Here is a 129,702-nt window from a genome sequence, read left to right on the forward strand (position 1 = left end):
ATGTATAAAAGAAAGAGGCAGGAGGTCAAGAGAAAGGTGCAAGAGGTGAAAAAGAGGGCAAATGAGAGTTGGGGTGAGAGAGTATCATTAAATTTTAGGGAGAATAAAAAGATGTTCTGGACGGAGGTAAATAAAGTGCGTAAGACAAGGGAGCAAATGGGAACTTCAGTGAAGGGGGCTAATGGGGAGGTGATAACAAGCAGTGGTGATGTGAGAAGGAGATGGAGTGAGTATTTTGAAGGTTTGTTGAATGTGCTTGATGATAGAGTAGCAGATATAGGGTGTTTTGGTCGAGGTGGTGTGCAAAGTGAGAGGGTTAGGGAAAATGATTTGGTAACCAGAGAAGAGGTAGTAAAAGCTTTGCGGAAGATGAAAGCCAGCAAGGCAGCGGGTTTGGATGGTGTTGCAGTGGAATTTATTAAAAAAGGGGGTGACTGTATTGTTGACTGGTTGGTAAGGTTATTCAATGTATGTATGATTCATGGTGAAATATTTATATTTCATTTATTATACTTTGTCGCTGTCTCCCACGTTAGTGAGGTAGCACAAGGAAACAGATGAAAGAATGGCCCAACCCACCCACATACACATGTATAGACGTACACATCCACACGCACATACACATACCTATACATTTCATTGTATACATATACATACATACACAGACATATACATATATACAAATGTACATAATTCATACATGCTACCTTTATTCATTCCTGTCGCCAACCCGCCACACATGAAATGACAACCCCCTCACCCCCCCCGGCACGTGCGCGAGGTAGCACTATATATCAACATATATACACACACATAAACAGACATAAACATGTACATATTCATACTTACTCATCCATTCCTGGTGCCACCCTACCCCACAGGAAACAGCATCGCTACCCCCTGCTTCAGCGAGGTAGGGCCAGGAAAACAGATGAAAAAGGCCACATGCATTCAAACTCAGTCTCCAGCTGTCACATGAAATGCACTGAAAACACATCTCCCTATCCAAGTCCAGGCCCCACAGACCTTTCCATAGTTTATCCTGGGCATTTCATTGCCCTCGGATTAATTTCTATGAAAGGGTCCTAGTGTTACCCAGGGTCTTTCTGAAGGTTCCTGCAACCCAAGGCTCCAATACAGCAGTAGGAAAATGTAGACTCCTTTTGAATTAGTTCTTTGTTAAGACTATACCCCCAGTAATACAACCTTGCCTAGGGTAACTTTTCACTCAATCTGTGCTGTGTAACCTCATGCAGGCAGAGCCTGGTAACACCTATATATATGTGCTGAAATGGTTTGGACATATGGGTAGAATGAGTGTGATAATAAGGGTAGTGTGGCTGTGAGAGGAGAGAGTATGAAAGTGGTTTGGACAAAATGGAGAGATTGAGGTTGAGAGGGCCTGGGAAGTAAGTTGTTGTTAGCTGATGATACAGCACTGGTGGCTGATTTGAGTGAGAAACTGCATAAGTTAGTGACTGAGTTCGGAAGAGTGTGTAAAAGGAGAAAGTTGAGAGTAAGTATGAAAAAACCAAGGTTAATAGGTTCAGCATAGTTGAGGGACAAGTTAGTTGGGATGTAAGTTTGCATGGAGAAAAATTGGAGGATGTGAATTGTTTTAGATATCTGGGAGTGGATTGGCAGTGAATGGAACCATGGATGCAGAAGTGAGTCACAGGATGGGGGAGGGGTGTGTGGAATGTGTGGAATGTTATCTTAGAGATCAAAATTGGGTATGTTTGAAGGAATAGTATTTCCAACAAAATTTTTGTATGGATGCGAGGCATGGACTATGGACAGGGTTGTGCAGAGGAGGGTAAATGCACTAGAAATGAAATGTTTGAGGACAAGGTGTGGCGTGAGGTGGTTTGATCGAGTAAGTAATGTAAGGGAAAGAAAGATGTGTGGCAATAAAAAGAGTGTGGTAGAGAGCAAACAAATGACTCACTTCCCATGCCCTCTCATCCCAACAAACTGCATACTTGACCCTCTCTCCAAAACTATTGCATTTACCTCCTTAACCACCCCATCCATAAACATATTAAATAACCATGGGGACATCACACACCCCTGCCACAGACTGACCTTCACTGGGAACCAACCATTCTCCTCTTTTTCTACTCTACACACGCCTTACATCCTTGATAAAAAACTTTTCACTGTTTCTAGCAGCCTATCTCCCACACCATATACTTTTCAGACCTTCCACAAAGCATTGCTTTCAACTCTATCATGTACCTGCTCCAGATCCATAAAAGCTACATACAAATCCATGTGATTTTCTTAGCATTTCTCACACGTGTACGAGTAGGAAGAGAGGAAAGTGATTGGTTTTCAGTGAATGTCGTTTTGTGGCAGGGGTGCATGATGTCTTCATGGTTGTATAATTTGTTTATGGATGGGGTTGTTAGGGAGGTGAATGCAAGAGTTCTGGAGAGAGGGGCAAGTATGCAGTCTGTTATGGATGACAGGGCTTGGGAAGTGATTCAGTTGTTCGCTGATGATACAGTGCTGGTGGCTGATTTGGGCAAGAATCTGCAGAAGCTGGTGACTGAGTTTGGTAAAGTGTGTGAAAGAAGAAAGCTGAGAGTAAATGTGAATAAGAACAAGGTATTAGGTACAGTAGGGTTGAGGGACAAGTCAATTGGGAAGTAAGTTTGAATGGAAAAAACTGGAAGAAGTGAAGTGTTTTGGATATCTGGGAGTGGATTTGGCAGCGGATGGAACCATGGAAGCGGAAGCGAGTCACAGGGTGGGAGAGGGGGTGAAAGTTCTGGGAACATTGAAGAATTTGTGGAAGGTAAGAACATTATCTCGGAAAGCAAAAATGGGTTTGTTCGCAGAAATAGTGGTTCCAACAATTGGAAGGTAAGAACATTATCTCAGAAAGCAAAAATGGGTATGTTTGAAGGAATAGTGGTTCCAACAATGTTATATGGTTGCAAGGCGTGGGCTATGGATAGAGTTGTGTGCAGGAGGGTGGATGTGCTGGAAATGAGATGTCTGAGGACAATATGTGGTGTGAGGTGGTCTGATCGAGTAAGTAATGAAAGGGTAAGAGAGATTTATGGTAATAAAAAGTGTGGTTGAGAGAGCAGAAGAGGGTGTTTTGAAATGGTTTGGTCACATGTAGAGAATGAGTGAGGAAAGATTGACAAAGAGGATATATGTGTCAGAGGTGGAGGGAACAAGGAGAAGTGGGAGACCAAATTGGAGGGGGAAGGATGGAGTGAAAAAGATTTTGAGCAACTGGGGCCTGAACATGCAGGAGGGTGAAAGGCATGCAAGGAACAGAGTGAATTGGAATGATATGGTATAATGGGGTCAACATGCTGTCAATGGATTGAACCAGGGTATGTGAAGCACCTGGATTAAACCATGGAAAGTTTTGTGGGGCCTGGATGTGGAAAGGGAGCTGTGGCTTTTGTGCATTAAACATGACAGCTAGAGACTGAGTGTGAATGGATGTGGCCTTTGTTGTCTTTTCCTAGTGCTACCTTGTGTGCATGCAGGGGGATGGGGTTGTCATTTCATGTGTGGCAGGATGGTGAAGGGAAATGAATAAAGGCAGCAAGTAAATGCAAGTAAATGCAAGAGTTTTGGAAAGAGGGGCAAGTATGAAGTCTGTTGTGGATGAGAGAGCTTGGGAAGTGAGTCAGTTGTTGGTTGCTGATGATACAGCGCTGGTGGCTGATTCATGTGAGAAACTGCAGAAGCTGGTGACTGAGTTTGGTAAAGTGTGTGAAAGAAGAAAGTTAAGAGTAAATGTGAATAAGAACAAGGTTATTTGGTACAGTAGGGTTGAGGGTCAAGTCAATTGGGAGGTAAGTTTGAATGGAGAAAAACTGGAGGAAGTAAAGTGTTTTAGATATCTGGGAGTGAATCTGGCAGCGGATGGAACCATGGAAGCGGAAGTGGATCATAGGGTGGGGGAGGGGGCGAAAATCCTGGGAGCCTTGAAGAATGTGTGGAAGTCGAGAACATTATCTCGGAAAGCAAAAATGGGTATGTTTGAAGGAATAGTGGTTCCAACAATGTTGTATGGTTGCGAGGCGTGGGCTATGGATAGAGTTGTGCGCAGGAGGGTGGATGTGCTGGAAATGAGATGTTTGAGGACAATGTGTGGTGTGAGGTGGTTTGATCGAGTAAGTAGCGTAAGGGTAAGAGAAATGTGTGGAAATAAAAAGAGCGTGGTTGAGAGAGCAGAAGAGGGTGTTTTGAAATGGTTTGGGCACATGGAGAGAATGAGTGAGGAAAGATTGACCAAGAGGATATATGTGTCGGAGGTGGAGGGAACGAGGAGAAGTGGGAGACCAAATTGGAGGTGGAAAGATGGAGTGAAAAAGATTTTGTGTGATCGGGGCCTGAACATGCAGGAGGGTGAAAGGAGGGCAAGGAATAGAGTGAATTGGATCGATGTGGTATACCGGGGTTGACGTGCTGTCAGTGGATTGAATCAGGGCATGTGAAGCGTCTGGGGTAAACCATGGAAAGCTGTGTAGGTATGTATATTTGTGTGTGTGGACGTGTATGTATATACATGTGTATGGCAGTAGGTTGGGCCATTTCTTTCGTCTGTTTCCTTGCGCTACCTTGCTACCTTGCTTTGTCGCTGTCTCCCGCATTTGCGAGGTAGCGCAAGGAAACAGACGAAGGAAATGGCCCAACCCACCCCCATACACATGTATATACATACGTCCACACACGCTGTATATATATATATATATATATATATATATATATATATATATATATATATATATATATATATATGGCTGATTCATGTGAGAAACTGCAGAAGTTGGTGACTGAGTTTGGTAAAGTGTGTGGAAGAAGAAAGTTAAGAGTAAATGTGAATAAGAGCAAGGTTATTAGGTACAGTAGGGTTGAGGGTCAAGTCGATTGGGAGGTGAGTTTGAATGGAGAAAAACTGGAGGAAGTGAAGTGTTTTAGATATCTGGGAGTGGATCTGGCAGCGGATGGAACCATGGAAGCGGAAGTGGATCATAGGGTGGGGGAGGGGGCGAAAATTCTGGGGGCCTTGAAGAATGTGTGGAAGTCGAGAACATTATCTCGGAAAGCAAAAATGGGTATGTTTGAAGGAATAGTGGTTCCAACAATGTTGTATGGTTGCGAGGCGTGGGCTATGGATAGAGTTGTGCGCAGGAGGATGGATGTGCTGGAAATGAGATGTTTGAGGACAATGTGTGGTGTGAGGTGGTTTGATCGAGTGAGTAACGTAAGGGTAAGAGAGATGTGTGGAAATAAAAAGAGCGTGGTTGAGAGAGCAGAAGAGGGTGTTTTGAAGTGGTTTGGGCACATGGAGAGAATGAGTGAGGAAAGATTGACCAAGAGGATATATGTGTCGGAGGTGGAGGGAACGAGGAGAAGAGGGAGACCAAATTGGAGGTGGAAAGATGGAGTGAAAAAGATTTTGTGTGATCGGGGCCTGAACATGCAGGAGGGTGAAAGGAGGGCAAGGAATAGAGTGAATTGGAGCGATGTGGTATACCGGGGTTGACGTGCTGTCAGTGGATTGAATCAAGGCATGTGAAGCGTCTGGGGTAAACCATGGAAAGCTGTGTAGGTATGTATATTTGCGTGTGTGGACGTATGTATATACATGTGTATGGGGGGGGTTGGGCCGTTTCTTTCGTCTGTTTCCTTGCGCTACCTCGCAAACGCGGGAGACAGCGACAAAGTATAAAAAAAAAAAAAAAAAAAAAAAAAATGTCTGTGTTTGTATATATATGTATATGTTGAAATGTTTAGGTATTTATATGTGCGAGTGTGGACGTGTATGTGTATACATGTGTATGTGGGTGGGTTGGGTCATTCTTTCGTCTGTTTCCTTGCACTACTATGTCTCTAACACAATGACAAAGTATAACAAAATAAAAATTATTTTTTTCCTTATCATACTTTGTCGCTGTCTCCCATGTTAGCGAGGTAGCACAAGGAAACAGAAGAAAGAATGGCCTAACCCACCCACATACACCTGTATATATATACATGTCCACACATGCACATATACATACCTATACATATCAAAGCATACATATACATACACAGACATATACATATATATATATATATATATACGTACATAACCATACTTGCTGCCTTCATACATTTCCCGTCGCCACCCTGCCACACATGAAATGGCACCCCCCTCCCATGCACGCGGGCAAGGTAGCACTAGGAAAAGACAACAAAGGCCACATTCATTCATACCCAGTCTCTAGCTGTCATGTATAATCCACTGAAACCACAGCTCCCTTTCCACATCCAGGCCCCACAAAACTTTCCATGGTTTACCCCAGACGCTTCACATGCCCTGGTTCAATCCACTGACAGCATATCGACCCATGTATACCACATCATATACTTCCCACGTATTCCCTGCGTGTCGTAGAAGGCAACTAAAAGGGGAGGGAGCAGGGGGTTGGAAATCCTCCCTTCCTGTTTTAATTTTTCCAAAAGAAGGAACAGAGAAGGGGGCCAAGTGAGGGTATTTCCTCTAAGGCTCAGTCCTCTGTTCTTAACGCTACCTCACTAATGCAGGATATGACGAATATGTATGAAAAAAAAATATATATAGACAGGAATGGATGAAGGCAGCAAGTATGAATATGTACCTGTGTATATATGTATATGTCTGTGTATGTATATATATGTATAAGTTGAAATGTATAGATATGTATATATGCGTGTGTGGGCATTTATGTATATACATGTGTATGTGGGTGGTTTGGGCCATTCCTTGTCTGTTTCCTTGCGCTAACTCGCTGATGCGGGAGAGGGCGATTAAGTATAATACATATATAGTCCTGGTTATCCCTGTGGATAGGCGAGAAAGAATACTGCCCACATATTCCCTGCATGTCGCAAACAGTGACTAAAAGGGGTGGGAGAAGATGGCTAAAAATCCTTCCCTCCTGCTTTGCTTTCCAAAAGAACAGAGAAGGGGGCCAAGTGAGGATTTTTTCCTCTAAGGCCCAGTTATCTGTCCTTGATGCTACCTCACTGATGTGGGAGGTGGCAAATATGTATGAAAAATATATACATATAGTCTTTGCGTTACTGGACTCTGCCTGCACGAGGTTAGGCCGAAAGTGAAAAACAACCTTAGGCGAGGTTGTATCATTTGATAGTACAGTCTTGTCAAAGAACTTATCACTTCAAAGGAGTTTACATTTCCCTACTACCGGAAGTAGCACAGCCTAGGGTTGCATGAACCTTTAGAAGGGTCCAGGTAAAACCAGGACTTTCACTGAAACTGGTCTTAGGGTAATCTTAAAATAAAATCAATATAAATAGTGCTTGACACAATTAGAGATTCTGGGCATGGAGACTCAAAGATAATATAAAACTTTTCAGTTTTACACTGTTAATGCAATGCCAGCTTTTTTGTAATCCAATCAGAGTAACTTTACCTACTGATAGCACAGGTATAAAAAAAAATTATGAATTGCTCACACACCTTCAGGAAGAACAGGCAACCACAGACTTTCATCTAATAAAACCATAAGGAAACAGTAGTAAATTAAAACATTTTCCTAAACCAGGCATCATCTAGCGTGATTACAAATATCTAAAAGGTGAATGAATGGTCAAAACCAAAACTTGAGCCTAGATTTTTATATAAAGAATATGAATGAATGGTCAAAACCAAAACTTGAGCCTAGATTTCTATATAAAAAAAAACTTGAATGATATATGAATCAACTTGTTAATAAAACAACACATATAATGTGTGATCATTCAGTAAATTTCTAAAAACAATGCAGAGAATGCCTGCTGATGAACTGGTGCATGTCAGTTAGGAGTCTAGATATGAGGAACCAAATAACAATGTAACAAAACATGCCATGTTTAAAAGATGAATTCCCTCTCTCACCAGTATCACAATATACTTTCATCTCCCAAACATGGTCTGGTCTTACTGTCTTTCTTCGATTTTGCTATGAGGGTTCAACTAAGGCATTTTTCCCAAACTGTCATGGACAGGTTCAAAGACAATATTGATAACTTGTAACTCAAGTCAAAGGACAACTGATCAATCTGAAAATTTAGTATCACATATTAAGAATTTTAATTCTATGCCTTAAAAACTATCAGGTATCACTTACACAATTTTGTTAAAACTCACTTTTCATGGACGATGTGTGGAGATACACATGAATATATAAAATTCAATCGCCATAACGCATTTGCTACATTCAATGTATCGTTGCTTCTTTGCAATCAAAAGCCATCATGAGCAAATACATACAATACAATGGACTTACTACATTCAACAAATCTTTATTGAATGAATAAAATCCAAATTTCTGAAAACAAATTCATTACAAGATTATAAAAATTTTGAGAAATGCATCAGAGAGTTAACTCACTTTGCTGTTCTGAAAGATATAATTTTCATATTTATTTTCCCTCTCCTTTCTCTACAAAGTAATATAACTTAGGAGCAAAGAATCAAACTTCTTGCATCATGTTCAAAAGAAGGCAAAATTTTCCCATACTTTTTTTGTTTCTTCAATTCACATTAATGCCTCCAACTTTCCTATTGTGATTTCAGTCATCTGCAAGTTAAGAAGAAATTGCTGATATGAAAACCTTACAAAAATGTACAATGATTGCATAACAGAAGTTTCAGCTTATGCCTCTACCCATACCATGCAAGTCCCTTGATATATCCAGCGAACCTCTTGACTGAAACATGTCAACAGATGGAAAAACATCATTGTAATGCAATACTGGCTGTTCTAAGTTTAAGCACCAGAAACATAAGGTGGGAAAATCAGATACCAAAATAAGAAAAAGGTTCAGTACTCAAGATATTTCTATATCCTGCCTCAACAGAATACATTCTTAAAAAATAACAATAATAATAATTCTTAACACCAAAAGTTGTCACTTCTAGTCTTACTTACACTGACATTATATATTAATAATTATCTCTACGTTGATAGTGATGTTGGGAAGGTGACCCATGAGGTTGGTTGTTGAAGCGAGAACTATGAACCCGACCACGGCTGCCAGGGTGCTTTCTTAAGTTGAATCTATCAAGAAGACCATATTTCAGTTCCTGTTTTACAAACTCGAAGCATCATGAAAAAAATCTATGCATTATTCTAAATTCATTCTTAGTCAAAAATTATTCATAATTAGAATTATCCACGTATTTTTTCCAATGTTTAGATAGGGTGGGACAAATAACCCCTTCCCAATCATTTCCAAGGCTTCCTACCTACTCACATGGAAGTGTAAAAGACCCTACAACTTTCAGTAACACATATGACAATTTCAGCCTACTGGTATGGCTATCAATTAAGCACAGCAGATACCAATTTCTTGCACCACAAAGTAAAAATGAAAAAAGTGTGCCTCTGTCAATACACACAGGAGAAATGAAAGAGAGAAATAAAGGAGGAAAAATGGAATAAAAGGAAACAAGACAACTACTATTTGAACAGAGAGCTGAATAATCATTAAACAAATGTCATACAACTTACCAAACAACGGCAGCCCTTGTGTTAACCAGTTATTGAAAATTTCTAGTAATTAGTAATGAAACAGTGAAAAACCTGGTTATGTGCTGCCTTTAAAACTGACAAAACTACCTCCCCTCCAAAAAATAATGAATTGGGAAGCTGATCATAAATCACAGTGGACTCAGTCCATCTTTTATTTTCTTAACCTTGTTTGCCATTTCCCACATTAGCAAGGTAATGCCACATCCATTCTCTTGTTGTCTAGTATAATTCATTGTGACCACAGCCCCCTAAAAACCTTTCCTTGCTTTCCCCTTGCTACTTCATATACCCTGATTCAGTTCAGTGACAGCAAGTCCTCCCCTGTATGCCACAGCCCTCCAATACACTCTACCAAATGCATGCCTTTCACCATCCTCCATGATCAGGCCATGAGCACTCCCTTCAGATTTGTTTCACTCAAAGATAAAACATCCAGGTTCCTTTCCTCAAGCATACTACCTCCTCCAGGTCTTGTTTACATCCAAACACATTCAGACAACCCAGCCTAAGCCTTTGAGAATGATTACCGTTCCTCACTTTGCTCCTTCAGTTCTAACTTTTAGTTTCTAAATTTTAAAAGCTGAAAACAAGAAAGTCCTCCACTCCAGCCTCTCTCAATTGCCTTTTAAGAAATGCAAGAAAATCTTAGGACAGGGAGAAAAATCAAACATGACAAAAAAATTCATCCCACACCTGGTTTTCTCCTGAATTTTCAATATTCCCATTCCAAATGATAAAACATCATTCCTCTGACATCTTTATCTGAAATACTTCCAGCACTAAATAATTCACCTATCTCTGCCCATTATCCCTGGGGATAGGGGAGAAAGAATACTTCCCACGTATTCCCTGCGTGTCGTAGAAGGTGACTAAAGGGAGGAAGCGGGGGGCTGGAAATCCTCCCCTATCATTTTTGATTTTCCAAAAGAAGGAACAGAGAGGGGGGGGCCATGTGAGGATTTCCCTCAAAGGCTCAGTCCTCTGTTCTTAATGCTACCTCGCTAATGCAGGAGATGGCAAATAGCATGAAAAAAAATCTCTGTCCATATCTCCTGCAGTTTATCTCTTCTTGTACCTTGAACAATGACCTATCATGTACCTTTTTAACCAACTTATCATCTGTTGTGTGTCTATCTGGCCACCTTAAAATCAAAGTATCCATGCATCTTTCCATCAATTTTCTTACATATTTTTCTCCTGTACCTATTCATTACTTTTATCTACTTTCCTTAAACCAACTATACTGCATATACATTACCTATCTGAACCTACAAAATTAAGCATTTACATCTATACATCAGAACTGGAACATGAATATATTTTTCTCCTGTACTTGTTCATTACATTACTGTTATCTACTTTCCTCAAACCAACAATACTGCATATACATTACTTATCTGAACCTACAAAATTAAGCATTTATCTTTTCTTGTACCTTGAACAATGACCCATCATGTATCTTTTCAGCCAACTTATCATCTGTTGTGTGTCTATCTGGCCACCTTAAAATCATAGCATCCATGCATCTTTCCATCAATTTTCTTACATGTTTTTCTCCTGTACTTATTCAATACTTTTATCTACTTTCTTTAAACCAACTATATTGCATATACATTACCTATCTGAACCTACAAAATTAAGCATTTACATCTATACATCAGAACTGGAACGTGAACATATTTTTCTCCTGTGCTTATTCATTACTTTTATCTACTTTCCTTAAACCAACTATACTGCATATACATTACTTACCTGAACCCACAAAATTAAGCGTTTACACCTATTCATCAAAACTGGAAGGTAAACTCAACCACACAAGCATCTTGAACAATCCACACTCATGTTCTTCCAATTAACCAAAGCTTTCTTTGCACCTCTAGTTCTTCCTTTCATGACTACACCCAACTTCAGCTTTCTACAAACATCTTTACTAATCATTAACACCAAATTCCTATACCATGAAAAACTATATTTTCTCCATCTAAAGTTATAATGCACTAAGATTACCCATCTCTTTCAAAAAAAAAAATCTTCCCCTTATTCACACTTACTTAAAACATCAACCTCTTAAACACACACACACACACACACACAAACCATCAAGGTGATACCATTCTAACTAAACACTCTGACTCAGTTAACAGAACAGCATCATCAGTATGGGAAAACTGTAATAATTTCCAATCTGTTCCACCATGGCTCAGCAACAGGCCACCCAAGTCACTTACCATAATAGCTAATTATAAAAACAAACCATAATAACATAGCCAAGCTTTGACATTTACATCTGCTTCAAAGCACCCACTCATAACTCTCTCGTAGATCTACACTCACATAAAAATTACTTCCAATAAAAAAAACTGTTCACTTCATGTGTCAGAATTCATCAGTGCTTTGCTAATTTTTACCAATGCTTAACCAACTTTCCTAAATCTATCAGTGCATACAATTTCTTTCTCTTGGAACTTTCTTCATTACTTCCCACACTGCAAAAATGTTGTCTATACAACCTCTTCCCTTCTAAACCCATGTAGCATTTCATATGTGATGGGTTTACTATTCCTTTTACCATGATCAATTACAATCTTATCATATCCCCTGGCATCTATCCTAAACATGATTTTTCACTAAATCTTACAATCATTATACTTCCTTTACTTTTACACAGCAAAACCATCACTAACTTTGTCTAATCATCATGCACATAAAGGCAAGGTTATTAGGTTCAGCATGGTTGAGGGACAAGTTAGTTGGGATGTACATTTGAAGGGAGAACACTGGAGGAAGTGAAGTGTTTTAGATATCCACAAATACACATGGCAGTGAATGGAACCATGGAAGTGGAAGTGAGTCAAAGGGTGGGGGATGGGGCAAAGGTTCTGAGAGTGCTGAAGTGTGTGTGGAAAGAGAGGACTTTATCTGGGAGGGCAAACAGGGATATGTATGAAAGAATGGTGGTCCTAACAATCCTACATGCTTGCAAGGTATGGGCTATGGATAGGATTGTAGAGAAGAGGGCGGATGAGTTGGAAATTAAATATTTGAGGACAATGTGAGGTGTGAGGTGGTTTGATCAAATAAGTAATGAAAGGGTAAGAGAGATGTGTGGTAATAAAAAGTGTGGATGAGATAGCAGAAGAGGGTGTGTTGAAATGGTTTGGACATATGGAAAGAATGAGTGAGGAAAGATTACAGAGGATGTATGTGTCAGAAGAGGAGGGAACAAGGATAATGAGGAGACCAAATTGGAGATGGAAGGATGGAGTGAAAAAGATTTTGAGTAATCAGGACCTGAACATGCAGGAGGGTGTAAAGCATGCACAGAATAGAGTGAATTGGAATGAATGTGGTACAGTGGGGTCAACAAGCTGTCAAAGGACTGAACCATGGCAAGTGAAATGTCTGGGATAAACCATGGAAAGGTCTGTGGGAGATATTGTTTTGATGCATTTTATGTACATAAGACAGCTCTTGTATGGATGTGAGTGGATGTGGCCTTTCTTCATCAGTTTCCTGGTGCTACCTCACTGACAGAGAGTGATGATCAGGTGTTGGGGAGGAGAGAAGAATGTATATGTTTTCATTTTTTCTTTTCTATTCTGCATTTTTGCTGTCTCCTGTGGGGCAGTGTGGCATCAGGAATGGTTGACAGTGAGCAAGTATGAATATGTACATGTGTACGTATGTGTATATTCATGTATATGTACATATGTATGTATATGTACAAGTGTAAGCATATATGCATATATATGTGACTGTGAGCAGATGTGCCTTTCTCAGTCTGTATCCTGACACTACCTCGTTACAGTGGGAAAGGGCGATCAAGTATGAAAAAAAGACTTCTAAATCCTACCCATAATTCTATTTGTTCACAACCATTTTCTTTCACATACTTAGGATTATTTTCTTTAGCAACATTCACTGCATACTACACAAAGGTTTCATATATTCTAAGATCTTTATATTTTCCATTACAATAATTCCTTTCTCTGATTTCATAATTTTCATTACATCTGCCATTTTCTGTCTTCTCTTGCTTCTTTACTTTTAAAGAACCCTAAGTGTATTCCTGGAGGGATGTCTGATCATTATCTTGTGGAGGCTAAGGTGAAGATTTGTATGGGTTTTCAGAAAAGAAGAGTGAATGTTGGGGTGAAGAGGGTGGTGAGAGTAAGTGAGCTTGGGAAGGAGACTTGTGTGAGGAAGTACCAGGAGAGACTGAGTACAGAATGGAAAAAGGTGAGAACAATGGAAGTAAGGGGAGTGGGGGAGGAATGGGATGTATTTAGGGAATCAGTGATGGATTGTGCAAAAGATGCTTGTGGCATGAGAAGAGTGGGAGGTGGGTTGATTAGAAAGGGTAGTGAGTGGTGGGGTGAAGAAGTAAGAGTATTAGTGAAAGAGAAGAGAGAGGCATTTGGACGATTTTTGCAGGGAAAAAATGAAATTGAGTGGGAGATGTATAAAAGAAAGAGACAGGAGGTCAAGAGAAAGGTGCAAGAGGTGAAAAAAAGGGCAAATGAGAGTTGGGGTGAGAGAGTATCATTAAATTTTAGGGAGAATAAAAAGATGTTCTCGAAGGAGGTAAATAAAGTGCGTGAGACAAGGGAGCAAATGGGAACTTCAGTGAAGGGCGCAAATGGGGAGGTGATAACAAGTAGTGGTGATGTGAGAAGGAGATGGAGTGAGTATTTTGAAGGTTTGTTGAATGTGTTTGATGATAGAGTGGCAGATATAGGGTGTTTTGGTCGAGGTGGTGTGCAAAGTGCAAGGGTTAGGGAAAATGATTTGGTAAACAGAGAAGAGGTAGTAAAAGCTTTGCGGAAGATGAAAGCCGGCAAGGCAGCAGGTTTGGATGGTATTGCAGTGGAATTTATTAAAAAAGGGGGTGACTGTATTGTTGACTGGTTGGTAAGGTTATTTAATGTATGTATGACTCATGGTGAGGTGCCTGAGGATTGGCGGAATGCGTGCATAGTGCCATTGTACAAAGGCAAAGGGGATAAGAGTGAGTGCTCAAATTACAGAGGTATAAGTTTGTTGAGTATTCCTGGCAAATTATATGGGAGGGTATTGATTGAGAGGGTGAAGGCATGTACAGAGCATCAGATTGGGGAAGAGCAGTGTGGTTTCAGAAGTGGTAGACGATGTGTGGATCAGGTGTTTGCTTTGAAGAATGTATGTGAGAAATACATAGAAAAGCAAATGGATTTGTATGTAGCATTTATGGATCTGGAGAAGGCATATGATAGAGTTGATAGAGATGCTCTGTGGAAGGTATTAAGAATGTATGGTGTGGGAGGCAAGTTGTTAGAAGCAGTGAAAAGTTTTTATCGAGGATGTAAGGCATGTGTACGTGTAGGAAGAGATGAAAGTGATTGGTTCTCAGTGAATGTAGGTTTGCGGCAGGGGTGTGCGATGTCTCCATGGTTGTTTAATTTGTTTATGGATGGGGTTGTTAGGGAGGTGAATGCAAGAGTTTTGGAAAGACGGGCAAGTATGAAGTCTGTTGGGATGAGAGAGCTTGGGAAGTGAGTCAGTTGTTGTTCGCTGATGATACAGCGCTGGTGGCTGATTCATGTGAGAAACTGCAGAAGCTGGTGACTGAGTTTGGTAAAGTGTGTGAAAGAAGAAATTTAAGAGTAAATGTGAATAAGAGCACGGTTATTAGGTACAGTAGGGTTGAGGGTCAAGTCAATTGGGAGGTGAGTTTGAATGGAGAAAAACTGGAGGAAGTGAGGTGTTTTAGATATCTGGGAGTGGATCTGGCAGTGGATGGAACCATGGAAGCGGAAGTGGATCATAGGGTGGGGGAGGGGGCGAAAATTCTGGGAGCCTTGAAGAATGTGTGGAAGTCGAGAACATTATCTCGGAAAGCAAAAATGGGTATGTTCGAAGGAATAGTGGTTCCAACAATGTTGTAAGGTTGCGAGGTGTGGACTATGGATAGAGTTGTGCGCAGGAGGATGGATGTGCTGGAAATGAGATGTTTGAGGACAATGTGTGGTGTGAGGTGGTTTGATTGAGTAAGTAACGTAAGGGTAAGAGAGATGTGTGGAAATAAAAAGAGCGTGGTTGAGAGAGCAGAAGAGGGTGTTTTGAAATGGTTTGGTCACATGGAGAGAATGAGTGAGGAAAGATTGACCAAGAGGATATATGTGTTGGAGGTGGAGGGAACGAGGAGAAGAGGGAGACCAAGTTGGAGGTGGAAAGATGGAGTGAAAAAGATTTTGTGTGATTGGGGCCTGAACATGCAGGAGGGTGAAAGGAGGGCAAGGAATAGAGTGAATTGGAGCGATGTGGTATACCGGGGTTGACGTGCTGTCAGTGGATTGAATCAAGGCATGTGAAGCGTCTGGGGTAAACCATGGAAAGCTGTGTAGGTATGTATATTTGCGTGTGTGGACGTATGCATATACATGTGTATGGGGGTGGGTTGGGCCATTTCTTTCGTCTGTTTCCTTGCGCTACCTCGCAAACGCAGGAGACAGCGACAAAGCAAAAAAAAAAAAAAAAAAAAAAAGTGTATTCCTCATTACTTTCACACATTCTCTTTTAATAATGCAAGTGGATACTGGTTCACTTGTAATAAACGAACCAGGCATGAAGAATCATTCAGTAAATGTGTCCAAAAATGATGCTGGAATTTCACACATAGCACCTGTGAGTGTAGTGGCAGGCAGATGGTAAAATTCTTATAGATTTTATGTACATCAACCCACCCCCAATATGCAAAAAGATGAAATGACACAAAAACAGAATCATGGGAACATACCTTTCACGGTCACATTCCATATCTTCTAATCGTTGCGTAAGAGCTAATTTTTGTTGTATGGCCATGCGCAAGAGTGAGTTAAGTGTCTTCTTCTCCTCTTCTGCAGCCACAAGCTGTCGCTGTACTTCATCCAGCTGTGTCACATATTCCTCACATCGGGCAGCAAACATTGCACGAAGACCTAGTTTTGGAAAATACTTATCAAAATTTCAACTTTGTGTACAAAAGACTTAATTTCATACTGTCAGTACAGGTGGTTCATAATGTATCAGGTTCAACAGAAAAAAAATATGCAAGGCTTACTCAGTCTTTGAACAACTTTGTGTACAAAAGACTTAATTTCATACCGTCAATACAGGTGGTTCATAATGTATCAGGTTCAACAGAAAAAAAATATGAAAGGCTTGCCTCAGTCTTTGAACAAAGAAAGGAATCAAAGGCATGCAAGGCTTGGCTCAGTCTTTGAACAACGAAGGAATCAAAGGCATATGTCTTCATTATGCATTGGTTATAACAATGATATTGGTTTATGATTGGTAAGCTCTGGGCTTACATGAAAAAGAGTCACTATGTATAGTAGTCTGACTTTCCAATTTACTTGTATTTTCCCTACCACTCTAAAATATTTTAAAAAATGTATGACTCTATGGTTCACTGTTAAGTAAAAATACCTACTTATATAATGCTAATGATAAAAATTCATACCTAATAATTCCATTATCACTTATAGAGGTATCACCTGCACACCTTTTATTCTTCATACTAAAACCCTCATTACATACCTTTCAATCTTATATCAAACAAAAAATTTTATCAACTTTAAATTCATTGACACACTTATAAAATGTAAAAATTGTATGAGAGATCTGGTATGGCAAGGAATGCAAAGGGAATGAAAAGTGGAGTGGCAGAGTAGGTGAAATGTAATACTTTATGGTGGTTTGGCACGTGGAAAGAATGCAAGACTATGAGTTTACAAGAGTGTATGATAGTGCAATTAAAGGGGTTGGTGTGAGCAGATGACCACCTGTGGCATGGAAAAAGAGTGTAAGAATACTAGACAGAGAAAAATAGGGGAGGAATGCATGGAATGGTGTTTGCCAGGAGACATGCAAGGAAAAGTGGAATCTCTTTTGCTGTGGCCACTCCCTTGATAGGAGTTCCCAGTGGGAACACAAATTAGAGATATACATAGATAGATAGAAGAAATGCCGATTCATTCCACTCAATAACTGAGTTTTCTATCATGTTCTCAAACACTGTAAGAAAGAACCTCTACACTATAACACCTACCAATCTCAACATCTCCAATGTTCCATTCAATCCCACGTCCTACTATTATTTCCTTTCATCAAAGCTCTCCTTAACTTTCCTTTATCCAGCCTAGCTCATGCTCTCAAACTATAAACCTGGTTCTAATGACACACAAAAATGGATATCAATGTCATTCTAAAATTGAATTTTCAAAGAGATGCCTCTACCTTATAAGCCACAAAATTCCAATAAATAACGTCACTGTATTATCCAATTAATCACCCCTCTTCTTCATTTACACACTTTTTCTAATCCTGGCATATCTATTTTCATGAAATGGACAATACCTCATAATAATTCATATGCTTTTTAAATTCTGTAGCAATATTTCAGCTCTACTTCTAACATCACTGTTTCCTGTTATACCCTTTTCAAATCCCAACCATCTACAGTGTACACTGATCAGTTCACTTTTTCTCAAGTATGTCAATGAGATCCTAAACTCCACGCATATGTCAAACTGCTATTCATAACTCAGTGAATCTATGCTCTCACCATTTATAGCAGATCTCACTCAAAGTCCACTGCATTACTAACTTTTATTTCTGAATCTTTTAACACTTTTACTGCAGCAATCATAAAGTCCAGGGGCATTCTGCAAGCAGGATATTCTCAAATACCCTAAACAAAAAATCTCATTAGATGTGTTATTATGATTAAATAAAATGTAATTTTCAAAAGGCAATGTTATACAACTTAACCTGATGAGAGAGTTTGTTTATGTCCTTTAAACAGCCATACAAATAAAATACTCCAAAAATATTTTCAGGCATATGTAGTAAAATGTAGAGAGTGTAGTGATTTGATTGGGTAAGCAAAGAGAGGGTAAGAGAGATAGTTGGTTATAAGAGTCTGGTAGAGAAAGCAGAGGAGAGTGTGCTCAAATAATTTGGACACATGGAAAGAACGAGTAAAAAAATGGTTAACAAAGAGGATATATGTGTCAAAAGTGGAGGGAACGAGGACAATGGGGAGACCAAACTGGACACGGGAGGATGGAGTGAAAAAAATTTTGAGCAATCGGAGCCTGAACATGTAGGAGGGTGTACGGGACAGAATTAATTGGAATGATGTAGAATACTGGGGTTGACATGTTGTCAGTGGACTGAATCAGGGGTACTGAAATATCTGGGGTAAGTTATGGAAAAGTCTGCTGGGCCTGGTTGTGGATACAGAGGTGTGATTTCAGTGCATTACATATGACAGTTAGAGAATGGATGTGAGCAGATGTGGCCTTTCTTCATTTGTTCCTAGTGCTATCTTACTAACACGGCAAATGGTTATCAAGTATGAAAAAAAAAGTGTAGTGAAACGAGTGGTATTTTGTTTTTCTGTCACGAACACATGTGATTACAAAGAGTCTTCCTCAATAATACCTATCATCGAAAAGCATAACAAGAACCTACAAGTAAAAGAAAAACAGGATGAAGAGATAAAATTATTTTCTGTAAAGATTTGCATATAAAACTTGAATTCATAAAGAGTATGAAGTACAAAGACTACAGTAAAAACAGCCCTATAGCACTGCTCTCCCCTATTCCTTCCTACATCTGAGGTTGTGTTACATATAATACTAATTTTCAGAGTTTCAGTAATCAAATATATCCTATGTAGGTGAATAATAAATACTCACTTGAGAATGTGGCAGCATCCTCCTTTAGAAGTCGTAGTTCATTGCGCAACTTCATCATCGTCTCAGAAACTATACTTTTCTCTGTCTCATATTTAGATTTCAGATTAGCTAAAGCAACCTGGAGGGATTGTGAATTTCATATTACTCTCTTGCACACATATCAGTCCAAAAAAAATACATTGCATGAACATACATTTTTGTGTCATATCCACAATTTCCTTACAAAGTCTTGAATTGCTTAAATTATGAGCTTCTGAAACAAAAAACTGCAAATACATCTACACTTTAAGGACTCTGTGGAGTCCGTTTCTCTATCAAAAGTAATTCTTAACACTTGTCAAGACATTAATGAATAAAAGGATTTCTACATTAAATATCTAGAAATCTCTTACTCTAATATAATTAGAAGCTGGAAATATTACCTCAGCGGTTTGCTTGTTGGCCTTTAAGACAGTTCGCAGAGTGGCAATCTGCTCTCTCTTTGTGGACAGCAAAGACTTGAGCTTAATCACTTGTTCCTGCAACTCCTGAACCTCACTCTCACTCAGTCCACCTGAGAATATATAGAAATTCAGTTCAGCTATTGTGTGTTACCTAGTAAGTTGTGTATAATTCTTTTTTCAATGTACATTAATCCAAAAGTTATGAGGGACTGGACTATGCATCTCACTAAAATGGTTTACAGGACAAATAACCTGCATAATTTAGGGATTCTCTTCAGAAATCTAATATTTCTAACTCTTACTTTAACAATGAAATGATAGGAATTTTCTTATCTATGACTGAGCAAGTGCTGTTGCCTTTAAAATCTTAAGCTTTAATAAATTTTTGAGTACTTTTTATCATTCTTTCCCTCATTTCTAAGTCTTATGAGCATTACACCTCAGAGTAAATGGAGCAATCATAGCAAGCCATTGCAATCTTATCATTTTTCTGCAATTCACTTTATTTGTGCAAATATGTATCTGCCTATACCATCAACCACTCACATATCAAAGACAACACATTTTCTATAAACTTTATCTAAAGCTTTTCATAATCATAAAAAGTATATATACATTTCCCTACTTTCATCTTCTTTCAAATAAACACAACTGTAATCAAAATCTGGATGAACTTTTTCCTATTAATCACAGCTATTCTCACATTAAAACCAATGAAAATTACTCACTATCAGAAGCAGCAGACTCTCTGACAAGACCCTTCTCCTTGCTCAACTCTATGGTATGTTCTACTGATTTCTTAAGGTGTCGAATTTGGTCCACTATCGTGTCCACAATCTCACGAACTGCTATTGGATCACTATTGTCCACCTGAAGGAAGTAGCTGATTTTGAAGAACCAGAATATCAAACAAATACTAGCTCAGAGTTATTCATAGTTACCCAAGACATAATGGGATGACTTAGTATGAAAGGGAATCCTCTTAAACAAACTTTTTATGTAATCTTTTTTTACTGTGATAATCTCCCTTCTAACTAAAATGAATTGTTCCCATATAGTAATGCACAACCAAGAACAATCATGTACCATTCATTCTTTCAAAAGGTGTGAAATTTAATGCAAACAGGCTGAAAGTTCCAATACCGTAAACTTACAAAATCTGAAAGAGTAACATCTGTGCGAAGTTTGGATCTGAGGGCCTCAAGCTGTGTTGCAGCTAAAGTTGGGGATGATGGCTTATGACCATCTTCATCTCCTGAAAGATATATCAACCCAAGAACTAAAGTGATGGATGGAATCATAACAAAATAGAGGGAGTAAATGTGGAAAATACAATAAAGTTTTTGTGACAGAAACATGAAATACGGGTAATACATTATCCACAAAATCTTTTTACTCAAACAATTCTTGTTAACTGTGATATAAATACATTCAGAGGGCATCTAACAATTACTGTCATATGCAAAAGAAAAATTTGTCTGATAATTCTGTTCCCAATTACATGAAGTGGATCAGTGCATACAGGCTCCTGAGGACATATGAACCTTTTGTTGAGATCAATCTATAGCAGTGGTTCCCAAACCCTGGAATGCGACCCAAATGAAGGTCGCAAGGATGCTCTTGGGGGTTGCAGTAACATCTCAGGAAAAATCATTTTTGGCAAAAGTTATGAAATATTACTATTATAATTACACAATGAAACTAGGGAATCATGAGAAATTACAGAAATACTGACAAAAGTAAATTGGCTGCAGATAAAGACTACATATATACCTGACAGAGATTTGAGACAGTCATGTCTAAAACTCGTACTAGAACACCAAGTCATCCAGAGAGAGAAAAAAGCCTGACACTCATCCCTAGTACCAATGGTGCCACTTCCGAGGATTCAGTGGTATAAAGACCTCAGCTATCAGAAGTGAAGTAAGTTTTTGCCAGCATCTTAACTGTCAAAGCTGTGAAGATGATGTATTGATGTGAAGCAGTGCCTGTTCAGTGGATGCATGATTATACTGTCTTGAATGGAAAGATGTGGTCACTAGCAAGAATATGAATGGCCTTGAATGGGGAAATGCTGCCATTTCCCCATTCTAGACCAAATAACTATACATATATCCCATGAACATTGCTTGTTTCCCTCAGTTTTTGAAATTAATGCCCACTTACATGAGTTATGGCTGTGTGTATGAACACTGCATGGACATAATAATGTAGCGCACACACTGTATTACATATCAGCCCTCTGGGTCACCAGGCATAGAAAGGGTTGTAATTAAGGTCAGGATCAAAATTGTTTGGGAAATGCTGATCTACAGAAAAATCCCTAGCCTCAACCCTGTTGTTGCCAGCATAAACGGCAGGGATGCCCAGTTCTGTAGTCTTGCTACCCTTGTTACTCTTATTATTCTTATGAAATACACAAGCAATGGCAATAAAATTATCCATCTCAATTGAGAAACTATAATCCTCTTCTACAATTAAATGTTAAGATAAATGATTAAACATAACATATGAAATACCTTTATCTGTGTTGTGTCCCTGTTTACTGTGATCCAGCAGTACTCTTGATGGTGTCTCACCATTGACTGTGCACACATGATGGTATAACTGTGCAAGTTCCTCACTGATAGTCCTGCAACAAATACAGTAAGTGAAAGGATATCTGAAAGTACCTATATTCATTAAAATGTTAACTATATTTTTTACAGTGATAGTCCTGCAGCAAATACAGTTTCTTATAGATCTGAAAGTAACTGTATCCCTTAAAATGTATATCATTGTGTAATTAAAAGAATAGATGATTTTAAGTCTTTTGAAAAAGAATCTGTGGGCAAAACCTTAAAATTCGTGTAATTATTCGAGGAATTAGCATATTAATGTAATTATAATTAATATTAAGTATGTAATTAAGCACTTTATTTTACGAAATGCAGTCTTTTGACTCGAAATCCTTAATCACCATATAGAATACCACATATTCCCAGAGTTTCATTAAAATCTGAAGAACTTGAAAATCTCAGCAAAATTTTTCTTGATTTTTTTGAAAAAATAGATTTTACTAAAATTTTCAGCATAGATGCTTTTAAGTCTGTTGAAAAAGAGTCTGTGGTCAAAACCTTAAAATTTGTGTAATTGGTCGAGTAATTAGCATATTAATGTAATTATAATCAATATTAAGTATGCAATTAAGCGCTTGATTTTATGAAATGCAGTCTTTTGACGCGATATCCTTAATCACAATATAGAATACCACATATTCCCAGAGTTTCATTAAAATCTGAAGAACTTGAAAATCTGAGCAAAATAGTATCCAAGGCTATAAGGCTATAGCCTTGGATTTTTCTTGATTTTTTTGAAAAAATAGATTTTCCTGATATTTTCAGCATAGATGCTTTTACGTCTGATGAATAAGAATCTGTGGTCAAAATCTTCAAATTTGTGTAATTGGTCGAGTAATTAGCATATTAATGTAATTATAATTATTAAGTATGTAATTTAGCGCTTGATTTTACGAAATGCAGTCTTTTGACTCGATATCCTTAATCACCATATAGAATACCACACATTCCTACAGTTTCATTAAAATCTGATGAACTTGAAAATCTGAGCAAAATATTATCCAGGTCTATAGCCTTGGATTTTTCTTGTTTTCGAAAAATAGATTTTCCTGATATTTTCAGCATATATGCTTTTACGTCTGTTGAATTAGAATCTGTGGTCAAAATCTTGAAATTTGTGTAATTGGGCAACTAATTAGCATATTAATGTAATTATGATTAATATTAAGTATGTAATTAAGCGATTAATTTTACAAAATGCAGTCTTTTGACTCGATATCCTTAATCAACATATAGAATACCACATATTCCCAGAGTTTCATTAAAATCTGAAGAACTTGAAAATCTCAGCAAAATATTATCCAAGGCTATACCCTGGGATTTTGATTTTTTTGAAAAAATAGATTTCCCTGAAATTTTCAGCACAGATGCTTTTAACTCTGTTGAAAAAGAATCTGTGGTCAAAATCTTGAAATTCGTGTAATTAGTCGAGTAATTAGCATATTAATGTAATTATAATTAATATTAAGTATGTAATTAAGCGCTTGATTTTACGAAATGCAGTGTTTTGACTCGATATCCTTAATCACCATAGAGAATACCACATATTCCCAGAGTTTCATTAAAATCTGAAGAACTTGAAAATATGAGCAAAATATTATTTTTGTTTTTGAAAAAATAGATTTTCCTGAAATTTTCAGCATAAATGCTTTTACGTCTGTTGAATAAGAATCTATGGTCAAAATCTTGAAATTTGTGTAATTGGGCGACTAATTAACATATTAATGTAATACTAATTAATATTAAGTATGTAATTAAGCACTTGATTTTACGAAATGCAGTCTTTTGACTCGATTTTTCTTGTTTTTGAAAAAATAGATTTTCCTGAAATATTCAGCATAGATGCTTTTAAGTCTGTTAAATTAGCATCTGTGGTCAAAATCTTGAAATTTGTGTAATTGGTCGAGTAATTAGCATATTAATGTAATTATAATTATTAAATACGTAAATTAGCGATTAATTTTACGAAATGCAGTCTTTTGACTCGATATCCTTTATCACCATATAGAATACCACATTCCCAGAGTTTCATCAAAATTTGAAGAACTTGAAAATCTGAGCAAAATATTATCCAAGGCTTGGATCTTTGTTTTTTTTTTTACTCGATATCCTTAATCACCATAGAGAATACCACATATTCCCAGAGTTTCATTGCAATCTGAAGAACTTGAAAATCTGAGCAAAATATTATTTTCGTTTTTGAAAAAATAGATTTTCCTGAAATTTTCAGCATAGATGCTAAGTCTGTTGAATTAGAATCTGTGGTCAAAATCTTGAAATTTGTGTAATTGGTCGACTAATTAGCATATTAATGTAATTATAATTAATATTAGTATGTAATTAAGCGCTTGATTTTACGAAACAGTCTTTTGACTCGATACCCTTAATCACCATATACAATAACACATATTCCCAGAGTTTCATTAAAATCTGAAGAACTTGAAAATCTGAGCAAAATATTATCCAAGGCTTGGATTTATGTTTTTTTTGAAAATATAAATTTTCCTGAAATTTTCAGCATATATGCATTTAAGTCTGTTGAATTAGAATCTGTGGTCAAAATCTTGAAATTTGCGTAATTGGGCGACTAATTAGCATATTAATGTAATAATAATTAATATTAAGTATGTAATTAAGCGATTAATTTTATAAAATGCAGTCTTTTGACTCGATATCCTTAATCACCATATAGAATACCACATATTCCCAGAATTTCATTAAAATCTGAAGAATCTGAAAATCTGAGCAAAATATTATCCAAGGCTATATCCTGGGATTTTTCTTGATTTTTTTTTTCGAAAAAGTAGATTTCCCTGAAATATTCAGCATAGATGCTTTTACGTCTCTTGAATAAGAATCTGTGGTCAAAATCTTGAAATTTGTGTAATTGGTCGAGTAATTAGCATGTTAATGTAATACTAATATTAAGTATGTAATTAAGCGCTTGATTTTACGAAAAGAAGTCTTTTCACTCGATATCCTTAATCACCATATAGAATGACACATATTCCCAGAGTTTCATTAAAATCCGAAGAACTTGAAAATCTGAGCAAAATATTATCCAAGGCTATAGCCTGGGATTTTTCTTGACTTTGAAAAGATAGATTTTCCTATGATTTTCAGCATAGATGCTTTTACGTCTGTTGAATTAGAATCTGTGGTCAAAATCTTGAAATTTGTGTAATTGGTCGACTAATTAGCATATTAATGTAATTATAATTAATATTAAGTATGTAATTAAGCGATTAATCTTATGAAATGCAGTCTTTTGACTCGATATCCTTAACATATAGAATACCACATATTCCCAGAGTTTCATTAAAATCTGAAGAACTTGAAAATCTCAGCAAAATATTATCCAAGGCTATACCCTGGGATTTTTCTTGATTTTTTTGAAAAAATAGATTTTCCTGAAATTTTCAGCATAGATGCTTTTAAGTCTGTTGAAAAAGAATCTGTGGTCAAAACCTTAAAATTCGTGTAATTAGTAGAGTAATTAGCATATTAATGTAATTATAATTAATATTAAGTATGTAATTAAGCGCTTGATTTTACGAAATGGAGTCTTTTGACTCGATATCCTTAATCACCATAGAGAATAATACATATTCCCAGAGTTTCATTAAAATCTGAAGAACTTGAAAATCTGAGCAAAATATTTTTGTTTTTGAAAAAATAGATTTCCTGAAATTTTCAGCATAGATGCTTTTACGTCTGTTGAATAAGAATCTGTGGTCAAAATCTTGAAATTTGTGTAATTGGGCGAATAATTACCATATTAATATAATACTAATTAATATTAAGTATAATTAAGCGCTTGATTTTACGAAATGCAGTCTTTTGACTCGATTTTTCTTGTTTTTGAAAAAATAGATTTTCCTGAAATATTCAGCATAGATGCTTTTAAGTCTGTTAAATTAGCATCTGTGGTCAAAATCTTGATATTTGTGTAATTGGTCGAGTAATTAGCATATTAATGTAATTATAATTAATATTAAGTACGTAATTTAGCGATTAATTTTACGAAATGCAGTCTTTTGACTCGATATCCTTTATCACCATATAGAATACCACATTCCCAGAGTTTCATTAAAATTTGAAGAACTTGAAAATCTGAGCAAAATATTATCCAAGACTATAGCCTTGGATTTTTCTTGTTTTTGAAAAAATAGATTTTCCTGAAATTTTCAGCATAGATGCTTTTAAGTCTGTTGAATTAGAATCTGTGGTCCAAATCTTGAAATTTGGGTAAATGGTCGACTAATTAGCATATTAATGTAATTATAATTAATATTAAGTAGGTAATTAAGCGCTTGATTTTACGCAATAGTCTTTTGACTCGATACCCTTAATCACCATATACAATAACATAAATTCCCAGAGATTCATTAAAATCTGAAGAACTTGAAAATCTGAGGAAAATATTATCCAAGGCTTGGATTTTTGTTTTTTTTTTTTGAAAAAATGAATTTTCATGAAATTTTCAGCATAGATGCAATTAAGTCTGTTGAATTAGAATCTGTGGTCAAAATCTTGAAATTTCCATAATTGGGCGAGTAATTAGCATATTAATGTAATAATAATTAATATTATGTAATTAAGCGATTAATTTTAGGAAATACAGTCTTCTGACTCGATATCCTTAATCACCATAGAGAATACCACATATTCCCAGAGTTTCATTAAAATCTGAAGAACTTAAAAATCTCATCAAAATATTATCCAAAATATTATGCCTTGGATTTTTCTTGATTTTTTTTGAAAAAATAGATTTTCCTGAAATCTTCAGCATAGATGCTTTTAAGTCTGTTGAAAAAGAGTCTGTGGTCAAAACCTTAAAATTCGTGTAATTAGTCGAGTAATTAGCATATTAATGTAATTATAATTAATATTAAGTATGTAATTAAGCGCTTGATTTTACGAAATGCAGTCTTTTCACTCTATATCCTTAATCACCACATAGAATACCACATATTCCCAGAGTTTCATTAAAATCTGAAGAACTTGAAAATCCGGGCAAAATATATCCAAGGCTTGGATTTTTGTTTTCTTTTTGAAAAAATAAATTTTCCTGAAATTTTCAGCATAGATGCTTTTACGTCTGTTGAATAAGAATTTGTGGTCAAAATCTTGAAATTTGTGTAATTGGTCGAGTAATTAGCATTAATGTAATACTAATTAATATTATGGAATTAAGCGCTTGATCTTCCGAAATGCAGTCCTTTCACTCGATATCCTTTATCACCATATAGAATACCACATATTCTAAGAGTTTCATTAAAATCTGAAGAACTTGAAAATCTGAGCAAAATATTATCCAAGGCTATAGCCTAGGATTTTTCTTGATTTGTTGAAAAAATAGATTTTCCTGAAATTTTCAGCATAGATGCTTTTGCGTCTGTTGAAATAGAATCTGTGGTCAAAATCTTGAAATTTGTGTAATTAGCCGAGTAATTAGCATATTAATGTAATTATAATTAAGTATGTAATAAAGCGCTTGATTTTAAGAAATGGAGTCTTTTGACTCGATATCCTTAATCACCATATAGAATACAGCATAATCCGAGAGTTTCATTAAAACCTGAAGAACTTGAAAATCTGAGCAAATTATTATCCAAGGCCTTCGATTTTTCGATTTTTTTTTTTTAAAAATGTTTCCTGAAATTTTCAGCATAGATGCTTTTACGTCTGTTGAATTAGAATCTGTGGCCAAAATCTTGAAATTTGTGTAATTGGTCGAGTAATTAGCATATTGATGTAATACTAATTAATATTAAGTATGTAATCAAGCGCTTGAATTAACGAAATGCAGTCTTTTGACTCGATATCCTTAATCACCATATAGAATACCACATATTCCCAGAGTTTCATTAAAATCTGAAGAACTTGAAAAGCTGAGCAAAATATTATCCAAGCCTATAGCCTTGGATTTTTCTTGATTTTCTTGAAAAAATAGATTTTCCTGAAATTTTCAGCATAGATGCTTTTACGTCTGTTGAATTAGAATCTGTGGTCAAAATCTTGAAATTTGTGTAATTGGTAGAGTAATTATCATATCAATATCATACTAATTAATATTAAGTATGTAATTAAGCGCTTGATTTTACGAAATGCAGTCTTTTGACTCGATATCCTTAATCACCATATAGAATACCACATATTCCCAGTTTCATTAAAATCTGAGCAAAATATTATCCCAGGCTTGGATTTTTGCTTTTTTTTGAAAAAATAAATTTTCCTGAAATTTTCAGCATAGATACATTTAAGTCTATTCAATTAGAATTTGTGGTCAAAATCTTTAAATTTGTGCAATTGGTCGACTAATTAGCATATTAATGTAAATATAATTACTATTAAGTATGTAATTAAGCGCTTGATCTTACGAAATAGTCTTTTGACTCGATATCCTTAATCACCATATAGAATACCACATATTCCCAGAGTTTCATTAAAATCTGAAGAACCTGAAAATCTGAGCAAAATATTATCCAAGGCTTGGATTTTTGTTTTTTTTTGAAAAAATAAATTTTCCTGAAATTTTCAGCATAGATACATTTAAGTCTATTCAATTAGAATCTGTAGTCAAAATTTTGATATTTGTGTAATTAGGCGAACAATTAGCATATTAATGTAATAAAAATCAATAATAAGCAATTAAGCGATTACTTTTAGGAAATGCAGTCTTCTGACTCGATATCCTTAATCACCATATAGAATACCACATAATCCCAGAGTTTCATTAAAATCTGAAGAAGTTAAAAATCTCACCAAAATATTATTTTTCTAGATTTTTTTGAAAAAATAGATTGTCCTGAAATTTTCAGCATAGATGCTTTTACTTCTGTTGAATAAGAATCTTTGGTCAAAATCTTGAAATTTGTGTAATTGGTCGAGTAATTAGCATATTAATGTAATACTAATTAATATCGTATAATTAAGCGCTTGATCTTACGAAATGCAGTCTTTTGACTCGGTATCGTTTATCACCATATAGAACACCATATATTCCAAGAGTTTCAATAAAATCTGAACAACTTGAAAATCTGAGTAAAATATCCAAGGCTATAGCCTTGGATTTTTCTTGTTTTTGAAAAAATAGATTTTCCTGAAATTTTCAGCATAGATGCTTTTACGTCTGTTGAGTTAGAATCTGTGGTCAAACTCTGGAAAGTTGTGTAATTGGCAGACTAATTAGTATATTAATGTAATTATAATTATGTAATTAAGCGATTAATTTTACGAAATGCAGTCTTTTGACTCGATATCCTTAATCACCATATAGCATACCACATATTCCCAGAGTTTCATTAAAATCTGAAGAACATGAAATTCTGAGCAAATTATTATCCAAGGCCTTGGATTTTTCTTGATTTTTTGAAAAAATAGATTTTCCTGAAATTATCAGCATAGATGCTTTTACGTATGTTGAATCAGAATGTGTGGTCAAAATCTTGAAATTTGTGTAATTGGTCGACTAATTAGCATATTAATGTAATTATAATTAATATTAAGTATGAAATTAAGCGCTTGATTTTACGAAATGTAGTCTTATGACTCGATATCCTTAATCACCATATAGAATACCACATATTCCCAGAGTTTCATTAAAATCTGAAGAACTTGAAAATCTGAGCAAAATATTATCCAAGGCTATAGCCTGGGATTTTTCTTGTTTTTGAAAAAATAGATTTTCCTAAAATTTTCAGCATAGATCCTTTTAAGTCTGTTGAGTTAGAATATGTGGTCAAAATCTTGAAATTTGTGTAATTCGGCGACTAATTAGCACATTAATATGATTTTAATTAATATTAAGTATGTAATTACGCGATTAATTTTACGAAATGCAGTCTTTTGACTCGATATCCTTAATCATCATATGGAATACCACATATTCCCAGAGTTTCATTAAAATCTGAAGAACTTAAAAATCTAAGCAAAATATCATCAAAGGTTTATACCCTTGGATTTTTCTTGATTTTATTGAAAAAAATATTTTCCTGAAATTTTCAGCATAGATGCTTTTAAGTCTGTTGAAAAAAAATCTGTGGTCAAAACCTTAAAATTAATGTAATTAGTCGAGTAATTAGCATATTAACGTAATCATAATTAATATTATGTAATTAAGCGCTTGATTTTACGAAATGCAGTCTTGTGACTCGATATCCTTAATCACCATATAGAATACCACATATTCCCAGAGTTTCATTAAAATCTGAAGAACTTGAAAATCTGAGCAAAATTTTATCCAAGGCTATAGCCTTGGATTTTTCTTGTTTTTGAAAAAATAGATTTTCCTGAAATTTTCAGCATAGATGCTTTTAAGTCTGTTGAATTAGAATCTGTGGTCAAAATCTTGAAATTTGTGTAATTGGTTCACTAACTAGCATATTAATGTAATTATAATTAATATGTAATTAAGCGCTTCATTTTACGAAATATTCTTTTGACTCGATATCCTTAATCACCATATACAATAACACATATTCCCAGAGTTTCATTAAAATCTGAAGAACTTGAAAATGTGAGCAAAATATTATCCAAGGCTTGGATTTTTTTTTTTAAATAAATTTTCCTGAAATTTTCAGCATAGATGCATTTAAGTCTGTTGAATTAGAATCTGTGGTTAAAATCTTGAAATCTGCGTAATTGGGCGACTAATTAGCATATTAATGTAATAATTAATATTTAGTATGTAATTAAGCGATTAATTTTAGGAAATGCAGTCTTCTGACTCGATATCCTTAATCACCATATAGAATACCACATATTCGCAGAGTTTTATTAAAATCTGAAGAACTTAAAAATCTCACCAAAATATTATCCTAGGATTATTTTTGATTTTTTTGAAAAAATACATTTTCCTGAAATCATCAGCATAGATGCTTTTAAGTCTGTTGAAAAAGAGTCTCTGGTCAAAACCTTAAAATTCGTGTAATTAGTCGAGTAGTTTTTCTTGATTTTTTTGAAAAAATAGATTTTCCTGAAATTTTCAGCATAGATGCTTTTACGTATGTTGAATCAGAATGTGTGGTCAAAATCTTGAAATTTGTGTAATTGGTCGACTAATTAGCATATTAATGTAATTATAATTAATATTAAGTATGAAATTAAGCGCTTGATTTTACGAAATGTAGTCTTATGACTCGATATCCTTAATCACCATATAGAATACCACATATTCCCAGAGTTTCATTAAAATCTGAAGAACTTGAAAATCTGAGCAAAATATTATCCAAGGCTATAGCCTGGGATTTTTCTTGTTTTTGAAAAAATAGATTTTCCTAAAATTTTCAGCATAGATCCTTTTAAGTCTGTTGAGTTAGAATATGTGGTCAAAATCTTGAAATTTGTGTAATTCGGCGACTAATTAGCACATTAATATGATTTTAATTAATATTAAGTATGTAATTACGCGATTAATTTTACGAAATGCAGTCTTTTGACTCGATATCCTTAATCATCATATGGAATACCACATATTCCCAGAGTTTCATTAAAATCTGAAGAACTTAAAAATCTAAGCAAAATATCATCAAAGGTTTATACCCTTGGATTTTTCTTGATTTTATTGAAAAAAATATTTTCCTGAAATTTTCAGCATCGATGCTTTTAAGTCTGTTGAAAAAAAATCTGTGGTCAAAACCTTAAAATTAATGTAATTAGTCGAGTAATTAGCATATTAACGTAATCATAATTAATATTATGTAATTAAGCGCTTGATTTTACGAAATGCAGTCTTGTGACTCGATATCCTTAATCACCATATAGAATACCACATATTCCCAGAGTTTCATTAAAATCTGAAGAACTTGAAAATCTGAGCAAAATTTTATCCAAGGCTATAGCCTTGGATTTTTCTTGTTTTTGAAAAAATAGATTTTCCTGAAATTTTCAGCATAGATGCTTTTAAGTCTGTTGAATTAGAATCTGTGGTCAAAATCTTGAAATTTGTGTAATTGGTTCACTAACTAGCATATTAATGTAATTATAATTATGTAATTAAGCGCTTCATTTTACGAAATATTCTTTTGACTCGATATCCTTAATCACCATATACAATAACACATATTCCCAGAGTTTCATTAAAATCTGAAGAACTTGAAAATGTGAGCAAAATATTATCCAAGGCTTGGATTTTTTTTTTTAAATAAATTTTCCTGAAATTTTCAGCATAGATGCATTTAAGTCTGTTGAATTAGAATCTGTGGTTAAAATCTTGAAATCTGCGTAATTGGGCGACTAATTAGCATATTAATGTAATAATTAATATTTAGTATGTAATTAAGCGATTAATTTTAGGAAATGCAGTCTTCTGACTCGATATCCTTAATCACCATATAGCATACCACATATTCGCAGAGTTTTATTAAAATCTGAAGAACTTAAAAATCTCACCAAAATATTATCCTAGGATTATTTTTGATTTTTTTGAAAAAATACATTTTCCTGAAATCATCAGCATAGATGCTTTTAAGTCTGTTGAAAAAGAGTCTCTGGTCAAAACCTTAAAATTCGTGTAATTAGTCGAGTAATTAGCATATTAATGTAATTATAATATTAAGTATGTAATTAAGGGCTTGATTTTCCGAAATGCAGTCTTTTGACTCGATATCCTTAATCACCACATAGAATACCACATATTCCCAGAGTTTCATTAAAATCTGAAGAACTTGAAAATCTGAGCAAAATATTATCCAAGGCTATAGCCTGGGTTTTTCTTGATTTTTTTGAAAAAATAGATTTTCCTGAAATTTTCAGCATAGATGCTTTTACGTATGTTGAATCAGAATGTGTGGTCAAAATCTTGAAATTTGTGTAATTGGTCGACTAATTAGCATATTAATGTAATTATAATTAATATTAAGTATGAAATTAAGCGCTTGATTTTACGAAATGTAGTCTTATGACTCGATATCCTTAATCACCATATAGAATACCACATATTCCCAGAGTTTCATTAAAATCTGAAGAACTTGAAAATCTGAGCAAAATATTATCCAAGGCTATAGCCTGGGATTTTTCTTGTTTTTGAAAAAATAGATTTTCCTAAAATTTTCAGCATAGATCCTTTTAAGTCTGTTGAGTTAGAATATGTGGTCAAAATCTTGAAATTTGTGTAATTCGGCGACTAATTAGCACATTAATATGATTTTAATTAATATTAAGTATGTAATTACGCGATTAATTTTACGAAATGCAGTCTTTTGACTCGATATCCTTAATCATCATATGGAATACCACATATTCCCAGAGTTTCATTAAAATCTGAAGAACTTAAAAATCTAAGCAAAATATCATCAAAGGTTTATACCCTTGGATTTTTCTTGATTTTATTGAAAAAAATATTTTCCTGAAATTTTCAGCATAGATGCTTTTAAGTCTGTTGAAAAAAAATCTGTGGTCAAAACCTTAAAATTAATGTAATTAGTCGAGTAATTAGCATATTAACGTAATCATAATTAATATTATGTAATTAAGCGCTTGATTTTACGAAATGCAGTCTTGTGACTCGATATCCTTAATCACCATATAGAATACCACATATTCCCAGAGTTTCATTAAAATCTGAAGAACTTGAAAATCTGAGCAAAATTTTATCCAAGGCTATAGCCTTGGATTTTTCTTGTTTTTGAAAAAATAGATTTTCCTGAAATTTTCAGCATAGATGCTTTTAAGTCTGTTGAATTAGAATCTGTGGTCAAAATCTTGAAATTTGTGTAATTGGTTCACTAACTAGCATATTAATGTAATTATAATTATGTAATTAAGCGCTTCATTTTACGAAATATTCTTTTGACTCGATATCCTTAATCACCATATACAATAACACATATTCCCAGAGTTTCATTAAAATCTGAAGAACTTGAAAATGTGAGCAAAATATTATCCAAGGCTTGGATTTTTTTTTTTAAATAAATTTTCCTGAAATTTTCAGCATAGATGCATTTAAGTCTGTTGAATTAGAATCTGTGGTTAAAATCTTGAAATCTGCGTAATTGGGCGACTAATTAGCATATTAATGTAATAATTAATATTTAGTATGTAATTAAGCGATTAATTTTAGGAAATGCAGTCTTCTGACTCGATATCCTTAATCACCATATAGCATACCACATATTCGCAGAGTTTTATTAAAATCTGAAGAACTTAAAAATCTCACCAAAATATTATCCTAGGATTATTTTTGATTTTTTTGAAAAAATACATTTTCCTGAAATCATCAGCATAGATGCTTTTAAGTCTGTTGAAAAAGAGTCTCTGGTCAAAACCTTAAAATTCGTGTAATTAGCATCTTAATGTAATTATAATTAAGTATGTATTTAAGGCTTGATTTTCCGAATGCTGTCTTTTGAATCGAATATCCTTAATCACCACATAGAATACCCATTTTCCCAGAGTTTCTTAAAATCTGATGGAATTTGAAAAATTCTGTGCAAAATATTATTCCAAGGCTTTGCCTGGGTTTTTCTTGATTTTTTTGAAAAATAGATTTTCCTGAAAATTTGCCGCATAGATGCTTTTTACGTATGTTGAATCAGATGTTGTGGTTCAAAATTCTTGAAATTTGTGTAATTGGTCGACTATTAGCATATTAATGTAATTATAATTATAGTATGTTTGAAATTAAGCGCTTGATTTTACGAAATGTAGTCTTATGACTCGATATCATTAATCACATATAGAATACCACATATTCCCAGAGTTTCATTAAAATTGAAGAACTGAAAATTGAGCAAAATATTATCCAAGGCTATAGCTGGGATTTTTCTTGTTTTTGAAAAAATAGAATTTTCCTAAAATTTTCAGCATAGATCCTTTTAAGTCTGTTGAGTTAGAATTATGTGGTCAAAATCTTGAAATTTTGTGTTAATTCGGCGATAATTAGCACATTAATATGATTTTAATTAATATTAAGTATGTAATTACGCCGATTAATTTACGAAATGCAGTTCTTCTTGAATGATTTCCTTAATCATCATATGAATACCCTATTCCCAGAGTTTCATTAAAATCTGAAGAACTAAAAAATCTAAGCAAAATATCATCAAAGGTTTATACCCTTGGATTTTTCTTGATTTTATTGAAAAAAATATTTTCCTGAAATTTTCAGCATCGATGCTTTTAAGTCTGTTGAAAAAAAATCTGTGGTCAAAACCTTAAAATTAATGTAATTAGTCGAGTAATTAGCATATTAACGTAATCATAATTAATATTATGTAATTAAGCGCTTGATTTTACGAAATGCAGTCTTGTGACTCGATATCCTTAATCACCATATAGAATACCACATATTCCCAGAGTTTCATTAAAATCTGAAGAACTTGAAAATCTGAGCAAAATTTTATCCAAGGCTATAGCCTTGGATTTTTCTTGTTTTTGAAAAAATAGATTTTCCTGAAATTTTCAGCATAGATGCTTTTAAGTCTGTTGAATTAGAATCTGTGGTCAAAATCTTGAAATTTGTGTAATTGGTTCACTAACTAGCATATTAATGTAATTATAATATGTAATTAAGCGCTTCATTTTACGAAATATTCTTTTGACTCGATATCCTTAATCACCATATACAATAACACATATTCCCAGAGTTTCATTAAAATCTGAAGAACTTGAAAATGTGAGCAAAATATTATCCAAGGCTTGGATTTTTTTTTTTAAATAAATTTTCCTGAAATTTTCAGCATAGATGCATTTAAGTCTGTTGAATTAGAATCTGTGGTTAAAATCTTGAAATCTGCGTAATTGGGCGACTAATTAGCATATTAATGTAATAATTAATATTTAGTATGTAATTAAGCGATTAATTTTAGGAAATGCAGTCTTCTGACTCGATATCCTTAATCACCATATAGCATACCACATATTCGCTGAGTTTTATTAAAATCTGAAGAACTTAAAAATCTCACCAAAATATTATCCTAGGATTATTTTTGATTTTTTTGAAAAAATACATTTTCCTGAAATCATCAGCATAGATGCTTTTAAGTCTGTTGAAAAAGAGTCTCTGGTCAAAACCTTAAAATTCGTGTAATTAGTCGAGTAATTAGCATATTAATGTAATTATAATTAAGTATGTAATTAAGGGCTTGATTTTCCGAAATGCAGTCTTTTGACTCGATATCCTTAATCACCACATAGAATACCACATATTCCCAGAGTTTCATTAAAATCTGAAGAATTTGAAAATCTGAGCAAAATATTATCCAAGGCTATAGCCTGGGTTTTTCTTGATTTTTTTGAAAAAATAGATTTTCCTGAAATTTTCAGCATAGATGCTTTTACGTATGTTGAATCAGAATGTGTGGTCAAAATCTTGAAATTTGTGTAATTGGTCGACTAATTAGCATATTAATGTAATTATAATTAATATTAAGTATGAAATTAAGCGCTTGATTTTACGAAATGTAGTCTTATGACTCGATATCCTTAATCACCATATAGAATACCACATATTCCCAGAGTTTCATTAAAATCTGAAGAACTTGAAAATCTGAGCAAAATATTATCCAAGGCTATAGCCTGGGATTTTTCTTGTTTTTGAAAAAATAGATTTTCCTAAAATTTTCAGCATAGATCCTTTTAAGTCTGTTGAGTTAGAATATGTGGTCAAAATCTTGAAATTTGTGTAATTCGGCGACTAATTAGCACATTAATATGATTTTAATTAATATTAAGTATGTAATTACGCGATTAATTTTACGAAATGCAGTCTTTTGACTCGATATCCTTAATCATCATATGGAATACCACATATTCCCAGAGTTTCATTAAAATCTGAAGAACTTAAAAATCTAAGCAAAATATCATCAAAGGTTTATACCCTTGGATTTTTCTTGATTTTATTGAAAAAAATATTTTCCTGAAATTTTCAGCATAGATGCTTTTAAGTCTGTTGAAAAAAAATCTGTGGTCAAAACCTTAAAATTAATGTAATTAGTCGAGTAATTAGCATATTAACGTAATCATAATTAATATTATGTAATTAAGCGCTTGATTTTACGAAATGCAGTCTTGTGACTCGATATCCTTAATCACCATATAGAATACCACATATTCCCAGAGTTTCATTAAAATCTGAAGAACTTGAAAATCTGAGCAAAATTTTATCCAAGGCTATAGCCTTGGATTTTTCTTGTTTTTGAAAAAATAGATTTTCCTGAAATTTTCAGCATAGATGCTTTTAAGTCTGTTGAATTAGAATCTGTGGTCAAAATCTTGAAATTTGTGTAATTGGTTCACTAACTAGCATATTAATGTAATTATAATTAATATGTAATTAAGCGCTTCATTTTACGAAATATTCTTTTGACTCGATATCCTTAATCACCATATACAATAACACATATTCCCAGAGTTTCATTAAAATCTGAAGAACTTGAAAATGTGAGCAAAATATTATCCAAGGCTTGGATTTTTTTTTTTAAATAAATTTTCCTGAAATTTTCAGCATAGATGCATTTAAGTCTGTTGAATTAGAATCTGTGGTTAAAATCTTGAAATCTGCGTAATTGGGCGACTAATTAGCATATTAATGTAATAATTAATATTTAGTATGTAATTAAGCGATTAATTTTAGGAAATGCAGTCTTCTGACTCGATATCCTTAATCACCATATAGCATACCACATATTCGCAGAGTTTTATTAAAATCTGAAGAACTTAAAAATCTCACCAAAATATTATCCTAGGATTATTTTTGATTTTTTTGAAAAAATACATTTTCCTGAAATCATCAGCATAGATGCTTTTAAGTCTGTTGAAAAAGAGTCTCTGGTCAAAACCTTAAAATTCGTGTAATTAGTCGAGTAATTAGCATATTAATGTAATTATAATTATTAAGTATGTAATTAAGGGCTTGATTTTCCGAAATGCAGTCTTTTGACTCGATATCCTTAATCACCACATAGAATACCACATATTCCCAGAGTTTCATTAAAATCTGAAGAACTTGAAAATCTGAGCAAAATATTATCCAAGGCTGGGGTTTTCTTGATTTTTTTGAAAAAATAGATTTTCCTGAAATTTTCAGCATAGATGCTTTTACGTATGTTGAATCAGAATGTGTGGTCAAAATCTTGAAATTTGTGTAATTGGTCGACTAATTAGCATATTAATGTAATTATAATTAATATTAAGTATGAAATTAAGCGCTTGATTTTACGAAATGTAGTCTTATGACTCGATATCCTTAATCACCATATAGAATACCACATATTCGCAGAGTTTTCATTAAAATCTGAAGAACTTAAAAATCTCACCAAAATATTATCTAGGATTATTTCTTGATTTTTTTGAAAAAATACATTTTCCTGAAATCTTCAGCATAGATGCTTTTGCGTCTGTTGAAAAAGAGTCTTGGTCAAAACCTTAAAATTGTGTAATTAGTCGAGTAATTAGCATATTAATGTAATTATAATTAAGTATGTAATTAAGGCCGCTTGATTTTCGAAATGCAGTCTTTTGACTCGATATCCTTAATCACCACATAGAATACCACATATTCCCAGAGTTTCATTAAAATCTGAAGAACTTGAAAATCTGAGCAAATTATTATCCAAGGCTGGCGGTTTTCTTGATTTTTTTGAAAAATAGATTTTCCTGAAATTTTCAGCATAGATGCTTTTACGTCTCGTTGAATCAGAATGCTGTGGTCAAAATCTTGAAATTTGTGTAATTGGTCGACTAATTAGCATATTATGTCATACTAATTAATATAAGTATGAAATTAAGCGCTTGATTTTACGAAATGTAGTCTTATGACTCGATATCCTTAATCACCATATAGAATACCACATATTCCCAGAGTTTCATTAAAATCTGAAGAACTTGAAAATCTGAGCAAAATATTATCCAAGGCTATAGCCTGGGTTTTTCTTGATTTTTTTGAAAAAATAGATTTTCCTGAAATTTTCAGCATAGATGCTTTTACGTATGTTGAATCAGAATGTGTGGTCAAAATCTTGAAATTTGTGTAATTGGTCTACTAATTAGCATATTAATGTAATTATAATTAATATTAAGTATGAAATTAAGCGCTTGATTTTACGAAATGTAGTCTTATGACTCGATATCCTTAATCACCATATAGAATACCACATATTCCCAGAGTTTCATTAAAATCTGAAGAACGTGAAAATCTGAGCAAAATATTATCCAAGGCTATAGCCTGGGATTTTTCTTGTTTTTGAAAAAATAGATTTTCCTAAAATTTTCAGCATAGATCCTTTTAAGTCTGTTGAGTTAGAATATGTGGTCAAAATCTTGAAATTTGTGTAATTCGGCGACTAATTAGCACATTAATATAATTTTAATTAATATTAAGTATGTAATTACGCGATTAATTTTACGAAATGCAGTCTTTTGACTCGATATCCTTAATCATCATATGGAATACCACATATTCCCAGAGTTTCATTAAAATCTGAAGAACTTAAAAATCTAAGCAAAATATCATCAAAGGTTTATACCCTTGGATTTTTCTTGATTTTATTGAAAAAAATATTTTCCTGAAATTTTCAGCATAGATGCTTTTAAGTCTGTTGAAAAAAAATCTGTGGTCAAAACCTTAAAACTAATGTAATTAGTCGAGTAATTAGCATATTAACGTAATCATAATTAATATTATGTAATTAAGCGCTTGATTTTACGAAATGCAGTCTTGTGACTCGATATCCTTAATCACCATATAGAATACCACATATTCCCAGAGTTTCATTAAAATCTGAAGAACTTGAAAATCTGAGCAAAATTTTATCCAAGGCTATAGCCTTGGATTTTTCTTGTTTTTGAAAAAATAGATTTTCCTGAAATTTTCAGCATAGATGCTTTTAAGTCTGTTGAATTAGAATCTGTGGTCAAAATCTTGAAATTTGTGTAATTGGTTCACTAACTAGCATATTAATGTAATTATAATTAATATGTAATTAAGCGCTTCATTTTACGAAATATTCTTTTGACTCGATATCCTTAATCACCATATACAATAACACATATTCCAAGAGTTTCATTAAAATCTGAAGAACTTGAAAATGTGAGCAAAATATTATCCAAGGCTTGGATTTTTTTTTTTAAATAAATTTTCCTGAAATTTTCAGCATAGATGCATTTAAGTCTGTTGAATTAGAATCTGTGGTTAAAATCTTGAAATCTGCGTAATTGGGCGACTAATTAGCTTATTAATGTAATAATTAATATTTAGTATGTAATTAAGCGATTAATTTTAGGAAATGCAGTCTTCTGACTCGATATCCTTAATCACCATATAGAATACCACATATTCGCAGAGTTTTATTAAAATCTGAAGAACTTAAAAATCTCACCAAAATATCCTAGGATTTTTTTTGATTTTTTTGAAAAAATACATTTTCCTGAAATCATCAGCATAGATGCTTTTAAGTCTGTTGAAAAAGAGTCTGTGGTCAAAACCATAAAATTCGTGTAATTAGTCGAGTAATTAGCATATTAATGTAATTATAATTATTAAGTATGTAATTAAGGGCTTGATTTTCCGAAATGCAGTCTTTTGTCTCGATATCCTTAATCACCACATAGAATACCACATATTCCCAGAGTTTCATTAAAATCTGAAGAATTTGAAAATCTGAGCAAAATATTATCCAAGGCTATAGCCTGGGTTTTTCTTGATTTTTTTGAAAAAATAGATTTTCCTGAAATTTTCAGCATAGATGCTTTTACGTCTGTTGAATAAGAATCTGTGGTCAAAATCTTGAAATTTGTGTAACTGATCAATTAGCATATTAATGTAATACTAATTAATATTAACTATGTAATTAAGCGCGTGATCTTACGAAATGCAGTCTTTTGACTCGATATCCTTTATCACCATATAGAATACCACATATTCTAAGAGTTTCATTAAAATCTGAAGAACTTGAAAATCTCAGCAAAATATTATGGATTTTTCTTGATTTGTTGAAAAAATAGATTTTCCTGAAATTTTCAGCATAGATGCTTTTGCGTCTGTTGAAATAGAATCTGTGGTCAAAATCTTGAAATTTGTGTAATTAGTCGAGTAATTAGCATATTAATGCAATTATAATTATGTAATTAACCGCTTGATTTTAAGAAATGCAGTCTTTTGACTCGATATCCTTAATCACCATATAGAATACCATATAATCCGAGAGTTTCATTAAAATCTGAAGAACTTGAAAATCTGAGGAAATTAATATCCAAGGCCTTCGATTTTTCTTGTTTTTTTTTAAAAATAGAGTTTCCTGAAATTTTCAGCATAGATGCTTTTACGTCTCTTGAATTAGAATCTGTGGTCAAAATCTTGAAATTTGTGTAATTGGTCGAGTAATTAGCATATTTGTCATACTAATTAATATTATGTAATTAAGCGCTTGAATTTACGAAATGCAGTCTTTTGACTCGATATCCTTAATCACCATATAGAATACCACATATTCCCAGAGTTTCATTAGAATCTGAAGAAATTGAAAATCTGAGCAAAATATTATCCAAGGCTATAGCCTTGGATTTTTTTTTTGTTTTTGAAAAAATAATTTTCCTAAAATTTTCAGCATAGATGCTTTTAAGTATTGAATTAGAATCTGTGGTCAAAATCTTGAAATTTGTATAATTGGTCGACTAATTAGCATATTAATGCAATTATAATTATTAAGTGTGTAATTAAGCGCTTGATTTTACGAAATAATCTTTTGACTCGATATCCTTAATCACCATATACAAAAACATATTCCCAAAGTTTCATTAAAATCTGAAGAAAATCTGAGGAATATATTATCCAAGGCTTGGATTTTTGTTTTTGAAAAAATAAATTTTCCTGAAATTTTCAGCACAGATGCATTTAAGTCTGTTGAATTAGAATCTATGGTCAAAATCTTGAAATTTCCGTAATTGGGCGACTAATTAGCATATTAATGTAATAATCAATATTAAGTATGTAATTAAGCGATTAATTTTAGGAAATGCAGTCTTCTGACTCGATATCCTTAATAACCATATAGAATACCACATATTCTCAGAGTTTTATTAAAATCTGAAGAACTTGAAAATCTCACCAAAATATCCTTGGATTTTCTTGATTTTTTTGAAAAAATAGATTTTCCTGAAATTTTCAGCATAGATGCTTTTACGTCTGTTGAATAAGAATCTGTGGTCAAAATCTTGAAATTTGTGTAATTGGTCGAGTAATTAGCATATCAATTTAATACTAATATCAACTATGTAATTAAGCGCTTGATCTTACGAAATGCAGTCTTTTGACTCGATATCCTTTATCAACATATAGAATACCACATATTCTAAGAGTTTCATTAAAATCTGAAGAACTTGAAAATCTGACCAAAATATTATCCAAGGATATAGCCTTGGATTTTTCTTGATTTGTTGAAAAAATAGATTTTCCTGAAATTTTCAGCATAGATGCTTTTGCGTCTGTTCAAATAGAATCTGTGGTCAAAATCTTGAAATTTGTGTAATTAGTCCAGTAATTAGCATATTAATGTAATTATAATTCTGTAATATAGCGCTTCATTTTAAGAAATGCAGTCTTTTGACTCGATATCCTTAATCACCATATAGAATACCACATAATCCGAGAGTTTCATTAAAATCTGAAGAACTTGAAAATCTGAGCAAATTATTATCCAAGGCCTTCGATTTTTCTTGATTTTTTTTAAAAAAATAGTTTCCTGAAATTTTTAGCATAGATGCTTTTGCGTCTGTTGAATTAGAATCTGTGGTCAAAATCTTGAAATTTCTGTAATTGATCGAGTAATTAGCATATTAATGTCATACTAATTAATAAGTATGTAATTAAGCGCTTGAATTTACGAAATGCAGTCTTTTGACTCGATATCCTTAATCACCATATAGAAAACCACATATTCCGAGAGTTTCATTAAAATCTGAAGAACTTGAAAATCTGAGGAAAATATTATCCAAGGCTATAGCCTTGGATTTTTCTTATTTTGAAACAATAGATTTTCCTAGAATTATCAGCATAGATGCTTTTACGTCTGTTGAATAAGAATCTGTGGTCAAAATCATGAAATTTGTGTAATTGGTCGAGTAATTAGCATATCAATGTAATATTAATTAATATTATGTAATTAAGCGCTTGATCTTACGAAATACAGTCTTTTGACTCGATATCCTTTATCACCATATAGAATACCACATATTCTAAGATTTTCATTAAAATCTAAAGAACTTGAAAATCTGAGCAAAATATTAACCAAGGCTATATATAGCCTTGGATTTTTCTTAATTTGTTGAAAATATAGATTTTCCTGAAATTTTCAGCATAGATGCTTTTGCGTCTGTTCAAATAGAATCTGTGGTCAAAATCTTGAAATTTGTGTAATTAGTCCAGTAATTAGCATATTAATGTAATTAAAATTAAGGATGTAATTAAGCGCTTGATTTTAAGAAATGCAATCTTTTGACTCGATATCCTTAAACACCACATAGAATACCACGGAATCCGAGAGTTTCATTAAAATCTGAAGAACTTGAAAATCTGAGCAAATTATTATCCAAGGCCTTCGATTTTTCTTGATTTTTTTGAAAAAATAGAGTTTCCTGAAATTTTCAGCATAGATGCTTTTACGTCTGTTGAATTAGAATCTGTGATCAAAATCTTGAAATTTGTGTAATTGATCGAGTAATTAGCATATTGTCATACTAATTAACATTAAGTATGTAATTAAGCGCATGAATTTACGAAATGCAGTCTTTTGACTCGATATCCTTAATCACCATATAGAATACCACATATTCCCAGAGTTTCATTAAAATCTGAAGAACTTGAAAATCTGAGCAAAATATTATCCAAGGCTATAGCCTTGGATTTTTCTTGTTTTTAAAAAAATAGATTTTACTGAAATTTTCAGCATAGATGCTTTTAAGTCTGTTGAATTAGAATCTGTAGTCAAAATCTTGAAATTTGTGTAATTGTTCGACTAATTAGCATATTAATATAATTATAATATTAAGTATGTAATTAAGCGCTTGATTTTACGAAATAGTCTTTTGACTCGATATCCTTAATCACCATATACAATAACACATATTCCCAGAGTTTCATTAAAATCTGAAGAACTTGAAAATCTGAGGAATATATTATCCAAGGCTTGGATTTTTGTTTATGAAAAAATAGATTTTCCTGAAATTTTCAGCACAGATGCATTGAAGTCTGTTGAATTAGAATCTATGGTCAAAATCTTGAAATTTACGTAATTGGGCGACTAATTAGCATATTAATGTAATAATAATCAATATTACGTATGCAATTAAGCGATTAATTTTGGGAAATGCAGTCTTCTGACTCGATATCCTTAATAACCATATAGAATACCACATATTCTCTGAGTTTTATTAAAATCTGAAGAACTTAAAAATCTCACCAAAATATCCTTGATTTTTCTTGATTTTTTGAAAAAATAGATTTTGTTGAAATCTTCAGCATAGATGCTTTTAAGTCTGTCGAAAAAGAGTCTGTGGTCAAAACCTTAAAATTCGTGTAATTAGTCGAGTAATCAGCATATAAATGTAATTATAATTAATACTAAGTATGTAATTAAGCGCTTGATTTTACGAAATGCAGTCTTTTGACTCGATATCCTTAATCACCACATAGAATACCATATATTCCCAGAGTTTCATTAAAATTTGACGAACTTGAAAATCTGAGCAAAATATTATCCAAGGATATAGCCTTGGATTTTTTTTGATTTGTTGAAAAAATAGATTTTCCTGAAATTTTCAGCATAGATGCTTTTGCGTCTGTTCAAATAGAATCTATGGTCAAAATCTTGAAATTTGTGTAATTAGTCGAGTAATTAGCATATCAATGTAATAATAATTATGTAATTAAGCGCTTCATTTTAAGAAATGCAGTCTTTTGACTGGATATCCTTAATCACCATATAGAATACCACATAATCCGAGAGTTTCATTAAAATCTGAAGAACTTGAAAATCTGAACAAATTATTATCCAAGGCTTTGGATTTTTCTTGATTTTTTTGAAAAAATAGATTTTCCTGAAATTTTCAGCATAGATGCTTTTACGTCTGTTGAATAAGAATCTGTGGTCAAAATCTTGAAATTTGTGTAATTGGTTGAGTAATTAGCATATCAATTTAATACTAATTAATATTAACTATGTAATTAAGCGCTTGCTCTTACGAAATGCAGTCTTTTGACTCGATATCCTTTATCAACATATAGAATACCACATATTCCCAGAGTTTCATTAAAATCTGAAGAACTTGAATATCTGAGCAAAATATTATCCAAGGATATAGCCTTGGATTTTTCTGGATTTGTTGAAAAAATAGATTTTCCTGAAATTTTCAGCATAGATGCTTTTGCGTCTGTTCAAATAGAATCTGTGGTCAAAATCTTGAAATTTGTGTAATTAGTCCAGTAATTAGCATATTAATGTAATTATAATTAAGTATGTAATTAAGCGCTTCATTTTAAGAAATGCAGTCTTTTGACTCGATATCCTTAATCACCATATGGAATACCACATAATCCGAGAGTTTCATTAAAATCTGAAGAACTTGAAAATCTGAGCAAATTATTATCCAAGGCCTTCGATTTTTCTTGATTTTTTTTGAAAAAATAGAGTTTCCTGAAATTTTTAGCATAGATGGCTTTACGTCTGATGAATTAGAATCTGTGGTCAAAATCTTGAAATTTGTGTAATTGATCGAGTAATTAGCATATTAATGTCATACTAATTAATATTAAGTATGTAATTAAGCGCTTGAATTTACGAAATGCAGTCTTTTGACTCGATATTCTTAATCACCATATAGAATACCACATATTCCCAGAGTTTCATTAAAATCTGAAGAACTTAAAAATCTCACCAAAATATTTTTCTTAATTTTTTAAAAAAAATAGATTTTCTTGAAATCTTCAGCATAGAAGCTTTTACGTCTGTTGAAAAAGAGTCTGTGGTCAAAACCTTAAAATTCGTGCAATTAGTCGAGTAATTATCATATTAATGAAATTATAATTAATATTAAGTATGTAATTAAGCGCTTGATTTTACGAAATGCAGTCTTTTGACTCGGTATCCTGAATCACCACATAGAATACCACATATTCCCAGAGTTTCATTAAAATCTGAAGAACTTGAAAATCTGAGCAAAATATCATCCAAGGCTATAGCCTTGGATTTTTCTTGATTTTTTTGAAAAAATAGATTTTCCTGATATTTTCAGCATAGATGCTTTTACGTCTGTTGAATAAGAAACTGTGGTCAAAATCTTGAAATTTGTGTAATTAGTCGAGTAATTAGCATATCAATGTGTATTAATACTAATTAATATTAACTATGTAATTAAGCGCTTGATCTTACGAAATGCAGTCTTTTGACTCGATATCCTTTATCAACATATAGAATACCACATATTCCCAGAGTTTCAGTAAAATCTGAAGAAACTGAAAATCTGAGCAAAATATTATCCACGGCTATAGCCTTGGATTTTTCTTGATTTGTTGAAAAAATAGATTTTCCTGAAATTTTCAGCATATATGCTTTTGCGTCTGTTCAAATAGAATCTATGGTCAAAATCTTGAAATTTGTGTAATTAGTCGAGTAATTTGCATATCAATGTAATAATAATTATGTAATTAAGCGCTTCATTTTAAGAAATGCAGTCTTTTGACTGGATATCCTTAATCACCATATAGAATACCACATAATCCGAGAGTTTCATTAAAATCTGAAGAACTTGAAAATCTGAGCAAATTATTATCCAAGGCCTTGGATTTTTCTTGATTTTTTTGAAAAAATAGATTTTCCTGAAATTTTCAGCATAGATGCTTTTACGTCTGTTGAATAAGAATCTGTGGTCAAAATCTTGAAATTTGTGTAATTGGTTGAGTAATTAGCATATCAATTTAATACTAATTAATATTAACTATGTAATTAAGCGCTTGATTTTACGAAATGCAGTCTTTTGACTCGATATCCTTAATCACCACATAGAATACCACATATTCCCAGAGTTTCATTAAAATCTGAAGAACATGAAAATCTGAGCAAAATATCCAAGGCTATATATAGCCTTGGATTTTTCTTGATTTTTTTGAAAAAATAGATTTTCCTGAAATTTTCAGCATAGATGCTTTTACTTCTGTCGAATAAGAATCTTTGGTCAAAATCCTGAAATTTGTGTAATTGGTCGAGTAATTAGTATATTAATGTAATACTAATTAATATTATGTAATTAAGCGCTTGATCTTACGAAATGCAGTCTTTCGACTCGATATCCTCAATCACCATTTAGAATACCACATATTCCCAGAGTTTCATTAAAATCTGAAGAACTTGAAAATCTGAGCAAAATATTATCCAAGGATTGGATTTTTCTTGTTTTTGAAAAAAATAGATTTTCCTGAAATTTTCAGCATAGATGCTTTTAAGTCTGTTGAATTAGAATCTGTGGTCAAAATCTTGAAATTTGTGTAATTGGTCGACTAATTAGCATATTAATATAATTATAATTAATATTAAGTATATAATTAAGCGCTTGATTTTACGAAATAGTCTTTTGGCTCGATATCCTTAATCACCATATAGAATACCACATATTCCCAGAGTTTCATTAAAATCTGAAGAACTTGAAAATCTGAGCAAAATATTATCCAAGGCTTGGATTTTTGTTTTTTTTGAAAAAAATATTTTCCTAAAATTTTCAGCATAGATATATTTAAGTCTGTTGAATTAGAATCTGTGGTCAAAATCTTGAAACTTGTGTAATTAGGCGAATAATTAGTATATTAATGTAATAATATTATGTATGTAATTAAGCGATAAATTTTGGGAAATGCAGTCTTCTGACTCCATATCCTTAATCACCATATAGAATACCACATATTCCCAGAGTTTCATTAAAATCTAAAGAACTTAAAAATCTCACCAAAATATTTTTCTTGATTTATTTTGAAAAAATAGATTTTCTTGAAATCTTCAGCATAGAAGCTTTTACGTCTGTTGAAAAAGAGTCTGTGGTCAAAACCTTAAAATTCGTGTAATTAGTCGAGTAATTGGCATAATGAAATTATAATTATTAAGTATGTAATTAAGCGCTTGATTTTATGAAATGCAGTCTTTTGACTCGGTATCCTTAATCACCACATAGAATACCACATATTCCCAGAGTTTCATTAAAATCTGAAGAACTTGAAAATCTGAGCAAAATATCCTTGGATTTTTCTTGATTTTTTTGAAAAAATAGATTTTCATGAAATTTGCAGCATAGATGCTTTTACTTCTGTCGAATAAGAATCTTTGCTCAAAATACTGAAATTTCTGTAATTGGTCGAGTAATTAGCATTTTAATGTAATACTAATTAATATTAAGTATGTAATTAAGCGCTTGATCTTACGAAATGCAGTCTTTCGACTCGATATCGTTTATCACCATATAGAATACCACATATTCCCAGAGTTTCATTAAAATCTGAAGAACTTGAAAATCTGAGCAAAATATTATCCACGGCTATAGCCTTGGATTTTTCTTGATTTCTTGAAAAAATAGATTTTCCTGAAAATTTCAGCATAGATGCTTTTACGTCTGTTGAATAGAATCTGTGGTCAAAATCTTAAAATTTGCGTAATTAGTCGAGTAATTAGAATATTGTAATTATAATTATGTAATTAAGCGGTTGATTTTACGAAATGCAGTCTTTTGACTCGATATCCTTAATCACCATATAGAATACCACATATTCCAAGAGTTTCATTAAATTCTGAAGAACTTGAAAATCTGAGCAAAATATTATCCTAGCCTATTATAGCCTTGAATTTTTCTTGAGTTTTTTGAAAAAATAGAGTTTCCTAAAATTTTCAGCATAGATGCTTTTACCTCTGTTGAATTAGAATCTGTGGTCAAAATCTTGAAATTTGTGTAATTAGTCGAGTAATTAGCATATTGTAATACTAATTAATATTAAGCATGTAATTAAGCGCTTCAATTTATGAAATGCAGTCTTTTGACTCGATATCCTTAATCACCATATAGAATACCACATATTCCCAGAGTTTCATTAAAATCTGAAGAACTTGAAAATCTGAGCAAAATATTGGATTTTTCTTGATTTTTTTGAAAAAATAGATTTTCCTGAAATTTTCAGCATAGATGCTTTTACGTCTGTTGAATAAGATTCTGTGGTCAAAATCTTGAAATTTGTGTAATTAGTCGAGTAATTAGCATATTAATGTAATTATAATTAAGAATGTAATTAAGCGCTTCATTTTAAGAAATGCAGTCTTTTGACTCGATATCCTTAATCACCATATAGAATACCACATAATACGAGAGTTTCATTAAAATCTGAAGAACTTGAAAATCTGAGCAAATTATTATCCAAGGCCTTCGATTTTTCTTGATTTTTTTTAAAAAAATTAGTTTCCTGATATTTTCAGCATAGATGCTTTTACGTCTGTTGAATTAGAATCTGTGGTCAAAATCTTGAAATTTTTGTAATTGGTCGAGTAATTAGCATATTGTCATACTAATTAATATTAAGTATGTAATTAAGCGCTTAAATTTACGAAATGCAGTCTTTTGACTCGATATCCTCAATCACCATTTAGAATACCACATATTCCCAGAGTTTCATTAAAATCTAAAGAACTTGAAAATCCGAGCAAAATATTATCCTAGGCTATAGCCTTGGATTTTTTTTTTGTTTTTGAAAAAATAGATTTTCCTGAAATTTTCAGCATAGATGCTTTTACTTCTGTCGAATAAGAATCTTTGGTCAAAATCCTGAAATTTGTGTAATTGGTCGAGTAATTAGTATATTAATGTAATACTAATTAATATTAAGTAATTAAGCGCTTGATCTTACGAAATGCAGTCTTTCGACTCGATATCCTCAATCACCATTTAGAATACCACATATTCCCAGAGTTTCATTAAAATCTGAAGAACTTGAAAATCTGAGCAAGGATTGGATTTTTCTTGTTTTTGAAAAATAGATTTTCCTGAAATTTTCAGCATACATGCCTTTAAGTCTGTTGAATTAGAATCTGTGGTCAAAATCTTGAAATTTGTGTAATTGGTTGACTAATTAGCATATTAATGTAATTATAATTAATATTAAGTATATAATTAAGCGCTTGATTTTACGAAATAGTCTTTTGGCTCGATATCCTTAATCACCATATAGAATACCACATATTCCCAGAGTTTCATTAAAATCTGAAGAACTTGAAAATCTGAACAAAATATTATCCAAGGCTTGGATTTTTGTCTTTTTTGAAAAAAATATTTTCCTAAAATTTTCAGCATAGATATATTTAAGTCTGTTGAATTAGAATCTGTGGTCAAAATATTTTGCTCAGATTTTTAAATTCTTCAGATTTTAAGGAAACTCTGGGAATATGTGTTATTGTATATGGTGATTAAGGATATCGAGTCAAAAGACTGCATTTCGTAAAATTAATCGCGTAATTACATACTTAATATTAATTAATTAAATTAATATGCTAATTAGTCGCCCAATTACACAAATTTCAAGATTTTGACCACAGATTCAAACTCAAAAGACTTAAAAGGATCTATGCTGAAAATTTCAGGAAAATCTATATTTTCAAAAACAAGAAAAATCCCAGGCTATAGCCTTGGATAATATTTTACTCAGATTTTCAAGTTCTTCAGATTTTAATGAAGCTCTGGGAATATGTGGTATTCTATATGGTGATTAAGGATATCGAGGCATTAGACTGCATTTCGTAAAATCAAGTGCTTAATTTCATACTTAATATTAATTATAATTACATTAATATGCTAATTTGTCGACCAATTACACAAATTTCAAGATTTTGACCACACATTCTTATTCAACATACGTAAAAGCATCTATGCTGATAATTTCAGGAAAATCTATTTTTTCAAAAAAAAAATCAAGAAAAATCCAATGCCTTGGATAATAATTTGCTCAGAATTTCAAGTTCTTCAGATTTTAATGACACTATGGGAATATGTGGTATGCCATATTGTGAATAAGGATGTCGAGTCAAAAGACTGCATTTCGTAAAATTAATCGCTTAATTACATAATTATAATTACAGTAATATACTAATTAGTCGGCCAATTACACAATTTTTCAGAGATAGACCATAGATTCTAACTCAACAGACGTAAAAGCATCTATGCTGAAAATTTCAGGAAAATCTATTTTTTCAAAAACAAGAAAAATCCAAGGCTATAGCCTTGGATAATATTTTACTCAGATTTTTAAGTTCTTCAGATTTTAATGAAACTGTGGAAATATATGGTATTCTATTTGGTGATTAAGGATATCGAGTCAAAAGACTATTTCGTAAAATCAAGCGCTTAATTACATACTTAATATTAATTACAATTACATTAATATGCTAATTAGTCGACCAATTACACAAATTTCAAAATTTTGACCACAGATTCTAATTCAACAGACTGAAAAGCATCTATGCTGAAAATTTCAGGAAAATCTATTTTTTCAAAAACAAGAAAAATCCAAGGCTATAGCCATGGATAATATTTTGCTCAGATTTTCAAGTTCTTCAGATTTTAATGAAACTCTGGGAACATGCGGTATTCTAAATGGTGATTGAGGATATCGAGTCAAAAGACTACATTTCGTAAATTCAAGCGCTTAATTACATAATATTAATTAGTATGACAATATGCTAATATCTCGACCAATTACACAAATTTCAAGATTTTGACCACAGATTCTAATTCAAGAGACGTAAAAGCATCTATGCTGAAAATATCAGGAAATTATTTTTTCAAAAAAAAAAAATCAAGAAAAATCGAAGGCCTTGGATAATAATTTGCTCAGATTTTCAAGTTCTTCAGATTTTAATGAAACTCTGGGAATATGTGGTATTCTATGTGGTGATTAAGGATATCGAGTCAAAAGACCATTTCATAAATTGAAGCGCTTAATTACGTACTTAATATTAATTAGTATTACATTAATATGCTAATTACTCGACCAATTACACAAATTTCAAGATTTTGACCACAGATTCTAATTCAACAGACGTAAAAGCATCTATGCTGAAAATTTCAGGAAACTCTATTTTTTCAAAAAACTCAAGAAAAATTCAAGGCTTGGATAATATTTTTCTCAGATTTTCAAGTTCTTCAGAATTTAATGAAACTCTGGGAATATGTGGTATTCTATATGGTGATTAAGGATATCGAGTCAAAAGACTGCATTTCGTAAAATGAACCGCTTAATTACATAATTATAATTACATTAATATGCTAATTACTCGACTAATTACGCAAATTTCAAGATTTTGACCACAGATTCTTTTCAACAGACGTAAAAGCATCTATGCTGAAAATTTCAGGAAAATCTATTTTTTCAAGAAATCAAGAAAAATCCAAGGCTATAGCCGTGGATAATATTTTGCTCAGATTTTCAAGTTCTTCAGATTTTAATGAAACTCTGGGAATATGTGGTATTCTATATGGTGATAAACGATATCGAGTCGAAAGACTGCATTTCGTAAGATCAAGCGCTTAATTACATACTTGATATTAATTAGTATTACATTAATATGCTAATTACTCGACCAATTACAGAAATTTCAGGATTTTGAGCAAAGATTCTTATTCGACAGAAGTAAAAGCATCTATGCTGAAAATTTCACGAAAATCTATTTTTTCAAAAAAATCAAGAAAAATCCAATAATATTTTGGATAATATTTTGCTCAGATTTTCAAGTTCTTCGGATTTTAATGAAACTCTGGGCATATGTGGTATTCTATGTGGTGATTAAGGATACCGAGTCAAAAGACTGCATTTCGTAAAATCAAGCGCTTAATTACATACTTAATATTAATTATAATTTCATTAATATGCTAATTACTCGACTAATTACACGAATTTTAAGGTTTTGACCACAGACTCTTTTTCAGCAGACGTAAAAGCTTCTATGCTGAAGATTTCAAGAAAATCTATTTTTTCAAAAAAATCAAAAATAATATTTTGGTGAGATTTTTAAGTTCTTCAGATTTTAATGAAACTCTGGGAATATGTGGTATTCTATATGGTGATTAAGGATATGGAGTCAGAAGACTGCATTTCCTAAAATTTATCGCTTAATTATATACAATATTATTACATTAATATGCTAATTAGTCGCCCAATTACACAAGTTTCAAGATTTTGACCACAGATTCTAATTCAACAGACTTAAATATATCTATGCTGAAAATTTTAGGAAAACTTATTTTTTTCAAAAAAAACAAAAATCCAAGCCTTAGATAATATTTTGCTCAGATTTTCAAGTTCTTCAGATTTTAATGAAACTCTGGGAATATGTGGTATTCTATATGGTGATTAAGGATATCGAGCCAAAAGACTATTTCGTAAAATCAAGCGCTTAATTACATACTTAATTATAATTACATTAATATGCTGATTAGTCGACCAATTACACAAATTTCAAGATTTTGACCACAGATTCTAATTCAACAGACTTAAAAGCATCTATGCTGAAAATTTCAGGAAAATCTATTTTTTCAAAAACAAGAAAAATCTTGATGTTTTTGAAAAAATAGATTTTACTGAAATTTTCAGCATAGATGCTTTTACTTCTGTCGAATAAGAATCTTTGGTCAAAATCCTGAAATTTGTGTAATTGGTCGAGTAATTAGTATATTAATGTAATACTAATTAATATTAAGTATGTAATTAAGCGCTTGATCTTACGAAATGCAGTCTTTCGACTCGATATCCTCAATCACCATTTAGAATACCACATAGGATAATATTTTGCTCAGATTTTCAAGTTCTTCAGATTTAAATGAAACTCTGGGAATATGTGGTATTCTAACTGGTGATTGAGGATATCGAGTCAAAAGACTGCATTTCGTAAATTCAAGCGCTTAATTCCATACTTAATATTAATATGATAATATGCTAATTACTCGACCAATTACACAAATTTCAAGATTTTGACCACAGATTCAAATTCAAGAGACGTAAAAGCATCTATGCTGAAAATTTCAGGAAACTACTTTTTCAAAAAAAAATCAAGAAAAATCGATGGCCTTGGATAATAATTTGCTCAGATTTTCAAGTTCTTCAGATTTTAATGAAACTCTCAGATTATGTGGTATTCTATATGGTGATTAAGGATATCGAGTCAAAAGACTGCATTTCTTAAAATGAAGCGCTTAATTACATAATTATAATTACATTAATATGCTAATTACTCGACCAATTACACAAATTTCAGGATTTTGACCAAAGATTCTTATTCGACAGAAGTAAAAGCATCTATGCTGAAAATTCTTATTCAACAGACGTAAAAGCATCTATGCTGAAAATTTCAGGAAAATCTATTTTTTCAAAAAAATCAAGAAAAATCTTGGATAATATTTTGCTCAGATTTTCAAGTTCTTCAGATTTTAATGAAACTCTGGGAATATGTGGTATTCTATGTGGTGATTAAGGATACCGAGTCAAAAGACTGCATTTCATAAAATCAAGCGCTTAATTACATACTTAATATTAATTATAATTTCATTAATATGCCAATTACTCGACTAATTACACGAATTTTAAGGTTTTGACCACAGACTCTTTTTCAACAGACGTAAAAGCTTCTATGCTGAAGATTTCAAGAAAATCTATTTTTCAAAATAAATCAAGAAAAATATTTTGGTGAGATTTTTAAGTTCTTTAGATTTTAATGAAACTCTGGGAATATGTGGTATTCTATATGGTGATTAAGGATATGGAGTCAGAAGAATGCATTTCCTAAAATTTATCGCTTAATTACATACATTATTATTACATTAATATACTAATTAGTCGCCCAATTACACAAGTTTCAAGATTTTGACCACAGATTCTAATTCAACAGACTTAAATATATCTATGCTGAAAATTTTAGGAAAATATTTTTTTCAAAAAAGACAAAAATCCACGCCTTGGATAATATTTTGTTCAGATTTTCAAGTTCTTCAGATTTTAATGAAACTCTGGGAATATGTGGTATTCTATATGGTGATTAAGGATATCGAGCCAAAAGACTATTTCGTAAAATCAAGCGCTTAATTATATACTTAATATTAATTATAATTACATTAATATGCTAATTAGTCGACCAATTACACAAATTTCAAGATTTTGACCACAGATTCTAATTCAACAGACTTAAAAGCATCTAAGCTGAAAATTTCAGGAAAATCTATTTTTCAAAAACAAGAAAAATCCAATCCTTGCTCAGATTTTCAAGTTCTTCAGTTCTTGATTTGTGTAATTGGTCGACAAATTAGCATATTAATGTAATTATAATTAATATTAAGTATGAAATTAAGCACTTGATTTTACGAAATGCAGTCTTTTGACTCGATATCCTTAATCACCATATGGAATACCACATATTCCCAGAGTTTCATTAAAATCTGAAGAACGTGAAAATCTGAGCAAAATATTATCCAAGGATATAGCCTTGGATTTTTCTTGATTTGTTGAAAATATAGATTTTCCTGAAATTTTCAGCATAGATGCTTTTGCGTCTGTTCAATAGAATCTGAGGTCAAAATCATTAAATTTGTGTAATTAGTCGAGTAATTAGCATATTAATGTAATTATAATCGTAATTAAGCGCTTCATTTTAAGAAATGAAGTCTTTTGACTCGATATCCTTAATCACCATATAGAATACCATAAAATCCGAAAGTTTTATTAAAATCTGAAGAACTTGAAAATCTGAGCAAATTATTATCCAAGGCCTTCGATTTTTCGTGATTTTTTTGAAAAAATAGAGTTTCCTGAAATTTTCAGCATAGATGCTTTTACGTCTGTTGAATTAGAATCTGGGGTCAAAATCTTGAAATTTGTGTAATTGTTCGAGTAATTAGCATATTAATGTCATACTAATTAATATCATGTAATTAAGCGCTTGAATTTACGAAATCCAGTCTGAAGAACTTGAAAATCTGAGCAAAATATTATCCAAAGCTTGGATTTTTCTTTTTTTTTTTTTGAAAAAATATTTTCCTGAAATTTTCAGCATAGATGCATTTAAGTCTGTTGAATTAGAATCTGTGGTCAAAATCTTGAAATTTGTGTAATTGGGCGACTAATTAGCATATTAATGTAATAATAATTAATATTAAGTATGTAATTAAGTAATCAATTTTAGGAAATGCAGTCTTCTGACTCGATATCCTTAATCACCATATAGAATACCACATATTCCCAGAATTTCATTAAAATCTGAAGAACTTAAAAATCTCACCAAAATATTATCCAAGGCTATAGGCTTGGATTTTTTTTGATTTTTTTAATAGATTTTCGTGAAATCTTCAGCATAGATGCTTTTAAATCTGTTGAAAAAGAGTCTGCGGTCAAAACCTGAAAATTCGTGTAATTAGTCGTGTAATTAGCATATTAATGTAATAATAATTATTATGTAATTAAGTGCTTGATTTTACGAAATGCTGTCTTTTAACTCGATATCCTTAATCACCACATAGAATACCACATATTCCGAGAGTTTCATTAAAATCTGAAGAACTTGAAAATCTGAGCAAAATATAATCCAAGGCTATATATAGCCTTGCATTTTTCTTGATTTTTGTGAAAAAATAGACTTTCCTGAAATTTTCAGCACAGATGCTTTTACGTCTGTTGAATAAGAATCTTTGGTCAAAATCTTGAAATCTGTGTAATAGGTCGAGTAATTAGCATATTAATGTAATACTAATTAATATTAAGTATGTAATGTCAGTGGATTGAATCAAGGCATGTGAAGCGTCTGGGGTAAACCATGGAAAGCTGTGTAGGTATGTATATTTGCGTGTGTGGACGTATGTATATACATGTGTATTGGGGTGGGTTGGGCCATTTCTTTCGTCTGTTTCCTTGCGCTACCTCGCAAACGCGGGAGACAGCGACAAAGCAAAAAAAAAAAAAAAAAAAAAATGTGATTAAGCGCTTGATCTTACGAAATGCAGTCTTTTCACTCGATATCCTTTATCACCATATAGAATACCACATATTCCAAGAGTTTCATTAAAATCTGAAGAACTTGAAAATCTGAGCAAAATATTATCCAAGGTTATAGCCTGGGATTTTTCTTGATTAGTTTAAAAAATAGATTTTCCTGAAATTTTCATAGATGCTTTTACGTCTGTTGAAATAGAATCTGTAGTCAAAATCTTGAAATTTTTGTAATTAGTCGAGTAATTAGCATATTAATGTAATTATAATTAAGTATGTAATTAAGCGCTTGATTTTACGAAATGCAGTCTTTTGACTCGATATCCTTAATCACCATATAGAATACCACATAATCCGAGAATTTCATTAAAATCTGAAGAACTTGAAAATCTGAGCAAAATATCATCCTGAAATTTTCAGCATAGATGCTTTTAAGTCTGTTGAATTAGAATCTGTGGTCAAAATCTTGAAATTTGTGTAATTGGTAGAGTAATTAGCATATTAATGTAATTATAATTAATATTAAGTATGTAATTAAGCGATTGATTTTACGAAATGCTGTCTTTTGACTCGATATCCTTAATCACCATATAGAATACCACATATTCCCAGAGTTTCATTAAAATCTGAAGAACTTGAAAATCTGAGTAAAATATTATCCAAGGCTATCCTTGGGTTTTTCTTGTTTTTGAAAAAATAGATTTTCCTGAAATTTTCAGCATAGATGCTTTTACGTCTGTTGAGTTAGAATCTGTGGTCAAACTCTGGAAAGTTGTGTAATTGGCAGACTAATTAGTATAATAATGTAATTATAATTAATATTATGTAATTAAGCGATTAATTTTACGAAATGCAATCTTTTGACTCGATATCCTTAATCACCATATAGCATACCACATATTCCCAGAGTTTCATTAAAATCTGAAGAACTTGAAATTCTGAGCAAATTATTATCCAAGGCCTTGGATTTTTCTTGATTTTTTGAAAAAATAGATTTTCCTGAAATTATCAGCATAGATGCTTTTACGTATGTTGAATAAGAAAGTGTGGTCAAAATCTTGAAATTTGTGTAATTGGTCGACTAATTAGCATATTAATGTAATTATAATTAATATTAAGTATGAAATTAACGCTTGATTATACGAAATGCAGTCTTATGACTCGATATCCTTAATCACCATATAGAATACGACATATTCCCCGAGTTTCATTAAAATCTGAAGAACTTGAAAATGTGAGCTATAGCCTGGGATTTTTCTTGTTTTTGAAAAATAGATTTTCCTGAAATTTTCAGCATATATGCTTTTAAGTCTGTTGAAAAAGAATCTGTGGTCAAAACCTTAAAGTCTGTGTTATTGGTCGACTAATTAGCATATTAATGTAATTATAATATCAAATATGTAATTAAGCCATTAATTTTACGAAATGCAGTCTTTTGACTCGATATCCTTAATCACCATTTACAATAACACATATTCCGAGAGTTTCATTAAAATCCTGAAGAACTTGAAAATCTGAGCAAATTATTATCCATGGCCTTGGATTTTTCTTGATTTTTTTGAATATATTTTCCTGAAATTTTCAGCATAGATGCTTTTACGTCTGTTGAATAAGAATCTGTGGTCAAAATCTTGAAATTTGTGTAATTGGGCGACTAATTAGCATATTATAATTATAATTAATATTATGTAATTAAGCGCTTGATTTTACGAAATGCAGTCTTTTCACTCGATATCCTTAATCACCATATAGAATACCACATATTCCCAGTTTCATTAAAATCTGAAGAACTTGAAAATCTGAGCAAAATATTATCCAAGGCTATAGCCTTGGATTTTTCTTGATTTTTTTTGAAAAAATAGATTTTCCTGAAATTTTCAGCATAGATGCTTTTAAGTCTGTTGAATTAGAATCTCTGGTCAAAATCTTGAAATTTGTGGAATTGGGCGACTAATTAGCATATTAATGTAATTATAATTAATATTAAGTATGTAATTAAGCGACTAATTTTACGAAATACAGTCTTTTGACTCGATATCCTTAATCACCATATAGAATACCACATATTCCCAGAGTTTCATTAAAATCTGAAGAACTTGAAAATCTGAGCAAAATATCCAAGGCTTGGATTTTTCTTGATTTTTTTTGAAAAAAATAAATTTTCCTGAAATTTTCAGCATAGATGCTTGTACGTCTGTTGAATTAGAATCTGCGATCAAAATCTTGAAATTTCATTAATTGGTCGACTAATTAGCATAATGTAATTATAATTAATATTAAGTATATAATCAAGCGATTAATTTTACAAAATGCAATCTTTTGACTCGATATCCTTAATCATCATATAGAATACCACACATTCCCAGAGTTTCATTAAAATGTGAAGAACTTAAAAATCTGAGCAAAATATTATCCTTGGATTTTCTTGATTTTTTTGAAAAAATAGATTTTCCTGAAATTTTAAGCATAGATGCTTTTAAGTCTGTTGAATTAGAATCTGTGGTCAAAATCTTGAAATTTGTGTATTTAGTCGACTAATTAGCATTAATGTAATTATAATTAATATTAAGTATATAATTAAGCGATTAATTTTACGAAATGCAGTCTTTTGATTCAATATCCTTAATCACCATATAGAATACCACATATTCCCAGAGTTTCATTAAAATCTGAAGAACTTAAAAATCTAATCAAAATATTATCCAAGGGTATGGATTTTTCTTGATTTTTTTGAAACAGATTTTCCTGAAATTTTCAGCATAGATGCTTTTAAGTCTGTTGAAAAATAATCTGAGGTCAAAACCTTAAAATTCGTGTAATTAGACGAGTAATTAGCATATTAATGGAATTATAATTAATATTGTTTGTAATTAAGCGCTTGATTTTACGAAATAGTCTTATGGCTCGATATCCTTAATCACCATATAGAGTACCACATATTCCCAGAGTTTCATTAAAATCTGAAGAACTTGAAAATCTGAGCAAAATATTATCCAGAATATAGCCTTGGATTTTTCGTTTTTGAAAAAATAGATTTTCTTGAAATTTTCAGCATAGATGCTTTTACGTCTGTTGAGTTAGAATCTGTGGTCAAAATCTTGAAATTTGTGTAATTGGTCAACTAATTAGCATATTAAAGTAATTATAATTAATAAGTATGTAATTAAGCGATTAATTTTACGAAATACAGTCTTTTGACTCGATATCCTTAATCACCATATAGAATACCACATATTCCCAGAGTTTCATTAAAATCTCAAGAACTTGAAAATTTGAGCAAAATATTATCCAAGGCTATATATAATATAGCCTTGGATTTTTCTTGATTTTTTTGAAAAAATAGATTTTCCTGAAATTTTCAGTATAGATGCTTTCAAGTCTGTTGAAAAAGAATCTGTCGTCAAAACCTTAAAATTTGTGTAACCGGTCGAGTAATTAGCATAATGTTATTATAAATATGTAATTAAGTGCTTGATTTTATGAAATGTAGTCTTTTGACTCGATATCCTTAATCACCATATAGAATACCACAAGAAGAACTTAAAAATCTGAGCAAAATATTATCTGAGGCTATAGCCTTGGATTTTTCTTGTTTTTGAAAAAATAGATTTTCCTGAAATTTTCAGCATAGATGCTTTTACAGCTGTTGAATTAGAATCTGTGGTCAAATTCTTGAAATTTGTGTAATTGGGCGACTAATTACCATATTAATATAATCATAATTAATATTAAGTATGTAATTATCCTTGGGGATAGGGGATTAAGAATACTTCCCACGCATTCCTCACGTGTCGTAGAAGGCGACTAAAGGGGACGGGAGCGGGGGGCCAGAAACCCTCCCCTCCTTGTATTTTAACTTTCTAAAAGGGGAAACAGAAGAAGGAGTCACGCGGGGAGTGCTCATCCTCCTTGAGGGCTCAAATTGGGATGTCTAAATGTGTGTGAATGTAACCAAGATGAGAAAAAAGGAGAGATAGGTAGTATGTTTGAGGAAAGGAACCTGGATGTTTTGGCTCTGAGTGAAACGAAGCTAAAGGGTAAAGGGGAAAAGTGGTTTGGGAATGTCTTGGGAGTAAAGTCAGGGGTTAGTGAGTGGACAAGATCAAGGGAAGGAGTAGCACTACTCCTGAATCAGGAGTTGTGGGAGTATGTGATAGAGTGTAAGAAAGTAAATTCTAGATTGATATGGGTAAAACTGAAAGTTGATGGAGAGAGATGGGTGATTATTGGTGCATATGCACCTGGGCATGAGAAGAAATATCATGAGAGGCAAGTGTTTTGGGAGCAGCTGAATGAGTGTGTTAGTGGTTTTGACGCACAAGACTGGGTTATAGTGATGGGTGATCTGAATGCAAAGGTGAGTAATGTGGCACTTGAGGGAATAATTGGTATACATGGAGTGTTCAGTGCTGTAAATGGAAATGGTGAAGAGCTTGTAGATTTATGTGCTGAAAAAGGACTGGTGATTGGGAATACCTGGTTTAAAAAGCGAGATATACATAAGTATACATTTGTAAGTAGGAGAGATGGCCAGAGAGCGTTACTGGATTACGTGTTAATTGATAGACGCACGAAAGAGAGACTTTTGGATGTTAAAGTGCTGAGAGGTGCAAATGGAGGGATGTCTGATCATTATCTTGTGGAAGCAAAGGTGAAGATTTGTGGGGGTTTTCAGAAAAGAAGAGAGAATGTTGGGGTGAAGAGAGTGGTGAGAGTAAGTGAGCTTGGGAAGGAGACTTAAGGAGGTAAGGGGAGTGGGGGAGGAATGGGATGTATTTAGGGAAGCAGTGATGGCTTGCGCAAAAGATGCTTGTGGCATGAGAAGCGTGGGAGGTGGGTTGATTAGAAAAGGTAGTGAGTGGTGGGATGAAGAAGTAAGATTGTTAGTGAAAGAGAAGAGAGAGGCATTTGAACGATTTTTGCAGGGAAAAAGTGCAAATGAGTGGGAGAGGTATAAAAGAAAGAGGCAGGAAGTCAAGAGAAAGGTGCAAGAGGTGAAAAAGAGGGCAAATGAGAGTTGGGGTGAGAGAGTATAATTAAATTTCAGGGGGTATAAAAAGATGTTTTGGAAGGAGGTAAATAAAGTGCGTAAGACAAGGGAGCAAATGGGAACTTCAGTGAAGGGGGCTAATGGGGAGGTGATAACAAGTAGTGGTGATGTGAGAAGGAGATGGCGTGAGTATTTTGAAGGTTTGTTGAATGTGTTTAATGATAGAGTGGCAGATGTGGGGTGTCTTGGTCAAGGTGATGTGCAAAGTGAGAGGGTTAGGGAAAATGATTTGGTAAATAGAGAAGAGGTAGTAAAAGCTTTATGGAAGATGAAAGCCGGCAAAGCAGCAGGTTTGGATGGTATTGCAGTGGAATTTATTAAAAAAGGGGGTGACTGTATTGTTGACTGGTTGGTGAGGTTATCTAATGTATGTATGATTCATGGTGAGGTGCCTGAGGATTGGCGGAATGCTTGCATAGTGCCATTGTACAAAGGTAAAGGGGATAAGAGTGAGTGCTCAAATTACAGAGGTATAAGTTTGTTGAGTATTCCTGGTAAATTATATGGGAAGATATTGATTGAGAGGGTGAAGGCATGTACAGAGCATCAGATTGGGGAAGAGCAGTGTGGTTTCAGAAGTGGTAGAGGATGTGTGGATCAGGTGTTTGCTTTGAAGAATGTATGCGAGAAATACTTAGAAAAACAAATGGATATGTATGTAGCATTTATGGATCTGGAGAAGGCATATGATAGAGTTGATAGAGATGCTCTGTGGAAGGTATTAAGAATATATGGTGTGGGAGGAAAGTTGTTAGAAGCAGTGAAAAGTTTTTATCGAGGATGTAAGGCATGTGTATGTGTAGGAAGAGAGGAAAGTTCTTGGCTCTCGGTGAATGTAGGTTTGCAGCAGGGGTGTGTGATGTCTCCATGGTTGTTTAATATGTTTATGGATGGGGTTGTTAGGGAGGTGAATGCAAGAGTTTTGGAAAGAGGGGCAAGTATGCAGTCTGTTGTGGATGAGAGAGCTTGGGAAGTGAGTCAAGTGTTGTTCGCTGATGATACAGCGCTGGTGGCTGATTCATGTAAGAAAATGCAGAAGCTGGTGACTGAGTTTGGTAAAGTGTGTGAAAGAAGAAAGTTAAGAGTAAATGTGAATAAGAGCAAGGTTATTAGGTACAGTAGGGTTGAGGGTCAAGTCAATTGGGAGGTAAGTTTGAATGGAGAAAAACTGGAGGAAGTGAAGTGTTTTAGATATCTGGGAGTGGATCTGGCAGCGGATGGAACCATGGAAGCAGAAGTGAATCATAGGGTGGGGGAGGGGGCGAAAATTCTGGGAGCCTTGAAGAATGTTTGGAAGTCGAGAACATTATCTCGGAAAGCAAAAATGGTATGATTGAAGGAATAGTGGTTCCAACAATGTTGTATGGTTGCGAGGCGTGGGCTATGGATAGAGTTGTGCGCAGGAGGGTGGATGTGCTGGAAATGAGATGTTTGAGGACAATAAGTGGTGTGAGGTGGTTTGATCGAGTAAGTAATGAAAGGGTGAGAGAGATGTGTGGAAATAAAAAGAGTGTGGTTGAGAGAGCAGAAGAGGGTGTTTTGAAATGGTTTGGGCACATGGAGAGAATGAGTGGGGAAAGATTGACCAAGAGGATATATGTGTCAGAGGTGGAGGGAACGAGGAGGAGTGGAAGACCAAATTGGAGGTGGAAAGATGGAGTGAAAAAGATTTTGAGTGATCGGGGCCTGAACATGCAGGAGGGTGAAAGGCGTGCAAGGAATAGAGTGAATTGGAACAATGTGGCATATCGGGGTCGACGTGCTGTCAATGGATTGAACCAGGGCATGTGAAGCGTCTGGGGTAAACCATGCAAAGTGTGTGGGGCCTGGATGTGGAAAGGGAGCTGTGGTTTCGGTGCATTATTACATGACAGCTAGAGACTGAGTGTGAACGAATGGGGCCTTTGGTGTTTTTCCTAGCGCTACCTCGCACACATGAGGGGGGAGGGGGTTGTTATTCCAAGTGTGGCGAGGTGGCGTTGGGAACAAATAAAGGCAGACAGTATGAATTATGTACATGTATATATATGTATATGTCTGTTTGTGTATATATATGTGTACATTGAGATGTATAGGTATGTATATTGTGCGTGTGTGGACATGTATTTGTATACATGTGTATGTGGGCGGGTTGGGCCATTCTTTCGTCTGTTTCCTTGCGCTACCTCGCAAACGCGGGAGACAGCGATAAAGCAAAATAAATAAAATATATAAACGTAATTAAGCGATTAATTTTACGAAATGCAGTCTTTGACTCGATATCCTTAATCACCATATAGAATACCACATATTCCCAGAGTTTCATTGAAATCGGAAGAACTTAATAATCTGAGCAAAATATTATCCAAGGCTATGGATTTTTCTTGATTTTTTTGAAAAAATAGATTTTCCTGAAATTTTCTGCATACATGCTTTTAAGTCTGTTAAAAAGAATCTGTGGTCAAAACCTTAAAATTCGTGTAATTAGTCGAGTAATTAGCATATTAATGTTTTTTTGTTTTTTTTTCTTTGCTTTGTCGCTGTCTCCCGCGTTTGCGAGGTAGCGCAAGGAAACAGACGAAAGAAATGGCCCAACCCACCCCCATACACATGTACATACATACGTCCACACATGCAAACATACATACCTACACAGCTTTCCATGGTTTACCCCAGACGCTTCACATGCCCTGATTCAATCCACTGACAGCACATCAACCCCGGTATACCACATCGCTCCAATTCACTCTATTCCTTGCCCTCCTTTCACCCTCCTGCATGTTCAGGCCCCGATCACACAAAATCTTTTTCACTCCATCTTTCCACCTCCAATTTGGTCTCCCTCTTCTCCTCGTTCCTCCACCTCCGACACATATATCCTCTTGGTCAATCTTTCCTCACTCATTCTCTCCATGTGCCCAAACCATTTCAAAACACCCTCTTCTGCTCTCTCAACCACGCTCTTTTTATTTCCACACATCTCTCTTACCCTTACGTTACTTACTCGATCAAACCACCTCACACCAAACATTGTCCTCAAACTTCTCATTTCCAGCACATCCATCCTCCTGCGCACAACTCTATCCATAGCCCACGCCTTGCAACCATACAACATTGTTGGAACCACTATTCCTTCAAACATACCCATTTTTGCTTTCCGAGATAATGTTCTCGACTTCCACACATTCTTCAAGGCTCCCAAAATTTTCGCCCCCTCCCCACCCTATGATCCACTTCCACTTCCATGGTTCCATCCGCTGCCAGATCCACTCCCAGATATCTAAAACACTTCACTTCCTCCAGTTTTTCTCCATTCAAACTCACCTCCCAATTGACTTGACCCTCAACCCTACTGTACCTAATAACCTTGCTCTTATTTACATTTACTCTTAACTTTCTTCTTTCACACACTTTACCAAACTCAGTCACCAGCTTCTGCAGTTTCTCACATGAATCAGCCACCAACGCTGTATCATCAGCGAACAACAACTGACTCACTTCCCAAGCTCTCTCATCCCCAACAGACTTCATACTTGCCCCTCTTTCCAAAACTCTTGCATTCACCTCCCTAACAACCCCATCCATAAACAAATTAAACAACCATGGAGACAACACACACCCCTGCCACAAACCTACATTCACTGAGAACCAATCACTTTCCTCTCTTCCTACACGTACACATGCCTTACATCCTCGATAAAAACTTTTCACTGCTTCTAACAACTTGCCTCCCACACCATATATTCTTAATACCTTCCACAGAGCATCTCTATCAACTCTATCATATGCCTTCTCCAGATCCATAAATGCTACATACAAATCCATTTGCTTTTCTAAGTATTTCTCACATACATTTTTCAAAGCAAACACCTGATCCACACATCCTCTACCACTTCTGAAACCACACTGCTCTTCCCCAATCTGATGCTCTGTACATGCCTTCACCCTCTCAATCAATACCCTCCCATATAATTTACCAGGAATACTCAACAAACTTATACCTCTGTAATTTGAGCACTCACTCTTATCCCCTTTGCCTTTGTACAATGGCACTATGCACGCATTCCGCCAATCCTCAGGCACCTCACCGTGAGTCATACATACATTAAATAACCTTACCAACCAGTCAACAATACAGTCAACCCCTTTTTAATAAATTCCACTGCAATACCATCCAAACCTGCTGCCTTGCCGGCTTTCATCTTCCGCAAAGCTTTTACTACCTCTTCTCTGTTTACCAAATCATTTTCCCTAACCCTCTCACTTTGCAAACCACCTCGACCAAAACACCTATATCTGCCACTCTATCATCAAACATGTAATTAAGTGCTTGATTTTATGAAATGTAGTCTTTTGACTCGATATCCTTAATCACCATATAGAATACCACAAGAAGAACTTAAAAATCTGAGCAAAATATTATCTGAGGCTATAGCCTTGGATTTTTCTTGTTTTTGAAAAAATAGATTTTCCTGAAATTTTCAGCATAGATGCTTTTACAGCTGTTGAATTAGAATCTGTGGTCAAATTCTTGAAATTTGTGTAATTGGGCGACTAATTACCATATTAATATAATCATAATTAATATTAAGTATGTAATTATCCTTGGGGATAGGGGATTAAGAATACTTCCCACGCATTCCTCACGTGTCGTAGAAGGCGACTAAAGGGGACGGGAGCGGGGGGCCAGAAACCCTCCCCTCCTTGTATTTTAACTTTCTAAAAGGGGAAACAGAAGAAGGAGTCACGCGGGGAGTGCTCATCCTCCTTGAGGGCTCAAATTGGGATGTCTAAATGTGTGTGAATGTAACCAAGATGAGAAAAAAGGAGAGATAGGTAGTATGTTTGAGGAAAGGAACCTGGATGTTTTGGCTCTGAGTGAAACGAAGCTAAAGGGTAAAGGGGAAGAGTGGTTTGGGAATGTCTTGGGAGTAAAGTCAGGGGTTAGTGAGTGGACAAGATCAAGGGAAGGAGTAGCACTACTCCTGAATCAGGAGTTGTGGGAGTATGTGATAGAGTGTAAGAAAGTAAATTCTAGATTGATATGGGTAAAACTGAAAGTTGATGGAGAGAGATGGGTGATTATTGGTCCATATGCACCTGGGCATGAGAAGAAATATCATGAGAGGCAAGTGTTTTGGGAGCAGCTGAATGAGTGTGTTAGTGGTTTTGATGCACAAGACTGGGTTATAGTGATGGGTGATCTGAATGCAAAGGTGAGTAATGTGGCACTTGAGGGAATAATTGGTATACATGGAGTGTTCAGTGCTGTAAATGGAAATGGTGAAGAGCTTGTAGATTTATGTGCTGAAAAAGGACTGGTGATTGGGAATACCTGGTTTAAAAAGCGAGATATACATAAGTATACATTTGTAAGTAGGAGAGATGGCCAGAGAGCGTTACTGGATTACGTGTTAATTGATAGACGCACGAAAGAGAGACTTTTGGATGTTAAAGTGCTGAGAGGTGCAAATGGAGGGATGTCTGATCATTATCTTGTGGAAGCAAAGGTGAAGATTTGTGGGGGTTTTCAGAAAAGAAGAGAGAATGTTGGGGTGAAGAGAGTGGTGAGAGTAAGTGAGCTTGGGAAGGAGACTTAAGGAGGTAAGGGGAGTGGGGGAGGAATGGGATGTATTTAGGGAAGCAGTGATGGCTTGCGCAAAAGATGCTTGTGGCATGAGAAGCGTGGGAGGTGGGTTGATTAGAAAAGGTAGTGAGTGGTGGGATGAAGAAGTAAGATTGTTAGTGAAAGAGAAGAGAGAGGCATTTGAACGATTTTTGCAGGGAAAAAGTGCAAATGAGTGGGAGAGGTATAAAAGAAAGAGGCAGGAAGTCAAGAGAAAGGTGCAAGAGGTGAAAAAGAGGGCAAATGAGAGTTGGGGTGAGAGAGTATAATTAAATTTCAGGGGGTATAAAAAGATGTTTTGGAAGGAGGTAAATAAAGTGCGTAAGACAAGGGAGCAAATGGGAACTTCAGTGAAGGGGGCTAATGGGGAGGTGATAACAAGTAGTGGTGATGTGAGAAGGAGATGGCGTGAGTATTTTGAAGGTTTGTTGAATGTGTTTAATGATAGAGTGGCAGATGTGGGGTGTCTTGGTCAAGGTGATGTGCAAAGTGAGAGGGTTAGGGAAAATGATTTGGTAAATAGAGAAGAGGTAGTAAAAGCTTTATGGAAGATGAAAGCCGGCAAAGCAGCAGGTTTGGATGGTATTGCAGTGGAATTTATTAAAAAAGGGGGTGACTGTATTGTTGACTGGTTGGTGAGGTTATCTAATGTATGTATGATTCATGGTGAGGTGCCTGAGGATTGGCGGAATGCTTGCATAGTGCCATTGTACAAAGGTAAAGGGGATAAGAGTGAGTGCTCAAATTACAGAGGTATAAGTTTGTTGAGTATTCCTGGTAAATTATATGGGAAGATATTGATTGAGAGGGTGAAGGCATGTACAGAGCATCAGATTGGGGAAGAGCAGTGTGGTTTCAGAAGTGGTAGAGGATGTGTGGATCAGGTGTTTGCTTTGAAGAATGTATGCGAGAAATACTTAGAAAAACAAATGGATATGTATGTAGCATTTATGGATCTGGAGAAGGCATATGATAGAGTTGATAGAGATGCTCTGTGGAAGGTATTAAGAATATATGGTGTGGGAGGAAAGTTGTTAGAAGCAGTGAAAAGTTTTTATCGAGGATGTAAGGCATGTGTATGTGTAGGAAGAGAGGAAAGTTCTTGGCTCTCGGTGAATGTAGGTTTGCAGCAGGGGTGTGTGATGTCTCCATGGTTGTTTAATATGTTTATGGATGGGGTTGTTAGGGAGGTGAATGCAAGAGTTTTGGAAAGAGGGGCAAGTATGCAGTCTGTTGTGGATGAGAGAGCTTGGGAAGTGAGTCAAGTGTTGTTCGCTGATGATACAGCGCTGGTGGCTGATTCATGTAAGAAAATGCAGAAGCTGGTGACTGAGTTTGGTAAAGTGTGTGAAAGAAGAAAGTTAAGAGTAAATGTGAATAAGAGCAAGGTTATTAGGTACAGTAGGGTTGAGGGTCAAGTCAATTGGGAGGTAAGTTTGAATGGAGAAAAACTGGAGGAAGTGAAGTGTTTTAGATATCTGGGAGTGGATCTGGCAGCGGATGGAACCATGGAAGCAGAAGTGAATCATAGGGTGGGGGAGGGGGCGAAAATTCTGGGAGCCTTGAAGAATGTTTGGAAGTCGAGAACATTATCTCGGAAAGCAAAAATGGTATGATTGAAGGAATAGTGGTTCCAACAATGTTGTATGGTTGCGAGGCGTGGGCTATGGATAGAGTTGTGCGCAGGAGGGTGGATGTGCTGGAAATGAGATGTTTGAGGACAATAAGTGGTGTGAGGTGGTTTGATCGAGTAAGTAATGAAAGGGTGAGAGAGATGTGTGGAAATAAAAAGAGTGTGGTTGAGAGAGCAGAAGAGGGTGTTTTGAAATGGTTTGGGCACATGGAGAGAATGAGTGGGGAAAGATTGACCAAGAGGATATATGTGTCAGAGGTGGAGGGAACGAGGAGGAGTGGAAGACCAAATTGGAGGTGGAAAGATGGAGTGAAAAAGATTTTGAGTGATCGGGGCCTGAACATGCAGGAGGGTGAAAGGCGTGCAAGGAATAGAGTGAATTGGAACAATGTGGCATATCGGGGTCGACGTGCTGTCAATGGATTGAACCAGGGCATGTGAAGCGTCTGGGGTAAACCATGCAAAGTGTGTGGGGCCTGGATGTGGAAAGGGAGCTGTGGTTTCGGTGCATTATTACATGACAGCTAGAGACTGAGTGTGAACGAATGGGGCCTTTGGTGTTTTTCCTAGCGCTACCTCGCACACATGAGGGGGGAGGGGGTTGTTATTCCAAGTGTGGCGAGGTGGCGTTGGGAACAAATAAAGGCAGACAGTATGAATTATGTACATGTATATATATGTATATGTCTGTTTGTGTATATATATGTGTACATTGAGATGTATAGGTATGTATATTGTGCGTGTGTGGACATGTATTTGTATACATGTGTATGTGGGCGGGTTGGGCCATTCTTTCGTCTGTTTCCTTGCGCTACCTCGCAAACGCGGGAGACAGCGATAAAGCAAAATAAATAAAATATATAAACGTAATTAAGCGATTAATTTTACGAAATGCAGTCTTTGACTCGATATCCTTAATCACCATATAGAATACCACATATTCCCAGAGTTTCATTGAAATCGGAAGAACTTAATAATCTGAGCAAAATATTATCCAAGGCTATGGATTTTTCTTGATTTTTTTGAAAAAATAGATTTTCCTGAAATTTTCTGCATACATGCTTTTAAGTCTGTTAAAAAGAATCTGTGGTCAAAACCTTAAAATTCGTGTAATTAGTCGAGTAATTAGCATATTAATGTTTTTTTGTTTTTTTTTCTTTGCTTTGTCGCTGTCTCCCGCGTTTGCGAGGTAGCGCAAGGAAACAGACGAAAGAAATGGCCCAACCCACCCCCATACACATGTACATACATACGTCCACACATGCAAACATACATACCTACACAGCTTTCCATGGTTTACCCCAGACGCTTCACATGCCCTGATTCAATCCACTGACAGCACATCAACCCCGGTATACCACATCGCTCCAATTCACTCTATTCCTTGCCCTCCTTTCACCCTCCTGCATGTTCAGGCCCCGATCACACAAAATCTTTTTCACTCCATCTTTCCACCTCCAATTTGGTCTCCCTCTTCTCCTCGTTCCTCCACCTCCGACACATATATCCTCTTGGTCAATCTTTCCTCACTCATTCTCTCCATGTGCCCAAACCATTTCAAAACACCCTCTTCTGCTCTCTCAACCACGCTCTTTTTATTTCCACACATCTCTCTTACCCTTACGTTACTTACTCGATCAAACCACCTCACACCAAACATTGTCCTCAAACTTCTCATTTCCAGCACATCCATCCTCCTGCGCACAACTCTATCCATAGCCCACGCCTTGCAACCATACAACATTGTTGGAACCACTATTCCTTCAAACATACCCATTTTTGCTTTCCGAGATAATGTTCTCGACTTCCACACATTCTTCAAGGCTCCCAAAATTTTCGCCCCCTCCCCACCCTATGATCCACTTCCACTTCCATGGTTCCATCCGCTGCCAGATCCACTCCCAGATATCTAAAACACTTCACTTCCTCCAGTTTTTCTCCATTCAAACTCACCTCCCAATTGACTTGACCCTCAACCCTACTGTACCTAATAACCTTGCTCTTATTTACATTTACTCTTAACTTTCTTCTTTCACACACTTTACCAAACTCAGTCACCAGCTTCTGCAGTTTCTCACATGAATCAGCCACCAACGCTGTATCATCAGCGAACAACAACTGACTCACTTCCCAAGCTCTCTCATCCCCAACAGACTTCATACTTGCCCCTCTTTCCAAAACTCTTGCATTCACCTCCCTAACAACCCCATCCATAAACAAATTAAACAACCATGGAGACAACACACACCCCTGCCACAAACCTACATTCACTGAGAACCAATCACTTTCCTCTCTTCCTACACGTACACATGCCTTACATCCTCGATAAAAACTTTTCACTGCTTCTAACAACTTGCCTCCCACACCATATATTCTTAATACCTTCCACAGAGCATCTCTATCAACTCTATCATATGCCTTCTCCAGATCCATAAATGCTACATACAAATCCATTTGCTTTTCTAAGTATTTCTCACATACATTTTTCAAAGCAAACACCTGATCCACACATCCTCTACCACTTCTGAAACCACACTGCTCTTCCCCAATCTGATGCTCTGTACATGCCTTCACCCTCTCAATCAATACCCTCCCATATAATTTACCAGGAATACTCAACAAACTTATACCTCTGTAATTTGAGCACTCACTCTTATCCCCTTTGCCTTTGTACAATGGCACTATGCACGCATTCCGCCAATCCTCAGGCACCTCACCGTGAGTCATACATACATTAAATAACCTTACCAACCAGTCAACAATACAGTCAACCCCTTTTTTAATAAATTCCACTGCAATACCATCCAAACCTGCTGCCTTGCCGGCTTTCATCTTCCGCAAAGCTTTTACTACCTCTTCTCTGTTTATCAAATCATTTTCCCTAACCCTCTCACTTTGCAAACCACCTCGACCAAAACACCCTATATCTGCCACTCTATCATCAAACACATTCAACAAACCTTCAAAATACTCACTCCATCTCCTTCTCACATCACCACTACTTGTTATCACCTCCCCATTTGCGCCCTTCACTGAAGTTCCCATATTAATGTAATTATAATTAATATTAAGTATGTAATTAAGTGCTTGATTTTACAAAATGAAGTCTTTTGACTAGATATCCTTAAAAACCATATAGAATCCCACATATTCTCAGAGTTTCCTTAAAATCTGAAGAACTTGAAAATCTGAGCAAAATATTATCTTGGCAAGGCCTTGGATTTTTCTTGATTTTTTGAAAAAATAGATTTTCCTGAAATTTTCAGCATAGATGCTTTTATGTCTGTTGAAAAAGAATCTGTGGTCAAAACCTTAAAATTTGTGTAATTGGTCGAGTAATTAGCATATTAATGTAATTATAATCAATATGTAATTAAGCGCTTCATTTTACGAAATGCAGTCTTTTGACTGGCTACCCTTAATCACCATATACAATAACACATATTCCCAGAGTTTCATTAAAATCTGAAGAACTTGAAAATCTGAACAAAATATCCAAGGCTATAGCCTGGGATTTTTCTTTTTTTGAAAAAATAATTTTCCTGAAATTTTCAGCATAGATGCTTTTACGTCTGTTGAATTAGAATCTGTGGTCAATATCTTGAGATTTGTGAAATTGGGCGACTAATTACCATATTAATGTAACTATAATTAATATTAAGTATGTAATTAAGCGCTTGATTTTACGAAATGCAGTCTTTTGACTCGATATCCTTAATCACCATATAGAATACCACATATTCCCAGAGTTTCATTAAAATCTGAAAAACAAAAATCTCAGCAAAATATTATCCTTGGATTTTTCTTGATTTTTTGGAAAAAATAGATTTTCCTGAAATGTAATTATAATTAATATTAAGAATGTAATTAAGCACTTGATTTTACGAAATGCAGTCTTTTGACTCGATATCCTTAATCACCATATAGAATACCACATATTCCCAGAGTTTCATTAAAATCTGAAGAACTTAAAAATCTGAGCAAAATATTATCCAAGGATTTTTCTTGATTTTTTTGAAAAAATAGATTTTCCTGAAATTTTCAGCATAGATGCTTTTAAGTCTGTTAAAAAAGAGTCTGTGGTCAAAACCTTAAAATTTGTGTAATTGGTCGAGTAATTAGCATATTAATATAATAATAAATATTATGTAATTAAGCGCTTGATTTTATGAAATGCAGTCTTATGACTTGATATCCTTAATCACCATATAGAATACCACATATTCCCAGAGTTTCATTAAAATCTGAAGAACATGAAAGTCTGAGCAAAATATTATCCAAGGGATAATTTTTCTTTTTTGAAAATATAGATTTTCCTGAAATTTTCAGCATAGATGCTTTTAACTGTTGAAAAAGAGTCTGTGGTCAAAACCTTAAAATTTGTGTAATTGGTCGAGTAATTAGCATATTAATGAAAGTATAATTAATATTAAGTATGTAATTAAGCAAATAATTTTATGAAATGCAGTCTTTTGACTCTATATCCTTAATCACCATATAGAATACCACATATTCCCAGAGTTTCATTAAAATCTGAAGAACTTGAAAATCTGAGCAAAATATTATCCAAGGCTATACTATAGCCTTGGATTTTTCTTGTTTTTGAAAAAATAGATTTTCCTGAAACTTTCAGCATAGATGCTTTTAAGTCTGTTGAAAAAGAATCTGTGGTGAAAACCTTAAAATTTCTGTAATTGGTTGAGTAATTAGCATATTAATGTAATTATAATTAATATTATGTAGTTAAGCGCTTCATTTTACGAAATGCAGTCTTTTGACTCGTATCCTTAATCACAATATAGAATACCACATATTCCCAGAGTTTCATTAAAATCTGAAGAACTTAAAAATCTGAGCAAAATATTATCCAAGGCTATAGCCTTGGATTTTTCTGGTTTTTGAAAAAATAGATTTTCCTGAAAATTTCAGCATAGATGCTTTTACGTCTGTTGAATTAGAATCTATGGTCAAAATCTTGAAATTTGTGTTACTGGTCGACTAATTAGCATAATAATTATAATTAATATCAAGTATTTCATTAAGCGATTAATTTTACGGAATGCAGTCTTTTGACTCGATATCCTTAATCACCATATAGAATACCACATATTCCCAGAGTTTCATTAAAATCTGAAGAACTTAAAAATCTGAGCAAAATATTATCCAAGGCTATAATAGCCTGGGATTTTTCTTGATTTTTTTGAAAAAATAGATTTTCCTGAAATTTTCAGCATAGATGCTTTTAAGTCTGTTGAAAAAGAATCTATGGTCAAAACCTTAAAATTCGTGTAATTAGTCGAGTAATTAGCATATTAATATAATTATAATTAATATTAAGAATGTAATTAAGCGCTTGATTTTACGAAATGCAATCTTTTGACTCGATATCCTTAATCACCATATAGAATACCACATATTCCCAGAGTTTCATAAAATCTGAAGAACTTGAAAATCTGAGCAAAATATTATCCAAGGCTATAGCCTTGGATTTTTCTTGTTTTGAAAAAAATAGATTTTCCTGAAATTTTCAGCATAGATGCTTTTTAAGTCTGTTGAAAAAGAATCTGTGGTCAAAATCTTAAAATTTGTGTAATTGGTCGAGTAATTAGCATATCAACGTAATTATAATTAATATTAAGTATGTAATTAAGCGCTTGATTTTACGAAATGCAGTCTTTTGACTCGATATCCTTAATCACCATATAGAATACCACATATTCCCAGAGTTTCATTAAAATCTGAAGAACTTAAAAATCTGAGCAAAATATTATCCAAGGGATTTTTCTTGATTTTTTGAATAAATAGATTTTCCTGAAATTTTCGGCATAGATGCTTTTAAGTCTGTTGAAAAAGAATCTGTGGTCAAAACCTTAAAATTCGTGTAATTAGTCGAGTAATTAGAATATTAATGTAATTACAATTAATATTAAGTATGTAATTAAGTGCTTGATTTTACGAAATGCAGTCTTTTGACTCGATATCCTTAATCATCATATAAAATACCACATATTCCCAGAGTTTCATTAAAATCTGAAGAATTTGAAAATCTGAGCAAAATATTATCCAAGGCTATAGCCTTGGATTTTCTTGTTTTTGAAAAAATAGATTTTCCTGAAATTTTCAGCATAGATGCTTTTATGTCTGTTGAATTAGAATCTGTGGTCAAAATCTTGAAATTTGTGTAATTGGTCGACTAATTAGCATATTAATGTAATACTAATTAATATTATGTAATTAAGCGACTAATTTTACGAAATGCAGTCTTTTGACTCGATATCCTTAATCACCATATAGAATACCACATATTCCCAGAGTTTCATTAAAATCTGAAGAACTTAAAAATCTCACCAAAATATTATCCTAGGCTTTTTACGAAATGCAGTCTTTTGTCTCGATATCCTTAATCATCATATAGAATACCACATATTCCCAGAGTTTCATTAAAATCTGAAGAACTTGAAAATCTGAGCAAAATATTATCCAAGGTATGGCCTTGGATTTTTCTTGTTTTTGAAAGAATAGATTTTCCTGAAATTTTCAGCATAGATGCTTTTACGTCTGTTGAATTAGAATCTGTGGTCAAAATCTTAAAATTCATGTAAATGGTTGACTAATTAGCATATAATCATAATTAATATTAATATGTAATTAAGCGATTAATTTTACGAAATGCAGTCTTTTGACTCAATATCCTTAATCACCGTATAGAATACCACATATTCCCAGAGTTTCATTAAAATCTGAAGAACTTAAAAATCTGAGCAAAATATTATCCATTATCCTTGGATTTTTCTTGATTTTTTGAAAAATAGATTTTCCTGAAATTTTCAGCATAGATGCTTTTAAGTCTCTTGAAAAAGAATCTGTGGTCAAAACCTTAAAATTCGTGTAATTAGTCGAGTAATTAGCATATTAATGTAATTATAATTAATATTAAGAATGTAATTATGCGCTTGATTTTACGAAATGCAGTCTTTTGACTTGATATCCTTAATCATCATATAGAATACCACATATTCCCCGAGTTTCATTAAAATCTGAAGAAGTTAAAAATCTGAGCAAAATATTATCCAAGATTTTTCTTGATTTTTTTGAAAAAATAGATTTTCCTGAAATTTTCAGCATAGATGCTTTTAAGTCTCTTGAAAAAGAATCTGTGGTCAAAACCTTAAAATTCGTGTAATTAGTCGAGTAATTAGCATATTAATGTAATTATATTAAGAATGTAATTATGCGCTTGATTTTACGAAATGCAGTCTTTTGACTTGATATCCTTAATCATCATATAGAATACCACATATTCCCCGAGTTTCATTAAAATCTGAAGAACTTGAAAATCTGAGCAAAATATTATCCAAGGCTATAGCCTTGGATTTTTCTTGTTTTTGAAAAAATAGATTTTCCTGAAATTTTCAGCATAGATGCTTTTACATCTGTTGAATTAGAATCTTAGCATATTAATGTAATTATAATTAATATTAAGTATGTAATTAAGCGATTAATTTTATGAAATGCAGTCTTTTGACTCACTATCCTTAATCACCATATAGAATACCACATATTCCCAGAGTTTCATTAAAATCTGAAGAACTTGAAAATCTGAACAAAATAATATCCAAGGCTACAGCCTTGGATTTTTCTTGTTTTTGAAAAAACAGATTTTCCTGAAATTTTCAGCATAGATGCTTTTACGTCTGTTGAATTAGAATCTGTGGTCAAAATCTTGAAATTTGTGTAATTGGTCGACTAATTAGCATATTGATATAAGTATAATTAATATTAAGTATGTAATTAAGCGCTTGATTTTACGAAATGCAGTCTTTTGACTCGATATCCTTAATCACCATATAGAACAGCACATATTCCCAGAGTTTCATTAAAATCTGAAATACTTGAAAATCTGAGCAAAATATAATCTTGATTTTTTGAAAGATAGATTTTCCTGAAATTTTCAGCATAGATGCTTTTACGTCTGTTGAATAAGAGTCTGTGGTCAAAATCTTGAAATCTGTGTAACTGGTCGAGTAATTAGCATATTAATGTAAAACTAATTTATATTAAGTATGTAATTAAGCGCTTGATTTTACGAAATGCAGTCTTTTGACTCGATATCTTTAATCACCATATAGAATACCACATATTCCCAGAGTTTCATTAAAATCTGAAGAACTTGAAAATCTGAGCAAAATAATATCCAAGGCTATAGCCTTGGATTTCTCTTGTTTTTGAAAAAATAGATTTTCCTGAAATTTTCAGCATAGATGCTTTTACGTCTGTTGAATTAGAATCTGTGGTCAAAATCTTGAAATTTGTGTAATTGGTCGACTAATTAGCATATTAATGTAATTATAATTATATATAATTATATATAATTATATAAGTATATTATCCTAATATCCCAGGACCCATCACTTTTGTACTAAATAAGAAAGTTTTGCAAGAAACCACCATAAAAGAAACGGGTAAGAAAAATTTAAGCATTCAAACTAATGGTTCAGCTGTTCTTATGAATGCATGTAAACTAAATTCAAATACAAGTGCCCATCTCACTTTCACTATCAACACAACCACACATAAACACTTTCATAATCTTTCAATATGTTTTTCAGCTTCCTATCTTATAAAACTTACTTTCTGAGATACTGCAGTGGCCAATACACTTTTGTTCGGTCAAAAAAGATTCCTTTGACATGCTGTGCTGAACCCTAAGAATAAATTTAAAACTAAAAGCTGGTATACATGCAGTCAACTACAATGTTCATGTTACACTTGTGTTTTACTTCATGAAAAACAGGTCAAGGAGTTTGATATATTCTCCTGGGTATCTTCATTTAGTATTTAGTGGTATGCCTCCTCTCCTAATCTGGCGATTACAACGGGAAGGTAGGAAACTAACAAGTTCCAGTGGAGGGGCAAAGGGACTTCCTTGAATGTAATTGAATGTAATAACATTCAAATTGTATCATCAAACTATATAAATATCACAGATTGGCAACAGTGAATATGTTGCCTTCCCATTACAAGGGCTATAATCACAAGTATAGCATCTCATCATTCCCATATCATCAGAAATTTTATATTCTAATCCTTTTTTATCACTTTTGTACTTTTTCACTTAAAAAAATATATAAAACATTAATTGATGAGAAACAGTATTTCAAATATCATACACAACGTAATAATGTGAAAGACAGTGCCTGCACAGTAATAGTAAGAAAATATAGGTACAGTATTCTGTACTTCACATTTTAAATGTTTTCTTAATGTATAGCAGAGTTTTATATTGCACCAATAACTAAGAAATGTGTTTAACTATAAGCATAAAATAATGTTTTTTGGGGTACATCACTCAAGTAAAATTCTAAACACTCAATTCCCAGGAAATTTCACTTAACCAGATGGTGTCCAGTCCCAAATGCTCTGGATTTCTGGAATCAGAGTGGATTAACTCATATGAAGAGATCAATAATACATTGCTTTTGAATGTATTCCCATCCTTTGGCCTTCCCCTGCAGACCATTGACTCTCCTTAGCAACTTTGACTTGCAACCACATATAATAATATCAATGCCAAAAGCTACTACACACAAATTTACAAATATGTTCACTCATAAAAACGAAGTATACAAAAAATTTGCAATACTAACTGAAAAGCACAGAACTAACCCTAGGTCATTCTTTGTTATGGACAACGACCCTTCTCGACTATTCATCATTTGACTAAGGATGCCCACATCATTACCCAGGTCAATGGATTTTTGCTCAGCATCAACCAGCTGTAAACAGAAAGTGCATCAAAACCTTACTTAATACACTTTTATACCTGACTTCAGAATTATGTTACAAAATTAGTAAATATGGATCTAAAATATCAAGCACAGAGTACCATGAAATATTAACAAATGGTATTCACATTCTTATAAAAAGGATGGGGTACTAACCCTGGAACGTAGTGTTGCAACTTCATTGCGAAGCTGTTGGACTGCATCGCTTGCTGACCCACTTTCTGAGTTCTGAATCTCTGTAAGACTCTTCTTCAGCTCTGATATTTCTTTAGATGCAACTTGATACCTAGACTTTTGTTTCTCTAAAAAGCTCACTAAATTTGCAGTGTCTTCTGCACTCAACTGAAACAAATATTACTAATGAGCCATTAGGCAAAGCTGTTTGCAAACAAACTGGTAACAGCAATCACAATTAATACAATAAAGGATGCAATGACAAAAAGCCTATATACCAATAATCTTCAGGCAAGAAAAATCTACAGTAATTTCCATTTTCTCAAAAAATCAAACTTTTCCATGAAATATCCCTATCCTCTACCTTTTCAAGATGTAAAATGAAAATCCACTCAGTATACTACTATAATGAAAGGGGAGTGATGGAAATAAAATAAATATACGAAAGGAATAAGATGGTGGGAAAGGGCAATGTTATTTGGGTAAATGACAAGGAAAACTTAAACACACAAAAAACTTTATGCATGATAAGTAAAAGCCTAGGAAGAGTGAAGATGGAAATAAACTGAGATGTGCTCACTCTGTGCAACAATCAGATCAATCATAAAATATCTGATTCAGGTACACAAAATTATGAACTAAAAAAAGAGTACAGTATGCTGATAAAAAATCATGTAAGGGAGACTGTACATATCATCCTGCACTGAAAGGAAGACAGTGCAACTCAATGCAGACAAACAGGAACAAGGAAACATAATTGTTTTAAAATACAGCATTCAGAGTAGGGTGGTTATCATTTATCATTATTATACTTGATCACCGTCTCCCACATCAGCGAGGAAGTGCCAGGAAACAGACAAAGAATAGTCCATCCACTCTTATACTTACATACGTAAACATATACATATATACAAATGTACATATTCATACTTGGTGCCTTCATCCATTCCCATCGCCACCCCACCACACATGAAATAGCATCCTCCTCCCCCTTTCCAGCAAGGTAGCGCCAGGAAAAGACAAAAAGGCCACATTCGTTCACACTCAAGTCTCTAGCTGCCATGTGTAATGCACTGAAATCACAGCTCTCTTTCCACACCCAGACACCACACACCTTTCCATGGTTTACCCCAAACGCTTCACATGCCCTGGTTCAGTCCAGTGACAGCATGTCAACCCCGGTATACCACATCATTCCAATTCACTCTATTCCTTCCACGCCTCTCACTCTCCTATATGTTCAGAGCCCAATTGCTCAAAAGCTTTTTCACTCAATCCTTCCACCTCCAATTTGGTCTCCCACTTATCATAGGTCCCTCCACCTCTGACACATATGTCTCCTTTGTCAATCTTTTCTCACTCATTCTCTCCATATGTCCAAACCACTTTAGCACGCCCTCTTCTGCTCTCTCAACCACGCTCTTTTTATTTTCACACAACTCTCTTACCCTTTCATTACTTACTTGATCAAACCACTTCACACCACATACTGTCCACTAACATTTCATTTCGAACACATACACTCTCCTCCATACAAAACCTAAGTATAGCCCAAGCCTCACAACCATATAATACTGTTGGAACTACTATTTCTTCAAACATACCTATTTTTTCTCTCCAAGATAATGTTCTCTCCTTCCACACATTCTTCATCGCTCCCAAAAGCTTTGTCAATCTTTTCTCACTCATTCTCTCCATATGTCCAAACCACTTTAGCACGCCCTCTTCTGCTCTCTCAACCACGCTCTTTTTATTTTCACACAACTCTCTTACCCTTTCATTACTTACTTGATCAAACCACTTCACACCACATACTGTCCACTAACATTTCATTTCGAACACATACACTCTCCTCCATACAAAACCTAAGTATAGCCCAAGCCTCACAACCATATAATACTGTTGGAACTACTATTTCTTCAAACATACCTATTTTTTCTCTCCAAGATAATGTTCTCTCCTTCCACACATTCTTCATCGCTCCCAAAAGCTTTGCCCCCCCCCCCCCCCCCCCCCCCCCCCCCCCCCCCCCACCCACCCACCCACCCTGTGACTTACTTCTGCTTCCATGATTCCATTCGCTGCTAAGTCCACTCCCAGATATCTAAAACTCTTCACTTCCTCCAATTTTTCTCCATTCAAAATTACATCCCAATCACTAGTCCCTCAACCCTACTGAACCTAATAACCTTGCTCTTATTCAAACTTACTCTCAACTTTCTCCTTTCACACACTTTTCCACTCATTCAAACTTACTCTCAACTTTCTCCTTTCACACACTTTTCCACTCAGTCACCAACTTCCATAGCTTCTCACTTAAATCAGCCACCAGACATGTATCATCAGTAAACAACGGACTCACTTTCCAGGCACTCTCATCCCAGCAGACTGCATACTCACCCCTCTCTCCAAAACTCTTGCACTTACCTCCCTAACCACCCCATCCATAAACATATTACACAACCATTGGGACATCACACACCCCTGCCACAGACCGACCTTCACTGGGAACCAACCACTGTCCTCTCTTCCTACTTGTACATTTATGGGTGGTATATTCAAATAAATATATAAATATCAATATATTTACATTTAGACAGCAACAAAGCAAAATAAATAAATCATTTTTTTTTTTTTTTTTTTTGCTTTGTCGCTGTCTCCCGCGTTTGCGAGGTAACGCAAGGAAACAGACGAAAGAAATGGCCCAACCCACCCCCATACACATGTATATACATACGTCCACACACGCAAATATACATACCTACACAGCTTTCCATGGTTTACCCCAGACGCTTCACATGCCTTGATTCAATCCACTGACAGCACGTCAACCCCGGTATACCACATCGCTCCAATTCACTCTATTCCTTGCCCTCCTTTCACCCTCCTGCATGTTCAGGCCCCGATCACACAAAATCTTTTTCACTCCATCTTTCCACCTCCAATTTGGTCTCCCACTTCTCCTCGTTCCCTCCACCTCCGATACATATATCCTCTTGGTCAATCTTTCCTCACTCATTCTCTCCATGTGCCCAAACCATTTCAAAACACCCTCTTCTGCTCTCTCAACCACGCTCTTTTTATTTCCACACATTTCTCTTACCCTTACATTACTTACTCGATCAAACCACCTCACACCACAAATTGTCCTCAAACATCTCATTTCCAGCACATCCACCCTCCTGCGCACAACTCTATCCATAGCCCACGCCTCGCAACCATACAACATTGTTGGAACCACTATTCCTTCAAACATACCCATTTTATGGGTGGTATTGAAGTAAAAAGAAAGTCAAGCACGTGAAAGCAATAATCAACTAATAAGAAAGAAAATAAGTAACCAGAGACAGCAAAGTGCTCAGCAAGCTGAGTCATTATCTGATATCTAATTCAAATTAAGTTAAAATGATTAAATTCCCATCAGACTTCCAGAAATAGGTTTGATATGAATACGCCAATTTCAAGTTAATGTAACATGATATATGATAATCCGAAGGGCAACACAAAATTTGAAGGTAATTGATCATCCACTTAGCTAACAAATTTTTTCAGAATTCATTATGAAAAGCATACCTGACTTGGGTTTTCCTGATCATGCAGCTTAACAAGAGCACCAATATGGCCCAACAACTGTGAGACACGAGCATGCTGAGCATCCAATTCCCCACGGGTCTTCTCCAGCCCCTCCTGGCTCTCTTTAAGATTAGCAGTGAGCTGATTCTTTTCATGATCAGCCTGATTTTAGGAAATTAAGAAGAAATACTACCTTAGGAATAATACAAATGTACATGGCTTTTTAAACTTCAATCTGGAAAATGTAAATTCAAATACTGAAAAAATGCTTTGTGCATTTAATTGGCATGGCAATTCTCAACTACTTACACCTTGTGAAAATAGCTAAATACATACCTCTTCTAGCTTTTTCTCCAGCTTACGTAGCTCATTCAAATGGATTTCAGAAAATAAGTCTCCACCCATTTCAGCTGTTCCTCCTCCAGCACTCATTAACTCCGACTCTAACCTCCTTAAGACTGGCGTATCATCTTCACCATCACTTTCACCAAAATCTGTGCTACCTAAACACAAATCCCATAATGTGAGTACTATGAATATGTGGACATTTGAATATACATGCAAACATTCATGCATTTAAAACACACCTCTCACCAAGCAGATATGGGTTTGAACACCACTGGTGGAGGTACTGCTGTGATATTTATGCGTGTGGGCACTTTGCACTTTTATGATCTTCTGTAGTGTAGTGGTTGGTGTCGCCGCACAGGCCTACCCAAGTTCGAATCATAAAAGAAGCAGTCAGACTACAGCCAATCCCAGCTATTCAACCTTCCCTCAGGGCTGATCCGATGAGTACTTGATCTAGGCTGGTATGTGTGATTACTATATGTGATTCCTATTTGAATGTTAAAGGGAAAATTTTACACATGTGTTGCCTCATCTCTTAATATTGTATAAATGTACAATATCTTTACTCCTGTGTATACACATACACAAAAAAAAAAAAAAAACCAGGTATCCATTTACTGACTAGCCCCAAAAGAAGGATGAACACCTGGATTGGGTGTAGGCCAACTGTTGCACCCAGGATTTGAACCTATGTAGGCTAACCCCTCGTGCGCCCATGGTGACTCATGAACAGTATTGCTAATAATAAACCACAATACTATCTATGATTACCATCCATGAGTTACAGAGAAAGAGTTTTACATTCATGATGCCCCGCCTCCTAACCTTGTACATACGCACCAAGTCTTTATTCCTACGCACATATGTACACACACACACCCAAGCCAATGCCAAGTAACCATTTTATTGACCAACCCCTATGAGAGGATGAACACGAGGGTGAACTGAGTACCAGCTGCTGTGACCTGGATTCAAACCTATGAAGGCTTAAATCCCTGGTAGCCAGTGCACTCACACGACTAACCACTATGCAATTATAGAGGTTCTATGTGTGTGTGTGTGTGTGTGTGTGTGTGTGTGTGTGTGTGTGTGTGTGTGTGTAAATATGAGTAAGGACAATGGGAGTTACCCAGCTCTGCCTGCAAGCTTTTGCTTGTTCAGAAAAATTTGAGTTACAGTGGCCCTTCCTCAGAGGTTTGTTTCTTAGATCGGATATTAATCTTGCTGCCATTTCTGAACTCTATATAGCCTGTTTTAATGTTTTTGAAAATGTGGTAACGAATAATGTGATGCATACTCAAAATGTGGCTTTACAAACATGATATAGAGGGTTAATATGGTTCTTCATAATTTGTAATGGAGGACTCTTGTAACAGATCTCAGTAATTCATCTGCTTTCTAAGCAGCAGCTGCACTCTACTCACGAGGATTTCAGATCATTACTGATAAAACACCTTAGACCCTTCTCTTTTTACACCTCTGTTACTACATTTCCAAAGATCCTGAATTTGTACTTTTGTTATTATATTTTACACTTACTTTCATACTTGCTCACCAATTCCCACTTTCACAAGGTAGCGTTAGGAACAGACAAAGAAAGGTCACATTCATTCACAGCCATTTGCTAGCTGTTATGTGCAATGCGATGATATCACAGCCCCCTATCCACAATCAGGCACCACAGATCTTTCCATGGCTTTCCCTAGCTGCTTCACATGTCTAGTTTCAGTACACTGACAGCAGTGTCATTTAGTTTACACTTGTCTATAATGAATTTCATTTGCTCTTCCTTGAACTATGTGGAAATTCTGTCAGTCATTTTGGATACTTGTTTATCATTCTTAACTTTTTTCCTGTGTAGCATGGTAGCACTCGGTACAGAAAAACAGTCTCATTTGTGCAACATCCATTCTTCAGCTATCATGTGTATTACATAGAAACCAGAACCCCCCCAACCACAGCCAAGCCCCAGAGAGCTTTCCATGGTTTCCCTTGGCTACTTCACATGCCGTGGCTTAGGCCACTGACAGAGGGTCATCCCCTGTATACCACATCACTCCAATTCACTCTATCCCACACAAATGTCACACCCTCCTGCATCACTCAAGGGGTCTTTCACTACATCCTTTCAACTCCTCTCACTCCTCCTTTCTCCTTGTTCCCTCCACTTCTGACAAGTATAACCTCCTAGACAGCCTCTCTAATTCCTATATTGGTGCTGTCAACAAACTCAGAAAATAAAGATCAGGCAAAATTCTAGATCATCTATATACATTAAAAAAAAGCATACAGATTTTCATCACTTCATATTACTTGTTGTATCCTATTCGTAAGCCAGTTGATCAAACTGCAAGGTTTATTAAGAGCCCTTGAGGCTTATATTTCACATCATAAACTTTCATAGAGAACTTCATTAAATTCCTTATGAGAAGTAAACAGATAACATCAGCAGCCACTCTTCCATTTCAATTGTAATATAAATCAATGAAAACTTTTAAAGAATTGGCAGGACAGGATCTGCTGTTACAGTCACCAAGTAGATATCCTAACATCATCAAAAAGTGAGGGAAAGAGAAGCAGCACATACAAGACATATCAGAACATATAATACCAGTACAGTTATTCTATTTAAAAGTCATCTATATCAGCTACACAATGTAGAGTAATATGAATAACAGAATCTATATACCTTTGATGAAAGTTACTCAAATTAATAAAAAATAACACATTCGATCTGCAACTCACCTGAGAGTTTCATGCTCATAGCTAGATTTGACAAGTTGTACATGGATTCAGAATTCATTCGTCCATCAAGTTCTTTTTTAAGGGCATACTTGGCTTCTCTCTCAGCCTGAAGAGACTCCAGGGCTTCTTCCATCTGCCGTTCAGCAATCTTCTTAAGGTTTGCCAGCTCTTCAACCTGCTGGTTAAGCACTTCTGTTTCTTCTTGAAGTCTGCGGATTTCATGTTTGGCGCCCTCAAATTCAACTTGTGATGACCTTTAATATGGTATTTCAATCAATTAGCCTGTTGTAGATTTTAATCAAGTCAAAGATTACATCACACATGGCATATTCCACAGGAAATACATGGATAATAAGAACTGAAGAGTTGTGCTATACTGGGAGAGATATGCTGTCAATGGGCTGAACCAGGGCATATGTAGAATATAAAGGAAATCACAGAATGGTCTGTGGGCTTTATGTGTGTGTGTGTGGCTCTGGTTTCAGTTCACTATACATAGTTGACTTCTGTTTCCATTATGCCATTCACTGCCAAGTCCACTCCCAGGTATCTAAGACATTCCACATCATCCAGATAATACTTATTCATAACTACTCAAACCATCCTGTTTCATCCCCATATTGCATTTTATCACCTTATGTTTGTTCATGCTGATTCTCAACTTTCTCCTTTCACACACTCTTCAAACTCTGCACTACTTTCTGAAGTTTCTAGAGTCTGCCATCAGACACATGTAAATGACAAACAGCAGCTGGTTCACCTACCAGGCCACCCAATCCCCAGTATGCTGTGGACCTGCCTCCTCCTCTTTAATTATTCTAAACATTTTTTTTTTTTTTTTGCTTTGTCGCTGTCTCCCGCGTTTGCAAGGAAGCGCAAGGAAACAGACGAAAGAAATGGCCCAACCCACCCCCATACACATGTATATACATACACGTCCACACACGCAAATATACATACCTACACAGCTTTCCATGGTTTACCCCAGATGCTTCACATGCCCTGATTCAACCCACTGACAGCACGTCAACCCCGGTATACCACATCAATCCAATTCACTCTATTCCTTGCCCGCCTTTCACCCTCCTGCATGTTCAGGCCCCGATCACACAAAATCTTTTTCACTCCATCTTTCCACCTCCAATTTGGTCTCCCACTTCTCCTCGTTCCCTCCACCTCCAACACATATATCCTCTTGGTCAATCTTTCCTCACTCATTCTCTCCATGTGCCCAAACCATTTCAAAACACCCTCTTCTGCTCTCTCAACCACGCTCTTTTTATTTCCACACATCTCTCTCACACTTACGTTACTTACTCGATCAAACCACCTCACACCACACATTGTCCTCAAACATCTCATTTCCAGCACATCCATCCTCCTGCGCACAACTCTATCCATAGCCCATGCCTCGCAACCATACAACATTGTTGGAACCACTATTCCTTCAAACATACCCATTTTTGCTTTCCGAGATAATGTTCTCGACTTTCACACATTCTTCAAGGCTCCCAGAATTTTTGCCCCCTCCCCCACCCTATGATCCACTTCCGCTTCCATGGTTCCATCCGCTGCCAGATCCACTCCCAGACATCTAAAACACTTTACTTCCTCCAGTTTTTCTCCATTCAAACTTACCTCCCAATTGACTTGACCCTCAACCCTAATGTACCCAATAACCTTGCTCTTATTCACATTTACTCTTAACTTTCTTCTTTCACACACTTTACCAAACTCAGTCACCAGCTTCTGCAGTTTCTCACATGAATTAGCCACCAGCGCTGTATCATCAGCGAACAACAACTGACTCACTTCCCAAGCTCTCTCAACCACAACAGACTTCATACTTGCCCCTCTTTCCAAAACTCTTGCATTCACCCCCCTAACAATGTATTTCTCACATACATTCTTCAAAGCAAACACCTGATCCACACATCCTCTACCGCTTCTGAAACCACACTGCTCTTCCCCAATCTGATGGAATTTATTAAAAAAGGGGGTGACTGTATTGTTGACTGGTTGGTAAGGTTATTTAATGTATGTATGACTCATGGTGAGGTGCCTGAGGATTGGCGGAATGCGTGCATAGTGCCATTGTACAAAGGCAAAGGGGATAAGAGTGAGTGCTCAAATTACAGAGGTATAAGTTTGTTGAGTATTCCTGGTAAATTATCTGGGAGGGTATTGATTGAGAGGGTGAAGGCATGTACAGAGCATCAGATATATATATATATGTATGTATGTATGTATGTATATATATATATATATATATATATATATATATATATATATATATATATATATATATATATATATTTTATCCCTGGGGATAGGGGATTAAGAATACTTCCCACGTATTCCTTGCGTGTCGTAGAAGGCGACTAAAAGGGGAGGGAGCGGGGGGCTGGAAATCCTCCCCTCTCGGTTTTTTTTTTTTTTTTTTTTTTTTTCCAAAAGAAGGAACAGAGAATTGGGCCAGGTGAGGGTATTCCCTCAAAGGCCCAGTCCTCTGTTCTTAACGCTACCTCGCTAATGCGGGAAATGGCGAATAGTTTGAAAGAAAAAGAAAAGATATATATATATATATATATATATATATATATATATATATATATATATATATATATATATATATATATATAAATATATATATATATATAAACGAATACCTCCTACACTAGTTACAAACATGTAGACCTGCGGCCCATCCCCAGTATCATTTAATCAGGTAATGGTTTCAGGGAAACTCTACACGAGTAAGAGGAACTCAAACAACCACACCCACTTTGTTAACCAACTGTGTTAGTCAAAATGGGATATACTTTAAAGAAGAATGAAAAATTCTCATACTTGTACAGCTGTTTTTATGGTTTTGATAATCACTACCAGTAAAAAAAATAAACAAACAAATAAATACCTCCAAAATCAACAAAGCAGTATATAAATATACAATGGCATATAGCCATTTCATTATTCAAATGTACATTCTTTAAGTTAAAATGCTTCTTAATGAGAATATATTTAATCAGTACATATTAAGACAGGACCAAAAAGACTTCCAAGACTGGGATAGCAATATGTACAAAGCTGAGACTATAATGTTTATTTTTTTTTTTTTTTTTGCTTTGTCGCTGTCTCCCGCGTTTGCGAGGTAGCGCAAGGAAACAGACGAAAGAAATGGCCCAACCCACCCCCATACACATGTATATACATACACGTCCACACACGCAAATATACATACCTACACAGCTTTCCACAGCTTACCACAGACGCTTCACATGCCTTGATTCAATCCACTGACAGCACGTCAACCCCGGTATACCACATCGCTCCAATTCACTCTATTCCGTGCCCTCCTTTCACCCTCCTGCATGTTCAGGCCCCGATCACACAAAATCTTTTTCACTCCATCTTTCCACCTCCAATTTGGTCTCCCTCTTCTCCTCGTTCCCTCCACCTCCGACACATATATTCTCTTGGTCAATCTTTCCTCACTCATTCTCTCCATGTGCCCGAACCATTTCAAAACACCCTCTTCTGCTCTCTCAACCACGCTCTTTTTATTTCCACACATCTCTCTTACCCTTACGTTACTCACTCGATCAAACCACCTCACACCACACATTGTCCTCAAACTTCTCATTTCCAGCACATCCATCCTCCTGCGCACAACTCTATCCATAGCCCACGCCTCGCAACCATACAACATTGTTGGAACCACTATTCCTTCAAACATACCCATTTTTGCTTTCCGAGATAATGTTCTCGACTTCCACACATTCTTCAAGGCTCCCAGAATTTTCGCCCCCTCCCCCACCCTATGATCCACTTCCGCTTCCATGGTTCCATCCGCTGCCAGATCCACTCCCAGATATCTAAAACACTTCACTTCCTCCAGTTTTTCTCCATTCAAACTCACCTCCCAATTGACTTGACCCTCAACCCTACTGTACCTAATAACCTTGCTCTTATTCACATTTACTCTTAACTTTCTTCTTTCACACACTTTACGAAACTCAGTCACCAGCTTCTGCAGTTTCTCACATGAATCAGCCACCAGCGCTGTATCATCAGCGAACAACAACTGACTCACTTCCCAAGCTCTCTCATCCCCAACAGACTTCATACTTGCCCCTCTTTCCAAAACTCTTGCATTCACTTCCCTAACAACCCCATCCATAAACAAATTAAACAACCATGGAGACATCACACACCCCTGCCGCAAACCTACATTCACTGAGAACCAATCACTTTCCTCTCTTCCTACACGTACACATGCCTTACATCCTCGATAAAAACTTTTCACTGCTTCTAACAACTTGCCTCCCACACCATATATTCTTAATACCTTCCACAAAGCATCTCTATCAACTCTATCATATGCCTTCTCCAGATCCATAAATGCTACATACAAATCCATTTGCTTTTCTAAGTATTTCTCACATACATTCTTCAAAGCAAACACCTGATCCACACATCCTCTACCACTTCTGAAACCACACTGCTCTTCCCCAATCTGATGCTCTGTACATGCCTTCACCCTCTCAATCAATATCCTCCCATATAATTTACCAGGAATACTCAACAAACTTATACCTCTGTAATTTGAGCACTCACTCTTATCCCCTTTGCCTTTGTACAATGGCACTATGCACACATTCCGCCAATCCTCAGGCACCTCACCATGAGTCATACATACATTAAATAACCTTACCAACCAGTCAACAATACAGCCACCCCCTTTTTTAATAAATTCCACTGCAATACCATCCAAACCTGCTGCCTTGCCGGCTTTCATCTTCCGCAAAGCTTTTACTACCTCTTCTCTGTTTACCAAATCATTTTCCCTAACCCTCTCACTTTGCACACCACCTCGACCAAAACACCCTATATCTGCCACTCTATCATCAAACACATTCAACAAACCTTCAAAATACTCACTCCATCTCCTTCTCACATCACCACTACTTGTTATCACCTCCCCATTTGCGCCCTTCACTGAAGTTCCCATTTGCTCCCTTGTCTTATGCACTTTATTTACCTCCTTCCAGAACATCTTTTTATTCTCCCTAAAATTTAATGATACTCTCTCATCCCAACTCTCATTTGCCCTTTTTTTCACCTCTTGCACCTTTCTCTTGACCTCCTGTCTCTTTCTTTTATACATCTCCCACTCAATTTCATTTTTTCCCTGTAAAAATCGTCCAAATGCCTCTCTCTTCTCTTTCACTAATACTCTTACTTCTTCACCCCACCACTCACTACCCTTTCTAATCAACCCACCTCCCACTCTTCTCATGCCACAAGCATCTTTTGCGCAATCCATCACTGATTCCCTAAATACATCCCATTCCTCCCCCACTCCCCTTACTTCCATTGTTCTCACCTTTTTCCATTCTGTACTCAGTTTCTCCTGGTACTTCCTCACACAAGTCTCCTTCCCAAGCTCACTTACTCTCACCACCCTCTTCACCCCAACATTCACTCTTCTTTTCTGAAAACCCATACAAATCTTCACCTTAGCCTCCACAAGATAATGATCAGACATCCCTCCAGTTGCACCTCTCAGCACATTAACATCCAAAAGTCTCTCTTTCGCGCACCTGTCAATTAACATGTAATCCAATAACGCTCTCTGGCCATCTCTCCTACTTACATAAGTATACTTATGTATATCTCGCTTTTTAAACCAGGTATTCCCAATCATCAGTCCTTTTTCAGCACATAAATCTACAAGCTCTTCACCATTTCCATTTACAACACTGAACACCCCATGTATACCAATTATTCCCTCAACTGCCACATTACTCACCTTTGCATTCAAATCACCCATCACTATAACCCAGTCTCGTGCATCAAAACCACTAACACACTCATTCAGCTGCTCCCAAAACACTTGCCTCTCATGATCTTTCTTCTCATGCCCAGGTGCATATGCCCCAATAATCACCCATCTCTCTCCATCAACTTTCAGTTTTACCCATATTAATCGAGAATTTACTTTCTTACATTCTATCACATACGGGGGGCCAGAAATCCTCCCCTCCTTGTATTTTCTTTAACTTTCCAAAATGGGAAACAGAAGAAGGAGTCACGCGGGGAGTGCTCATCCTCCTCGAAGGCTCAGATTGGGGTGCCTAAATGTGTGTGGATGTAACCAAGATGTGAAAAAAGGAGAGATAGGTAGTATGTTTGAGGAAAGGAACCTGGATGTTTTGGCTTTGAGTGAAACGAAGCTCAAGGGTAAAGGGGAAGAGTGGTTTGGGAATGTCTTGGGAGTAAAGTCAGGGGTTAGTGAGAAGACAAGAGCAAGGGAAGGAGTAGCAATACTCCTGAAACAGGAGTTGTGGGAGTATGTGATAATGTTTATAAATACCTGTTAAAACTTAAAGCATAGGATATCAATCATACAAAAGATCTCATCCAAGCACATAATGGCAGCATCATGTTATCACTTACTTTAGATTTGATATCTGCTTCTGTAATGTGATATTTTCATCCTCCAATTCTGCATAGTCCTGGAAAAGCCGTGTCTCACGAAACTTTAAGTCTTTCAGCTCAGCTTTTAACTGCTTTTTCTCATGATCTGTAATATCCTTGTCTTTTAACAACTCTGCAAGTTCTGTACAGAAGCGAGACTTTTCACTTTGCACACGTTCTAATTCTGCCCGGCACTGTAAAATGTTATGTAATGCATTACTTAATTGCACACACTGTCTCCTATATCTGCATCAATATATATACCTAATACAATAAGTCCAACTGCAATACTCTTCATAAAGCTATAATCTCTCTCAAAAAGATATATGCCCCAGCTACACTAGGGAAGCGACCATTCACTACATCACCCCTTTCCCCGATTACTCATCATTGCAATTATTCATCATCCAGCTAAGAAATGCCCTGTAATGTTTTCTATCCACACATCATTCATCATGCCAGATACTTGTACAGATCACTCATCCAAACATCCTTTATTTACCCAACCACCCATTCAACCTAGATCTAACCAGCAATACATATGATTAATACAAATGTAAACAAACTATCTACATAAAAACTGGCCCTCATTTAATCATCTATCCCATCTCCTACTGAAGCATCCAGCCAATTAACAATACATTCATTCAATCACCCACATAAGCAATATCAAACCATCAATCAATCCAACTAGTTACCAAGAAAACCACTTTCTCACCTCCCCAATTGTCCTGGCAAGCATCTACCTATCCATCCAACCTTTAATTCAAATATTCAACATCTGCCCATTCATTCATTCACCATATTATCAGCCTATCAATTTTATCATTCACTTAACTATCAATCAATGCATCTAATCATCCACTCAACCATTAGCCTACCCCTCAAGTTAACCATCCAACAAACCATGTATCCAGGCATATACCACACATGATTCCATCTATCCAATCACCCACCCAGCACCCATCCAATTATCCACTCAACATTCATCCAATTATCCACTTGACTATCAATTAAACAAACATTATCCAACTGATCATCCAACAAACCATGAACTCAGTCAACCACTCATCACCCTGACCAACCATCAATTAACCTAACAGCCAACCATCTACTGTACTCATCCACTCAATCACACATGGAAATAACCATCTAATCACCAAAACAACTAAAAACCCATCTACCTTTCCAACTAGCTACTCAATAGCTTACCCTGTTAATTTTCCATTCAACCATCCAATTACCCACCTATCTAATCATCAACAATATCTAATATAATCATTTCTACTGACCCATCTAATCATTCATCTAATAATTTATCCATTTAATTGCTTATGATATAATCATCCATTTCCTCAGAGCTTCTACCTAATCACTCAACTGTCTAATCGTCCAACCATACATCATTACAGTCATTGATATACTGTCACATTCAGCCACAAATCCAAATAAATACATCAAATGATCTATCTACAATCTAATTCACCCAAATGACTTACATATCCATCTACATAATCATACTTAACCACTTGCGCAATCTTCAATGTCGATCAATCCATAAAGACACTTATGCAACAAGACATCCAAATATATCATACTATACTGCCAATACTGCAGTACCAGTAACTTCACCCTTATAAAACTGAATTACATCTCTAATTCATCATACAGTACCTTTACCTTCAAAAAGTTGTAACCACATTATCCTGTATATAAAATGAAACACCTCAGTAGAGCGTATTAGAAATCAGAAATCCTAGTTCAGTCCATTAATGCATAACAGAGGATTTGCAGCTGACAACACTTCCTTCTACTATCCCTCTTAGAACAATTACAGTCAAAACAAAGAGCCGCTAGTACTGGCTATGACAAAATATGCGTAATTCACGAGAATTACCTTGTTTTTAGTCTTCAAAATAATAGTTTTCCCATGATCTTTTAAACTGTTTAATAACATTATCATAATTATCTTTCACATGCTGTCAACCTGACTTTCAAGAGTCTAAAAAAATAACAAAGTATACAAAAACTAAATCAGTCAAACTGATGTAATGACTATGTAGACAGACCTGCTTTGCCTCTAGTTCAAGCTCAATAATTTGTGAGTTGAGGGAAGTCTCTCGGGCAGCAGATTCAGAAAGAAGACTCTCCTCAGTCTCAATACCACTGGCTGTAGCTACCCGGTGTGTTGTTTGGAATTTGGCTAAAGCCTGCGAAAGAAAACATATATATACATTACAGGAAAGTCTACATCATATGACATTTTATGAAACTCTGGAAACTTAATGTATGAAAGCACCATGAATATAAAGTGATCAAGAGGAAAGGATTTGAATATATTAAGAATATTTCATTTAGGCAGAAAAAACTCAATTTTTGAAGTGCTTCTAAATATAAGTAATGTATTAAAAGCAAAAAGATATTCATTGGATGATTCTAGATAAAGTCATGCATAAAAACTGTCATTACCATGATAGGATAGTAAGAAACGTTATGAACAAACATAAAACTAGCTATTACTATGAAAGTATAATTAGTAAGATTAGGAACATACATATGAGTAGTAAGTATGATAAAACGATGGCAGAAAGGAGATGACCATACATAAAGGCAGTTATTACCATTAGAGGATAGTATCATCATGAGAGAACTGACAAAACATGAAAACATTAAAAAAGTTGTTCAAGACACACCCAGCTACCAAGGTCAACACTCATCACATGACCCCCTTAATCACTCTCCCTTTTAACGGTTACTGCCATACAAAGCAGAGTGGTTGGTCTATACAGATTGGTGCTGGACAGCAGGAGTCAAGTGTGATGTTGGGATTTAAATAACTTTGTCAAGTACTGGCACCTGATGAGGAGAATTGTCTCAACGAAACATATCGTGCCACATGTATAGAAAAATTACATCAAATAAAATTGTATGAACTCCTACTGAAGTGCGGTTTCACCTTCATAACTTTCATCATGGACTAGTATGATCATCATATCTATCTATATTTTTTCTTTCAAACTATTCGCCATTTCCCGCATTAGCGAGGTAGCGTTAAGAACAGAGGACTGGGCCTTTGAGGGAATACCCTCACCTGGCCCAATTCTCTGTTCCTTCTTTTGGAAAATTAAAAAAAAAAAAAAACGAGAGGGGAGGATTTCCAGCCCCCCGCTCCCTCCCCTTATAGTCGCCTTCTACGACACGCAGTGAATACGCGGGAAGTATTCTTTCTCCCCTATCCCCAGGGAAAATATATATACATTTTTTTTTTTTTGCTTTGTCGCTGTCTCCCGCGTTTGCGAGGTAGCGCAAGGAAACAGACGAAAGAAATGGCCCAACCCACCCCCATACACATTTTATTTATCATACATAATCAGTTTCCCACATCAGCGAGACAGTACCCAGAAACAGACGAAGAATGGCCCATCCACTCATATATATATATATATATATATATATATATATATATATATATATATATATATATATAGGGAGCTGTGGTTTCGGGCATTATTGCATGACAGCTAGAGACTGAGTGTGAATGAATGGGGCCTTCGTTGTCTTTTCCTAGTGCTACCTCGCACACATGAGGGGGGAGGGGGATGGTATTCCATGTGTGGCGAGGTGGCAATGGGAATGAATAAAGGCAGACAGTGTCAATTGTGTGCATGGGTATATATGTATGTGTCTGTGTGTGTATATATAAGTGTACATTGAGATGTATAGGTATGTATATTTGCGTGTGTGGACGTGTATGTATATACATTGTGTATGGGGGTGGGTTGGGCCATTTCTTTCGTCTGTTTCCTTGTGCTACCTCGCAAACGTGGGAGACAGCGACAAAGCAAATTAAAAATAATTTTTTTTTTTTTTTTTATACTTTGTCGCTGTCTCCCGCGTTTGCGAGGTAGCGCAAGGAAACAGACGAAAGAAATGGCCCAACCCCCCCCATACACATGTATATACATACGTCCACACACGCAAATATACATACCTACACAGCTTTCCATGGCTTACCCCAGACGTTTCACATGCCTTGATTCAATCCACTGACAGCACGTCAACCCCGGTATACCACATCAATCCAATTCACTCTATTCCTTGCCCTCCTTTCACCCTCCTGCATGTTCAGGCCCCGATCACACAAAATCTTTTTCACTCCATCTTTCCACCTCCAATTTGGTCTCCCTCTTCTCCTTGTTCCCTCCACCTCCGACACATATATCCTCTTGGTCAATCTTTCCTCACTCATCCTCTCCATGTGCCCAAACCACTTCAAAACACCCTCTTCTGCTCTCTCAACCACGCTCTTTTTATTTCCACACATCTCTCTTACCCTTACGTTACTCACTCGATCAAACCACCTCACACCACACATTGTCCTCAAACATCTCATTTCCAGCACATCCATCCTCCTGCGCACAACTCTATCCATAGCCCACGCCTCGCAACCATACAACATTGTTGGAACCACTATTCCTTCATACATACCCATTTTTGCTTTCCGAGATAATGTTCTCGACTTCCACACATTCTTCGAGGCCCCCAGAATTTTCGCCCCCTCCCCCACCCTATGATCCACTTCCGCTTCCATGGTTCCATCCGCTGCCAGATCCACTCCCAGATATCTAAAACACTTCACTTCCTCCAGTTTTTCTCCATTCAAACTCACCTCCCAATTGACTTGACCCTCAACCCTACTGTACCTAATAACCTTGCTCTTATTCACATTTACTCTTAACTTTCTTCTTCCACACACTTTACCAAACTCAGTCACCAGCTTCTGCAGTTTCTCACATGAATCAGCCACCAGCGCTGTATCATCAGCGAACAACAACTGACTCACTTCCCAAGCTCTCTCATCCCCAACAGACTTCATACTTGCCCCTCTTTCCAAAACTCTTGCATTTACCTCCCTAACAACCCCATCCATAAACAAATTAAACAACCATGGAGACATCACACACCCCTACCGCAAACCTACATTCACTGAGAACCAATCACTTTCCTCTCTTCCTACATGTACACATGCCTTACATCCTCGATAAAAACTTTTCACTGCTTCTAACAACTTTCCTCCCACACCATATATTCTTAATACCTTCCACAGAGCATCTCTAACAACTCTATCATATGCCTTCTCCAGATCCATAAATGCTACATACAAATCCATTTGCTTTTCTAAGTATTTCTCACATACATTCTTCAAAGCAAACACCTGATCCACACATCCTCTACCACTTCTGAAACCACACTGCTCTTCCCCAATCTGATGCTCTGTACATGCCTTCACCCTCTCAATCAATACCCTCCCATATAATTTACCAGGAATACTCAACAAACTTATACCTCTGTAATTTGAGCACTCACTCTTATCCCCTTTGCCTTTGTACAATGGCACTATGCACGCATTCCGCCAATCCTCAGGCACCTCACCATGAGTCATACATACATTAAATAACCTTACCAACCAGTCAACAATACAGTAACCCCCTTTTTTAATAAATTCCACTGCAATACCATCCAAACCTGCTGCCTTGCCGGCTTTCATCTTCCGCAAAGCTTTCACTACCTCTTCTCTGTTTACCAAATCATTTTCCCTAACCCTCTCACTTTGCACACCACCTCGACCAAAACACCCTATATCTGCCACTCTATCATCAAACACATTCAACAAACCTTCAAAATACTCACTCCATCTCCTTCTCACATCACCACTACTTGTTATCACCTCCCCATTTGCGCCCTTCACTGAAGTTCCCATTTGCTCACTTGTCTTACGCACTTTATTTACCTCCTTCAAGAACATCTTTTTATTCTCCCTAAAATTTAATGATACTCTCTCACCCCAACTCTCATTTGCCCTTTTTTTCACCTCTTGCACCTTTCTCTTGACCTCCTGTCTCTTTCTTTTATACATCTCCCACTCAATTGCATTTTTTCCCTGCAAAAATCGTCCAAATGCCTCTCTCTTCTCTTTCACTAATACTCTTACTTCTTCATCCCACCACTCACTACCCTTTCTAATCAACCCACCTCCCACTCTTCTCATGCCACAAGCATCTTTTGCGCAATCCATCACTGATTCCCTAAATACATCCCATTCCTCCCCAACTCCCCTTACTTCCATTGTTCTCACCTTTTTCCATTCTGTACTCAGTCTCTCCTGGTACTTCCTCACACAGGTCTCCTTCTCAAGCTCACTTACTCTCACCACCCTCTTCACCCCAACATTCACTCTTCTTTTCTGAAAACCCATACAAATCTTCACCTTAGCCTCCACAAGATAATGATCAGACATCCCTCCAGTTGCACCTCTCAGCACATTAACATCCAAAAGTCTCTCTTTCGCACGCCTGTCAATTAACACGTAATCCAATAACGCTCTCTGGCCATCTCTCCTACTTACATAAGTATACTTATGTATATCTCGCTTTTTAAACCAGGTATTCCCAATCATCAGTCCTTTTTCAGCACATAAATCTACAAGCTCTTCACCATTTCCATTTACAACACTGAACACCCCATGTATACCAATTATTCCCTCAACTGCCACATTACTCACCTTTGCATTCAAATCACCCAACACTATAACCCGGTCTCATGCATCAAAACCACTAACACACTCATATATATATATATATATATATATATATATATATATATATATATATATATATATATATATATATATAAAATATATATATATATATATTTATAAATTTTTGTATGGTTATTGGCTTTTTTTATGATTATGATTACCTAAGTGTACGGTATCGGAGGGAACTGTACACTTATGGGACCATATCTTAAATTTTTTCCATTGTATAACTTTTTAAACTTTTGTGTACAGTCACCATTCACTGTTTCAACTCATTTGTTTGTACCTACTCTTGCTTATGTGTGTGTGTGTGTGTGTGTGTGTGTATGTAGTTGTTTTGAATGTAGTGACTAATTTGTCTTGTAATATACAGTGTGAGAATTATGTACTTGTGGGGCTGTATCTCTTAAAGCTTTATCTTACAAGTTTGAAACATTCACCTTTATCTTTTTCGTCTCCTACCTATTTGTACTGAAGGGGATGCGGTTTTCCTCTGATGGGACTTCATGTTGTGAACCTTATAATCATACAACTTTTTAAGCTGATGTATTGTCCATAATCACTCTCATGACTGATTTTTTGAATCGTCTACACCTCTCAATACTCGGCAAAAATAGTACTGTACAGGCTTTCCGACAAGTTTCTTGCTCAGTTTCTTGTCATGGTATATAGTTGTTCTATCTTTGCATCTTTCGAAGAACTGTTCACTGATAACATCATCAAACTGGTTGTAATCAGGTTACCTCTTACTCTTCTTTCTTCCATGGTGGACAAATCCTAGGCTTTTCGCCTTTCCCATAACTCACATTTCTTAATTTGGTTACTATTTTCGTTGCTGTCCCCTATTATTTATCTATGCAGCTTTTATTGTGGTGAACAAAGTTTAAGAAAAATATTCAAGTTTTGGCCTGCTGAATATCTCCTGGGGATTGGGGATTAAGAATACTTCCCACATATTCCCTGCGTGTCGTAGAAGGCGACTAAAAAGGGAGGGAGCGGGGGGCTGGAAATCCTCCCCTCGTTTTTTTTTTTCCCAAAAGAAGGAACAGAGGGGGCCAGGTGAGGATATTCCAAAAAAGGCCGAGTCCTCTGTTCTTAACGCTACCTCGCTAACGCGGGAAATGGCGAATAGTTTAAAAGAAAAGAAAGATATATATATATATATATTATCCCTGGGGATAGGGGAGAGAGAATACTTCCCATGTATTCCCTGCGTGTCGTAGAAGGCGACTAAAAGGGAAGGGAGCGGAGGGCTGGAAATCCTCCCCTCTTGTTTTGTTTTTTTTTCCCAAAGAAGGAACAGAGAAGGGGGCCAGATGAGGATATTCCCTCAAAGGCCCAGTCCTCTGTTCTTAACGCTACCTCGCTAATGCGGGAAATGGCGAATAGTATGAAAGAAAGAAAGATATATATATATATAATATATATATATATATATATATATATATATATATATATATATATCTTTTTTTTTTCTTTGCTTTGTCGCTGTCTCCCGCGTTTGCAAGGTAGCGCAAGGAAACAGACGAAAGAAATGGCCCAACCCACCCCCATACACATGTATATACATACGTCCACACACGCAAATATACATACCTACACAGCTTTCCATGGTTTACCCCAGACGCTTCACATGCCCTGATTCAATCCACCGACAGCACGTCAACCCCGGTATACCACATCGCTCCAATTCACTCTATTCCTTGCCCTCCTTTCACCCTCCTGCATGTTCAGGCCCCGATCACACAAAATCTTTTTCACTCCATCTTTCCACCTCCAATTTGGTCTCCCTCTTCTCCTCGTTCCCTCCACCTCCGACACATATATCCCCTTGGTCAATCTTTCCTCACTCATTCTCTCCATGTGCCCAAACCATTTCAAAACACCCTCTTCTGCTCTCTCAACCACACTCTTTTTATTTCCACACATCTCTCTTACCCTCACGTTACTTACTCGATCAAACCACCTCACACCACACACTGTCCTCAAACATCTCATTTCCAGCACATCCATCCTCCTGTGCACCACTCTATCCATAGCCCACGCCTCGCAACCATACAACATTGTTGGAACCACTATTCCTTCAAACATACCCATTTTTGCTTTCCGAGATAATATTCTCGACTTCCACACATTCTTCAAGGCTCCCAGAATTTTCGCCCCCTCCCCCACCCTATGATCCACTTCCGCTTCCATGGTTCCATCCGCTGCCAGATCCACTCCCAGATATCTAAAACACTTCACTTCCTCCAGTTTTTCTCCATTCAAACTCACCTCCCAACTGACTTGACCCTCAACCCTACTGTACCTAATAACCTTGCTCTTATTCACATTTACTCTTAACTTTCTTCTTTCACACACTTTACCAAACTCAGTCACCAACTTCTGCAGTTTCTCACATGACTCAGCCACCAGCGCTGTATCATCAGCGAACAACAACTGACTCACTTCCCAAGCTCTCTCATCCCCAACAGACTTCATACTTGCCCCTCTTTCCAAAACTCTTGCATTCACCTCCCTAACAACCCCATCCATAAACAAATTAAACAACCATGGAGACATCACACACCCCTGCTACAAACCTACATTCACTGAGAACCAATCACTTTCCTTTGCTTTGTCGCTGTCTCCCGCGCCTGCGAGGTAGCGCAAGGAAACAGACGAAAGAAATGGCACAACCCACCCCCATACACATGCACACACGTCCAAACACGCAAACATACACACACACACATTCCAACGTACACACATATATACACAACAGACACACACACGCACACAGTTCACACTGTCTGCCCCTACTCACCCCCATCGCCACGCCGCCACACACGGAATAACATCCCCCTCCCCCTCTCATGTGTGCGAGGCAGCACTAGGAAAAGACAACAAAGGCCCCATTCACTCACACTCAGTCTCCAGCTGTCATGCAATAATGCCCGAAACCACAGCTCCCTTTCCACATCCAGGCCCGACACAACTTTCCATGGTTTACCCCAGACGCTTCACATGCCGTGATTCAATCCACTGACAGCACGTCGACCCCGGTATACCACATCAATCCAATTCACTCTATTCCTTGCCCGCCTTTCACCCTCCTGCATGTTCAGGCCCCGATTACTCAAAATCTTTTTCACTCCATCTTTCCACCTCCAATTTGGTCTCCCACTTCTCGTTCCCTCCACCTCCGACACATATATCCTCGTGGTCAATCTTTCCTCACTCATTCTCTCCATGTGCCCAAACCATTTCAAAACACCCTCTTCTGCTCTCTCAACCACGCTCCTTTTATTTCCACACATCTCTCTTACTTACTATTACTTACTCGATCAAACCACCTCACACCACTTATTGTCCTCAAACATCTCATTTCCAGCACATCCACCCTCCTGTGCACAACTCTATCCATAGCCCACGCCTCGCAACCATACAACATTGTTGGAACCACTATTCCTTCAAACATAGTCATTTTTGCTTTCCGAGATAATGTTCTCGACTTCCACACATTCTTCAAGGCTCCCAGGATTTTCGCCCCCTCCCCCACCCTATGATTTACTTCCGCTTCCATGGTTCCATCCACTGCCAGATCCACTCCCAGTTATCTAAAACACTTTACTTCCTCCAGAGTTTCTCCATGCAAACTTACCTCCCAATTGACTTGACCCTCAACCCTACTGTACCTAATAACCTTGCTCTTATTCACATTTACTCTTAACATTCTTCTTTCACACACTTTACCAAACTCAGTCACCAGCTTCTGCAGTTTCTCACATGAATCAGCCACCAGCGCTGTGTCATCAGCGAACAACAGCTGACTCACTTCCCAAGCTCTCTCATCCACAACAGACTGCATACGTGCCCCTCTTTCCAAAACTCTTGCATTCACCTCCCTAACAACCCCATCCATAAACAAATTAAACAACCATGGAGACATCACACACCCCTGCCACAAACCTACATTCACTGAGAACCAATCACTTTCCTCTCTTCCTACACGTACACATGCCTTACAACCTCGATAAAAACTTTTCACTGCTTCTAACAACCTGCCTCCCACACCATATATTCTTAGTACCTTCCACAGAGCATCTCTATCAACTCTATCATATGCCTGCTTCAGATCCATAAATGCTACATACAAATCCATTTGCTTTTCTGAGTATTTCTCACATACATTCTTCAAAGCAAACATCTGATCCACGCATCCTCTACCACTTCTGAAACCACACTGCTCTTCCCCAATCTGATGCTCTGTACATGCCTTCACCCTCTCAATCAATACCCTTCCATATGATTTACCAGGAATACTCAACAAACTTATACCTCTGTAATTTGAGCACTCACTCTTATCCCCTTTGCCTTTGTACAATGGCACTATGCACGCATTCTGCCAATCCTCAGGCACCTCACCATGAGTCATACATACATTAAATAACCTTACCAACCAGTCAACAATAAAGTCACCCCCTTTTTTAATAGATTCCACTGCAATACCATCCAAACCTGCTGCCTTGCTGGCTTTCATCTTCCGCAACGCTTTTACTACCTCTTCTCTGTTTACCAAATCATTTTCCCTAACCCTCTCACTTTGCACACCACCTCAACCAAAACACCCTATATCTGCCACTCTATCATCAAACGCATTCAACAAACCTTCAAAATACTCACTCCATCTCCTCACATCACCACTACTTGTTATCACCTCCCCATTAGCCCCCTTCACTGAAGTTCCCATTTGCTCCCTTGTCTTATGCACTTTATTTACCTCCTTCCAGAGCATCTTTTTATTCTCCCTAAAATTAAATGATACTCTCTCACCCAACTCTCATTTGCCCTCTTTTTCACCTCTTGCACCTTTCTCTTGACCTCCTGTCTCTTTCTTTTATACATCTCCCACTCATTTGCATTTTTTCCCTGCAAAAATCGTCCAAATGCCTCTCTCTTCTCTTTCACTAATAATCTTACTTCTTCATCCCACCACTCACTACCCTTTCTAATCAACCCACCTCCCACGCTTCTCATGCCACAAGCATCTTCTGCGCAAGCCGAGAACATTATCTTGGAAAGCAAAAATGGTTATGTTTAAAGGAATAGTGGTTCCACCAATGTTATATGGTTGCGAGGCGTGGGCTATAGATAGAGTTGTGCGCAGGAGGGTGGATGTGCTGGAAATGAGATCTTTGAGGACAATATGTGGTGTGAGGTGGTTTGATCGAGTAAGTAATGAAAGGGTAAGAGAGATGTGTGATAATTAAGAGTGTGATTGAGAGAGCAGAAGAGGGTGTTTTGAAATGGTTTGGTCACATGGGGAGAATGAGTGAGGAAAGATTGACAAAGAGGATAAATGTGCCAGAGGTGGAGAGAATGAGGAGAAGTGAGAGACCAAATTGGAGGTGGAAAGATGGAGTGAAAAGGATTTTGAGTGATCGGGGCCTGAACATGCAGGAGGGTGAAAGGAGTGCAAGGAATAGAGTGAATTGGAACGATGTGGTATACCGGGGTCGACGTGCTGTCAATGGATTGAACCAGCGCATGTGAAGCGTCTGGGGTAAACCATGGAACGTTTTGTGGGGCCTGGATGTGGAAAGGGAGCTGTGGTTTCGGTGCATTATACATGACAGCTAGACACTGAGTGTGAGCGAATGTGGCCTTTGTTGTCTTTTCCTAGCGCTACTTCGTGCACATGCAGGGGGAGGGGGATGTCATTTCATGTGTGGCGGGGTGGTGACAGGAATGAATAAGGGCAGACAGTATGAATTATGTACATGTGTATATATGTATATGTCTATGTGTGTGCATATATATGTATACGTTGTGATGTATAGGTACGTATATGTGCGTGTGTGGACGTGTATGTATATACATATGTATGTGGCTGGGTTGGACCATTCTTTTGCCTGTTTCCTTGTGCTACCTCACTAACGCGAGAGACAGCAACTAATAATATAATAAAATATTATTTATTTATTTATTTTGCTTTGTCGCTGTCTCCCGCGTTAGCGAGGTAGCGCAAGGAAACAGATGAAAGAATGGCCTAACCCACCCACATATACATGTATATATATACACACGTCCACACACGCAAATATACATACCAATACATCTCAACGTACACATATATATACACACACAGACATAAACATATATACACATGTACATAATTCATACTGTCTGTCTTTATTTGTTCCCATCGCCACCTCGCCACACATGGAATAACAACCCCCTATCCCCCTCATGTGTGCGAGGTAGCACTAGGAAAAGACACCAAAGGCCCCATTCGTTCACACTCAGTCTCTAGCTGTCATGTAATAATGCACCGAAACCACAGCTCACTTTCCACATCCAGGCCCCACACAACTTTCCATGGTTTACCCCAGACGCTTCACATGCCCTGGTTCAATCCGTTGACAGCACGTCGACGCCGGTATACCACATCATTCCAATTCACTCTATTCCTTGCACGCCTTTCACCCTCCTGCATGTTCAGGTCCCAATCACTCAAAATCTTTTTCACTCCATCTTTCCACCTCCAATTTGGTCTCCCTCTTCTCCTCGTTCCCTCCACCCCTGACACATATATCCTCTTTGTCAATCTTTCCTCACTCATTCTATCCATGTGACCAAACCATTTCAAAACACCCTCTTCTGCTCTCTCAACCACACTCTTTTTATTTCCACACATCTCTCTTACCCTTACATTACTTACTCGATCAAACCACCTCACACCACATATTGTCCTCAAACATCTCATTTCCAGCACATCCACCCTCCTCCGCACAACTCTATCCATAGCCCACGCCTCGCAACCATACAACATTGTTGGAACCACTATTCCTTCAAACATACCCATTTTTGCTTTCCGAGATAATGTTCTCGAATTCCAAACATTCTTCAAGGCTCCCAGAATTTTCGCCCCCTCCCCCACCCTATGATTCACTTCCGCTTCCATGGTTCCATCTGCTGCCAGATCCACTCCCTGATATCTAAAACACTTTACTTCCTCCAGTTTTTCTCCATTCAAACTTACCTCCCAATTGACTTGACCCTCTACACTACTGTACCTAATAACCTTGCTCTTATTCACATTTACTCTTAACTTTCTTCTTTCACACACTTTACCAAACTCAGTCACCAGCTTCTGCAGTTTCTTACATGAATCAGCCACCAGCGCTGTATCATCAGCGAACAACAACTGACTCACTTCCCAAGCTCTCTCATTCACAACAGACTGCATACTTGCCCCTCTTTCCAAAACTCTTGCATTCACCTCCCTAACAACCCCATCCATAAACAAATCAAACAACCATGGAGACATCACACACCCCTGCCGCAAACCTACATTCACTGAGAACCAATCACTTTCCTCTCTTCCTACACGTACACATATATATATATATATATGTTGAGAGTAAATGTGAATAAGAGCAAGGTTATTAGGTACAGTAGGGGTGAGGGTCAAGTCAATTGGGAGGTGAGTTTGAATGGAGAAAAACTGGAGGAAGTGAAGTGTTTTAGATATCTGGGAGTGGATCTGTCAGCGGATGGAACCATGGAAGCGGAAGTGGATCATAGGGTGGGGAGGGGGCGAAAATTTTGGGAGCCTTGAAAAATGTGTGGAAGTCGAGAACATTATCTCGGAAAGCAAAAATGGGTATGTTTGAGGGAATAGTGGTTCCAACAATGTTGTATGGTTGCGAGGCGTGGGCTATGGATAGAGATGTGCGCAGGAGGATGGATGTGCTGGAAATGAGATGTTTGAGGACAATGTGTGGTGTGAGGTGGTTTGATCGAGTAAGTAACGTAAGGGTAAGAGAGATGTGTGGAAATAAAAAGAGCGTGGTTGAGAGAGCAGAAGAGGGTGTTTTGAAATGGTTTGGGCACATGGAGAGAATGAGTGAGGAGAGATTGACCAAGAGGATATATGTGTCGGAGGTGGAGGGAACGAGGAGAAGAGGGAGACCAAATTGGAGGTGGAAAGATGGAGTGAAAAAGATTTTGTGTGATCGGGGCCTGAACATGCAGGAGGGTGAAAGGAGGGCAAGAAATAGAGTGAATTGGAGTCATGTGGTATACAGGGGTTGACGTGCTGTCAGTGGATTGAAGCAAGGCATGTGAAGCGTCTGGGGTAAACCATGGAAAGCTGTGTAGGTATGTATATTTGCGTGTGTGGACGTGTGTATGTACATGTGTATGGGGGGGGGGGGCCATTTCTTTCGTCTGTTTCCTTGCGCTACCTCGCAAACGCGGGAGACAGCGACAAAGTATAAAAAAAAAAAAAAAAAAAAAAAAAAAATATATATATATATATATGGAGGAAGTGAAGTGTTTTAGATATCTGGGAGTGGATCTGGCAGCGGATGGAACCATGGAAGCGGAAGTGGATCATAGGGTGGGGGAGGGGGCGAAAATCCTGGGGGCCTTGAAGAATGTGTGGAAGTCGAGAACATTATCTCGGAAAGCAAAAATGGGTATGTTTGAAGGAATAGTGGTTCCAACAATGTTGTATGGTTGCGAGGCGTGGGCTATGGATAGAGTTGTGCGCAGGAGGATGGATGTGCTGGAAATGAGATGTTTGAGGACAATGTGTGGTGTGAGGTGGTTTGATCGAGAGAGTAACGTAAGGGTAAGAGAAATGTGTGGAAATAAAAAGAGCGTGGTTGAGAGAGCAGAGGAGGGTGTTTTGAAGTGGTTTGGGCACATGGAGAGAATGAGTGAGGAAAGATTGACCAAGAGGATATATGTGTCGGAGGTGGAGGGAACGAGGAGAAGAGGGAGACCAAATTGGAGGTGGAAAGATGGAGTGAAAAAGATTTTGTATGATCGGGGCCTGAACATGCAGGAGGGTGAAAGGAGGGCAAGGAATAGAGTGAATTGGAGCGATGTGGTATACCGGGGTTAACGTGCTGTCAGTGGATTGAATCAGGGCATGTGAAGCGTCTGGGGAAAACCATGGAAGTCTGTGTAGGTATGTATATTTGCGTGTGTGGACGTATGTATATACATGTGTATGGGGGGGGGTTGGGCCATTTCTTTCGTCTGTTTCCTTGCGCTACCTCGCAAACGCGGGAGACAGCGACAAAGTATAAACAAAAAAAAACAAAAAAAAAAAAAAAAATATATATATATATATATATATATATATATATATATATATATATATATATATATATATATATATATATATTGGATGATTTTTGCAGGGAAAAAATGCAAATGTGAGGGAGATGTATAAAAGAAAGAGACAGGAGGTCAAGAGAAAGGTGCAAGAGGTGAAAAAGAGGGCAAATGAGAGTTGGGGTGAGAGAGTATCATTAAATTTCAGGGAGAATAAAAAGATGTTTTGGAAGGAGGGAAATAAAGTGCGTAAGACAAGGGAGCAAATGGGAACTTCAGTGAAGGGCGCTAATGGGGAGGTGATAACAAGTAGTGGTGATGTGAGGAGATGGAGTGAGTATTTTGAAGGTTTGTTGAATGTGTTTGATGATAGAGTGGCAGATATAGGGTGTTTTGGTCGAGGTGGTGTGCAAAGTGAGAGGGTTAGGGAAAATGATTTGGTAAATAGAGAAGAGGTAGTGAAAGCTTTGCGGAAGATGAAAGCCAGCAAGGCAGCAGGTTTGGATGGTATTGCAGTGGAATCTATTAAAAAAGGGGGTGCCTGTATTGTTGACTGGTTGGTAAGGTTATTATATGTATGCATGACTCATGGTGAGGTGCCTGAGGATTGGCGGAATGCGTGCATAGTGCCATTGTACAAAGGCAAAGGGGATAAGAGTGAGTGCTCAAATTACAGAGGTATAAGTTTGTTGAGTATTCCTGGTAAATCATATGAGAGGGCACTGATTGAGAGGGTGAAGGCATGTACAGAGCATCAGATTGGGGAAGAGCAGTGTGGTTTCAGAAGTGGTAGACGATGTGTGGATCAGGTGTTTGCTTTGAAGAATGTATGTGAGAAATACTTAGAAAAGCAAATGGATTTGTATGTAGCATTTATGGATCTGGAGAAGGCATATGATAGAGTTGATAGAGATGTTCTGTGGAAGGTATTAAGAATATATGGTGTGGGAGGCAAGTTGTTAGAAGCAGTGAAATGTTTTTATCGAGGATGTAAGGAATGTGTACGTGTAGGAAGAGAGGAAAGTGATTGGTTCTCAGTGAATGTAGGTTTGTGGCAGGGGTGTGTGATGTCTCTATGGTTGTTTAATTTGTTTATGGATGGGGTTGATAGGAAGGTGAATGCAAGAGTTTTGGAAAGAGGGGCAAGTATGAAGTCTGTTGGGGATGAGAGAGCTTGGGAAGTGAGTCAGTTGTTGTTCACTGATGATACAGCGCTGGTGGCTGATTCATGTGAGAAACTGCAGAAGCTGGTGACTGAGTTTGGTAAATTGTGTGAAAGAAGAAAGTTAAGAGTAAATGTGAATAAGAGCAAGGTTATTAGGTACAGTAGGGTTGAGGGTCAAGTCAATTGAGAGGTAAGTTTGAATGGAGAAAAAACTGGAGGAAGTAAAGTGTTTTAGATATCAGGGAGTGGATCTGGCAGCGGATGGAACCATGGAAGCGGAAGTGAATCATAGGGTGGGGGAGGGGGCGAAAATCCTGGGAGCCTTGAAGAATGTGTGGAAGTCGAGAACATTATCTCGGAAAGCAAAAATGGGTATGTTTGAAGGAATAGTGGTTCCAACAATGTTGTATGGTTGCGAGGCGTGGGCTATGGATAGAGTTGTGCGCAGGAGGGTGGATGTGCTGGAAATGAGATGTTTGAGGACAATGTGTGGTGTGAGGTGGTTTGATCGAGTAAGTAATGTAAGGGTAAGAGAGATGTGTGGAAATAAAAAGAGCGTGGTTGAGAGAGCAGAAGAGGGTGTTTTGAAATGGTTTGGGCACATGGAGAGAATGACTGAGGAAAGATTGACTAAGAGGATATATGTGTCGGAGGTGGAGGGAACGAGGAGAAGTGGGAGACCAAATTGGAGGTGGAAAGATGGAGTGAAAAAGATTTTGAGTGATCGGGGCCTGAACATGCAGGAGGGTGAAAGGCGGGCAAGGAATAGAATGAATTGGATCGATGTGGTATACCGGGGTTGACGTGCTGTCAGTGGATTGAATCAGGGCATGTGAAGCATCTTAGGTAAACCATGGAAAGTTGTGTGGGGCCTGGATGTGGAAAGGGAGCTGTGGTTTCGGGCATTATTGCATGACAGCTAGAGACTGAGTGTGAACAAATGGGGCCTTTGTTGTCTTTTCCTAGTGCTACCTCGCACACATGAGGGGGGAGGGGGATGGTATTCCATGTGGCGAGGTGGCGATGGGAATGAATAAAGGCAGACAGTGTGAGCTGTGTGCATGGGTATATATGTATGTGTCTGTGTGTGTATATATATGTGTACATTGAGATGTATAGGTATGTATATTTGCGTGTGTGGACATGTATGTATATACATGTGTATGGGGGAGGGTTGGGCCATTTCTTTCGTCTGTTTCCTTGCGCTACCTCGCAAACGCGGGAGACAGCGACAAAGCAAAATAAATAAATAAATATAAATAAACATGTACATATATATATATATGGGAGGTGGGCAGATTAGAAAGAGTAGTGAGTGGAAGGATGAAGAAGTAAGATTATTAGTGAAAGAGAAGAGACAGGCATTTGGATGATTTTTGCAGGGAAATACTGCAAATGATTGGGAGATGTATAAAAGAAAGAGGCAGGAGGTCAAGAGAAAGGTGCAAAAGGTGAAAAAAAGGGCAAATGAGAGTTGCATCAGAGGTGAAGGGAACAAGAAGTGGGTGACCAAATTGAAGGTGGAAAGAGAGAGTGAAAAAGATTTTGAGCAATCAGGGCCTGAACATACAGGAGGGTGAGGAACATGCAAGGAATAGAGTGAATTGGAAAGATGTGGTGTACCTGGGTCGAAGTGCTATCAATGGACTGAGCCAGGGCATGTGAAACATCACGGTAAACCATGGAAAGGTTTGTGAGGCTTGGATGTGGATAGGGAGCTGTGGTTACGGTGCATTACACATGATAGCTACAGACTGCGTGTAAACGAATGTGGCCTTTCTTGTCTGTTTTTCTGGCACTACCTCACTGAAGCAGGGGATAGCAATGCTGTTTTCCTGTGGGGCAGAGGAGCATCAGGAATGGATGAAGGCAAGCAAGTATGAATATGTATATGTGTATGTCAAATATGGACATCAACTGGTGTTCATCCAAATAATCAAATAAAAACATAATGAGGATGAAACTGAAGGAACATGACACTCCTCCCAAGACATGGATAGCCTGCACATATTTGTACACTATTCAATGTTCTTTAATTCCCAACAGTTCTATTCTAATTACATCATCAATGAATCTGATAGCCAACCACCACTATCTAATAAAATAGCAGCATGAACTACTAAAACATTCTAGCCGCCTGGCACTTATAAATGCCACACGAAGTGCAGACTGGCGAAGCGCAGGTAACGCCTCACACCTGAAAATCTTGCCCACAATCCTAATTCCAGAGCAACATAAAATGTAACCAGTCAGTGAGGATGAATACAATAAATATCGAAAAACAAATAGGAATATGTGATACAATAATATCATGCAGAACAGTTTGTTCGACAGGGGTGGGAGGGACATCCGTCCCCTCCTAACAGCTGACGACCACAGGCAACAACCTCGGCAGATTACCCAACGTCTATCATCCTTCTGTACCATCATACCTCTCTAGTGCCTTCCAGTTCATGCTTCGTGTTTTCGTATAGTGCCTCCAATTCCTCACATCGCGACTGTAAATTTTCTTTTTCCTCTAACAATACTAAACCATACTGGGCTGCCTGGTTTTTCTCACTACTCGTCTGGTCTAATTCCAGATTCAGCCTCTCCAGTTCTTGCTTCAGAGTATCGATGGAATCCATTGTTCCCGTCGTGGCTTTAAGGTTCCAAAACAATAAGGAGAGCTAGTTCCACTAATCAAATGATACCAGGTGACGTCCCATGTTTCCTTCCTTACGGTCGTAGGACTGATCACCCTGCCTCACGGTTTTATGAACACCTTGCTATACCGCAACCAGTTTCACAGACACATTCATTTGCGATCAGGAGTTGTTTTACTTATCAATGAATTAGGTTTATCAAATCTTTATTTACCTATTCATGAGGATTAATGCATCTCTTAACAAGTAATAAACATTCAAGTGGTGAAATAACTTTAATCTAGATTATTGGAATCTTTGGATGGAGAAAACGAGTATAGATGACTCTAGGACAGACTAAAATATATTTCTTAATTCTTTCTGAAAATTATAACCAGAAATGTTCAAAGTTCCTTGTACATATTTCATCAAAAGGCATGGTAAAGTGTCACACATACTTCTGAAAATAATTCTTAAAATAGTTTCTGTATGAATTATGTGCACAGTGTAAAGAAAAAGGAATAGTAGTGTTTATGCTGACAAATCATTCTGAATGATAACTTGAGCCGCACACAATATCAAATGTATCCATTTCTGAGACCGATTAATTTTTCTCTACCATATTCAACCCTAACATATTTTCTCATTCTTTTCATAGGTATAATATTCCTAGGTACCAATTGCACATTCCACGTCCCATCTGGCAAAGTAATTCTATCATTATGATAATCTTATTTCACATTTTTTAAATAAACATCTCTAGCTATGAAATGTAGGCTTCATACTTGGGATAAGATCTGAAGACTATCAAGACTATTCATATGGCCTCGGGAAGTGCCGTGCAACAGAATTTGGTGAAAATGAAATTACAAGAGAATACGAATTGTATTTTGTTTGCTTTGTAGTAATTGATTTGTGATTATCTACTTATTTAGGTGTGTGTGTGTGTGTGTGTGTGAGAGAGAGAGAGAGAGAGAGAGAGAGAGAGAGAGAGAGAGAGAGAGAGAGAGAGAGAGAGAGAGAGAGAGAGAGAGAGAGAGAGAGAGAGAATTCTCTAAGACTAGCTTGGCATGGATTCTTGTCACTGACACCCCGTTTTTATGTGTTTGTCATAACTGGCACAAGTTGGGTATGTGTGTCTTGGATGCTATCACTGGCAAAGAGCGGCTACAGACCATGTGACAGATATTCTTTTAGGTAAATGTGTTGTAAAAATGTTCAGCAGAAATATAATCTGAGTGATCAATTCCCGATTGCTCACCTAAATTATTTAGATATACGGAGGAGCTGCATATTATTGGAAACTAGTCTTTTAACCTCTGAACTAAAAAGAAAATTAACTTTTTATGGTATCTCCATTTTTTCTTTCAGCAATTACTTTTTCATAATGAGAGCGTTTCCTTACACCATCTTATACTCCTCTTGCTTTTATTGATGTAGGCTGCAATCATTTCCTGCCTACAAGAGAAAATGCTAAGTATCATGTTTAATCTACTGAGGTTAAGTTGTTAGTGTCCTCTTATTTCATTTATTGCAACGCAGGCAACTCCCCTTTCGTTTATATAATTTTCCAAAAGAGGAACAGAGAAGGGGCCAAGTGAGGCTGTTTCCTCAAAGACCCAGTCCTCTGTTCTTAACGCTACCTCGCTAAAGCGGGAAATGGCGAAGCAGCATAATACAACAATATATATTTATTTATATTTGTTTTGCTTTGTCGCTGTCTCCCGCGTTTGCGAGGTAGCGCAAGGAAACAGACGAAAGAAATGGCACAACCCACCCCCATACACATGTATATACATACACGTCCACACACGCAAATATACATACCTATACATCTCAATGTACACATATATATACACACACAGACACATACATATATACCCATGCACACAATTCACACTGACTGCCTTTATTCATTTCCATCGCCACCTCGCCACACATGGAATACCATCCCCCTCCCCCCTCATGTGTGCGAGGTAGCGCAAGGAAAAGACAACAAAGGCCCAATTCGTTCACACTCAGTCTCTAGCTGTCATGCAATAATGCCCGAAACCACAGCTCCCTTTCCACATCCAGGCCCCACACAACTTTCCATGGTTTACCCCAGACGCTTCACATGCCCTGATTCAATCCACTGACAGAGCATCGCCCCGGTATACCACATCGATCCAATTCACTCTATTCCTTGCCCGCCTTTCACCCTCCTGCATGTTCAGGCCCCGATCACACAAAATCTTTTTCACTCCATCTTTCCACCTCCAATTTGGTCTCCCACTTCTCCTCGTTCCCTCCACCTCCGACACATATATCCTCTTGGTCAATCTTTCCTCACTCATTCTCTCCATGTGCCCAAACCATTTCAAAACACCCTCTTCTGCTCTCTCAACCACGCTCCTTTTATTTCCACACATCTCTCTTACCCTTACATTACTTACTCGATCAAACCACCTCACACCACATATTGTCCTCAAACATCTCATTTCCAGCACATCCACCCTCCTGCGCAAAACTCTATCCATAGCCCACGCCTCGCAACCATACAACATTGTTGGAACCACTATTCCTTCAAACACACCCATTTTTGCTCTCCGAGATAATGTTCTCGACTTCCACACATTCTTCAAGGCTCCCAGGATTTTCGCTCCCTCCCCCACCCTATGATTCACTTCCGCTTCCATGGTTCCATCCGCTGCCAGATCCACTCCCAGATATCTAAAACACTTTACTTCCTCCAGTTTTTCTCCATTCAAACTTACCTCCCAACAATATATATATATATATATATATATATATATATATATATATATATAGAGAGAGAGAGAGAGAGAGAGAGAGAGAGAGAGAGAGGAATAGATAAAGGCAGACAGTGAGAATTATGTACATGTGTATATATGTATATGTCTGTGTGGTATATGTATGTGTACATTGAGATGATGCATAGGTATGTATATTTGCGTGTGTGGACGTGTATGTGGGTGGGTTGGGCTACCTCGGTAACGAGGGAGACAGCGACAAAGCAAAATAATAATAATAATGATAAAGTTTTTATCGAGGATGTAAGGCATGTATACGTGTAGGAAGAGAGGAAAGTGATTGGTTCTCAGTGAATGTAGGTTTGCGGCAGGGGTGTGTGATGTCTCTATGGTTGTTTAATTTGTTTATGGATGGGGTTGTTAGGGAGGTGAATGCAAGAGTTTTGGAAAGAGGGGCAAGTATGAAGTCTGTTGGGGATGAGAGAGCTTGGGAAGTGAGTCAGTTGTTCGCTGATGTTACAGCGCTGGTGGCTGATTCATGTGGGAAACTGCAGAAGCTGGTGACTGAGTTTGGTAAAGTGTGTGAAAGAAGAATGTTAAGAGTAAATGTGAATAAGAGCAAGGTTATTAGGTACAGTAGGGTTAAGGGTCGAGTCAATTGGGAGGTAAGTTTGAATGGAGAAAAACTGGAGGAAGTAAAGTGTTTTAGATATCTGGGAGTAGATCTGGCAGCGGATGGAACCATGGAAGCGGAAGTGAATCATAGGGTGGGGGAGGGGGCGAAAATTCTGGGAGCCTTGAAGAATGTGTGGAAGTCGAGAACATTATCTCGGAGAGCAAAAATGGGTGTGTTTGAAGGAATAGTGGTTCCAACAATGTTGTATGGTTGCGAGGCGTGGGCTATGGATAGAGTTGTGCGCAGGAGGGTGGATGTGCTGGAAATGAGATGTTTGAGGACGATATGTGGTGCGAGGTGGTTTGATCGAGTAAGTAATGTAAGGGTAAGAGAGATGTGTGGAAATAAAAAGAGCGTGGTTGAGTGAGCAGAAGAGGGTGTTTTGAAATGGTTTGGGCACATGGAGCGAATGAGTGAGGAAAGATTGACCAAGAGGATATATGTGTCGGAGGTGGAGGGAACGAGAAGTGGGAGACCAAAGTGGAGGTGGAAAGATGGAGTGGAAAAGACTTTGAGTGATCGGGGCCTGAACATGCAGGAGAGTGAAAGGCGGGTAAGGAATAGAGTGAATTGGAACGATGTGGTATACCGGGGTCGACGTGCTGTCAATGGATTGAACCAGGGCATGTGAAGCGTCTGGGGTAAACCATGGAAAGTTATGTGGGGCCTGGATGTGGAAAGGGAGCTGTGGATTCGGTGCATCACACATGGCAGATAGAGACTTGAGTGTGAACGAATGTGGCATTTTTTGTCGTCCTAGCGCTACTTCCCGCGCACGCTGGGGGAGGGGGGGTCATTTCATGTATGGCGGGGTGGCGTCGTTAATGGAAGAAGGCAGCATGTTTGAATATGTCAATGTGTATATATGTATATGTCTGTGTATTTATATGTATGCATATGTTGAAATGTATAGGCATATATATGTGCGTGCGCGGGCGTTTATGTATATACATGTGTATGTGGATAGGGTGGGCCATTCTTTCGTCTGTTTGCTTGTGTGCTACCTTGCTAACGCGGAAGACAGTGACAAAGTATGATAAATGAATAATATATATATATATATATATATATATATATATATATATATATATTTTTTTTTTTTTTTATACTTTGTCGCTGTCTCCCGCGTTTGCGAGGTAGCGCAAGGAAACAGACGAAAGAAATGGCCCCCCCCCCATACACATGTATATACATACGTCCACACACGCAAATATATATATATATATATATATATATATATATATATATATATATATATATATATATATATATATACAGTTTTCGTAGCGTGGTGTTGGACAAATCTGTTGCATGTCTTTTAAAACAAAGTGACCAAACTTATCAAACGTACTTATGATATTTATGTGCGTTTGTATGACTACTAATACGGGGAAGCCCTTTTCTACATGCTAAAATCCATCTCTTAGACATTATTTTGATTCATTTAGTCTTTAAACTTACACCTCTGCATCACCGGTCTTGTTCCATGTATCAGCAACTCCATTATATTGAAGTGAAATTTCTTCGCAACAGTTGTAACTTTGATTTTACGGTTTTCTGTAATTGCTCGTCGTCGACGTGTGCAACTGTGCATGGAGATCCTAGAGAGAGAGAGAGAGAGAGAGAGAGAGAGAGAGAGAGAGAGAGAGAGAGAGAGAGAGATGAACTTAACCATAAAGTGTGAAGGGTTAGCGGTATCCACTTTATATGATATCCGTTACGATTATCACATTTGCAAGCAATTCACCCAATAACGTAAAAACTCCAGCTTCCTCGTTTACCTGAGATAATAGGTGGGTGTAAGATCAGGAATATCCCATAACTATCGCTCCCCCCTAGAATTAGATAAGTAAATGATAAAAATCAATAAACATATGATTAGGTTCCTTTGAAATACTTCAGAATGCTATCCGAGAACCTTCAACCCTTTTCCCAAAAGTTCTTGTTGCAGCCTTAGTAAATAATAATATCCGTTTTCATTTTTTTCCTATTTACCTAAAACGAAGTCCCAAGCATCTCCAGAAGCTGTGTTGTTTCGGTAAATCAGAAAATCTTGCAATGATCATCTGGAAGTCAGTTGTGGGTTCAGTACAACCAGGACGTCTCACCGCATTCCACTGAAGGTAACTTGTGAGATCACTGAGTCACGAAAGCCGCAAATCGCTCAGTGAAAGTCCGGCCTGACTCACCTGCAAACTATTCGCTGCTCAGCATCCGCCGCACACTCAGTGCTCGGAAGGCTGGCCTTGCATTTTCTTCCTTTTCCTTTTTTTTTTTGTATTGGGAAGGTTCTGATCGAGAGCAAATATCTTAAAAGAAGCCAGGTATACTATGAACTAATACAATAACAAAATTGTAAATTGGAAATAGCTAATCCAAGTTTGCTAATTGGAAAATCTGCAATTAGGTGCGTCTCAACTGTTAAGTACAAGGTAGAGATCCATAAAGCATGGCACTGCAAAGATATGGACATCATAACAAACCAAGTTTGAGCTACCAACGTCCATAGATTGGAATGGGCTTGCCAAGCATTGCGTGGTCTTGCTGAGATCAGAACAGTTAAGTAACCAGTTGTCAGGAGCAATTCATTTATATCTATGGACTAGAAAAAAAAATTAAGCGCTGAGGTCTACGCAAGATCAAGTTTTAAACCAGACTGTGAGAGTTTATTAAGTCGCACTGCACTAAGTTGTAATATATCAGCAAGTACGTCAAGAACCTCCAAAGATGTGAGAGCAATTCTCCATAGTCACGAATCATCCCTTGTATAATAAAAAAACCGTCGGAAAAGAGTAATCTTTTCAACCTTCACAGGACATGTTTCTCGAAGGTAAACTTAACTATTTATAGTTAAATAATCCGAAACGGGTTAGGCGTTACGAAAATAAGTATGCTTGTTGCAGTGTATGGTGGAATAATTGGGCCATGAAAAGACTGGGAAAGTTGGGCGGAGTTTGGAATATTTAACTTGATTCTGTACATAAGTTGCCATGACATTCTTTCAGGCCATCCAGAAATCACTAATTTGTTCATTTGTGGGAGTTTTACACTCATGGGGACCCAATACCTCTTAAACATTCTTAACTATCATACAACTTTCAGAACTTTTTGTAGCACTAGCATTTACAATTTCGTCGCTTACCTTAATCCATTCAAATATTGTAGACGTATCATTTTTATTAAGTTTTTAGCTTAGTTTCTTCGTCATTTCCGAGGGGTGCCTGTTTCATGGTTTTGTACAGTGTCCCTCATTGATATTGTTGAAATTTTTTCATGTTAACCAATATATAGTACCAGCACCAATACACATTATCTTCCATATTGTTTTCCCATAACTGATCGGGTTATCTACCAGGGGATGCATGGTAGATGAATCAGTTGCTGTTTGCTCATAACAGTTCTGGTGGCAGAGTCCATATGTTGGCAAAAAATTTGCAAAATTGTATGAAATACTGGTGACAAAAAGTTTAGACGAATGTGTGAAGAAAAGTAAAATCATGAGGTGCAACTGGATGTCTGAGACAATGTTTCAAGTATACATTTGAAAAGTTATAACCTGAAGGAAGTTGAGTGCATAAACTACTTGGAAGTGAAGGAGGTAGTGAGTGGATGTAAGTCATTAGGTGAAAGTAGGGTTAAGGTCCGAAGTGCATTTAGGAAAATGGGTAGGATAAGGATTATTATCTTATTGGGCTAAAAATGGATATAGCTAAAGGTTTAGTAGTGTATAGTAGTCCCAACATGCTGTATTGATGACAGCCTTTGGGCTTGGAATTCATTTCTTACAATAAGCAGAGGTGGATTGATCATGTAAGGAATGACTGTGAGAGGAGTAATGACATCTGCAGTCTCATAGAAAGAGCCAACCAAAGTGTGATGAAATGGTTTGGATATATGAAGAAGTTAGTGGTTAGCATTCCTGAGTGTGACACATTCATGGGCCACCCAGGGTTGCGTGAATAGGTTCGAATCATGGTTGTGGCAGTTGGCCCACAGTCAACCCAGCTGTTCATCCACTCCTTAAAATTGGTCAGTAAAATAAGTAAGTGGCTCATCCTAGGGTGTGTGCGTGTGTGTATTTTTAACTTTCTAAAATGGGAAACAGAAGAAGGAGTCACGCGGGGAGTGCTCATCCTCCTCGAAGGCTCAGACTGGGGTGTCTAAATGTGTGTGGATGTAACCAAGATGTGAAAAAAGGAGAGATAGGTAGTATGTTTGAGGAAAGGAACCTGGATGTTTTGGCTCTGAGTGAAACGAAGCTCAAGGGTAAAGGGGAAGAGTGGTTTGGGAATGTCTTGGGAGTAAAGTCAGGGGTTAGTGAGAGGACAAGAGCAAGGGAAGGAGTAGCACTACTCCTGAAACAGGAGTTGTGAGAGTATGTGATAGAATGTAAGAAAGTAAATTCTCGATTAATATGGGTAAAACTGAAAGTTGATGGAGAGAGATGGGTGATTATTGGTGCATATGCACCTGGGCATGAGAAGAAAGATCATGAGAGGCAAGTGTTTTGGGAGCAGCTGAATGAGTGTGTTAGTGGTTTTGATGCACGAGACCGGGTTATAGTGATGGGTGATTTGAATGCAAAGGTGCGTAATGTGGCAGTTGAAGGAATAATTGGTATACATGGGGTGTTCAGTGTTGTAAATGGAAATGGTGAAGAGCTTGTAGATTTATGTGCTGAAAAAGGACTGGTGATTGGGAATACCTGGTTTAAAAAGCTAGATATACATAAGTATACGTATGTAAGTAGGAGAGATGGCCAGAGATCGTTATTGGATTACGTGTTAATTGACAGGTGCGCGAAAGAGAGACTTTTGGATGTTAATGTGCTGAGAGGTGCAACTGGAGGGATGTCTGATCATTATCTTGTGGAGGCTGAGGTGAAGATTTGTATGGGTTTTCAGAAAAGAAGAGTGAATGTTGGGGTGAAGAGGGTGGTGAGAGTAAGTGAGCTTGGGAAGGAGACCTGTGTGAGGAAGTACCAGGAGAGACTGAGTACAGAATGGAAAAAGGTGAGAACAATGGAAGTAAGGGGAGTGGGGGAGGAATGGGATGTATTTAGGGAATCAGTGATGGATTGCACAAAAGATGCTTGTGGCATGAGAAGAGTGGGAGGTGGGTTGATTAGAAAGGGTAGTGAGTGGTGGGATGAAGAAGTAGGATTATTAGAGAAAGAGAAGAGAGAGGCATTTGGACAATTTTTGCAGGGAAAAAATGCAATTGAGTGGGAGATGTATAAAAGAAAGAGACAGGAGGTCAAGAGAAAGGTGCAAGAGGTGAAAAAGAGGGCAAAAGAGAGTTGGGGTGAGAGAGTATCATTAAATTTTAGGGAGAATAAAAAGATGTTCTGGAAGGAAGTAAATAAAGTGCGTAAGACAAGGGAGCAAATGGGAACTTCAGTGAAGGGCGCAAATGGGGAGGTGATAACAAGTAGTGGTGATGTGAGAAGGAGATGGAGTGAGTATTTTGAAGGTTTGTTGAATGTGTTTGATGATAGAGTGGCAGATATAGGGTGTTTTGGTCGAGGTGGTGTGCAAAGTGAGAGGGTTAGGGAAAATGATTTGGTAAACAGAGAAGAGGTAGTAAAAGCTTCGCGGAAGATGAAAGCCGGCAAGGCAGCAGGTTTGGATGGTATTGCAGTGGAATCTATTAAAAAAGGGGGTGACTGTATTGTTGACGGGTTGGTAAGGTTATTTAATGTATGTATGACTCATGGTGAGGTGCCTGAGGATTGGCAGAATGTGTGCATAGTGCCATTGTACAAAGGCAAAGGGGATAAGAGTGAGTGCTCAAATTACAGAGGTATAAGTTTGTTGAAACAGGAGTTGTGGGAGTATGTGATAGAATGTAAGAAAGTAAATTCTCGATTAATATGGGTAAAACTGAAAGTTGATGGAGAGAGGTGGGTGATTATTGGTGCATATGCACCTGGGCATGAGAAGAAAGATCATGAGAGGCAAGTGTTTTGGGAGCAGCTAAATGAGTGTGTTAGCGGTTTTGATGCACGAGACCGGGTTATAGTGATGGGTGATTTGAATGCAAAGGTGAGTAATGTGGCAGTTGAGGGAATAATTGGTATGCATGGGGTGTTCAGTGTTGTAAATGGAAATGGTGAAGAGCTTGTAGATTTATGTGCTGAAAAAGGACTGATGATTGGGAATACCTGGTTTAAAAAGCGAGATATACATAAATATACTTATGTAAGTAGGAGAGATGGCCAGAGAGCGTTATTGGATTACGTGTTAATTGACAGGCGTGCGAAAGAGAGACTTTTGGATGTCAATGTGCTGAGAGGTGCAACTGGAGGGATGTCTGATCATTATCTTGTGGAGGCTAAGGTGAAGATTAGTATGGGTTTTCAGAAAAGAAGAGTGAATGTTGGGGTGAAGAAGGTGGTGAGAGTAAGTGAGCTTGGGAAGGAGACCTGTGTGAAGAAGTATCAGGAGAGACTGTGTACAGAATGGAAAAAGGTGAGAACAATGGAAGTAAGGGGAGTGGGGGAGGAATGGGATGTATTTAGGGAATCAGTGATGGATTGCGCAAAAGATGCTTGTGGCATGAGAAGAGTGGGAGGTGGGCTGTTTAGAAAGGGTAGTGAGTGGTGGGATGAAGAAGTAAGAGTATTAGTGAAAGAGAAGAGAGAGGCATTTGGACGATTTTTGCAGGGAAAAAATGCAATTGAGTGGGAGAAGTATAAAAGAAAGAGACAGGAGGTCAAGAGAAAGGTGCAAGAGGTGAAAAAAAGGGCAAATGAGAGTTGGGGTGAGAGACTATCAGTAAATTTTAGGGAGAATAAAAAGATGTTCTGGAAGGAGGTAAATAGGGTGCGTAAGACAAGGGAGCAAATGGGAACTTCAGTGAAGGGCGTAAATGGGGAGGTGATAACAAGTAGTGGTGATGTGAGAAGGAGATGGAATGAGTATTTTGAAGGTTTGTTGAATGTGTCTGTTGACAGAGTGGCAGATATAGGGTGTTTGGGTCGAGGTGGTGTGCAAAGTGAGAGGGTTAGGGAAAATGATTTGGTAAACAGAGAAGAGGTAGTAAAAGCTTTGCGGAAGATGAAAGCCGGCAAGGCAGCAGGTTTGGATGGTATTGCAGTGGAATTTATTAAAAAAGGGGGTGACTGTATTGTTGACTGGTTGGTAAGGTTATTTAATGTATGTATGACTCATGGTGAGGTGCCTGAGGATTGGCGGAATGCGTGCATAGTGCCATTGTACAAAGGCAAAGGGGATAAGAGTGAGTGCTCAAATTACAGAGGTATAAGTTTGTTGAGTATTCCTGGTAAATTATATGGGAGGGTATTGATTGAGAGGGTGAAGGCATGTACAGAGCATCAGATTGGGGAAGAGCAGTGTGGTTTCAGAAGTGGTAGAGGATGTGTGGATCAGGTGTTTGCTTTGAAGAATGTATGTGAGAAATACTTAGAAAAGCAAATGGATTTGTATGTAGCATTTATGGATCTGGAGAAGGCATATGATAGAGTTGATAGAGATGCTCTGTGGAAGGTATTAAGAATATATGGTGTGGGAGGCAAGTTGTTAGAAGCAGTGAAAAGTTTTTATCGAGGATGTAAGGCATGTGTACGTGTAGGAAGAGAGGAAAGTGATTGGTTCTCAGTGAATGTAGGTTTGCGGCAGGGGTGTGTGATGTCTCCATGGTTGTTTAATTTGTTTATGGATGGGGTTGTTAGGGAGGTAAATGCAAGAGTCTTGGAAAGAGGGGCAAGTATGAAGTCTGTTGGGGATGAGAGAGCTTGGGAAGTGAGTCAGTTGTTGTTCGCTGATGATACAGCGCTGGTGGCGGATTCATGTGAGAAACTGCAGAAGCTGGTGACGGAGTTTGGTAAAGTGTGTGGAAGAAGAAAGTTAAGAGTAAATGTGAATAAGAGCAAGGTTATTAGGTACAGTAGGGTTGAGGGTCAAGTCAATTGGGAGGTGAGTTTGAATGGTGAAAAACTGGAGGAAGTGAAGTGTTTTAGATATCTGGGAGTGGATCTGTCAGCGGATGGAACCATGGAAGCGGAAGTGGATCATAGGGTGGGGGAGGGGGCGAAAATTTTGGGAGTCTTGAAAAATGTGTGGAAGTCGAGAACATTATCCCGGAAAGCAAAAATGGGTATGTTTGAAGGAATAGTAGTTCCAACAATGTTGTATGGTTGCGAGGCGTGGGCTATGGATAGAGTTGTGCGCAGGAGGATGGATGTGCTGGAAATGAGATGTTTGAGGACAATGTGTGGTGTGAGGTGGTTTGATCGAGTAAGTAACGTAAGGGTAAGAGAGATGTGTGGAAATAAAAAGAGCGTGGTTGAGAGAGCAGAAGAGGGTGTTTTGAAATGGTTTGGGCACATGGAGAGAATGAGTGAGGAAAGATTGACCAAGAGGATATATGTGTCGGAGGTGGAGGGAACGAGGAGAAGAGGGAGACCAAATTGGAGGTGGAAAGATGGAGTGAAAAGGATTTTGTGTGATCGGGGCCTGAACATGCAGGAGGGTGAAAGGAGGGCAAGGAATAGAGTGAATTGGAGCGATGTGGTATACAGGGGTTGACGTGCTGTCAGTGGATTGAATCAAGGCATGTGAAGCGTCCGGGGTAAACCATGGAAAGCTCTGTAGGTATGTATATTTCCGTGTGTGGACGTGTGTATGTACATGTGTATGGGGGGGGTTGGGCCATTTCTTTCGTCTGTTTCCTTGCGCTACCTTGCTAACACGGGAGACAGCGACAAAGTATAAAAAAAAAAAAAAAAAAAAAGTTGAGTATTCCTGGTAAATTATATGGGAGGGTATTGATTGAGAGGGTGAAGACATGTACAGAGCATCAGATTGGGGAAGAGCAGTGTGGTTTCAGAAGTGGTAGAGGATGTGTGGATCAGGTGTTTGCTTTGAAGAATGTATGTGAGAAATACTTAGAAAAGCAAATGGATTTGTATGTAGCATTTATGGATCTGGAGAAGGCATATGATAGAGTTGATAGAGATGCTCTGTGGAAGGTATTAAGAATTTATGGTGTGGAAGGCAAGTTGTTAGAAGCAGTGAAAAGTTTTTATCGAGGATGTAATGCATGTGTACGTGTAGGAAGAGAGGAAAGTGATTGGTTCTCAGTGAATGTAGGTTTGCGGCAGGGGTGTGTGATGTCTCCATGGTTGTTTAATTTGTTTATGGATGGGGTTGTTAGGGAGGTGAATGCAAGAGTTTTGGAAAGAGGGGCAAGTATGAAGTCTGTTGTGGATGAGAGAGCTTGGGAAGTGAGTCAGTTGTTGTTCGCTGATGATACAGCGCTGGTGGCTGATTCATGTGAGAAACTGCTGAAGCTGGTGACTGAGTTTGGTAAAGTGTGTGAAAGAAGAAAGTTAAGAGGAAATGTGAATAAGAGCAAGGTTATTAGGTACAGTAGGGTTGAGGGTCAAGTCAATTGGGAGGTAAGTTTGAATGGAGAAAAATTGGAGGAAGTAAAGTGTTTTAGATATCTGGGAGTGGATCTGGCAGTGGATGGAACCATGGAAGCGGAAGTGAATCATAGGGTGGGGGAGGGAGAGAAAATCCTGGGAGTCTTGAAGAATGTGTGGAAGTCGAGAACATTATCTCGGAAAGCAAAAATGGGTATGTTTGAGGGAATAGTGGTTCCAACAATGTTGTATGGTTGCGAGGCGTGGGCTATGAATAGAGTTGTGCGCAGGAGGGTGGATGTGCTGGAAATGAGATGTTTGAGGACAATGTGTGGTGTGAGGTGGTTTGATCGAGTAAGTAATGTAAGGGTAAGAGAGACGTGTGGAAATAAAAAGAGCGTGGTTGAGAGAGCAGAAGAGGGTGTTTTGAAATGGTTTGGGCACGTGGAGAGAATGAGTGAGGAAAGATTGACCAAGAGGATATATGTGTCGGAGGTGGAGGGAACGAGGAGAAGTGGGAGACCATATTGGAGGTGGTAAGATGGAGTGAAAAAGATTTTGTGTGATCGGGGCCTGAATATGCAGGAGGTGAAAGGCAGGCAAAGAATAGAGTGAATTGGATCGATGTGGTATACCGGGGTTGACGTGCTGTCAGTGGATTGAATCAGGGCATGTGAAGCGTCTGGGGTAAACCATGGAAAGTTGTGTGGGGCCTGGATGTGGAAAGGGAGCTGTGGTTTCGGGCATTATTGCATGACAGCTGGAGACTAAGTGTGAACGAATGGGGTCTTTGTTGTCTTTTCCTAGTACTACCTCGCACACATGAAGGGGGAGGGGGATGGTATTCCATGTGTGGCAAGGTGGCGATGGGAATGAATAGGGACAGACAGTGTGAATTGTGTGCATGGGTATATATGTATGTGTCTGTGTGTGTATATGTATGTGTACATTGAGATGTATAGGTATGTATATTTGCGTGTGTGGGCGTGTGTGTGTGTGTACATTGTGTATGGGGGTGGGTTGTGCCATTTCTTTCGTCTGTTTCCTTGCGCTACCTCGCAAACGCGGGAGACAGCGACAGAGCAAAATAAATAAAAAATAATATATATATATATATATATATCGAGGATGTAAGGCATGTGTACGTGTAGGAAGAGAGGAAAGTGATTGGTTCTCAGTGAATGTAGGTTTGCGGCAGGGGTGTGTGATGTCTCCATGGTTGTTTAATTTGTTTATGGATGGGGTTGTTAGGGAGGTAAATGCAAGAGTTTTGGAAAGAGGGGCAAGTATGAAGTCTGTTGGGGATGAGAGAGCTTGGGAAGTGAGTCAGTTGTTGTTCACTGATGATACAGCGCTGGTGGCTGATTCATGTGAGAAACTGCAGAAGCTGGTGACTGAGTTTGGTAAAGTGTGTGGAAGAAGAAAGTTAAGAGTAAATGTGAATAAGAGCAAGGTTATTAGGTACAGTAGGGTTGAGGGTCAAGTCAATTGGGAGGTGAGTTTGAATGGAGAAAAACTGGAGGAAGTGAAGTGTTTTAGATATCTGGGAGTGGATCTGGCAGCGGATGGAACCATGGAAGCGGAAGTGGATCATAGGGTGGGGGAGGGGGCGAAAATTCTGGGGGCCTTGAAGAATGTGTGGAAGTCGAGAACATTATCTCGGAAAGCAAAAATGGATATGTTTGAAGGAATAGTGGTTCCAACAATGTTGTATGGTTGCGAGGCGTGGGCTATGGATAGAGTTGTGCGCAGGAGGATGGATGTGCTGGAAATGAGATGTTTGAGGACAGTGTGTGGTGTGAGGTGGTTTGATCGAGTGAGTAACGTAAGGGTAAGAGAGATGTGTGGAAATAAAAAGAGCGTGGTTGAGAGAGCAGAAGAGGGTGTTTTGAAGTGGTTTGGGCACATGGAGAGAATGAGTGAGGAAAGATTGACCAAGAGGATATATGTGTCGGAGGTGGAGGGAACAAGGAGAAGAGGGAGACCAAATTGGAGGTGGAAAGATGGAGTGAAAAAGATTTTGTGTGATCGGGGCCTGAACATGCAGGAGGGTGAAAGGAGGGCAAGGAATAGAGTGAATTGGAGCGATGTGGTATACCGGGGTTGATGTGCTGTCAGTGGATTGAATCAAGGCATGTGAAGCGTCTGGGGTAAACCATGGAAAGCTGTGTAGGTATGTATATTTGCGTGTGTGGACGTATGTATATACATGTGTATGGGGGGGGGGTTGGGCCATTTCTTTCGTCTGTTTCCTTGCGCTACCTCGCAAACGCGGGAGACAGCGACAAAGAAAAAAAAATATTTATTTAATTTATTTTGCTTTGTCGCTGTCTCCCGCATTTGCGAGGTAGCGCAAGGAAACAGACGAAAGAAATGGCCCAACCCACCCCCATACACAATGTATATACATACACGTCCACAGACGCAAATATACATACCTATACATCTCAATGTACACATATATATACACACACAGACACATACATATATACCCATGCACACAATTCACACTGTTTGCCTTTATTCATTCCCATCGCCACCTCGCCACACATGGAATACCATCCCCCTCCCCCCTCATGTGTGCGATGTAGCACTAGGAAAAGACAACAAAGGCCCCATTCGTTCACACTCGGTCTCTAGCTGTCATGCAATAATGCCCGAAACCACAGCTCCCTTTCCACATCCAGGCCCCACACAACTTTCCATGGTTTACCCCAGACGCTTCACATGCCCTGATTCAATCCACTGACAGAGCATCGCCCGGTATACCACATCGATCCAATTCACTCTATTCCTTGCCCGCCTTTCACCCTCCTGCATGTTCAGGCCCCGATCACACAAAATCTTTTTCACTCCATCTTACCACCTCCAATTTGGTCTCTCACTTCTCCTCGTTCCCTCCACCTCCGACACATATATCCTCTTGGTCAATCTTTCCTCACTCATTCTCTCCATGTGCCCAAACCATTTCAAAACACCCTCTTCTGTTCTCTCAACCACACTCTTTTTATTTCCACACATCTCTCTTACCCTTACATTACTTACTCGATCAAACCACCTCACACCACACATTGTCCTCAAACATCTCATTTCCAGCACATCCACCCTCCTGCGCACAACTCTATTCATAGCCCACGCCTCGCAACCATACAACATTGTTGGAACCACTATTCCCTCACTTCCCAAGCTCTCTCATCCCCAACAGACTTCATACTTGCCCCTCTTTCCAAAACTCTTGCATTCACCTCCCTAACAACCCCATCCATAAACAAATTAAATAACCATGACATCACACACCCCTGCCGCAAACCTACATTCACTGAGAACCAATCACTTTCCTCTCTTCCTACACATACACATGCCTTACATCCTCGATAAAAACTTTTCACTGCTTCTAAGAACTTGCCTCCCACACCATATATTCTTAATACCTTCCACAGAGCATCTCTATCAACTCTATCATATGCCTTCTCCAGATCCATAAATGCTACATACAAATCCATTTGCTTTTCTAAGTATTTCTCACATACATTCTTCAAAGCAAACACCTGATCCACACATCCTCTACCACTTCTGAAACCACGCGGCTCTTCCCCAATCTGATGCTCTGTACATGCCTTCACCCTCTCAATCAATACCCTCCCATATAATTTACCAGGAATACTCAACAAACTTATACCTCTGTAATTTGAGCACTCACTCTTATCCCCTTTGCCTTTGTACAATGGCACTATGCTCTAAATGGCACTAAATAAATAAATATATATATATATATATATATATATATATATATATATATATATATATATATATATATATTGGAGGTGGAAAGATGGAGTGAAAAAGATTTTGTGTGATTGGGGCCTGAACATGCACAAGGGTGAAAGGAGGGCAAGGAATAGAGTGAATTGGAGCGATGTGGTATACCGGGGTTGACGTGCTGTCAGTGGATTGAATCAAGGCATGTGAAGCGTCTGGGGTAAACCATGGAAAGCTGTGTAGGTATGTATATTTGCGTGTGTGGACGTATGTATATACATGTGTATGGGGGTGGGTTGGGCCATTTCTTTCGTCTGTTTCCTTGCGCTACCTCGCAAACGCGGGAGACAGCGACAAAGCAAAAAAAAAAAAAAAATATATATCTTTCTTTTATTTCGTACTATTCGCCATTTCCCACATCAGCGAGGTAGCGTTAAGAACAAAGGAATTGGCCTTTGAGGGAACATCCTCACCTGGCCCCTTTCTCTGTTCCTCCTTTTGGAAAATTGAAAAAAACGAGAGGGGAGGATTTCCAGCCACCCGCTCTCTCCCCTTTTAGTCACCTTCTATGACACGCAGGGAATACGTGGGAAGTATTCTTTCTCCCCTATCCCCAGGGATAAAGGGAAGTGAGTCAGTTGTTGTTCGCTGATGATACAGCGCTGGTGGCTGATTCATGTGAGAAACTGCAGAAGCTGGTGACTGAGTTTGGTAAAGTGTGTGAAAGAAGAAAGTTGAGAGTAAATGTGAATAAGAGGAAGGTTATTAGGTACAGTAGGGTTGAGAGTCAAGTTAATTGGGAGGTAAGTTCTAATGGAGTAAAACTGGAGGAAGTAAAGTGTTTTAGATATCTGGGACTGGATTTGGCAGCGGATGGAACCATGGAAGCGGAAGTGAATCATAGGGTGGGGGTGGGGGTGAAAATTATG

General features: G+C 36.8%; 1 protein-coding gene across 2 annotated transcripts; it reads right to left on the bottom strand.

The window, feature by feature from the left end:
* Positions 1-6,079: 6,079 nt before the first annotated feature.
* On the bottom strand, positions 6,080-112,334 carry BicD (protein bicaudal D). 2 transcript variants are annotated; one of them, XM_071669276.1, is made up of 16 exons: positions 112,006-112,334; positions 94,769-94,909; positions 92,679-92,893; positions 86,220-86,473; positions 83,460-83,626; positions 83,124-83,285; positions 79,533-79,718; positions 79,258-79,367; positions 22,224-22,336; positions 20,859-20,959; positions 20,433-20,574; positions 19,684-19,814; positions 19,262-19,379; positions 16,315-16,495; positions 8,937-9,065; positions 6,080-8,585 (listed from the first exon to the last, which is right to left on the bottom strand). In XM_071669276.1, exons 1-15 carry the CDS (start codon positions 112,198-112,200, stop codon positions 8,951-8,953), a joined length of 2,331 nt encoding a protein of 776 aa, XP_071525377.1. In that variant the 5' UTR covers positions 112,201-112,334; the 3' UTR covers positions 6,080-8,585; positions 8,937-8,950. The 2 variants fall into 2 exon arrangements, with proteins under 2 accessions (XP_071525377.1, XP_071525376.1); XM_071669275.1 differs by having other exon boundaries at positions 6,080-9,065.
* Between the last annotated feature and the right edge of the window lie 17,368 nt (positions 112,335-129,702).

Source organism: Panulirus ornatus, chromosome 14, assembly GCF_036320965.1.
Source record: "Panulirus ornatus isolate Po-2019 chromosome 14, ASM3632096v1, whole genome shotgun sequence".
In the NCBI taxonomy this organism is placed as follows: domain Eukaryota; kingdom Metazoa; phylum Arthropoda; class Malacostraca; order Decapoda; family Palinuridae; genus Panulirus; species Panulirus ornatus.

Excerpts from the sequence above, each read along its gene's own strand:
- BicD (XM_071669276.1), bottom strand. The coding sequence starts at position 112,200 with ATGGATTCCATCGATACTCTGAAGCAAGAACTGGAGAGGCTGAATCTG. Across the intron at positions 22,337-79,257 it reads ATAACAAAGAATGACCTAGG|GACTATCAGTGAGGAACTTG; the intron begins GTTAGTTCTGTG and ends TATTTGTTGCAG. Across the intron at positions 16,496-19,261 it reads GGATGCTGCCACATTCTCAA|GTCTTCGTGCAATGTTTGCT; the intron begins GTGAGTATTTAT and ends TTCCAAAACTAG.